The sequence below is a fragment of the Leuciscus leuciscus genome, assembly GCF_965113295.1.
Source record: "Leuciscus leuciscus genome assembly, chromosome: 21".
Taxonomy (NCBI): domain Eukaryota; kingdom Metazoa; phylum Chordata; class Actinopteri; order Cypriniformes; family Leuciscidae; genus Leuciscus; species Leuciscus leuciscus.
The window spans coordinates 7,002,954-7,129,744 of NC_138745.1; the positions used below are offsets into that span (position 1 = coordinate 7,002,954).

The window sequence follows — 126,791 nt, forward strand, 5'->3', positions numbered from 1 at the left end:
GCACATAAATTCCAGGAGGATGACATCGTTTGCTCAAGGATTATGGACAGATTCTCCAGTTTTCTCAGCTGGATGTGTGAGTATGGCACCTCTCCTTTCCCAACACACAGAGAATTGTTCTCCAAGTCACATGCAGGAATGAATTGTTTGTTTTGACGGTGACCCCCAGATTGCGCAGTAACGTCTTCCCATCTTACCCTGTGTTCTTCAGTAAAGTTTCCTGCATGTATATCACTGCATTGCCAAGTTCACACCAATATTGTTAAAGCTGAACCAATGCATTAGCAATGGAATGCAATGCCACAACTTCCATTTCAATGCTGAGAGACAGTTTTCTTTAGTCAGAGACCGTATAAAGTGGAGATGGACCTCTTGTAGAAATATGAATGGAAGTAATCACAGCAATCAATATGGCGGCTGCTGGAATGAAAGTCCCGGCTTTGAGTTAAAAGGGCCAATTGCAAGTACTGTAGATGCACAAGTGCATTAACTGGACCAACCTGGAAAAAAATTCCTAGAGCTGTCAAAGTTAGCTCAAGATATTAATTAATGAAATATGTGCAATATACAATTACAATAACAGAAGATCCTGAAATGTCCGTAAACCTCTGTGATCTTCTGCAAACCCTGTTATCCTGTCTCAAGTCACATCCAAGTCGTCTCATTTGTCTTGTCTGCTCCCTTGTGTGTGTGTGTGTGTGTGTGTGTGTGTGTGTGTGTGTGTGTGTGTGTGTGTGTGTGTGTGTGTGCGTGTGTGTGTGTAAGTGTGTGTGTGACTCCCTGTTAGACAAACCCAGTTATCATCTGCATATTCATTCAATTCAAAGATTCTATTGTTATCGATTCTCCTGTTCTTCATTATTCACCTTCATTGGATTGTGTCTTGCCTAACAATAAATGTACCTGTTAATTGTTCATCTGACTCTCCTATCATTATGTCCAAGCCCTGGTGTGACAGAAACTTCATTAGCACTTCACTAGTGATTATCAATGATTTTTAAAGAGTCCTCCTATAATATATATATTTTTTTCGTTTTGTCAGAATACTACACTGCTCATTTAGAATTGGGGTCTGTAGAAATGTAGAAACAATTCTCAATTGACCGTTCGCAAAGACCCGCCCCCTTTATTTTCTGTTATGTCCGACAAGCCACGCCACTCTCTGGCCACGCATCATGTTCTCATGTACGCAGCAAAACATACATCGATCGTGGAGCAGAGAGGACACTGACAACGCGCTGACAGACAGGACAGACCAGGTTACTTTTGATACGAGACAAAGTCTTATCTTTCAAATTTGGTCATTTTTTAAAGAAATTTAAACAATACCGTTTTGTGGCTCTTTAATGTGTCTGACAGATCGCTGTAGAGGCTCAGTTAAAGCTGCTCGTGAACCCATCATCTCTTCCTTCTAGTTAATTTATAGCATCAAATAAACATGAATGAGCATAAGAAGGAATGTTGTTTTAACCGCGGAAAGAGGTCAGTGCACACCGTTTTTCAAGTTCAAGTCCTCCAACGTTAATCTACTAACTCTCCTGACTGCTTTGTCGGACGAAAATGACGGATTCGGCGGATGGCGGATTATGATTTGGACAGATCGCCTGTCAATCAAACTCCCTGCGAAGGGCCAATTGCTAGTAATTGAATACAAAGAATCGGCACATTACTAATTAAAAGTGAAATTTTGAAATAGAAAGACTGAAAAAGTATTTTCTTGTAAAACATACTCCAATTATCATTGTTTTATTTACAACTTCTAAAACAATTTATTTTTTATTTTTATTTTTTTACAAGCCTTAAAGAGACTTGCCTTAATATGGACTTTGCTATAGTGGACCACAGGAACAGGTTTCAGTTTGTATAAATATTAAAATACTTGACATTCTCTAATCTAAGAAAAGGCTTTTCAGAGCTCTTTGCAAATGTAATCATGGGTATTTTTAGTGCAAGAAGATTTTTAACATGCACCCACCTGTTTCTCTTATCTATCACTTTAAGATTTACCTCCTTAGTGAGCAGAAAGCAATTTTCTCCTTCTCTCCAAAGAATCACTGATTGAACAGTGATTGAAGAGCCAGAGCTTGGCAGCTGTGCTTAGTCTGCCAGATCGTCTAGAACAGAAACAGGAGCAGTACAGTAATATTTCATTCTTCAAAAAATAATAAGCCATATATGTTTTCTTTACTGCAGGAATTATAAGTGAGGAAACCTTTGAAAAAAAAAAGAAAGTACACTTTAGCATCCTTTAAAAAAAGACTTATCATGGAAACAATATACTTTAAAATATACTTATGTTTGAATGTTTCAAACATGTTTCAAACACTGAATGTTTGCAGATACAATTATGCAATTAAATGAAAAATGTATTACAGTTTAAATTTACATTAAATAAATTTAACAGAGGCCACCCCTGAACTCTCTTTGCTCCCTTCTTAACTGGCACTCCAGCGGTTTCCGGCTCTGCCTTGGCGGTCATCGGATCCACATTGGTGTCCTGCTCCGCCATGTTTCCCCATCATCGCCAGCTCCACCGTTGTCTCCATCTTGCCAGCTTTATCTCTGCCAGCTCCACCGTGGTCTCCGGATCTGCCCTGGCTTCCTCCACCTTGGTTCCCTGCTCTGCTAGACCTGGCTTAGACTGCGTTTAAGTCCAATTTTTAATGCCTTTCCCTTGCTAACTTCACTCTGATGTATGTCATTGCTTACGTTGCATGAGTGCCCACTACTGGCGGAAACCTTGAAATGCGTTTAAATGGAACGCTTGATCACTTGGAATCTGCAATGGATTTATTATAGTTTTTTCCTTACAAATTTGTTTTACCAACCAGTCTGTAGGCCTGTATGCATGCTTGGGCTGTTGGAGAACTGAACATAGCCTTGGTCTCTGGCTCCGCCTTGGTTCCCCGCTCTGCTAGACCTGCCTTATAAGGGGTTTTCACACCTGGTAGTTCTAGGAACTTTGTTCTAGGAACTAGCCACTAGGGTGGTTGCCTGAGAACTAATGGTTCCCTTGGGAACATTTTCTTGGTTGCATTTGCACCGCCACTAGGAACTCTGAAGTGACGTAAGCCGTGCTTGTTGTTGTGACTTTTATTTCGGCGACGCGGTAGACCTTTATTTTGACAGCACTGAGAACGCCAGAGTCTGAGCACACAGTGCTCACATTCCCTGTGTTCATTAGTTTAAGATCTGTCTAACAGTCTAATGCGTTATTAGATAGAACTGTATTATACATAGAAAGTAGACAGTAATGAAAAGCTATTAGCATATGCCGTGTGGTTGATGTCCAGTGTTGCTAGCTGAGCAGAAATACATAATCATGTTTGACTTGGTCCCCTCAAAGTTGCGTTGGATTTTCTCCTTAGTGTAAAGATTAAGAGGCCCATATATCACTGTTTTCCATGTACGTAGAGTTATTTTCTGGAGTAAATATATAGGCATAATCTGTGTGTTTACACAGCTTCTTTTTTTTTTTCTTTTTTTTAATGGCGGGTGTTTGTGTTTCCTGCTGGCCAATCAGCGTACAACAGCGTACACTAACGTCACTAGCCGCGTTTCCATTACCCTTCAAATTGCGCAAATTGAAATTGCGAATTGAAAATATGCCTAATGAAAACACGTCAATTTCGCAAAAACTCTCATTTATCGCAAAAAAGTTTTTAAACTCACATGAGGTGGTTTTTCAGGCAATTTAATGGAAATGGCATCATTTCGCAATAGTTTTTTGTTGACATTTAGAAAAAAACAAGAAAGTTCTGAAATGGAAAACGCGCCTACTGGTAGTTTCTATAGTACTGTTTTAGACCCTACTCTGAAGTAGGAACTAAATTAGTTCCATCAAAAGGAGCCTCGTTCCTGCGGTGCGAACACGCCAAAAAAAAACGGGTACTTCCGTCAATAGTTCTAGGAACTATGAAAAGGTTCTTCCGGTGTTAAAGCCCCTATTCTCTGGCTCCACTTTGGCTTCCTGGTCTCCACTTGGGCTTCCAGCTGGGTCCACTTCCGTGTCACGGGCCGGGTCCTCCATCCCTCCTTCTTTCTCCGCCTCCGCTCCATCTCCCTCCTGGACTCTTTTTGTTTTGTGGAGCATCTGGAAGCCTCTCCTTAAATGAGAGGTTCTGTCATGTTTTTTTTTTTGTTTTTTTTTTGTTTGGACTTTTATGTTTAGTTTGATTTAGTTAGAAACAGTTCTATCTTGTTGATCTAGTTTTTTCCAGTGTATATAAGCCCTAGTGTTTGCTGTGTTAACTTTCACTCAAAGGCTATTCCTGTTCTTCGTGTTCCTTGGTTTCCAGTTCCACTTAAGTTTTGTTTATTTTGTAAAATATTCTGCACTTAGTTCCTTGTCTCCACCTTCCTTCCCTTTCCCATGAAAACCGTGACAGTTACATTTAAGAAGTGTTTTTTGACCCACGTAAGTACAACTTAAGTATGTCTTTTTATGTGATTTCATAATTGTGTTGTTTTTGAAATAACTGCTGGATGTTCTGATAAAAATGTATGTCAACTAAAATACACTTTAATGTAATTTCCATTCAACTTGTGTCATATTTTAAACAAATTTGTAATGATTAAGTTGCACTTTAATACATTTAACACATTTTTACTTTAAATGTAGTATTAAATAACAAACTTAAAATTCTAAACAGGTACTTTAGTATGTTAGTCAAGACATTAAAATATGTTTAAGCATGACAAAAGATTATTAAAACATACATTTAAAATATACTTTAAATGAAAACTTTTTGTAACACTTTAGTTTAAGGTTCAGTTTCTTATTGCATATTATAGGATATTGGCAGTTTATTAGTAGGCTATTTATGAAGCACATATTAATGCATTATTTTGCATGACCATATTCTACATCCCTTAATCCTACCCAATACCTAAACTTAACAACTATCTTACTAACTAATAGTAAGCAGTAATTAGGAGTTTATTGAGGCAAAAGTCATAGTTAAAAGTTAGTTTATTGTGAGAATTGGACCCTATATATACTACAAGTGCACATTCCATTAAGCACACTTCTTTTTTCTCCAGTGAACATGAAATTTTGTTGTCATCATTTACTCACCTTTGCGTTGTTGTTGTTTTTTTTGTGCAAATGCAATAAAAGTAAATGTCACTTTAATAAAAAATAGACATATGTGAATGAGACAATTGCTGACGATGGAAACCCCAAAAATGAATGATCATTTGTTATTGGATGAAATGTTCATTTAAAGAATTTTGAATGCAGACTTTGGGATCTTGGGAAACCTCAACATATACTGTTAAGAAGTCACTGTTAAGAAGTTTACTGAAAAGCATGCAAAATCACTAGGATCTGAAAATCTCATTGCTGTCTTGGAGAAGCAACTGAGATATTAAGAAACAAATTTTCCTTCAATCAGTGTCCAGTAGAAGTTGTAAGAGACAGGTAGAGTGAGAGGCTGGGAGAGAGGAGGAAGGGGAAAGGGGAAAGTAGGAGGGACAGAAAGAGAGAATAAGAGGAACTGTGCGTATCCTCCAAGAGAGAGGGTGGGTTGGGTTAAACTGGCACTTAAAAGAGCTGACTGGGATTGTTCTGTGCCTGATTAACAGGGGGAAGAGGGAGAGAAGGACAGAGATAGGAAACACACACTTGACGGGAGCATCCAGCAGTGAGTGTGAAGACGGCTCCTCAGGGAACTTTGATTCCTGCACTTTTCCCATTCCTCACGTCGCAGCTGTTGTCCATTATGCACCGGGCAGTGGTGCTGCTGACTCTCATCAGCACGAGCACAGCTCTGAAACCCGAGTGGACCCCGGGGGATTATTCTAAGACAGAAGAAGGGGCTGAGAGGTTCGTGAGCGACTACAACTCAACCGCCGAGGAGGTCTTTTACTTCAGCACAGAGGCCAGCTGGAACTACAACACTAACCTGACTGACCACAATTCCCAGCTGCAGGTAACAGTCAATGTGTTTGACAGACATCCAGAAACATTGCTTATATAGTCTGACAGGGTACAACTGCCAAACGTGATGTAATATAATTCAAGACTGACTTCCATGAATTTAGGTTGTATGGCTCTGCTGGAAGTCCTTTTTTTACACATGAGACCGTTGAATCAGCCATTTCAACATCTCTTTGGACAGCCTGTTATAAGATATTGTTTTTGTCTTCCAGTGGGTCTTATTATTCATATTATGATTTATAGTTTTATAGGACTCTTGTAAACTTTCACTAAAGGGTAGGACCAAGAATTGGGAGTTTACTTAGTAACATTCTGCAAAAGTGTAACAGTTGAGTTAAATGACATGACTAATCATTACAATACTCCCACGTGTCATCATTTTGCTGCTCTTTCAGGGCTTAGGAATGAGCAACTTTGACTCAGAAAATAGACTAAAATTAGATAATTGTTGAAATGAAGTAAGAGGATGGATTTGAATGAAAATGATGGGGGTTAGCAGAGCTCAAAACATGGGCTTTGAAGAATTTGAGGAGAAACATTTGAGTTGTTGAGATCTCTCTGGTTTGGAGTTTGAGCGCAAGACTGAGTTTCAGAAGAAACTCTATTAAGAGATGGGTAATAACTGGGGGGTTTTTTTCTCAAAGGAAGAATCTGAGAAGACTTACACAAAAGTCTCCATTTTCTCTCTGTTCAATATCAATGCTGTCAAGGAGAAGCAATTGAAAAGCTAAAAACCCGTTTGGGATTTTCTTTCCTGTGGGATGCATAGTGTAAAAGTCCAACTCATGTTATGCAATGCTATCAGATCATATTTCTGATTTATGATATTCAGAAAAGCCAATCATTATTTTATGGACAATGTTATAGCCGATAACCAAGAAATTGTTGATCTGAAAAACAAAAATCAACTGTAAATGCTGCAAGTGAATTCAACACGGTATGAAAAACGGATAGTAATTTTGAGTTTTGTCTAAGATTATATTTAACAGTGTTTTTAAATTGTCAGTGCTATTAAATTGAAATTTTAGCAAGTGTTAGATGATGGCCAAGGTTATCTACCATGTAAAAAAAAATAATGATATGATCAATAGGTAATGACAACATATGTTTTTACATTGCTTTAACAAGTTTTAAGTCAGTTTAATGTAATTTAAGTTGAAATGACAAACCTCCAAGCTGATTGTACTTAAAAAATAAGGCAGCAACTTTTTTTATAATGTAAAATTAATTAAACATCAAATATCAGTGACATCGCTAAAAATGGTAACACTTTACAGAGAGGCTCCATTTGTCAGCATTAGTTTATACATTCGTTAATATAAACTAACACTGAAAAATACTTCTAAAGCATTTAGTAAACTTGAATAATGTTAATTATTAAGTAATATCAGTTATGTATGGACTTACGGTTACACTTTATTTTAAGGTGTCATTGTTTCAGTGTAATCATATTTAAGTACTGTGTAATATTATTTAACAACTATGTATCAACATGCAGTATAGGGGTAGGGTTAGGATTTGGTTGAGGGTTAGTTGCATGTAATTATGCATAATTTACTGTTATTACTATGGTAAGTACATGTAACATATAACAAGGACACTGTAAAATAAAGTGTATTTTAAACTTACCATAGAGTTACTGGGTAACACTTTATGCAGTGTCCTTGTTACATATGTTACATGTACTTATCATAGTAATAACAGTAAATTATGCATAATTACATGCAACTAACCCTCAACCAAACCCTAATCCTAACCCTAACCCTATAGTAAGTACATGTAGTTGCTTAATATTACTCAGTACTTAAATATATAATTACACTGTAACAATGACACCTTAAAATAAAGTGTAACCGAGTTACTGTTAGGCTTAGGGTTAGTTATTTGTAGTAATTATGCATAATTTACTGGTATTACTATAGTAAGTACATGTAGTAATGTGTAATTACGTCACATTAAAATAGAGTGTGACCAAAGTTGTATCTCTTAAGATTATTTAATGGAACTGAGCTAACGTGAGCTAACAATGAATGCCAGTGTGATCAATGCAGAGGCGAGGTGGTCACCATTGCTCTTCCCACACACACACAAGCCTCCTTCAGACAGCTGTCTCAACACTATATCACAGCTGTCTCAACACTCGCTCACAGTTTTTCAAATGGATGCTGGCACCGCACTCGCTGCTCAACATCTGAGCGAAACCTCAACAAAAAAGGCCGCAAAAAAGTTGATAGAAAGCTGGGCAGAACCTGAGCAATGCCTGGTGTGATGTCTATTATTTCAGACACATCAAACGAGTTGATCAAAGAGCCTCCGTTTCGGGCATCTCTATTGAAGGCGGCAGGCCAGGTTGTTGCTGTGAGCGAGGCTCTCTCTGACTGCGTATGAAGATAAAGCAGCACTGTATGAAAGCAACACACCCGTTGCACTCATTCCACAGAGAGCGCGGTCACAGGACACCCGGTCATGGTTGCTGGAGTAGGGATTTTTGTTTTCGAGTTCATCGTGACCGTATAGGCATCTTGATGGTGTGCGTTCAACAGATGAACGGTGGAGGTTATGCTAATGTAGCATGTGCTGTTGTTGAGGACTGCAGGGATTTAGTAAAAAGCAAGGGAAAAAGGGGAGAAAGTTGGAATTTGAAACTTCCAAGCAGCTTGGAGAAGAGCAAAAGTATGCATTTATTTTCTAATTGGAAAAGCCAAATTCGTAATTGGTGGAAAGCCGCGACTCCTAATGAACTGTGATGCTGTGCATGACGTCAAGCAAACATGGCGGCACCCAAGATGATAGTGATAAATATTAGTTTTAAGCAAATAAAATGCATATATGAGTCGAAATTCCTGCATTACATTATTTTGATAGAACCTTTTTTGCAGATTTAGGTGCGTAAACGTTTCAAATGAGCTGTTCTGTTGATCATTTGAAAAATATTTAACACGGATGCATAAACATTGGCATGGAGAGGAATAGTATATGATGGTAATTGGTTTGTTTTTTTCTCCACTTTGTTTTCTTATTTTTATTTTTTACTTTTAACTCTTTCCATACCCAGCAGTTTTTTTTTTTAAGTTGCCAGCAATTGCCAGCATTTATTAAATTTTTTTTGCTAAACTTTAATGGCCGCCATAATGTTGTGTTGTATGAATAATTGAACATGCAATATATGAAAAGAAAGAACAGGGCCTCTGCTTTAAAAGAAAACAAGTTTTTATTCTAGCTTTTATTCTAAAATGCATGCATTCTCTTTTTTTTATCAACACTTAAATATTGTATATAGTGCCCGTTCTGACAATTTGTGCTACCCGCTCAGATTTTGTTAGCTCCCATTAAAACAGTAGGCAGCACAATTCGATAGCGAAAAATGCAACCTATAAGATTGTGCTTCCAGCATCATATTCATGTGGTTTGAGGCTTTATTAACATCTATAGTATACGCTAAACCTACCCTTAAAACAATGGAAATATAGTGTTGGTAGCAAAATCTGATTTTTCCGTCAGAAGTTCAGAACACCCTCAAACGTAGGCCTTTAACAGTGAAAACATGGATTGCCCGAAAATTCCGTCAATGGCAGGGAAGTGTTGCGCGTCACATGACGGCAAATTATGTCGATGGCAGGGAAAGAGTTAATATAAAGCAACATGCTAATATTTCTATAGTTTTTATTTCTCTTAGCCTGTCCTCAACCGAACCACTGGCACAATGGTATTCCAAAAATGGCAAAATAACATTAAACACTAACATATCTCCTCCAATAGTAATCTTGTGCAAAAACACAGAAAATTATTTTAATGTGAACAATTACGCTCCTTATGGTCTGTATAAAATCCTGCTGGGAAAAGCATTTCCCTCCCTTTGCATGTGATTGTTAATTGTGTTTATAAAGTGAGTAATAATTGTAGTTCTTGAAACTGATCAGTATAATTTCTCCATTCTCAAATATGTTGATTGAAGTTTAGCAAAAATCTTAAATATATCTTAAAAATATCATTGGTTAGGTAAATACTAATTTCTTTTTGTGAAATAAATTAACTGTTGTATTTTTTGAAATTTTTTTGGTAATCTATCCCCATTTAATCACTTAAGTGATATTCAGAGATTTTATTATGATAGTAAAGAACTTTATTTTTGTGATATCACTGTTTTTATTATTATTTAAATTGTGCAGCTGTAGAACCACATTTAATGCCAAATATCTGATTTGTTTCAATATCTGAAATTGTTTATGTAAATGCTTCCCTTGAGTCTGCATTATTTATGCGGCGAATTCCTCAAATCCACTTTCCTGCCATGCCACTCCCATTGTGGCATGGAAGCACTCGCTTCCACATCTATGGCAAAGTGGCCGTGTAGCCCATCATTTCATTTCTGTGTTGAGTGAGGCCAGTCGGTGCATCAGATCAAACAGGCTCTTTAAATTAGTCTCTAAAAAGCACACACACACACACACACACACACACACACACACACACACACAGTGGCGGATTTAGCAAATCAGGGGCCCAAGGCGAAGGTAGGCTATGGGCCCCTACCCATCCAATCTTTTAAAGAGAACGAAAAAATATGTACCGACTGAATGGTGGAAAGGCAGGTAAAGCTAATCTACGGGGAAGTAAAGGTTTGAGAGGAGAAAAAAACGTCCCCTTTAAACCCTGCATAGGCTACACTTCTTTACTCCTAAACAGAAACATGTTACAATGTTTACATGGTACAATTTCTGGTAAGCTATGTTTTTTTTGCTTGGCAAATTTCACCATTTCGATTCAATTCTTGTGATTTGATTCAATATTGACTCATTTGGATAAATATTAGGTAACGTTTCACTAGACAGGCGTTACTTTTTCTCAAAAAAAAAAAAAAGCCCTATCAGCTGGTATAATTTAAGGTTAAAATAAGTAATATAGTAGGCTACACATATTTAGCCATATACTGTCTATAGCTCTTTTTTTCTAGCCAATTAAATGGCTTTCCTGAGGTAAATGTTATGTGACGATTGTTCTCCAGCTGTTTTACCTCTTTCCGCGGTTGAAAAACACTTATTGATCGATATTATGAATGAGGAATATACATTTTGGTAAGCTATACGGTAGCTTTCAACATTGTTAATTAATTCGTGTTTATTTACTATTAGGTAGAGATGATCAGTTCACGTGCCGTTATAGGAATCTGTCACGTCACATTAAAACGGCAAAACGGTATTTATTGTTTGAATTTCGTAATAGAATTGACAGAATCCGAGAGAGCTCTGAGATTTTTTTAAATATCATGATTCATAAACTGCTCAGTTTTGTCTGTCGATCTCCGTGTCCTCTTTGCTTCACGATTTTTCTGTGCTTTGGACGTTGTTGTTCCTGATCTGTATCCCCAACAGTAGCCATAAAAAAGTTTGTCATCTTTGGCAGCGTTCCCAAATATCAGGGTCTTTTCACTTTTTTCCTTTTATTTGAGCCGCTTGGGTAACTTCGAAACTTTAAATTTTCGCGTTTATACTCGTCTTGCTCTGGGGATCAATTGCTCCAGTCCTACTGTTTGGCTACTGCGTGCTGTTTATCTTTCGCGCCGAGCACTTTTTCGGACTTTTTGCTTTCCTCCCGCTTCCTCCTTTTTTCAGCACCGCTTGGGTAGCTAGCTTCGCTTCATTTTTACTCTGTCTACTACTCTGTACACTCTGTCTGTCAATCACTTCTTTTTCTCCGTCAGTTTTTTTTGCACAGCCTTGTCACTTTCGCAGATGCGCACTAAAAGTGAGATAATGGAATAGTCCAATGTTGTGAGGCGGGGGGGCCCCCTCCTGTCTGCGACACTAATGATTGATGCCATTTTTCGCAAATGGTGTTTTAGAAATATATAATAAAAAAAAAAAAAATTGCCGACCTTTGCCTAATGGTAAAGTCCGCCCCTGCACACACACACACACACACACACACACACACACACACACACACACACACACACACACACAGGCATCTTTAACAACTGTTTGGTTCCTTCAAGGACAGAATGAGGTGGAAAACACGTACAATCTGCTCTGAAAACTCACATTCCATACCCGTCAAACATCTGCCGACAAGAGAGAGTATTTAGGGAGGTTTGCATGGATGATTCAGAGCCAAGTGCACATGACTGAGCTCTAAAGCTTGTCACCCTTTTGATGGTATCAGTCACAAGTTATTATTTTACTTTTTTATGTCAAGCCTTGAACCTTGCACCCTATTACGACTTATCATCACTTTCTTGCATAAACATGACAGAACAAATGGGACCTTGGAAGAAGAGGTGGAAAAACAAGAAGCTAGCAGTCTTTATCTCTGAGGAAAACGGAGTGTGAACAAGCAAGTGAAGGATAGCAGATAATAGAGATAAATACACATGTCACCAGCTTGCTAATCAGTGATGGAGGAAAATAAACTGTGGAAGGGAGCTCATCTCCACTCGGGTCAACAAAGGCATCACCCCATGAACTAATGAGTGCACTCGCTGTGACAGGGCCAATGCGCCCTGCGGTTATCATAACAGAGAAGGGATGCTGGGGTCAGACGGTCCACAGCGGGACACGGTAAAACTTCAAAAAAGCATGACGCACCCAAGACCAGGAAACAATAAACCTTTAGGAAGAATGTACACTAAAAATGTTAGGAATTTTGACATTAAAAAAAGGAAAAAATGCTAGATTAAATCATGTTAGTTTGTTAAGTTACCATAATATATATGTAACCCGCTCTGTGTGGGCCTCGAATCCGCGTCTCCAGTGTGAGAGGCTAAAGACCACAGTCTCTAGCGTCAGTCGCTGGAGCTCCTCTTGAGATCAGGGGAGTGAGGTTTACTTGCACAGCGAATACTTAGCTGGCCTCCGTTACATATATACAATTTAAAAAATCTGAATTTTTCACTGCTATAAAATCTTTTTTGGCATGCAATGAAAAATGGCTTATAATGTACAGCAAAATAATAAATTAGATACAATAACACAATGCATATATGTACAGAATTTTTTTTTTTTTTTTTTCAGGTAAAACGTTTCTGGTGAAACTTTGTGATCTGATTATATTTTATTTAAAAGTTGCTTATTACTGTTTTTATAAGCACTTATATGCATATTGCAGGGATGTTGCACTGATGTTATTTAGTTCATGTATATTGCATTATTTAGTGTCATGTGTGCCACACTAATGGTAAGAGAATTGTGTTTTACCTAGTCTATAAACATGTTACTTTAAGTTTCACTACTTAAGCACACAGACATCACTAAAAGAAATGATAACTCACAGTTCAGGAACTGAATCAGATTTTGATTCAGTAACTGAGTTCATTCAGTGGATTGATCAGACTTTCAAACCGGTAATTTGTGAGTCATTTGAATCATTTGTATATGAATCGACTAACCTACTCTGTTATGCTTGTTTTTGCACGCTAGCTCATGAGGACAATTCAGTTGTTTAATTTTGTAGTACACTATTTTCATTGATTTATCTCACCAGATTCAATTTGGATGCAAAATCACATTCACAACTCTTGAAACATTATTTTTGAATAGACTGTACACTCTGAATACATGTTTGTTTATTAGTCATGATTCATGGAAAGTCCATTTGTAATGAACTTCAGTAACTCCACAAATTTTTGGTCTGTACAATAGTTGTCAATAGTTGTCAATAAAACGGTTTGGATAACAACATTCTTCAAAATATCTTCTTTTGTGTTCTGCAGAAGAAACCAGTGCATAGTTTAGAAGGACATTTTGGGTGAACTATCTCTTTTAGTAAAATGTAAATCATGAAGCTTTGAATCCTGTTTGGACAAACATCCAACTTCACCTCTATATCCTCACCCCACAGTATCTTAAAATGCACAGAGTTGGAGAAGTCATCGTCCCTGACAAGATAACCACATTCTCAGCTCAGTGATGTCTAACATGACCACAACAGACACACAACTGTTTTATGACATATGAGCTAGCAGGTGCTTTATACCTCAGCCTGAATTGTTTCAGGTGCTTCCACAAGAAGAAATGAGTTCCTGTCAGGATTCAAAGGATAAATTGATGGATGGTGTTAACTCAGCCACCCCATTTCTGTCCCTTGTGGCTGCAAAAGCAATCCAAGCTCTTATTGAAAACATAACAAGACAGAAAGTAACTCAAGTATTGAGCAAGAGCCAGAAATGATTATTAAGAGAGATTGCACTGAGAGAACAGAAAATCATGGGGATGGAACGAGATATGGGAATATGACACATTTCTCCCACAAAAGCATAACGTTACTGTACTTTAGTGCACATTCTATTATTTTCTGAAATATACAAAATGAATCAACAAATTGCATTCGCTCTGTAATCCGTCTTTCTTGATTTTCTTACTTGATTTTATCTGTCAGGATTGATTATCTTGAAAAGTGGGGGTTACATACCAGAACAGACCCGATTGGTTCATTGGAGGAGAGGGGGTGAAAAAATGTAAATTCTATTTAACAAACAGTGCGGCTAGTGTATTCAGATTCCTGAACAATTTAATGGTTTGAAGCAGTCTGAAAAATCCTTCACTTCATGTTTTATGGGGCCATTCCATAGACATAATGACTTTTATACTGTACAAAGTGTGTATTCTATCCCCTAATCCTAAACCTACCCATCAGAGAAAACCTTCTGCATTTTTTAGATTTTCAAAATCATCACTTAGTATGATTTACAAGCTGTTTTCCTCATGGGGACCAAACAATGTCCCCACAAGGACAACGATTTCTACGGAGCCCCTAAGGGGACATGGTGGTGGGGGGAAAAATTAGATGGGAGGAAAAATATGTTTTTATGTATAAGTCAAAGTTTCTCGGGGGAATGCAAAACATTTGAGAGGGAATGTAAAAGCATTGCCAAATAATCTTTCCTCCCATCTTATTATTTTTTTTTTTTTTACCATGTCCCTTTAGGGGCTCCATAGATTTCAGAAATTGCCATCTTTGTGGGGACATTTTGTAGGCTAATATGTGTGAAAATAAAATTAACATGATCAGTTTTCATTTCATTAAATTTCATTAAGTCATGAAAACTTTAATTGACTATGAGAAATATTCATTATATTTCTGTGAAAAATAATAGATTTTTCAATAAGAGTCTGTCTAATGATTGGACCCATTTTGCATGAATATTCTGACTCTCTTCACTTGTTCCTCCAGGTGTCTGCATCTTTGGAGGAACAGGCATTCACAGAGGCATGGGGTCAAAAAGCAAAGGCTACATTCTCTGATTCTCTCATGGATACCTTCACTAATCCAGACCTGAAGAAAATCATCAAAAATATCAATGTTCTGGGACCGGCCAATCTCCCAACCGCAGAGAGAGAGAGGGTGAGCTGTCATACACCACTGAAGCTGTGGAGGAAAGAGCTCCTGATGATCCATCTAGATTGTGTTTTGATCGCTCTCTTTGTTTTCCCAGTACAATACCATTCTGAGCCAGATGGATAGCATCTACTCAACTGCAAAGGTGTGTCTCACTCCAGAGGAATGCTGGTCTTTGGAGCCTGGTGAGAAACACTCCCAACACTTTGTTGATGTGTGTCAGTAAGGGTCAAAGTGAAGGTGAAAATTCATGTATACTCAAAACGACATACAGTACAAGTGCTTGCAATGCAGCCAAAGAATTATGTTTTAGATAAGCGTGAGAATCAAGCTAAAGATGGTTAAAGAGATGAAACAAAGAACACTAATCACAACCCAGTATACAAAAGTGGCAATGACACCTTTGCAGACAGATTAGCTTTTAAATGGAGAACATTGTTAAAATGCTAGACAAAGGACAATTTTGCAGCTTTAAAAATTAATATTTATAATTAAAGTTGCTATTCAGCCTAAACAGCCTGATTGGAAGTGTGATGTTGCTTATACACAACAGTTAACAATAAAAAAAGATGTTAAGATTAAGTAACTTATTCATTTTTGTTCAGCCAACAAAATCTCTAAGCAACACACAGTAGTGAATGATTCAATGACTCACTCATAAAGATAGCTATTTGTTTTGTTTCTGAAAGATTTTTTGTTTTGGTCAGAGCCAAAGTCGCATGGGCAAGTGCTTCGACATATGGTGCGGTTGCACTTCGGGCGACCCGAGTTCGAGTCCTGGCTCGAGGTCCTTTCCCGATCCAATTCCCCTGTCTCGTCTCCCATTTTTTCCTGTCTGTCCTCCTACTGTATCTAAATAAAGGCAAATATAAGACCAAAAAATAAAAATAAAAATGTCATGGGGAAAAGAACAGTGGATGAATTTCACATGAGGGTAAAATATTTTCTCATGCATATTTCGCAATGGGCATTGACCAACAAGAAAGTTGCTTCATTGTAAGCAGGGCTGCGTTCAGCCCCGACAAAACGTTGCACAACGTTTTTTAAACAGAAATGGTGATGCGTTGAACACACTGTTCTGATGATGCAAGAGTTGCAACTATAGCAGCTGAGAAGGCCATTCTTTGTGTTCTTTGTGAAGAATTTTCAGACCCTGATGAAGTCGGTATAAATATGTGTTTAATACTACAAAATATGCCCGATGTTACAGTTACTGAACAAAAGAGAACATCCCAATCGAGTGAAGGGATTGCTGAAACTGAAATGGAAGCACACATCTTACCTAATTCAGGCTAAAACACATCTATTTAGCCTCACATACTGACTTTATTTGTAGTTCATACTGTTTTAATACCCTGTATTTTCCAACAAAAATCAGCCAACAAAATCTCTAAGCAACACACAGTAGTGAATGATTCAATGACTCACTCATAAAGATAGCTATTTGTTTTGTTTCTGAAAGATTTTTTGTTTTGGTCAGAGCCATAGTCGCATGGGCAAGTGCTTCAACATATGGTGCGGTTGCACTTCGGGCGACCCGAGTCCTGGCTCGAGGTCCTTTCCCGATCCAATTTCCCTGTCTCGTCTCCCATTTTTTACTGTCTGTCCTCCTATTGTATCTAAATAAAGGCAAAAAAAGACCAAAAATAAAAAATTTAAATAAAAATGTCATGGGGAAAAGAACAGTGGATGAATTTCGCATGAGGGTAAAATATTTTCTCATGCATATTTCGCTATGGGCATTGACCAACAAGAAAGTTGCTTCATTGTAAGCAGGGCTGCGTTCAGCCCCGACAAAACGTTGCACAACGTTTTTTAAACAGAAACGGTGATGCGTTGAAGTGAACACACTGTTCTGATGACGCAAGAGTTGCAACTATGGCAGCTGAGAAGGCCATACTTTGTGTTCTTTGTGAAGAATTTTCAGACCCTGATGAAGTCGGTATAAATATGTGTTTAATACTACAAAATATGCCCGATGTTACAGTTACTGAACAAAAGAGAACATCCCAATCGAGTGAAGGGATTGCTGAAACTGAAATGGAAGCACACATCTTACCTAATTCAGGCTAAAACACATCTATTTAGCCTCACATACTGACTTTATTTGTAGTTCATACTGTTTTAATACCCTGTATTTTCTTTCTCATTTTTAGGAAAAGCACTTAATTACCATTGTTTATTTCTATACCAAATGTCATACACTTGCAATGAAGCTAAAAATATAAACAACTACATCATTATGTTGATATCCTATATTTTTACAATAAAACTTACGACAAACATGTCTTCTAATATCCTCAGTTGTTGCGTATACCGAGCTGCATCGAACACATTTGTAAATTACTTTCCTTGAACCAATTGTGTGAGTTCACTTTAATACCGCGTGCTTTATATACATGTTGCTGCTGATTGGACTACAGTTCTGACACACCCACCAAACAAGAGAAAACGTATCTCAAACCCCGTTGCACGCCGTTTCCAGGAAACATGACGTTCAACCCGGAAACTGTAGCAAAGCGTTGCGCACCGTTTTGAACTTGAACATGCCCCTGTTCTTCATACATCTTCATACAAGATACAATTGAAACATGACTATTTATACAACAAGACTAATAACCAACAAGAAACACCTGTGAACAATAAAGATAATCAACCAATCATAACATGACACATAAGACAAGAGAAGCACAAGACATGATCACATGAGGGCAAGGAAGTCACATGACAAGAAATCAGGAAACATGACTGAGAATTTCAAAATAAAAGACATGAAACATAACCATGAACCAAAACCCAAAACCAAACGTGACACACACCTACCGGTATAAAGATGCAACCTGCAGAAAGAATCGCTGAAAAATCCCCACCACTTGCATTATTCTCAACATTTAACTTTTACAAAATGTTTAAAGTTAACATTAGCAGTGTTAGGTTTATGTTTTTTGCCTAATGAACAAAATGTTGCATTTGATTTGTTTAGCCTCACCTAAAAGGCATTTATCTGAAGAGTGCACCATTACATCCATATCACATGCAACACTATTATAAGGCAAGGCAAGTTTATTTATATAAATATTATAAACCAATGATAAATATTCAAAACCAAAAAAAGATCTGTTAATTGTTTCTTTGATAAAGTTTCAACTAACAGAGTTTCATTCATGTGACCATGCATGCATATAAGTGCAACGGATGTGTGCTGTTTCCCATCTCCAAATGCACTTACACCAAAAAAGCCACAAACAAGTAAATCTGACTCAGTATGAACACACAACACTATCTAGCCTAGCTGATGTCCATCAACTCTGCCACTTAATTGATTCTGCTATAAGATACTAAGCTTTAGTCAACATCTTTTGTATCATTGGCTCCTAAATGCTTCCGTTCAAGGCATTTTCCTGAGAAAAGGTACTGATTTAGCTTCTGTGAGCCGCAAATATCCGGGAACACTGTTGTAAACAAACGCCCTTTTTTTCTTCTGGGGCTCATTTGCAAGACTCAGAAACTGTTTTACTGTTCAGTTAGCATTAATTATTATGCATTTACGCGATTTATGTCTTTTAGAGCTCACAGAAATCATGGCTACGTCAAGAAGCTATAAGAGGCTTCTGTATGCCTGGGAAGGCTGGCACAACTCCTCAGGGGTTCCACTTAGATCCCTCTACCCTGAGTTTGTGGAGCTCAGCAACAAGGCATCTCGGATGGATGGTAAGCGAGTCATTCTTTTGGATGAACTGAGGGGGGAGAAAGATAAAGAAAGTAAGATCTAACACCCATGTTCTTTTTATCTGATCTTCTCAGGCTTTGAAGATACAGGAGACTACTGGCGATCCTGGTATGAATCTCCAGACTTCAAGCAAGACCTAGAGAATCTGTTTAAACAGCTGGAACCTCTCTACCAAAACCTGCACGCCTTTGTCCGCCGAAAGCTCTACGACTACTACGGTCCTAAATACATCAACCTCAAGGGTCCCATCCCTGCCCACCTCCTGGGTGAGTTCGATTAATTGAGAAAAATACACATTTTTGAAGACTATCCCTTGTGAAAAAGAAGTAAACTTTAGCATACTTTTTTTTAAAGGACTTATTACAGAAATATTACTTTAAAATAATATACTTAAGTGTGAATTGGATGTACACTGCAAAAAAAAAAAAAATCTTACTTAGAATCTTTGTCTTGTTTTCAGTCCAAATATCTTAAAATTCTTAAATCAAGATGCATTTACTGTAGTAAAATGTCATAAGATATAATATCTTATGGCATTTACTCATCTAGTGTAAGTGTAAGGTTTTTTTTCTAAGGCACATTTATAAAAGGTACTTAAATGTCCTAATTTAACTAAGGCTTAATCTAAACCCTGTCTGTGAAACCAGGCCTAATAATTATATGTAAAACATATTTTTCATAATTTACAACAGTAAGTGTTTAAGAGACTCAAGGTGATGTTCTCATTGTGTTTGGTTTCTGTTAGGCAACATGTGGTCACAAACGTGGAACAACGTCTACAACATGATGGTCCCTTTTCCTGACAAACCCAATGTAGATGTGACAAAAACCATGAATGATAAAGTAAGCTAACAGAGCTATATCTCAATGACTAGATAATAGATCATAGATAATACCTGAGGCCTCCAGAGAGTGTTAAAGGGGTCATCGGATGCAAAATTCACTTTTATATGGTGTTTGCATTTAAATGTGTCTTTGTAGTGTACCACCATACAATGAAACAAATCCATTCACTCCTTTTTTTTTTATCCTCAAAAAGCCATAAACACTCTCAATAATCAAGCCGTTTGGATTTTCTGAGCAATACGATGTCATATTGCTCTTGCTCCGCCCACGACCACTGACGGACTGTCCCGTATTAGCATATCTCCGACCTCAGCCATTTGTAAACTGTCCGCCAAGGCAGCTCTTTACGTGTCTTGTGTCGACACGCCCCACGGAAGAGAGGGGTGGGGTTAGCAGTTGCTCATTATCATTTAAAGAGACATGCACCGAAACGGGTCGCCGTGAACAGAGCTGTTTTTGAGGAGGTAAAAGGGGTGTTGTTTTACACAATCACAAATGATTGTCAAATGATTGTCACAAAATCATATGTTACAAACTTTACATGAAGACCCTAAAGAATCATACCAACTTATGGAAAATGGACATCCGATAACCCCTTTACATTTTTACCCATAGGGTTATAATGCCACTCACATGTTCCGGGTGGCTGAGGAGTTCTTCACCTCTCTGGGTTTGATCGAAATGCCTCCTGAGTTTTGGGACCGGGCCATGCTTGAGAAGCCAACTGATGGAAGGGAGGTGGTTTGCCATGCCTCTGCGTGGGACTTTTACAACCGCAAAGACTTCAGGTACATGAATCGTATCACAGGAAAGTGGTTCATATTGTAGCTCAATGGAAGACTGTGTTTTAGACAGGGTTTCTGATGCTTGTGTATTTACTGAGGCAACTATCCTCACATTTGGGTGTAGTTTCACATTTGGCACTTTCATGTCCCATGGGTTGATTACATTAAAACAGTCTTTCAAACTTTCCTATATCCTCATTAATTATTTTTGCAACTTTTTAAATGCCTTTAGAGAATATTTTTACTCCCAGACTTTCAGTCTCGAAAGATACAAATCCATCATAAAAATGTGAATTATTACATGTTTAAAACTATGATATCCTGAGCAAAGAGTGAAATAAACAATTCCAATATTTATTGTTAGAAAATAACTTGGTTGTAGTGTCATGTTTTGCATTTGCTAATGACATCATTCATCAGAGGCGCTGTTTACACCTGAAATAAAGATGCGTTTTGGTCAGTCGGATCACAAGTGGATGAGGCTAAATGGTGTAAATGAGATCTAAACTGTCCACTTTCGACCACTTCAAGAGTCGAAAACACATTTAACTGGATTGCTTTCATAGTGTAAACGCTTAAAGGGATAGTTCAACTAAAAATGAAAATCCTGTCATTAATTACTCACCCTCATGTCATCCTAAACCCGTAAGACCTTCGTTCATCTTCAGAACACAAATTAAGATATGCTGAATATGCAGATTTTGCTGAAATCCTAGAGCTTTCTGACATTTTAAAGACATTGTTAAAATAGTCCATCTGACTACAGTGGTTCAACCTTAATGTTATGAAGCGACAAGAACACTTTTCCTAGCCCTCCACCTTCCCCAGCACCACCTGCCTAGATCTGCTTGGGAGTTCTCCCTACTTTCCTTGCAGCGGCTCGTATCCTATTCCCTGTATTTATGTGTGCATGTTTCGGCAGTAGTCAAGTCAAGTCAAGTCAAGTATATTTGTATAGCGCTTTTCACAATACAGATTGTATCAAAGCAGCTTCACAGTATTAAATTAAAATAATACAACAAAGTTTGTTTCAAGAGGAATTTATTGATTGATAAAATTAAATTAAATATCCCCAAAATATCCCCAACTGAGCAAGCCAAAGGCAACAGTGGCAAGGAACCGAAAAACTCCATCAAGTGACCTAATGGTGTCCTAAAACTCCATCAGGTGACCTAATGGTGTCCTAAAACTCCATCAGGTGACCTAATGGTGTCCTAAAACTCCATCAGGTGACCTAATGGTGTCCTAAAACTCCATCAGGTGACCTAATGGTGTCCTAAAACTCCATCAGGTGACCTAACGGAGTAGTCTTAACTCATGCAGCAGCAGCAGCGTATCAGATCTAGTCCGCCAAGACAAAGCCTATGCACATTCCATTCTTATCAATAAAATGCTGTTTACTTCTCTTCCGAGAGTTGTCATGACTGAAATAACAATGAAAAATATTTCTAAAGCATTTTAGTAATCTTAGTTAATAATAATTTCAACATTTACTAATACATTATTAAAAACTAAGCAAAAATGAACTAACAATGAACCGTTGTGTTTTTAGCATTAACAAAGATGAATAAATACTGTGACAAATGTATTGCACATTAATATTTAATGTTAGTTAATACATTAACTTTTAACATTTATCAAGAATTGCTAATTGTATTCCTAATTGTATAAATTTCCACCATGGTTTAAAAAACACTACATCATTTCACTGTAAAAAAATTCTAACCCTCCCAAATCAAAAATTTCAAGTGACCGATAACATCTAAATTTTTCAATTGGCCCAAGTGAAATTCTTGTTGCAATAGTCTGTTAACATTGGCTCAATGAGAAATAATACGTCAGACTAATTGAAAAATGTTGATGTTATCGGTCACTTGAAATTTTTGACTAGGGGATTTTGACTTTTTTTACAGTGTTGAGATATGGTATATAATACAGTATATTATGAATATTGTTGGCTCTTTTGACAAATGACTTTTTTTTGTGGTCACTTTGGTTATAAGCGTAAATGCGTAAATGGAAGGTGGAAATAACAATTTGTTGGAAATTTCCATTACATTAAAAAGTTATTCTACACTGATACATGTATTTTTGTCAATTTGAACACTACTAGTGAGTGTGAGACTTTTGAAAGAATAATATTGTCTGTTTCCCAAACTCATGACAATAGTTGAATCAACACTGCTGTTTCTGATTGGAAACCATTGTCATGAGTTTGGGAAACAGATTTTGCAGTTTTGCAGCACAAAAACAGAATTACAGTATGTTTGTTTGATTTGCTACTGGGCTTGACATAACAACATTGCCTCAAACAATTGAGAGAGTGAGTTTGGGGTAAGAGTTCTTGCCGAACAATAGGCAAGATGGGAGGAGGGTTTGAATGATCAAATAAACAGAACATTTTGATAGCATCACATCGTTAAGCTTTTCAGGAAAAGCGACCTACAAATGGATTGTTTAGTTTCAAAATATCAGCCAGGATTAACATAAAAACAAAACATCACCATCAAAGATATTATTGAGTTATAAACAGCTAAATGTTTGTGTTGGATTCTGTTTAGAATCAAACAGTGCACTACTGTGACTATGGAGCAGCTTTTCACCGTGCATCATGAGATGGGCCACGTGGAATATTACCTCCAGTATAAAGACCAGCCGGTCAGCTTCAGGGGAGGAGCCAATCCTGGCTTCCATGAGGCCGTAGGGGATGTGCTGTCTCTTTCTGTGTCCACACCTAAACATCTGCACACCATTGGCCTTCTGGAACAACTGACCGATGATGCTGGTAAGCGAAAGATGTTCAAAATGATACTTGCTGCAGTATAGTGTAAATCTCTGATAAACTGATGAAGTATTTGAAATTCCATAGAGAGTGACATCAACTACCTGTTGAAAATGGCTTTGGAAAAGATTGCCTTCCTTCCTTTTGGATACCTTATTGATCAGTGGCGCTGGGGTGTGTTTAGTGGACAAACACCGGTTGAACGTTACAATGCAGACTGGTGGTACCTCAGGTAAAAACCAGTGTCTCATAATGGATCGTTGTGGTCATCAATCGATCATTTGTGCTGTTATCTCATGAATAGTTCATGATCATATTGATAGTACAGAGTCCATAAAGGGACATGGTGAGAGGGAAAAAATATGAGATGGGATGATGCTTTTGCATTCTCTTGCAATTTTTTTGCGTTCCCTTAAGATACTTGGTATTCACTCACAAAAATGTTTGTGTTCCCCCGAGAAACTTTTCGTTGAATCGCAAAAAATGTTCCCCTGAGAAACTTCTTTGTGAGTGAATGCAATGTTTTTTTCCTGCCATCTCATTTTTTTTTTTTTCACTCCCATGTCCCTTTAGGGGTCCATAGTAACCCTCCTGAACTGATGTCTGTATTATTATTATTTTGCTTATGAGACGAGACATCAAAACTTTAAATGTCAAAAACATACTTTTGCTTACTTCTCTACATACACTACCATTCAAAAGTTTGGGGTCAAAAGAAAAAAGAAATAAATTAATACTTTTATTCAGCAAGAAAGCATTGAATTTATCAAAAGTGTAAGTAAAGACAGTTGTAATGCTACAAAAGATTTAAATAAATCCTGTTCAACATTTCTTGAGCAGCAAATCAGCATATTAGAATGATTTGTGAAGGATCATGTGACACTGAAGACTGGAGTAATGATGCTGAATATTCAGCTTTGACATCACAGGAATAAATTAAATTTTAACATGTATTCAAAATGAAAACAGTTATTTTAAATTGTAATAATATTTCACAATATTACTGTTTTATTGTAATTTTTTTTATCAAATAAATGCATTAGCATAAGAGACTACTTTCAAAAACATAAAAAATATTACCAACCCTAAACCTTTGAATAGTGTTAAAAAAATTCTAATTTAAAAAAGGAAATCAACAGTACTCTCTTGAATTAATTGATATTTTATTTATTTTATTAGGACAAAATACCAAGGCATCTGTCCACCAACCAGACGTACAGAGGAGCATTTTGATGCTGGAGCAAAATATCACATTCCTGGAAACACACCGTACATCAGGTTTGGTTCTTATCATGAGCTTCCCGTGATAAATAATCAATAATCAAAACCCTGATTTACACAGAGAAGATAGGCTAACTATTTATTTTCTCATTTAATCTTGTAGATACTTTGTGAGCTTCATTCTTCAGTTCCAGTTCCATGAGAAACTATGTCAAGAGGCTGGACATACTGGAGCTCTGCACAAATGTGATATTTACAGATCGAAAGCGGCTGGAGATGTTTTACAGTAAGTATTGACTATACAGATCGACTGATGGTGGTTTGAATAAAAACACTGTATCATCGCAATGAATGGAAAGTCTGTACATCAGGACTGAGTGTTATTGTATTGTTTTTGGAAGGAAAGTCTTAAAGGCTGGCTCTTCAAAGCCTTGGCCAGAGGTGCTTCAAGAGGCCCTGGGCACTAACAAAATGAACGCCAGCTCCCTGATGAGCTATTTTGAGCCAGTTACTACCTGGCTACAGGAACAGAACAACAAAACCAAAGAGACGCTGGGCTGGCCTGATTTTAATTGGGTGCCACCAGTACCAGAAGGCTACCCTGAAGACATTGGTAAGACCATGTGCAGACTATCTTTATTAAAGTTGGCATGAAATGGCATTGAGGCTTTTCCTCCCTATTGTGACGTAAATCTGAGTGAAACGGCTTCTCGAACAAGATAAAAAATGTAGGGTGGCACTTGATTTTATCAATCTGGAATTGATTGGATGGTTGTTGTTTGCTATTGGTTGATCTCATTTGAGTGACAGGTTGCCCCGCCCTCGCGCCAATAAACACAATCAGAGAAGAGAAGAGATGTTGCTGCAAGAGGGAGGGGAAATTATTAGGATTAAATATTATAAAGCACATGAATTTGTATAGATAAATAATTTGTTATAAATGCTGCAATATTCTATAAAAAAGGAATTTTGATTACACAGCTTCACCACATAAATAATGACGGGAATGTGAAATATTAATATTTAGAAGAAACTGTTTTAAAATCTAACCTGTTTATTGGCTACAGTGTACAAAACAATAGTTCTAGAAAACAAGACAAACAGTTTAACAATATTCTTGTATCCTTACTGAAGTCCTCCGATTTAATTTAACAGTAAATACAGTCAATAACTTGAGGCACTAGAGGTCATCTGCTGCGTTTTAATGAAACGAGAGAGAGTGTGTCTGCGTTGTGGTACGAGAGACATAAAAAGAAGCGGCGCCTCAAATACCCAGATGAGCGCTCATTAAACAGCATTGCTATTGGGAAATAACTGATCTCAAGCATTTCAGAGAGCCATGTGAGAAATAAAAAGTAATATAACGCATTACAAATAACACGTTTAGTCATGCATGCCCCCTGACCTGCAGAAAGGGGAAACGTTGTGTCTCTTAGCTGCAGAGTTGCCAATTCCATGGTTTCCCCACAGAATTAGGCTACTTTTTAAACCATTGCTGCGACTTGAGTTTAAAACGTGACATTTTATTGATATTTTAGGCCTACAAAGCCTCCTCAGAAAATGAGCAAAACTCATCCTCATGTTTTTCCTTAAAAGCCACAGGTAAAATAACAGATGAGATGCAGGCCAAAAAGTTCTTGGAGGAATACAACAGCACAGCCGAGGAGGTGTGGAACGCTTATACTGAGGCCTCCTGGACCTACAACACTGACATCACTGAAGCCAACAAGCAGATCATGGTGAGGCCCAGACTGCTCTGGTACTACAACAACATTCATTCTCAGAGTCTCATGCTGCTGTTTTTTGGCTTTAGCTGCAAAAAAACTTGGAGATGGCCAATCACACAAAGATCTATGGAGAAGAGGCCCATAAGTTTGACACCAGTGACTTCCAGGATGAGTCGGTGAAGAGAACCCTGATGAAACTGAGTGACCTTGAGAGAGCTATCCTTCCTGAAGAACAGCTCAAGGAGGTACAGAGAGACAGACAGAGACATTTCTTTATTGCTTTGCAACCATACATTTTTACCATTGAACCCATGCCGAATGTCTTACCCCACTGTAAGTGCAATACTGTAAATGTGTTTTTTAATGGATTTTACAAACTGAAGTCTAAAATGTATCTGTGGTAATTGATAGCAGGTCAAAGTTGCTGTTGATAGAGCTGAACTTACGTTTTTTGGAAGACTAAAATATGACCTCATATTTTTCATGTTCATAGTACAATAATTTGCTAGCGTCCATGGAGACCCTGTACAGTGTAGCGACAGTCTGCAAGAGTGAATCAGATTGTCTGTCTTTGGATCCAGGTGAGTTAACTTTGACTAGTTTTGCCATACCGTTTTAATGTTTGGGGTCAGACCTTCTTTTTTTTAAAGACATTAATATTTTTATTTAGCAAGGATGCATTACACTGATCAAAAGTGACAGTAAAGACATTTATAGTCTTACAAAAGATTAAAAATTCATATAAAGGCTGTTTTTGAACATTCTATTCATCAAATAATTCAGAATTTTTTTTTTATAACAGTTTCCACAAAAATATTAAGCACTTTTTTTTTTTGCAAATCAGCATATTAGAATGATTTCTGAAGGATCGTGTGACACTGAAGACTGGAGTAATGATGCTGAAAATTCAGCTTTGCATCAAAGGAATAAATTAAATTTTTATATTACATTAAAATAGAAAAAAATAGTTATTTTAAATTGTAAAAATATTTCACAATATTCCTGTTTTTACTTGTGTTTGACCAAATAAATGCAACCTTGGTGAGAAGAAAAACATCGAGAAATACAACTGATCATGTATTTCAAAGCAATGAGTGGAATTCAGCTCATAATGCCAAGTTACTAAAATATTTGATTTGATGTCTTAGAAGTTATATACATGCTGTCTAAAAACCCACTGTGTTTTTGTTAGTTATACTAACTGCAAACTGTTCATAGTGAAACAGTGAACAATGAAAGTGCTTATAGAGTCTGTTTTTCATATCACAGCATGCCAAATTGATTACTCCAACCCCCCTTATGCTCCGTTTTTGATGTGTTTGTGTTTTGTTTTTCAGATCTGAATAAGATCATGGCCGAGTCCAGGGATTATGATGAGCTGCTGTTCGCCTGGCAGGGTTGGCGTAATGCCTCGGGCAGAGAGCTCCGCAAAAGCTACAAGAGATATGTGGAGCTTGCCAACTTAGCTGCAACGAGCAATGGTAAATGCCTGAAAATAAAGCACATCTTGTATGAAGATCTCTTGCAACACAGGACAGCTGGAGAAAGATATTCAATTTGAAGAAGATTGATGAAGGGAAGATTTGGTTTTCCAGGCTGCCAGCTGCCACTTGACACACTGACTGACTCCCAATAAGAATAGTTCAAGAGATCTTTCAGTGATGTTCTAATGTTGATTGTTTGTCCATTATCAGGTCACACTGATAATGGGGCATTCTGGCGTTCCCTGTATGAGACCCCCACCTTTGAACAGGATCTGGAGGCCTTGTGGAAGGATCTAGAACCGCTCTACCTCAACGTTCATGCTTATGTGCGCAGGGCACTGTACAAGAAATATGGACCAGAACGCATCAACCTTAAAGGACCAATTCCAGCTCATTTGCTCGGTGAGAGATGAACTATTCACATTAATGTGATTTGTACATTATTTATTTGTACTTTATTCCAATATGCTTTGGTTGGAAAGTGTTATAACAATATGTAAAATGTTACATGTTATCTAAACTCTCTGGCCCAGTAATATCAGGGTTTTCCATACAATGATGAAACTCGCTGCTTAACTACCATAGAACGATGCATTGTTGAAGAAATCTACTAGCTAGTCACGACAGTTTACTCAAATGCTTCGTTGAACCACGTTGGTTACTGTTGTCACGTTGGGGTAGTAACTTCTTTTAATTAATCAGTCGAATCAATGCCAGTTTTTTTACTATGGCATCTGAGGACTAACTATAATTTTTCAGTTTTTTTGCTTTATTTCCAGATTCAATAATAGGCTCCTTCTTGCGTACTAGAGCACGCACGCACATGGCACTTTAAATCTCTTGACAAACTAAAAGACGTAAATAAAATTTGTATATATTCAAAATGAAAGATATAGATCGTACTGAATGTCAACTACCTCAAGATAAGGATTTGAAAAATTAAGCATGAAAAAAGTAAGCATAACTAAACATAACTGTCACTGGTGCATAGCAGATCATACGAAAACATACGAATTAGCCACCAATTCACCAAAAGGGTAGTCACAAACTGCCACGACTGTGTTGAACAAAACACAAATTATTACATTATTGATTCAGACTAATTATGTCTATTTATTCCCCATTGATGTACAGTAACTAACTATTAATGTGTCGAACTAATTTTTTTTTGGCTTCATTTAGATTAGAAGACTAAAGCATTCTTGGTGTATTGTTGTTGCACCATCATCCATATAAAAGTAGAACAGAATAGAACAGCTTGCTTGACAGTTGTAGTCGGCATTCACTTTCATTATGAAAAACAGCAGCTTTCTGGTAACTTTTTTTCCTTTGTGTTACAGATTAACAAAATTGTGTAGTTTTTGAATGACATGAGAGTTTGTGAATGATGACAGAGAGGGTTTTTTGAGAGGTTACTTACTTTACTTTAAACCAAATCTGAATTCTTGCAACCTCAATTCAAATTCAGCACTTCAGAAGTCATTTTCGAATCAATTCTAGTCCTCCAGCCCTAATTCTTTAAACCAAAGCTTTCTTTCACAGAAGTGGCTAAACACAGAAAAGTATTCAGTAAGACCAAAACAAAGGCTAAAGTTGCTGAAATCTACACTGTTTCTGCTAAAAAGTATTTTGCGGATTGCCATCTTTTTTTTTAGTTGTTGAGTGTTTACATTGATATTCTGTAGTTGTTTGCGGCAATTCCAAAAGAATCGACAGGATTTAATGTGCATTCAAATTCATCAAGCGTGACTGTGTGAGTGTGTCTGTACATATTAGGTATGCACGTGTGGGAAATTGTGTGTACTTGTGTTTGTGTGTATGTAATGGTTCCACTTCCACATGACTGGAGATTAAATGGCTTGGAATTCCAATCCCAGTGGTTTCCTCCAGTGCCAGTGATCAGAGATATTACACCATCTCTCACGTCCTGCCGTTCAGTTGGCTGAGATTTTTCTCTGCTTGTTTTTTCTCAGGAAACATGTGGGCCCAAACATGGTCTGGGATCATGGACCTTGCCATTCCGTTCCCTGATGCCACACAAGTGGATGCTACTCCAGCCATGATTGCCCAAGTAAGATAAAAACTGAAAACACATTCTTTAATCTATTCCCAGATAACAGTCTGAACTCTTGGAAAAAGTTCCATGTGTGTCATTCTCTGAATGCAGCGGCTATTTATTAAGAGTTAAAGAAGGTAGATGTTGTTTACACTGAGGGCAAATAGTGGTAGAAACTGTTTGCACCAAGTTTAAATAGCAACAAATAGCATCTTGTTTACATGGAGTGCAAATAGGCATGATAGACATATTTCATGCCTCCTTGTGCATACAAAATTTCAGTTAAATTAAATATTTGAGAATTTAAAATTATATTTCCTCAGGAAATCATCATCATCATCATCAATCGGCTGCAAACAAGGTAGGATGACAGTTGGTCACTAATTTTCATAAGGAATGGAGAAAATTAGTGACCGACTGTCAACCTACCCTGTTCGCAGTCGATTGATGTTGATGATGATAATTTCCTCAACTTAATGCAAAAGACATAAATAACCCTGAAGCTTTTTTTGGTTAAGAATCTTTTAGTAAAGATGTACTGTGCAATGGCATATAAATCTATATTAAACTTTGGTTTCCATCTAGTAAACTGCTCTTTGTTTCTTCAGGGTTGGAACGCCAAGCGGATGTTTGAGGAATCGGAAAAGTTCTTCACTTCTCTGGGTCTTCTATCCATGCCTCCTGAGTTTTGGGACAAGTCCATGCTGGAAAAGCCAACTGATGGCCGTGAAGTGGTGTGCCATGCCTCTGCTTGGGACTTCTACAACCGCAAAGACTTCAGGTACATGCCTCATATCGCAGCAAGATGGTCATACTCAGGCATGGTGGCACACTCTCAGAAAAAAAATGGCACAAAAGCTGTCACTGGGACGGTAGTCCTATGGTACCATTTAGGTACTAATATGTACACTTTTGGTACCAATACATATGTACCTTTAAGGTACTAATATGCACATTTGGTACAAAGGTGTAGGCCTACCTTTTGAAAGGGTACCGCCCCAGTAATAGCTTTTGTACCTTTTTTGTACCTTTACAAGAGTGCAGGAGAGGTGAGATATATTCAATAACAAAAGCTGTGGTACCACATATAAACCAATAAGATTTTTTGATGAAGTTAGTTTCAATAACATCACAAATATCACCGAAGATGGTGAAAATTGTTCAATATATTTCAAATGGATTACATATACAATGCTTACTAGATCCCCTTGAAGAAAAAGAGGTGCTTAATTGTAGTGAATGTGTACTTTAAATCAAGTATGTTAAAGTGCACTTCTTTTTCTCAAGCGTCGTGTTATTAGCTTAGGAACAAACTCAACTGGAATCAATTGCGAGTTAAAATGGAATTCTCTCATGCGCTTCGGATGTGGAGCGTTATTTGTCTAATGTATAAAGTTTCTATGTACAGTACAGTGTGTGGTTTTGTCTTGATTCAGTCACTATGCTGCCTATAGGCAGTGAACAACAACAAATCTGGCTAGTTTTTAGAAAAAGCCTATATTTCACAGTGTCCTAAGTTGTCTGCCAGGCCAAATAAACCACAATTTCACCTACTCCTGTTATTCATTTCATAAGGGGAGGATGTTGGAGCTGAAATGACATCTGAAACAACAGCTTTTTAGCCTTTTCCTTCCCATTGTGTTATTTTGTGGACCTCACTGTCAACCTTTTCCTCATCCTCTTACCATCTCTAGGATCAAGCAGTGCACGGTGGTGACCATGGATGACCTCATCACTGTGCACCATGAGATGGGCCATGTTCAGTACTTCCTGCAGTATAAAGATCAACCCATCTCTTTCCGTGACGGCGCCAACCCTGGATTCCACGAGGCCATTGGTGACGTATTGGCCCTGTCAGTCTCCACACCTAAACATCTTAAGAGCATTGGCCTGCTGGACAAGGTGGAGGAAAATAAAGGTACATCCGCAATGAAGCTTGCAACAAAACACACGTTAAATGCAAATCCAAACTCTAAGTGTTTTTTACTGGTCTGTAGAGAGCACCATCAACTTCCTGATGAGCATTGCCTTGGATAAGATTGCCTTCCTGCCTTTCGGCTACCTGATGGACCAGTGGAGGTGGAAAGTATTTGATGGAAGGACCTCAAGCTCAGAGTACAACAAAGAGTGGTGGAACCTGAGGTGACCATTCTTCTAATCCACTACGTTAAAGGGGTAGTAGGGCCCTATGATTTCCGTGATGCAGACTCCAGTCTTAATGTAGAATGTGGAAAGTCTCGGAATTTGTCAAATTTGGATGAATCAATCAAATGTATGGCTGTACACTCAAATCACAATATAGACTAGTGTCTGTGAATGTTAAACCGCAAAAAGACTATTTAAACAGGAAGTCTACATGTTCTGTGTGTCTCTGTGTGAATGAGCAGCACCGTTTGATCTTCTGCGCATACTCAAACACACGTGACGCTTGTGGTGTTTTTTGTTTCTGCCGTCTCACTATTTGAGGACATGAACAAATGAACTTCATCTCCAGAGTTGCTCTGAGACTCAATTCACCAGCATTTCATATGCTGTGTCTCATTTCGAAAGGGTGCGCCCTATGTCATTGAGTTTGCCTCATTTCAGAACAGTAACCATTACGTTTTAAAGTAAGACAGAAATTACAATAATTTTCGCCTCATGAGGAATAACAGTCAGTTTTATAATAGTTGTTTTTATGAAATGAGGCAACCTTGATGATGTATGTGGCCGACAAATGCTGCTGTCACTAGACTGTGCAGTAGTAATCCAAAGAATGAGATGACGCTTAGTTTAACTGTATTGATTGTTCTTTAATGGTGACTTGGACACACAAGCATCTAAATCAACCACACACATTTAGCATAGCTAATAAAACATTGCCGTTGGAAATAAATGAATGTGCCCTTAAAGTTAAACCCACCCAGTGCTCGAATTGGGCTGGTACATGCCCTCGCTTCATCTTGCGTACTGGCACTTCTGACATGTTGCCGGTACCAGGGGCTTCACTAGACCCTTTCTCTACTTGTACACGAATTTGTGATCGCCTCAGTCCCCTTCTAAACCTCATATGCAAACGGCAGCAGGCTTCGGCTCCTCTACATCTTTCACAGTGCGTTTTTGAGCTTCACGCTGACGCTCGTTAGCGCTATTGTTCGGTTCCCAGCGGCGCAGTGTCAGCGTCAGAACCTTAGCTGAATTGACAAAAGATTTGTGAAAATTTTTGCTACAGAATTAAAATATATTTTTTTGCAGTGCAGTGTATTGGCAGTAGATGTTGATGTGTTCTGAAAGCGAGCTGCAGACTTCTAGCAACACTACTGTTTTTTGTTTGAATGTTGAGCTGAAGCTCATTGGCCGCTGATGCAACTACATCCAATCAGCTGTGCTATATAGATAATGACATGATCGCTACAAAATGAGTTTTAGACCTATCAGCGTGCGCCATCTAGAGTTTCATGCCAGAACTAGGTAATCATTTGATCGATGCATTGATTTATATCTAAACATTGTTGTTTTCTTTCAGTTATATTAACGTGTAAATTGTGCAATATGTAAAGTTTTTACCAGAGCTGATTTTTGTATTTTATTGTAACAGAATGAAGTACCAGGGACTGTGTCCACCTGTACCTCGCACTGAGGACGACTTCGACCCTGGTGCAAAGTTCCACATCCCAGCTAATGTGCCCTATGTCAGGTATAGATAACAATACAATAAATCATCAATGTGAAATTATCTATAATGTTACACAACAGCCTTTGGATTGACTATAATTTGGTTTGGCTCCAATAGGTACTTTGTGAGTTTTGTAATCCAGTTCCAGTTCCACAAGGCCCTGTGTGATGCCGCCGGTCAGCCAGCACCGCTCCACAACTGTGACATCTACCAGTCCAAAGAAGCAGGGAAACTCCTGGGGTCAGTGAATCACTGATGACAAACTGAGACTGTTTACAGTTTTTACAAGCACTACGAGTAATGAAAGTTTTTTTTGTCATTTTTGTCTCAGTGATGTGATGAAGATGGGCTTCAGTAAACCCTGGCCTGAAGCCATGACTTTGATTACTGGCCAGCCCAAAATGTCAGTCCAGCCTCTGATGGAGTATTTCCAACCGCTCATCGACTGGCTGGAGGAGGAGAACAAAAAGAACGGGGACGTCCTGGGATGGCCAGAGTACGACTGGGCACCATACAAAAGTAAGCATGGAGTTCATGAATCAACATCCAAAGTTGGTTTACCACTGAAATGTTTTATTGAAAAATAAATGTGCTTCCGCTGGGAAACTGGAATGAATTTGAGCCAAATGTTTTGGAACAGAATAAAATTGTATTTATTTCTTGATCATCAGATGTGAGTTAACCAATCCCAACAACAACTTCCCAAGCTCCAACACAATTTCAAATCACTGGATTTAGGTGATTCTTCCAATGGAGAAAATTTCTTTTCTGATTATAACAATAAAAAAATCATAATTTATTTTTTATTTTTCAGTAGTTATCATTTTTTGAAATGTGTGTTTATTGAGCTTTTTAAATATATTTAAATATTTCTGAGTTCTAAAAAGTGAAATTTTGCCAAAATTCCTCTAGTTTGGACTAGTTCCCTACCCATGCGTCTTAACTTCCTTTCTATAAAATACATTTCTAAAAAGCTGCCTTTCATAAGCTCTTCATGAGGATCTGATTTTTTAGTTAACTGGTGTATATGTACAATTTAAGAATCACTGAATTCTGTAAAGTATTCACCTTTTTCCGCCCCGCCCACTTTGAATACTTCGCGCTTCTGCATTTTGTCATCCGACTTCCGCTAAACTGGCACGGCACATCCGGTAGCTAGTTCAGTAGTTAGAAGATTGTTTATAGTTAGCCAAAACTTGAGCAAAATGACAAATAACGTTAATACCGTAAATGTTTTAAATTGGGAGCACGGAGAAAAGTTGGTCTCACATTGTCTCATCCATCGTCATTGTTAACGTGGCCAGAGGTAAGCTATGGGGACATATTTAACTACTTCGTCCTGTCAGAAGGAGTTGATGGAGCAGCAGTGAAAAATTATTTGTAAATAAGAAGGAATGAGAATATTTAGGGTTAAGGATAGATTAGGTAATTGGTTAAATATAAATGATTAAATAAGTTGTATAAAATCAGTTGTAAGAAGTGTTTGATGTTTTCAGGAAGCTAGAGACACCTTCTACTGACCTTCATGTAGATACATTTCACCATTTAAATTTCATAAGTAATAAACCAAGATGGTATTCATTTGTAAACTTGACGTGACTTATTCCTTCTAACTAGAAGACTTAATTAATTTAAGTTTTAAGGGGAATCTACAGAGCTCACATTATATGGTTTAATAATAAATGACTGACAGGTAACATCTGCTCACACTGTAAAGGTTTATAAAAAATAACTTCATAACAGGTATTGTCTGGGCACATTGTAAAGGTTTATAGGAAGGACAAGTTTCACCTTCCTTTCATAGAGGAGATCGGTAATGGTGAAGCCTCTGTCTGCCATTACTTCATCTTCATCGCTTGGACGAAGTTATTAAGTGCACGATATTGAAGAAAAATGCGATATGCGATAACTCATTAAACAATGCGATATTCGATAAGCGATACGATAATGCTTAAAGTGTATAAAATTAACTTAAATTAGATTTAAAATTATATAACCTACATACATGTTTGACATTCTTTTTGTGACAAGAAAACATCCCTTCAACTTGTGAAAGTGAAAAGCAGTGTTTTACTGTAGTATAAGAAGTGTTATTTTAACATCAGTGTAAACCACAGGGTTTAGGGGTTCAGGTTATCCTACATTAGGTTCATTTAACAACAGAAACTGAATAATCAAATGTAAAAATAAAACACTGCTTAGTTTTCACTGTATGAATTAAATATATATACTGAATCTTATTACAACTAAAAAAGTTATGGATATTGCGATATATACATTTGCGATATTTTGATATATTGTGCAGCCCTACATGTTGTGTTTGGAAATGGCTCTCTGAAACACTTCTCCTCCATGATGTCAAGCCAACGCGAAATCACCTTGCTTACAATGGACTGAGAAACACCAAACCTTTCAGCAAGATCACCCTGCAATAAATTAAGATGAAGATTCATCAGAGTAATCAGGAGCTGATCCCAAGTGGGTAGCTGAAAGCTGCTGGTGTATGAACTGGTAAGGTGCTCGGCAACTGAATGGAATGCATCCAATGTCGACCCTGTGTAGAGCTGACAAAGGTGGTCGTTTCTCAGCAGAGTTATGTACTAACTATGGCACTGGCTCAACGCATTGTGTTCCCATTTCAGATGTAGGTGGCTTCAGGTTGAGTTGAGATTTTGAAGAGTAGTTGTGGTCAGAGACAGATGGATCCTCCCATTGTCTGGGGCATGTGGCTGTGATCATCCTCACAGTTGTCCACTGCAACACTGACGCTCATCAATGATCTAAGGAAATAATATAACCATAAACATTTTTACATAGTAGGCTACTTAAAATAGATCATGAGAATTAATTTATGATGGCACTCATACTTAGAACAGTGTGAAAAAGAGAGATGCATTAAAAACGAGACAGTATAGAGGCTACACACAATCTCCTAACTCTACGTAGGTCAATATCAATATCTGAATGAGAGATGTAGCTAGCTGGCCTCCTTACAGGGATAATGTGAGCTATTGTAAGACTGTAATGTACCATAATATATTGTACTATCGTTAATATTCATTCTTTATTTCAGACCCTTAGGTCCATATCACAAAGTAAACGAAATATAAGAAATATGACATGTATAGGTGGTCAATGGTAATCATGCAAGATTCGTTGTATTTTGTTAACGGCTCGTTACTAATCTTAAATGTATTCATAGAACGGACTTCACGAATCTAACGTTAGGCTAACAAGTTAGGTAAGTTAGCTTACCTGAATCTGACAACCTGTTCAGCACACGGCGGGACTTTTTTTTTATTATTTTTATTTTTTTTACCAGAACATCGTAGCCGAGCCTTTACTAAGGGTGTTCGTCAGTCGGCTTCCCGTCCATAAAATGGTACGAACACACATAAGAGCGCTTGGGTGGCCACTTTAGGTGGTGGTGGGAAAGATCGCGACAACATTCGTAACACAATGTTCGTAACACCGTTGGTTAAATTTTTCTATCCTCTTAATCCAATTGTTATGGCAGCCCCTAACTGAGCATATAATACTTGACATATTTTACCGTTTACGTCTAGAAAATAGCGTAGGTCCTTTCAGCCGGAAGTAAGATGACAAAACGAACGTAATGGCGTCACCCTTGTTGTGCAGTTTTTTATTTTTTATAGCTATGATGGAAATGAGAAGATTTCTCAGTGACAGAAACTCAGAATTATCATACATTTTTAAGATTTTAAAATCATTTGATGTTAGTAATAATATTTAAGAATTTTAATTAAGAAATAATACCTTTATTTTCAAAAAAAATCTTAATTGTTACCTGACTACTAGCTAACGTCATCAACATTTCTAATTTTCATTTAGTTTAACTTGACATTCTAATTTTCATTTAGTTTAACTTGACGAACTAAAATAACATATATAGACATAATTATATATCTTTTTTTTAATTATTATTAAAAAGAACATGGACACTATAAAAAAAAAAAAACGGATTCAAAAATGAATAAAAACTATAGCAGTATCTCAATAATACTAAAGTAATATGGGTTTTTACAACTTTTTCTCCAAGGTAAACAATGTCATTACTGCATACCAAAATTGCAGACCATGGCACTTTTTAACTAACAGAATGCTCCCACACTTCTCACCTGTTAGTTTCCGTGTTGGAAGAGAAGCCGAAAGCAGTCAGCTTCCTGGGATTGAGTGTGGATGAGGCAGGCGCTGCAGCGGGTCAATGGATCCTGCTGGTTCTCAGCATCGTCTTCCTGCTCGGCATCGTCGTCTTCGTCTACAGATACAGGAAGACTAAACGCTTACAGGACAAATCAATGTCTCAGATGGAGCTCAAGTAAAATGATTCAAAAAAGGAATCTATTCTATTCTTACCATTTGCAGTCATTAATTTTTTTTGACAAGATTCACCTCTTTTTGAATGTAATGTATATTTATTATTTTTGGTCAAATTTGTTTGACTATGCAATGAAAAGTGACTTGTAATTTATTTGTAAAAAAACAAAAAAACAATTCAATGTTTCACTGCTGTTTTCAATTATTTGTATTGTCTTAACTGTGTACATTTCTGATTGATTCTACTGGTAAACCTTTATAGAAAATAAAGAATAATACAGACGTTCTGGCTTTGCTTATTGTCTGAGCGCAAGAACATTTCATTAAAACAGCAGCCTTCAGTTTTTAAAAACATTTTAATATCAGTACAATATATTAAAAACGCCTTTAAATATGTCTTTTTTTCTGTGTGGACATACAGTATATTTTCTCAGGTCTGAGGTATACAAGCACTGTGTCATTTTGTTTGCTCAGAATGTAATGAAGTAAGTATAGTGGTTTACTAAATCTGCTCTAGTTTCCAACTCTTTCCAATAACAACTAAACAATATGCGCTTCTCTCTGACAATGCACTCAAATCCACCCTCTGATTATGAAACTTACTCCACTTCACCATAAATAATCTTTTATCATCTTATACAATATGTACTCATCATTGAGAGTGGACTGATCTGAGATGTTTTTAAAATGAAACCTGCAATCCATGTGGCTTGGCAGTAGCAGTACATATTTGATAGAAATATAGCATTTGTTCAAGCATAAATCTACATTCTTCACTTGTAATCGCAGTAGTTCTCTTGTAGTTGTTCCTCTGCAAAAAAGGGTCAACACAATACAATTTGACACAGTAGAGACAAAGATATTCTTAATTATTAACAAAAACATATTTAACTGGACGTCTTAACTAAATGAATAAACAAGAACTAAATGACTGACCACAATTTCTAGCTATATTACACCACAGAATCAACAAAAACTAAACATTGGCTCAAACAATAAGTGGAGTTTAGGGCAGGACTATTGAACAATTACATGTCAGTTTGGATTTTTGCTCATATGATAGGAATATGTTTTTTTTCTTCTGCATTGCAGTAATCAGAATTGAATTGTGCTTAACTGTCATAAACTGATGCAAAAACTAAATATCCTAAATTATATATATATATATATATATACATAAACACATTTCAGTCGTGAAACTCTAAATGAGCGCTGATTGGTTCCTCTAACGCTGACCAGACATCCATCCTCATTCACATAAACAGTATTTCGTACCTTAGCCTGTGATCGCCCTGCTGCATGATAATGAAAACTTCTGTTTACCCTTCCTCCTCCCCAGCACCACTTATAGAGATCTGTACAATTCTTGTTCTTGCTCAGCATCAGCGTAGCAGATCTCGTCTTCCAAAATCAAGCATATGTACTTTCCATGCCCCATGCCAATAAATGCTGGGGTTTCACTTTGTAGAGTATAAGTAACGTCATACCTACATGTCTACTAAGTGTGTTAGAAGAGTATAACTGGTAGGGTTAATTAGAATAAGTTGATGTACTTGCAAAGTTACTTTTTGTGGACCATCACAATAAATTGTTAGCAGATATTAAACAGACAGTCTAATGAGAGTTAGTTGACATGTAGTTGTAAAGTTACTTATAGTCAACAGAATGTTCAAAAGGGAACATCAACCAATGTTGGTTAAATAATACACTCCAAGAGTTGTCATGACTGAAATATATTTGAGGTTTTTTTTCTTCGTTTGAGATTCACCCAACTAATTCTGACAGGAACATAATGATTTGAGCAAACATTTTACACACTTAGACATTGTAGTCTTAAAAATAAAGGTTCCAAAAGGAGGTTTTTTTTTTTACAGCGATGCCATAGAAGAACCATTTTTGGTTCCCCAAAGAAGCTTTCAGTGAACGGTTCTTAAAAGATAAGTTTTGTTCTTTTTAAAAAATTTCATTTAAATTTCATTTTAATAATCTGAAGAACCTTTTCCCCACTTTAAAAAACCTTTTGTGCGCTGGAAAGCTTCAGTGGATGTTAAAGGTTCTTCGTGGAACCACTGATGCCAATAAAGAACCTTTGTTTTTAAGAGTCTTTCTCCATGGGAGGAAGTAGCTGGAAAAATAGACAAGCATAAAAAAAAATGCAATTGAATTCAGCAGAACTGGATATCGTGTCTATTTCCTCAGTGCTATTTTATGAGAACAGCTCTCAGATCAGTTATGGACATGTCAAGTAAAAATGACCCACTGCTTTGGCTGGTAAACTATAGCAGACATCTTCTGACCTCAACATAAGGGGGAACGTTAGTATATCACCTTGATTACATAAAAAAAAAATTAAAAAAAACTATTATAGTGGAATGAAATTAAAAAAGCAATAAAGCACATGCTTGAAACCAACACATATTTACATGTTCATGAAGATTGAAAAATAGTCAAATAAATCAATTCATCATTACTAGGTTAGAGATGTCCCAGACAATGCCGAAAACCTGGCTTTGCTGAAAGTGGTTTAATGGTCTACAAAACATGATATTGCACACAGACCAACAAACATTTCAAAACATCTCCTCAATAGCTCACTGCGTGTGAATGATGGCTCCAAACGCCCGTGTCCAGTGTCTGTTGAGTTGTCCGGGGTTAATAAAATACATCCTCCAATCGTCACGCTCCCCTGGCTCTGGACGGAGAGAGGTGAAGAGGTCAGTAGTAATATTCATGCATTTCTGTCCAGTTGGTGACCCAGAGTTTCTTGCTCAGTTCTTGCTCGGGCTGAAAGGCCAAGTTATAGCGTTCCTCTTTGCGTATTTTCACACCGTGGTACTTTGGCATTATCCTGTAGTAAACAGCCCTCTTGAAGAAACCACACTGCGCAAGACAGACAGAGAATCAAAGAAATATTTCAGGTAAGAGTAACAGATATGCTTCTTAATATAATGACCCCCAAATTAAAATGTTCTCATTTACTCATCCTCATTCTAACCTATTTTTTTTAGGTGTTTTTCATGAAAGTAGACAGTGATTTATGCTGCAAAGCTCTGAAAAACGTCACAAAAGCAATACAAATAAAAGTAATCCATATGACAAGTGCACTATCTTTCAGATCTTGTGAAGCCATTTGATAAATTTGTGAGAAACAGATCAAAATTTAAACTGTTATTCACTGAAAAACTTGATTTCACTGCTTCGTTTCTCATTTGCTTTGTTCAAATTTGCCGCGCCATGATTGTTCACGTGACACAAGAAAAGTTGTCTGGCATCAAATTTTAATTGAATGCAAGCACAAATGACATTAGTCATATTTATCATACTTTTTTAAATGTTTTTTTGTTGTTGTTGTTGTCATTTTTGGAGCTTTGCAGTAAAAATCCACTTTCCTTGATTAAAAAAAATAGCAGTTTGGAAATTGTGCATCTCATTTTGTGCTTCACAGAAGAAAATAAATAATATGTGGTTAGTAAATGATGACAAAATATTAGCTTTGGGGTGAATATGTAACACTGTATAAATGCATAAACATGATTAAAGATCATAGGGGGAAAAAAACAGAATCTTTTTGCTTCAATAGAATGAAACAGTAAGGTCCCGGAAGTAAAAACTCCATTCATTTTCTACATAGGGAAATTTATCTTTAAGGATAAAACTTTAAAGACAGACATACTGTGAGCTACGAGGTTGTTAATCAATGGTATTTGCTTCTGCTGAAGTGTCAGCCTGCATTATTTCAACTTATTTTTAAAATAATTGTTTAACAGCAAAATATGTGGTGAAAAACTACATTACCCATGATGCTGTATAGAAAATTCTACCAATCAAGAGTCGGAAAAAAGCAAAACTCGCCTAAATAGCTTTTTAGCTCCGCCCACTCCCATGAAGCACTACGGATGCCACAATCGAGTCAGTTTCCCTATGCTCTCAAATACTTTTTAATTTGATTATGCTGTTCGCAAAGCTTCATGGGATTGTAGTTCTTTTCATCATTAAAGCCATTAAGTACACAGTCTTGTAATTTTGCATTTGTCAGATTTTCAAATACTTTTTTGCTTCAAATCAAAGTTTGTAGTGTTATGATTCATCTTGTAGCGGGCTGGTTTGGTTCATTGCTTATAACGAAGACTACAATTCCTATGGAAAAAATGAATGGAAAAAATACTTTTGGAACCCAAGCTGCTGAAAAAGTGGGCAGATTACAGTGGAAAAAAGAATGTACTGAAACGTAAAATTTCATTAATGGAAAAAAAAAATTGCATTGAGATTCCCATTTGAGGTCCATTTTACGTGGGAATATTTAGGGTTAGTTTACTGAGCAGGACAGAATAAGAAAAGAGGAGATTGTTATCTGACTCTGGCAGTGAAGGGATTACGGAGTTAGAATGTGAGTGACAGGCTTCAAAAGTGAAGAGTCAGAAAAAGCGTATGTTAACCAGGGAGAGATCCTGGCTCTGCTTTACCGAAGGGCCCTAACGGTGCTGCCATAGCGGCCCACGGGCCCCGCAGGCTCAGTTTTCCTCCGTCAGCCTCTCTGTCTCAGAGGGCTGGATCTTTATTTCTGCTTTCTGGGATTTGGCCTCATACATCTCCCTCCTGCTGGCCCGTCGGAAGAAACCACACTGTGGAGGAGGGGCGGAGCCCAAGGCGGGACATGTATTACTAATTTAAATAACAAGATGCGGTGACATTTCACATCAAGGGTGTGCAGTAAAATTTAATTTCATGGACTGCAAGCCAAGGTTTAAATCTGTCCTGTCATATGGGTCTATTAACCATCCTTGGTTAAGTTATGGTTTATAGATAAATGTTTTAGAAAAATGCTTAAAAGTGGATAGTATGATCAACATTTTATTTCATGCTTAGGTAATTTTATGTAATGGTATACACTATAGTTCAAAAGTTTGTTGTTGGTATGTTTTTTTTTTTGTTTTAAAGAAATTAATACTTTTTTTCCTTTTTTAAATTGATAGAATTGACAGCAAAAACTTTAACAATGTTACAAAAGTTGTTCTTTTGAACTTTCTATTAAATAATCCTGGAAAAAATGCATCAGGGTTTCCACAAACATATGAAGAAGCACAACTGTTTTCAACATTGATAATAATAAGAAATGTTTCTTGATCAGCAAATCATCATATTAGAATGATTTCTGAAGGATCATGTGACACTGAAGACTGGAGTAATGATATTACTCATAGTTTACTTTTTTAAATTAAATAAATAAATCCGACCCCAAACATTTGAATAGTAGTGTATATATATATATATATTGCATTATTCCTTAAAAAAGTAACTTAGTTATGTGTTATGTTATATTTTTGGCAAATGTAAAGGCACTTTCACACCAAAAGTGAAATGAATCATAAAAATGCAACTTCACGCCTGTAGAGAAGAGGGCGCAGCTCAAACAAACCTTTCAGCTGTGCTGCTGTTCTGGATTGCAGAAGAATAGGACGCAGGAGAAGAAAGTTCAATGTTTAGATAAAGTCAATGCGATGTTTAACTAAAGTTTGCTTATTGGTATGGCTGAATTTGATCATCAAAGGTCAGCAGCAAAGACATTAGTTAATAAAGTGATATTAAATACATAAAGTATAATTGTATAATTTACCATATTTAATTATTGCAGGTTTGTGTAATTTTCTGAGATTGCATTTCACTGTTTTTACTGAATCTGTTTTTGTGCAAGAGAGATGCGTAAATGCCTGCTCACATTTAGTCAAGAACTACAATTACCGTCATGTTAACACGGCGCACACAACGCCTCTGCACTTCTCTCAATATGGAGACAGGAGAGCTGTCAGTCAGAAAAACGATGTAGCTTGTGTTACTTATTTAAAAAAGTAATTCAGAAAGTTTGCTGTAAATTTAAAAGTAATCCATTACTTGAAAAAAAAAAAAGTATTCTGAATACGAAACTCACGTTACTTGTAACGTACCCCCAACACTGACATCAACTCCGATGGACCAGATGAGATCTGTCTAGTCTGTATCACATTTCTCATCTCAAGTATATAACATAATACTTCCCAGCCCAGTTTTGACCTGGATTTCTGATCATTCTAAATGATGGGCAATTTATTTTTTTTACATTCCTTATTTGATTTTGAGGGAATGTTGACCAAATATAAGTGCACAAATACCTTCCACAGAATGAGACTGATGATGCCTAATAACAGTATCCCTGCAACCGCTGCAACAATGATGATCCAGAGAGGAACTTCATATGGCATCTCCTCTCCCAGCACCGGGTCAATGTTTACTGAAAACTACAGAGACAAAAGGACATTCAAAATAGATGAGCCTTTAGCCATGTCATTAGGAGTTACACTGTGAATATTTTAAAGGATCAGTAAATCCAAACATTAACATTCAGTCATCATTTATTCACTCTCATGTCATTCCATGAAAAAAAAAGAAAGAAAAGAGGATTCAGAGTTTATATTGACCACAAAAAAGCACAATTTCCAGTGATAACCCTACTCTTAGAATAACTGTTTGGTTAATAACCCTCTGTTAATCAAACTGTCCGTGGGCTGAACAATGCGATCTGTAGTATTCACGCGTTTTGCGTCATCTGGTGGGATTTTGCTGACAAATGAACGTGAATTTTTCGTTCCAGGTAACATGGAGAATGAGTAAACATTGTTCATTTACATATCCTACGCTTTGAAAATCAGCAAAGTTACACTTTAATTGTCTTTTAAACAAGTCAATTTGAATTGTACAGTATATTACAAAATGTTTAAATGGGTGGTATATTGCCCTTTTCACAAGATGTAAAATAAGTCTTTGATGTCCCCATCTTTTGATGTGTGTATGTGAAGTTTTAGCTCAAAATACCCCACAGATGTTTTATATAGCAAGTTAAAATTGTCACTTTTTGAGGGTGAGCAAAAACGCCTCGTTTTGTGTCTGTCCCTTTAAATGCAAATGAGCTGCTGCTCCCGGCACAGAGGGCGGAGCTTCAACAGATTGTTTCCTTTTACCTCACACAGACATGCACTGAAAATGTCAATGTGTATGTTCAAACCGGAGTCAGACAATAATGGAGAGACTCAAGAAGAAGTGACAACATGTAGAATGCAACAGGACGTTTCTGAATGGTTAGTTGATGAATTTATGTTGCTGATGTGTAGTTATCTTCTAGTCATTGATTAGCATATTCTGTCATGATAATCTATAAATCGCTTTCCCGGGGGCGGGGTTTATGTAAATTTTAGGGTCTAAATCTAAAATGAGTTTCTATTAAGTTACATTATTATATATTTCTCTACTAATTATAGTAATGTACTGTTAAATGTATTATTTGTTTGTTTATTTATTTTATATTTGAATAACATTTTTATTTTATTTACGTTTAATTATTTGAATCGATTTAATATATTAATAAATTGCTATTTTTTATTTATTTATTTATTTATTTTAATCATATTATTTATTCATATTATATATATATATATATATATATATATATATATGTGTGTGTGTGTATGTATATATATATATTTATATATACTACTATAATGCTTTCACAGTTCTTTTTTTGGAGCTTGACAGTCCATGGAGGTTATGAACTATGAAACGTCACGAGGGTAAGTAAATCATTCATTATTGTGTGAACTCTAAAGTTAACAGCTCTGACCTCTCTGGTCTGGTTGTCCATTTTGATGGCCGGTTTGTCTGCTAGCAGTCTCAACGTGGCCTGCCCCTTTACCTCCACTCGCAAGGCATTGGCGTAATCCTGCAAGAAAACCACAAAGATTCCAGGAGCCATTTAGTGAGCACCACGACAAAGAGTACTTGATAAACAGCTACTGTACAAACCTCCAGCAAGGTGCCGTTCCACACGCGTGACCTGACTCTGATCTCCGCCTGAGTCGACATGTTGTGCAGCGGGCAGGAGAAGGTCAGACAGTGGGCCGTCTGCTTTGAACACTCCTGAACAGAGATAAAAGACATTAGGATGATGAAATAACTGGTGGGACACTATGAAAATCACTCCTCAGAGGGCAAACGTCTGCCTCACCAGCAAATGGGGCACTTTACGAAGTGCCAGGACTTTAACAGAAGCTTCTGCATGGGGATACGCAGAGCCCGCCTCTCTCTTAGATCGTTTAGTACCTCGATCTGACAACTGGAAGAGATGACAACCAAATGGAGTGAATGAAATTGAAGACGAGTAACTGTGGGCTGCTGTATCCATTTCCTCAGACTCACTGTGAGGTTGAGATGGTTGACAATCTTCCCTGGTGGGACACAGCGGGACTCCGTCTCTCCTTTGATCACTATCTCTGTGAGATACAGCAGCCATTTCCCATTGATTACCTCAAATGGCCATTTAAAGTCAATCATCAGAGTTCCCAAATTTCCCAGAGGTTCTCCCAGCACTTTCACCTGGAATGTGAACACAAATAACTTTTTTAGTGTTTTTACATTTGAGCTAATTAAAGGGAGCGTAAGAGGATAGTTCACTCACAACTTACATTATCATTCACTCACCCTCATGTCACACAAAAGTACATATTCTGAAGAATGTTGGTAATCAAACAGTTCTGGTGAGCATTGACTGCTATTGTATGGACAAAAACAGATTCCTTAAATTATCTTATTTTGTGTTTCGTAGAAGAAAGAAACTCATAAAGGTTTGGAACGACATTAGGGTGAGTAAATTATGACAGAATGTTAATTTTTAAAGGGATGGTTTGGAGTAAAATCAACCTAGGGTCCTTTGCACCATGACCCCGAGCCAAACACTCGGGGAAAATGCCAAAAAGAATGCATCACTTTCTGTCAGGACTTTTACGTGTTTTTACCAAATCACGGAAGTGACCTCGACGTCTGGGTTAGCAGTAGCACGAGCCGTCAGGCAAGTGCAGTGGCGTCATGCCCATTCAAAGTGAAAGGGGGCACGTGCCCCCTCAGATTTTTCCTCCTTGAAAATGTTTTCAATTTTCAATTTTTTTTTCATTTTTAGAGCGTAGCGCTCTAGAATCTTTGCTGTGTATGTTCAAGCAACTCACTCGTCTCGCACGTTGAGCTGGCAATGTTTTACAGATGGTCTTGAAGTGGTAAGTGGGCAAAGCAACAAATCGGCATTGAATTAGTTATCGGATGATATTAAAAGGTAGTGGGATTATTTGTGGTTGACCTGGAAATTTTAACTTGATCAAAAAGTTATGGATTTGATATTAGCTGCGAATTCAGAGCATTAACTTAAGTTGTGTCAGTGTAACGTTATCGATAGCTAGCCTAGTCTAACCGTAAACTAGTTGGCTAACGTTACTGCCATACAAAGCCATAGTAACGTTATCTGATCGGTTTTGATTACTTTTTTACATTTCTGTCAAATATTAACCATTTTCAAATAAACGGGGTAGTGTTAACCTTATTCAGCACTGAAATCTGTCAAACTTCTTTCAAAGTCCTTCATCACATATTAATATTAAAATAACTTAATTTCAGAACACCACAAAGTCAGACCTCAGCACCTTTATGTACCTTTAATGTAAGATCGTTCTTAGGTCACATACCAATGATCATAACATAAAAACTGCAATGGTACTGTTTTTAAAATCATGTGTAGTAGGCCTAAGTGTACAGTAAGTGTGTGTGTAAACATGCTTTAATGAAGTAGACTTCAAAAGCTTTTGAATTTGAGCTTGCAGTTCTTTCATCAACCTGTCTTTTACATAAACTTACAAAATAGATACTTTAACTTAGTCCTCAGATAGAGGAGGGTTGCTGCTAGCTCCGTTAAGGTATTTCTGTCCCTCCCAAACTGCATTGAAATGGTATGTTTAGCAGCCAGAATTAAAAAAAATTCAGGGGGAGAAACCCCCTGACCCCTCCTAACATGATCCATATCACCCGTCAGAAAACAATTGCAACATCTCAGATTGTGCCCCCCCCAGAATTTGGGCTTGCATGACGCCCCTGGGCAAGTGTTATTTAAATAAACTCCTGATGTACTTACAAACTTTCCAATGCCTCGTTTTATGAGTACAGAACCTATTTGTACTACTGTAGAAGTTTGGTACCATTCTGGGCATTATTAGTGGGGTAATTTACGAGATACATCCTAAGTTCCGTTAGCGCCTGCACTAAGCCATCCGGCTGATATCTCTAAATAAGCTCTAACTTTAATAATGTTCAACCAAGGGAAAAAAGGCTTCTGGGGGTTGTTTGGCTCGGGGTCATAGTGCAAAGGACCCTAGGTTGATTTTACTCTGAACCATCCCTTTAAGTAAACTATTACGCTTTAAAAGAGGGCTCAGATCTCATTTTGGTCTATTTAGAAGTTGTCTACTTTAGATTTTTTGAGAATTTGCACCAGCTAAATATTGTATACAATTAAAATGATTTGAGCCCGATACATTAAAATAAAAATCCTTTTTGGTGTGTGTCCAAAAAAACCTATAAAGCCACACTCACACGAAACACAAACTCCAGCGGACTCCCCACATCACTGGTGCTGTTCATGGCAGACTCCCCGATCACACTTCCACTGAAGGACGTGTCAATCACTGGCTTTTCTCTGCACACGACAGGAAGAGAATGAGAATCACAGCATTAAAGGTGCAGTAAGTGATTTCTGAGAAGCGCTGTTGAAAGGAGATGGGTCTGTCTGCGGACTGCAAGAGAGGGGAGTAACAGGAAGTGGGCGTAACTTGAAGTGGGCGTAACTTGAAGTTGTCCAAATCACACAGAACCACACGATATGTCAAACTCAAAATGAGGAGATGTCAGCAAGATGCCAGCTCGTATAGAGACATTTAGTAATGTCGTAAGTTTAACATTTAAACCACATTATTAGATTACCCTTTGACTTTATGAATACACATAAATGACAGCTTGGCAATATATTAAAGGTTTTTATTCAATATTATTTCAAAAAAAAAAATTCAGCACATGTAGTCAGAGGTACAGAAAAATAATAATAATTCAGCAAATAAGGAAATTGTTTTATTTATTTAAATCATGTTTGTTAAAAGTATGTTGAATGATGTTAGTTCATTTGTGCAACCATGTATTTGCTATAATGATGAAAATATTTGAAAACCAGTTAAAATCAAGAAGCCTAATGATGCAATCCTTAGTTTAAATCTTAACTTTTGAGTGTATGCAGAATTAAATGGATGAAAAATTGTCATGTCACATGTGATATTTTATTTAATGTGACAGAAAAAAAAGACAGTAACACCAGTGACACACAATGAATTACCAATGACATACATAAGACCAAAGATCATTATTCTTCAATAATAATAATAATAATATAATCCTTAAGGTTTTTTTTATAGCACAATTCACACCCAGCGGTAATTCAGGAAAAAAAATATCCGAATGCTCCACGTGAAACTTCGGTCTTCCGATCTTTTACCATCGTGTCAATTCTCAATTGATTTTGATTAATATGCGCGAGGGAGCGAGAGAGAGCCAGACAGTTTGAAGACGCGCGCGCGCGCGACCGGGGCTCTCTCTCTCTCTCTGCTCGTTCCTATCGCAAGCGCAGCAGTCATCTACATCATTTACCGATCAAATAAGGCTTTGGCGAGACAAAAAATCGCTTGTGAGAGAGACGCGTGAGTGACAGAGAGACGGAGGGAGAGCAGGGAAAGGAAATGCAGCTGAATGAATATGCTACGTGTTTTAAATAGCGAGCGTACTTTTTATTTATTTTTTTTATAACGAAACGCAATATGTTGCGGCCGGTGTTGATTCTGTGGCGCACCGGCACGAATTAGTCTATGTGTGGGAAACACTGTTTGTTCTGTTTATGTTAAACTCGTGCGAGAGCGATTCAAAAGCATTCAGAACTGTCTGTTTGCTCTTATCGCTCTCGCGGTACTTTGATATCATACACCGACCGGTCTGTGCAGCGCAGCTTTAAGTCGAAAAAAACTGAGCAACTTGAAGTGGACGTAACTTGAAATGACGTAACTTGAAGGGGCGTAACTTGAAGTGGGCGTAACTTGAAATGACGTAATTTGAAGGGGCGTAACTTGAAGTCTTGCAGGATGCAGACAGATTCTATTGGTTGAAAGTGGATCGGACCGAGCAGCACAACACACTAGTAGCCAATCAGCAGGAGGGGGCGTGTCCACTCATGATGGGGAGGAGAGAGAGTGAGCAAGAGGGAGATTTGAAGAAAGACTGTAGAAAGAGAGATGGGCAAGAGACATTACAAAAGAGAAAAGCTCAGAGGAATATCACTGAAAAAAGAAGGGTCAGGCAAGAGCTTTAGGATCTGTGTTAATATTAGAAAAGCTTTCCAGCGCTGGAGAGAGCTGAGCGAGAAGGCCTGAAAACTGATGCTGAGGTTGCGTTGTTTCTGCTCCATATGCGAGTTACATTAGTTTTGCTATGATTCACAGAACCAAGATATGCTGTTGTGTAATGTTAGCTAAAGGAACAGGACAGTTTTGAGTGTCATATTTGTCTGGACCTGGTGTGTATACTCTTGTTTACTGTATGTTTATTTTTTTGTTCTTTCTTGTCATTCATTCGTCATCTTCGCTAACAAAGCTTTATTTTGCTTCACTTCAGATATGATAAAGAGACATCTACTCTTGCATTGCGTGTTCGTGCATTCTGGGGGCGGAGCAATGACAACAGCAACAATAGCGTGAGCGTGCCACTAGACGTAACACAGTTGTCCACGTCTGTCGCCATGGTTACTAAGGCAGTACGAGCGGAAACCAGAGAAAACGCAGATATTATGTCATTGACAGGTGACAAGTGAAAAGGGACGTGCACTTTTAAAAATTGTGAATTTCTCTGAATTTACAAATTCTTGGAAACATTTAGGATAATGGAAGTACACAATTGAAAGAAATATATAACACTGTGAAAGTGGTTTTTGGATATTTTGATACAAAATTCTTACATATTGTACCTTTAAAGTGGGTGTGTTTTGGTCTTATTTTCAATGTAAAGCATTTTGATTTATTTCAGTTTATTATGGGCTTGTTCTTGTTCGCTGTTTTTTTCTTGCAAGATCGGGCAAAACAAGTAAGTAAACGCTTGTATATTTTTCCCTGTGCACGTTTAAATACGTCCTTAAAGGGGTGGTTCACCCAAAAATGAAAATTCTGTCAGTAATTACTCGCCCTCATGTTGTTCCAACCCCGTAAGACCTTCGTTCATCTTCGGAACACAAATTAAGATATTTTTGATTAAATCTGAGAGCTGGCTCACTCCTCCATAGGCTTCTAAGACACTATAACTTGCTGGCCCAGAAAATGCATTAAAGACATCATTAATATAGTCCAAGTGACTACAGTGGCTCAATCTTAAGTTTATAAAGCGACGAGAATACTTTTTGTGCGCAAAAACCCCCAAAAATAATGACTTTATTCCACTATTCATTTCCTTCTCTCTGGGCCTCGAGTTTTTTCACGTAGTGTAATAGCGTAGCGCTTCTGTGTTGTGCATCACACGCATGACACACATGACCAGCGTCGACCAATAGTGAGCCTACGTGAGACGTAGGAACAGGACGTAACACAGACGCGCTAGGCAGTTATTCTACGTGAAAAAGCTCGAGGCCAAGAGAGAAGGACATGAATAGTGGAATAAAGTCGTTATTTTAGTTTTTTTGCGCACAAAAAGTATTCTCGTCGCTTTATAAATTTAAGATTGAGCCTCTGTAGTCACTTGGACTATATTAACGATCTCTTTAATGCATTTTCTGGGCCAGCAAGTTATAGTGTCTTAGAAGCCTATGGAGGAGTGAGCCAGCTCTCAGATTTAATCAAAAATATCTTAATTTGTGTTCCGAAGATGAACAAAGGTCTTACAGGGTTGGAACAACATGAGGGTGAGTAATTACTGACAGAATTTTCATTTTTGGGTGAACTAACCCTTTAACAACTAGTTGTTCAGTTCACTTCCTTACGCACTGTGTAGAATTATTGTAAATTTGATTGTCACTACCTGCATTTTAATTTGGTTGTAGAATGCGGTTGTCACTCCTGTATATTACTGAATTATGTGTGTACAGAACTGCAGTGTTGCCTTTGTTTAACATGCACAGATAAATCATCAAAATGTTTTTTCTTATTTTTAACAATATATCAAGGTACGTACAAGGAAAAGGTAGTGAGGACTGTGTTCTTCACGCTGAGGGTGACAGGAACAGGATTCAGGTCCTTCTGGTCACTTATACTGAAGACAAACACAAACACCGTTCAGTCAGTCAGTCACCGTTCAGTCTTTTATGCACAATTTGTTGAGGGGAATTGAGGGGAACTGTATACTGTATAAACCAGAAACCATCTCAGTTACTACATACGTACGTGGAGAGCTGAAGTTGAGATTCAATCTGGTCTGTGTAAAGTGTTATACCAGAGGTCTCAAAGATGATTTTTAATGAGGTCTGTGAAGACGGAAATCAAGAGAGAGAATAAATTAGCAAAACATTTCAGCTGTACAATTGATTAGCTGAGTTCATTCAAATGGCCCGTGGAAAATGAGTAATCAGAGAGGCTTTTTTAATGTACATGCAAATCTTCAGAAAGGTCACACATTGGACAGGTTTCAGTAAGACTGCTACCTTCTGTTTGCTTTTAAATGGGTTTCCCAGATCGCATATGATGGTGTCTTCTGCGCTGCACCCAATATCAAAACCAGGCTGTAATGAAGACAAACCAAGAGAACAGCATTGAAATGATTCAATTAATAATATTAACTAGAAAAAGTCTCAAGCAGGAACTTAAATTCAAATGTAGCAACCAAGCAACATATTGTACGAAGCAAATCCCAAATCAAAGTGAAAATTGTACAGGAAATACATGAAACCTGTATTGCTCAGATGTTGCTCTTTCATAGCTCAAGAAAGCACAAACGTTTGAGACATGAAAGAGATCATCTTTGTGAAACAGCGTCCCCATGTGGACTCACCTGAGTGCGCACTCCTGAGTATTTGAGTGTGGGGGGGATGGTGATGTTGAGAATGGCCTGGTGGGCGTCCTCGGCCTGCCTGCCTCCATCGGGTGTGTTAGTGACGTCCACCATCATCACCAGCTTCTTAATGTTACTGTTGAACTCCATAGTTTGACTGTGAACAAACCAGCACATCCAGCATATTTTCAATGTGTATTCAAACAATAGTTTTTGAGGAGGACTAGCTAATTTGTAAATCAAAATTTACATCTTGAAATCTTTGATTTCAGACTTAATTAATTAATTAAAAAATGTTTTATAGTTCATTTTATTTTTAGTCCATGTGCTGTCTGTCATATCTCTCCTGTCCTCTCACATAATAACGTAATACATTTTTTTTTTTTTTTAAAACCTTGGTAAGTTTATTTTCCAATAGTGGCTGGCTTACTGTACATTACAACACAAATAATATAATGATTTAGGTAAGTTGCCAATAGTTTATTTTGCAATAATTACTAACTAATTGTACAGTTTACCCCCCCAAAAAAATAATAAAATAAAATAAAATAAAATAAAATAAAATAAAATAAAATAAAATAAAATAAAATAAAATAAAATAAAATAAAATACTGTGTTGGTAAGTTGCCAATATATAATATAATATAATATAATATAATATAATATAATATATATTTTTTTTAAAATCTGATTTCAGACTTCATTTATTAAAAATATGTTTTTAATAAATAGTGGGCACTATGTAGTAAACACTACACGATAGGCAGTACTATTCCACTCCGAACATTGTTTCACATGGCACACAATTGGAACTTACAGTAATCATTAGATTTATGAAAATTAGAAGATAATTGAAATAATAATAGTATATAATAATAATAATAATAATAATTGAATTACTGCTTTCACTCAAAAGACAACTGAACGTAGCTGTGGAACCTCCATCTTTGAATAAATGCTCATGTCAGTGTGTGTATATTCATATCAAGCAGTTTCCATCAAGAATCCTCACCTTGGGAAGGGAATGTAATTCTCATCAGCAAATATGGCCTTCAGCTGCAGGTTACTGCTACAGGTGTTGTCGTCACCACACTCCTTGTGAAAGTTGATCTGAGGAAAAACACAGCAAAGCACACTCGAGACCTTGGAGCAGAGGTTTGTGTTCGGCTGATGGAAATGCAGACTGGTTTGTACCTCGGTTTTGTCAGTCTGCTTCTGCTGGCCGCTCAGCACAGGGAAAGCGTCCAGGTTCTGTAATGTTTGTTGTGCTGCTGCTTTCTGCTCATGCAGGGACACGTTCAGTGTGAACACTATGGGATGAAGTTTGTCCATCACTGGAATCTGGAGAGGGGAGAAAAAAACTCTTTTCATTCACTAAACACAGATCACTGGTTCAGAATCGCATACTACCATACTACTCAGATCGATTTGAAAGTTTGTATATATATATATATATATATATACACATACACACACATGTATATTATATATGTAAAAACATTTATGTTAGATGCGATTAATCGCGACTAATCAATTTGACAGCAAATTTTCTGTATGCATTAAATATAATTATAATATACGTTTTATATATGTTGGCTTCTTTTCCTAGATAGATAATTATTGTTATAATCATAATAATAATTTTAATTTATTTATAAATATACATTATACTAAAATATATTATAAAATTAATTTAAATAAATACATGCATTATTGTTAATTATGTTTTAATTTAATGTTAATTAAATTTAATAACATTAATTTACTTTATAACATAATATAGAATTAATATAAATATAAATAAATAATTAATAATAAATATATTAATGTATTTATTAATGTATTTATAAATTATACTAAATATATTATAAAAATAATAAAAATAAATAAATGCATGCACTATTGTTAAATATACTACTACTACTACTAATAATAATAATACATTTATTCATTCATTTACTTCTTTATAAATGAATATACATTGTATAACATACTATAAAATTAATTTAAAATAAATATAAATAAACATAAATAATTATTATTAATAGTAATAATAATAATACATCAATTAATGTTTTTTTTTTTTTTTTGAAATAAATGCATAATTATATAAAATATAATATATCATTAAAAAATAAATACATACATTTATCATTAATATTAATTATTATAATTATTACCATCAGACAAATAATACCCTACTATGGCTATCTAAATGCAGGATTTGCATCAGTGTGAATACGTGTGTGTGTGTGTGTGTGTGTGTGTTCTTGTATATATGGTTTATAAGCACACCAATGTGTATAATCACATGGGTATCACAATGTAAACATGGTTTAATAGGACACCTCCCGTGCCCACGTACACCAAAAACATATTAAACGTTTTTTATTAAAATTCAAAAATACCACAAGTTTTCTGTGATGGGTAGGGGGATAGAATATACAGTTTGTACAGTATAAAAATCATTACGCCTATGGAGAGTGCCCTTAAACCACATATTCAAGCATGCGTGTGTGTGTGTAGTGTATGTGCATGGTGGTCTGAGCAGGTGGTCTCTCACATTAACACTAAGTTCCAGCTCTTGACATGCGGGAGCAGAGAAAGAGAGAAGGCCTGTAAATGTGCTTTGCTTGTTGTCAAGGAAACGGACTCGGGCACCCCGGCGATTCTGGTCCGCGTCTACAATGTACTTCACCGCTGAGGCAGGACGAAACAAACAGTGTGCGGTAAATCCAATAAAACACAGATGAAACACTCCTGAATCAGGGTTTCACTTACTGATGTCCTTCTTGAAGGCTCTGTTTCCATTGCTGAGAGTGTAACTGAAACACATCTTCACCTTTATGCTATAAAAATAACATTATAATTATTTTAAATGCTACTACAGGACCAGTATAACATAATAACAGCTAATGCATACTGAAAAATCAAATGCATGTGCATCTTACCAGGAATTCACACACTGGCTTGGAATCACAATCTTCGGCTCCACTGTAAAGTTTTTGGAGAGGTGGATGACCGGACGCGACCTGGAAAACACCCATCAAGCATCACATATTTTGAGGTTATCTTACAGAACGGATTGATTTTTAGTAGAACGCTTGTGACCAGCAGGGGGCGCTCCAAGCACGCAGGGACCACATCCATATTTGGCCTCTGGTGTTCATCTGGATGCTGCTTATTGACTGCTTGCTGTCTGTTATTATTGTATGTATGCATGTATGTATGTATGTATGTACGTATGTAGAATACGTACAATATATATATATATGTATGTATGTGTATACAGTACCTGTCAAAAATTTGGAAACAATAAAAAAAATTTAATGCTCACCAAAGCTGCATCAAAAGTACAGTAAAAACTGAAATATTATGAAATATTATTACAATTTAAAATAACTGTTTTCTATTGTAATATGTTTTAAAATGTAATTTATTTCTGTAATGAAAAGCCGTATTTTCAGCATCATCACTCCAGTCTTCAGTGTCACATGATCCTCCAGAAATCATTCTAATATGATGATTAGCTGCACAAGAAACATTTATTATTTTTTATTATTATCAATGTTGAAAACAGTTTTTCTGTTTAACAATTTTGCGGAAATGGTGATTCTTTCTCAGGATTTTTTGATGAATTAAAGTTCAATAAAGAGCTATTATTTACATTTATTAAATGTATTTATTAAATTTATTAAATCATTTATTTAATTATAAATGTCTTCACGGTCACTTCTGTCAATTTAATGCATCATTGATGAATAAAAGTATTAATTTCTTCTTCTTCTTTAACTTACCACAAATGTTTGAATGGTATCATTGTTTCCACAAAAGTGTTATCGTTAATAATAAAAATAACTGTTTCTTGAGCATCAATGATTTCTGAAGGATCATGTGACACTGAAGACTGGAGCAGTTATGGTGAAAATTCAGCTTTGACATCACAGAAATAAATGACATTTTAAAATATATTCACATATAAAACAGGTATTTTGGTGAGCAGAAGATTGAAATGATTCCAAACTTTTGACAGTTACTTTATATAAGTAAATAAATAAATATTGTGGTTTTTAATAATAACAATACATTTATTTATTTATAGATTTAAATAAATATAAATGATATAAAATATAATATATAATATACACATACATTTACTAAATACAATAAATAAAAATAATTATAAATTACCTAAAATATAATAAACTAAATCAATCAATCAATGACTCAATCAATCCTTTGGTAAGCACAATTTATATTTGTCTACAGAGCTAATTTCAAGGACTAAAAAGTTATTTTAAGGTCATGAGAAACATACATTTAAGTGTGCCCAAACTTTTGATTGAAAGTATTTGTATGTATATATACGTTTGGAAAAATAATATTTCAAAATCCCTTTGAATAATATCAATGTGGCGAGCAGGACGAGGCTGGTCGCGACGCACGGGAGGAGCGACAGTAGAGATCGAGAGAGGCCAGGCCTTATTTTATGTTTTATTATATGTGACACAGTCTTCCATGAGGGCCTGCTGTCTTTTACATTTTATTATTAAATTGTGTTTTGAATGTTCGCCGGTTCCCGCCTCCTTCTTCCCATAACATCGAACATTGCTACATTCAACATCTATATATACCAAACACTGTTGAAAGACTGAACCTCAAGAGAGCGATGCGGTCGTCCATGGAGCCCACCAAAATGTCAGGATAATCATTTCCATCCATATCCATTCCTCCATTGAGAGAGTAGCCAAACGTCTGAAAGCCACTGGGACCTACTGACTTCCCATCTATCACCTAAGAGAAAGAGCATACAGTAAATCATCCGTTCTTATTCTCACGCTCTCTAATACAAGGTCCAGATATGTCAGATATGATCATCTGTTGATCTATGGTCTATGATATGAAACAGTAGGTAGCTGTAGAAAAGTCACTCCAAAATCTAAAGTAAAGCTGTTCCATAAAAATCCTATGAAATCCAGGCTTTACCTGGCTGTATTCCTTGCTTATTCCATTTTTACTTCCCATCCATATAAAGACTTTCCCAGAGTCTTGGAACGGAGCACCAACAGCGAAATCTGAATGAACAAAACAAGACACAAACCCCACAACACGTGATTAACTCTCCATGACCTCCAGATGGCAGCATTATGAAATGAATCACATGAAATTACACACTTTGCATATACACTACCATTCAAAAGTTTGTGTTTGTAAGATTTTTTAAATGTTTTTGAAATAAATCTCATTTGTTCACCAAGACTGCGTGAACAATTTGACTTACCAAAGACTGCGTGACTATTTGAACAAAAATATAGTAAAATTGTGAAATATTATTATGATTTAAAATAGTTTTCTATTTGAATATATTTTAAAATGTAATTTGTGATGCAAAGCTGAATTTTCAGCAGGATTACTCCAGTCTTCAGTCACATGATCCTTCAGAAATCATTCTAATAAGCAAATTTTCTGAAACATTTCTTATTATTATCAATGTTGAAAACAGTTGTGCTGCTTCAAAATATAAATGTAAATGTAAATTATAAATGTCACTTTTGATCAATTTGATGCATCCTTGCTGAATACAAGTATTAAATTATTTTGAAAAACTCCACAGTGTACTTTTGAGGATGCTCATGTGACATATATTATATATGATCATATTTTATGACAGCATACATTTTTAAAATGGCGTTTTCAAACAATTGCATATTCATAATAGATGTGCTACCTTGAAATCCGTCCTGATTGACGTCCCCCACTGCGGCAACAGCAAATCCAAAACCTGAACCTTTTTTCCCCCCCTTCAGAACCAAGCTGGGTTTCTTCTGGAAGGAACCGTTCTCGTTCATGAAGATGTAAACAGCTCCTCCCTCCTCCTTGTAGCGGTCAAAGTAGAACGGCGCTCCAACGATCAGGTCGTTCCAGCTACAACAGCATGAATCCACACAAATGACATGTTATGTCTGAATGACTCATGTTTATTTTCACAGAAGCTTTAGTAAAGAATGAGAAAGCTGCCAAATAAATGCATTCAGCCGTGTGTCTGCTGACATGCTCAAGTAATAAAGCTCAATGGGATCTTTGCAAGGGCGCATGGGGAATGTTAGACATGCTTTGGTTTACTGTACTTCCTTTCAATTCACTGTGATGATAACAGATAACTTGATATGCAAACAGTGACATTGGCAAATTTCACCAATAGTGCAAAACTGTGTGACTAGCGCTTTTTCATACAGTGATGAATTGGATCCCATTGAATTTCTATGTATGGACAAAAAAAACAACTAAGATGTGTTCTTTTGAATATGTATACTTGATTTGATGTGATATAAAATCAAATAAACATCAAATACTATTATATTACAATAAAAAAGACTTTTACAGTAACAATACGGTGATTGAGTTACACAGTGACCCACCCGTCATTGTTGAGGTCTGTTACCGCCAAGCAACTGCCAAAGTACGACCCTATTTGTTCTCCTGGGATCGTCATCAGTGGGTTAAGAACCAAATCTTGTTTTTCAGCCAGGATCACTGAACCCTTGAAATTGTCTCTGGGAGCTCCCGTCACCACAGTGTACTCAGAGCGATGAAGTAACTTTGTGTCCTCCAGCACAGAGTAACCTGAGGAAAGAGATGAGTGTCAAGCTACTATAAAGTTAATTTACAGTCAAGAGACTCTTTTGAGAAAGAAGGAAAAAGTTATGCTACAATTATTCTTTTATTTTATTTTATTCAATGAAAACAGTGCTGTATCTATCTGAAACAAAATTATGAGAGACAACATTAAACAGCATTTATTTAAAGGCGCACTATGCAGTTTCCGTTTTTCTGAAACAGCGCCCCCTAGAGTCGCTGTAGAGTACTTGTATTTAACGTTACTGTCGTAAATACCCCTCACTCAGAGCCGTCTCTGCACTCTTCTGACCGCGCTTTCTTCATTTTCTACGTCGACTCTGTCATGATTCACGTCTGAAATGCGTGCTAGTGTCTTCCATAGAGACTGCTTCATCCTCGTGATTCTCGCGAGATTTGTCGGGGTGCCGCCTCTAAAACCTAAATTGCTAGCAGATTTCTTTTGGCCGTAAAGCAATTGTTTACATCGCGAGACCTGATATCACGCGAGACTTCCTGACGCAGCGGCCGGCGGCCCGCCGGCTCAAAGTTGCAAGTGCGTATTTTCCGCTCACGGGCTCCAGGGGGGTGCGAAACGACCACCATTCAACCCGAAATTAGTAATATAACCATTCCAATGACTCCGAAGCTGTTCAGTTAAGGTAAAAAAAGTTACTTTTTTTAACACTAAATACTAACAAAAACACTATTACATTTTATAAATATTACTGATATTGCTGACCAATTAACACTTTATACTATTATAATTCAATACGTTATCAATAATCATACAATAATTTAACACTGAACACTAACAGTACAAACAAAAAACACTGTAATTAATGCATAAACATTACTGATAAAATTATTGTAAGATTATTCTTTAATATCCTTTGCTATATAGAAAAAAGACATGCAGTGTCACGCATTAAAATGCCATGCAGAACATTCATATGAATCAGTGAGCCATTTTTTAATGGTTTCATTTAAAGGTATTTTATGCTATTTTAAAGGTTCACAATTTTGTTTTGGGGGTCTCTTACAATACGTTTACATACATCCAAGATAAAAAAAAAAACCTTTAATTTTCTCATAATAAACATTGCAGCATCACCTCATTTCTCAAAGAGTGTGAAAATTGTTCGTTTGAAGATTCAGTCTCTCTAAACCCCTCCTTTCCTTGAGACTCTGATTGCTCTGATTGGTCAGACGACCAGTCTGTTGTGATTGGTCTACCACTTACTAACGGCATGTCGGAAACAAACCAACCATTCCCATACCTGAATTTCAGCGCCGGAGGCTTCCTCAGCACTTGAAAACATGATCTTCTCGACATGTCGACAACACAAACCAAACTCTTTCTGTCTCAGACTACAGTGTTTGCGGATGGGTCAAAGTAGACATTGTTTGCAGGCAGCCAATGAAGACCATATTATGCAAATGTGTTACATTGTTGCGTAGGTTTGTAACAGGAAGTGAGACTGGAATTGTTGACGACTCATTTCGACAGTTCAGAATCGATTCTTTCTTTTAGGAGACAATCACTTTATTTGTTGTGCACTTAGATCATTTACATTCACTTAAGACCTTTTACATTCACCAACAGCTCCTGTTACTGTTACAACAGCTACTAGTTATTTCCCAACACTGTCAAGATGTGATTCACAGTAAAAAAATCACAGTACATACCTATGTAGATGTTGAGCCTGTCCTTGCCTAGCATACTGAAGCTTCTTTCATTGGCATCTCCGTCAAAATCTGTGTTGTTCTCTCTGCTTTTCATATGGACAGTGCCTATAAACAGAAGAATTCCTTTTATTTTCAATATGACCCTCTTTTTATGCGATAATGTTGAGCTGACACACGCTAAAGAAGCCAGTGCATTTTCCACATGAACCATTTGTGGATTTCCCCATACTTCTTCTTTTACTCACCTTGCCACACAAAGCTGCCAGGGGTCCCAAAGTACACATCATTCTCCGTCATGCCCCCTGAGATGCCCATGTTACACATGCCCTCCAAGTTCTGGTCATAGTTGAAGTCGCACAGTTCGTAAGTATCAGACTGCCAGTAATCAGCAGGGTCGTAGGTCAAGTCGTTTCCCCGCACGTAACATTTGCCCACCATACGCTGCTGTTCTTCAGCGCCCAGCAGTTTTTTCACATAGCGATGGCCACATGCCTGCCAACATGAAAGAAGAGATGAACATGAGGAATTCTGATTAGTATTAGTATTTTGACCACAACTGCTACTATTCAAAATATTTTTTAAAGGTCTCTTATGCTCACCAAGGCTGCATTTATTTGAACAAAAATACAGGAAAAACAGTAATATTATAAAATACTATTTCAGTTAAAAAGAACGGTTTTCTATTTGAATATATTTTAAAATGTAATTTATTCATGTGATGCAAAGGTGATTTTTCAACATCATTAATTCAGTCTTCAGTGTCACATGATCCTTCAGAAATTGTTTGAAGATTCTTTGAAAAAGTAGAAAGTTCAAAAGAAGAGTATTTATTTGAATAAGAAAACTTTGTTAACCGTATGAATGTCTTTACTATCACTTTTGATAAGTTTAAAGGGAAGTTCACCCAAAAATGAAAATTCTGTCATAATTTACTCACCCTCAAGTTGACACAAAAGAAGACATTTTGAAAACTGCTGGTAACCAAACATTTAATGGGCCCCATTGACTTAAAGCTGCTTTAAGCGTTTTTTAGGTCAAAACATTTTTTGTCACATACAGCAAACATCTCCTCACTATCCGCTAGCTGCCTGTCCCCTGAACACACTGTAAAAAAACACGGTCTCTGTAGACAGCCCAGGCTCCACAAATGGCAAGAAAAACAAACTGGCCCAGCCTGGACCACAAAACATAACAAACAGTGTTCCAGCCAATAACCGACAAGAATGATTTGGGGGTGGGGGGTTAGTGTACGTGCACATGAAGGGGGGTGTGGGGAGTGGAGGAGAGAGAAGCATGAAGAGGGAAGTTAGCTAGAGGAGAGATGTCCTAGACAACGGCAACGACTAACGTTAGAATTACAGTGGGTACGGAAAGTATTCAGACCCCCTTACATTTTTCACTCTTTGTTATATTGCAGCCATTTGCTAAAATCACTTAAGTTCATTTTTTTCCCCTCATTATTGTACACACAGCACCCCATATTGACAGAAAAACACAGAATTGTTGACATTTTTGCACATTTATTAAAAAAGAAAAACTGAAATATCACATGGTCCTAAGTATTCAGACCCTTTGCTCAGTATTTAGTAGAAGCACCCTTTTGATCTAATACAGCCATGAGTCTTTTTGGGAAAGATGCAACAAGTTTTTCACAACTGGATTTGGGTATCCTCTGCCATTCCTCCTTGCAGATCCTCTCCAGTTCTGTCAGGTTGGATGGTAAACGTTGGTGGACAGCCATTTTCAGGTCTCTCCAGAGATGCTCAATTGGGTTTAAGTCAGGGCTCTGGCTGGGCCATTCAAGAACAGTCACGGAGTTGTTGTGAAGCCACTCCTTCGTTATTTTAGCTGTGTGCTTAGGGTCATTGTCTTGTTGGAAGGTGAACCTTCGGCCCAGTCTGAGGTCCAGAGCACTCTGGAGAAGGTTTTCGTCCAGGATATCCCTGTACTTGGCCGCATTCATCTTTCCCTCGATTGCAACCAGTCGTCCTGTCCCTGCAGCTGAAAAACTCCCCCACAGCATGATGCTGCCATCACCATGCTTCACTGTTGAGACTGTATTGGACAGGTGATGAGCAGTGCCTGGTTTTCTCCACACATACCGCTTAGAATAAAGGCCAAAAAGTTCTATCTTGGTCTCATCAGACCAGAGAATCTTATTTATCACCATCTTAAACTCCATGCGGGCTTTCATGTGTCTTGCACTGAGGAGAGGCTTCCGTCGGGCCACTCTGCCATAAAGCCCCGACTGGTGAATGGCTGCAGCGATGGTTGACTACAAGTTACTACAACTTTCTCCCATCTCCCGACTGCATCTCTGGAGCTCAGCCACAGTGATCTTTGGGTTCTTCTTTACCTCTCTCACCAAGGCTCTTCTCCCCCGATAGCTCAGTTTGGCCGGACGGCCAGCTCTAGGAAGGGTTCTGGTCGTCCCAAACGTCTTCCATTTAAGGATTATGGAGGCCACTGTGCTCTTAGGAACCTTAAGTGCAGCAGAAATTTTTTTGTAACCTTGGCCAGATCTGTGCTTTGCCACAATTCTGTCTCTGAGCTCTTCAGGCAGTTCCTTTGACCTCATGATTCTCATTTGCTCTGACATGCACTGTGAGCTGTAAGGTCTTATATAGACAGGTGTGTGGCTTTCCTAATCAAGTCCAATCAGTATAATCAAACACAGCTGGACTCAAATGAAGGTGTAGAACCATCTCAAGGATGATCAGAAGAAATGGACAGCACCTGAGTTAAATATAGTGTCACAGCAAACGGTCTGAATACTTAGGACCATGTGATATTTCAGTTTTTCTTTTTTAATAAATGTGCAAAAATGTCAACTATTCTGTGTTTTTCTGTCAACATGGGGTGCTGTGTGTACAATAATGAGGGAAAAAAAAGAACTTAAATGATTTAAGTGAGTGAAAAATGTAAGGGGGTCTGAATACTTTCCGTACCCACTGTATATTCTTTTGAATTTTGATATGGCCAACACACGACCAAAGAGACGATGATGCGATGAACAAATAGCAAAGAAGAGGGAAAAGGAGAAGGAATGCGCAAAGTCCCGAATTTACATCGGAAAAGCCTGTTTCAGAAAGCAAAGCACAGAAGTGAGGAGAATGGGACAGAATGAGGAGGAGGGAGGGTCGAGCTATAGCCTCCGTTTTGTTTGACAATACTTCGAACGTCAACAAGAAGTGACGTCACCCAACATCGCTTAGAGCACCTTTAGATAGAAGATGGAAATTCATACAGGTTTGGAACACCCTGAGGGTGAGTAAATGATGACAGAATTTTCATTTTGGGGTGAACTATCCCTTAAATGCATCCTCACTGAATAAAAGTATTGATTTCTTTTTCTTTTTCCACTAAGGTGATGCGCCAGCTTCAAGAATATTTTCAACTGTAACCAAAGACATGTGAACCAGCTAATCAAGGTCTTCAAGCTTACTTGATAATGACAGGCCGGTGTGTAAAAGCAGGGTTTGAACTAAAGTGCATCTGACCTACTCATTGAGTCCGGAGAAGGGGTTCGACACTTACAATTCTGTCTGTGAATTTCAAGCGATGGTCTTGAAAATGTTCATACTAAAATAAAAGGGAACCAAAGATGGATCTCATCTCACCAGCACACGTCCTCCGTTCCTTTGACTGGCCACGGTCACTCCCAGCCACATGCCCTCCACCATCTCCGTTGACTGCGCTAGAGGAGAAACAAACTCCATCAGAGAGCAGATATTTTATTCCCTCAGTCTGCCTGTAAAGAGTATTTCATTACATCAAAATCTGAATGAGTTCGTTGAAGAGTGCTCAGTTTCTAGCTTGAGAGAGATTCTCAAACAGAAATAATAATAACATTCGCATGTAGCCACATGTGAAAAGTAATGTCATTTCTAAAAAGAGAGAAATAATTTACTTTAAAAGAATATACGGAATGTACGTTTTTCCTGAGACTTATTTGCATGTTATTTACAATTATATTAAAATGTATTATAGATAAATAAAATTTAATGGAAAATAAATGGAATTTGAACGCTGTGACATATTTGTGATAAAAAAATATACATGCTAGTCTTGTAAATAGCCATAATATTACCCATGAATTCAAAAGATATCAGGGGCTGCGTGCTTTAATAAATTTTCTGAAGCAAAATGATCTAGTGTGGTTGCTAGGGCATTGCGGTGTGGTTGGTAAGATATGTTTTTTTTTGTTTTGTTTTTTAGCATACTTTATCCAACACAGAAAGTACTAAAGCTAAAAAGCTAACCAGAACTAATTACATTTTTAAAATTTAACTAAAATGCTAACACTACTTTAAAGTCTACTTTAACTTTAAAGTTGCAGACCAAGTTACTTCCTGTGCTTTATGTGCTGAACGTATCAAGTTATTTCTTAACTAAATACCTGCCTGCAACATGAGCCAATCATCCTGACCTGATAGAGGAGAGAGAAAGGCAGGCTAGAGTAAAAAAGGTATTTTGAATAACATGGAATGAGACACCACTCAGACAGGTACATTTTATTGTTGCTGTGTTGAAGCTTGTTTTAACATCCACTTATGTCTAAAACGGGAGCAGGGAATTTTGGGAAACAGTCAGGGCTGTCTGAGCCCTCCAGATTATTATTTTTAGAGTGATATGCAGATGTGAGACACATTATCTAATCTGTGAACAGAATGCCTTAAATGTCCATAGTCCTTTGAGCTACAGTAACACTGTGGATGATAATGGCTTCTAAAGCTAAAATGCCATCATAAATAAACCATCTACACTATCATTCAAACATTTGGGGTCAGTAAGATAAAAAAATAAATAAAAAAATAAAATAAAATTATTCAGCAAGGACACATTAAATTGATCAAGTAACAGGGACACTAAAGACATATATAATATTACAAGAGATTTATATTCCAAATAAATGCTGTAATTTCTATTACTGTTACCTGAAAAAAATTATAATCATGGTTTCCACAAACATATTAAGCATCACAACTGTTTTCAACATTGATAATGATAAGAAATGTTTCTTGAACATCAAATCATCATATTAGAATGATTTCTGAAGAATCATCTGACACTGAAGACTGGAGTAATGATGTTGAAAATTCAGCTTCGATCACAGGAATAAGTTACATTTTACAATATATTCAAATAGAAAACACTTCTTTAAATTGTAATCATATTTCACAATATTGTTTTTACTGTATTTTTGCTCAAGCAGAAGAGACTTCAAAAACATTTAAAAATCTTACTGACTCCAAACTTTGTATTTTTATATATTTTCACAAATCAAATAATTTTGTCTTTTTTATGATAAGTAATATATGAATACCTACGTGCACTGATGAGGTCCATCCTCCTGCAGTCATCCTGTTCAGTAGTGACGGGACAATAATACACGGCTCCAGTTTCATTAATGTTGTATTTGCTGAGATTGGGCTGGGCTTTCTCTTGGGGCGCCCCGACTAAGAGCCTACAGAAAAACAGCAAACACCGAATGAAAGACTGATTGATACAACTTGTGAAGCATGTAATGTCTTTTTTCTTAATACTGGCTTAAAGTCAGCATAAAATGAAAATTCATCCTATCTGTTTTCTAAATGCATATTATAGATCTTATTGTGAATAATTCATCTGTGCTTTTTTTTTTTTTTTTGACCTTGCAATGTTTAATCAAAATGTCATAACTGGACCTTCTAGTGTAAACGACAGACTTCTCTCTCATGATGTATACAGGACTTCTCCAATCATTTAGTGCGGTTAAACCCTGCCTCTGCAAGCTCCACTTTTGAGTGCCACGCCCACATCTCAACATCCAATCAACAACCGATGCACCGATTCAAGTCCCCGCCCTACATTTGATCTTTTTCATGAATCCTTTACACTCAGAAGTACATCACAATAAGAAAAGATCTAACACTACTTTCGTTTCAGAACAAATCTACCAGAATTTAGTCTAGTTCCTGATTTAGATCAAACCCAGCACAAACTAATATACCTAAATACATGACCATAGGGGGTAAATTCTAAAGTGTATGGTCTAGAAAAGCAACGGAGAAAAGGAGGATTAGAGAAGGCAAACAAGCCCAGACCTGAAATGAAAGGCACAGTGCAGACCTTTTATTTTCATTCCTCCCCTCTTGCAAGCTTTATGAGAATGAGTTGAGGATAAAGCGATTCAATAAAGTGGCAGAGATGTCCTGTAACCAAACACCTGCCACCATGGCATTTGATCAAATAACACAATAGAACAAAACTGCACCGGTTTTGGACTATAGGTATCAAAAAAATGCAAATGACACAAATATGTTAGCAAGCTGAATGTACGATTTATTAATAGTGTTTGCTAAAGTCTCTTACACATGACTCAGGGTTTTAGAGTCAGCATTTCACAGAAAGGCACTAGAAAGTGGAACAGTAAAAGTAAACAGTGAAAATATTTTTCAAAATTCAGTATTAAAAACTAGCAATATCATAGTAACACCCTGGCAACCACCAACAACACCAAGTGGAAATTAGTTTTGCATGTTCTTTAGAATTTTTTTGTGTGTGGCAAAACTGTAAGATTTAAAATTAGTAAGGCTGAGTTGACAACCTATTGTTGACTATAATTTGTTATAGTTTCCTTCTGTAAATCCCAAGATCAGTCTTTAGTCTGTGCTAAGTTGATGCGTGAACAAAGCTTACTTTAAGAAGCAAATGCTGCGTCCCAATTCGCCTACTCATACTGAGCCCTAAAAGTATGTACTGTTTTTGTGAAGAAAAAGTTCATACTTTTGAGTGTGTAGCAGAATAGTAGACAAGCTTTGGAAGTGACATACCACTTCGTCATGATTGCGTCTTTAACAGACAGTTCTGTCAATCATGCATCCTCTCACCGTTTAAAATGCCTTGTCAATCATATTGTCACAGTTAAAATCCTCCATGTTCAATTCAGTCGCGGGTATTTCATTTAATTTAATTTTCAATTCAACTGCCAGTCGTGGGTATTTCATGCGAAGACACTCCTCATGTGTTTGCATAATGATGCATATAAAGGTTAATGACCAAATATATCTTGTTTTTCTATCGAATGAGTAAACACAACAAAAGGTTACATGTACACTAAATAAAAATAAGAAAAAGAAAGATAAAAGGGGAAACATACAAAGTATCTTTATAAAAGTTCACAATGCTGTTGTAGATGACATATAATGTGGATAACAATAAATAAATATCCTTTCGTTAGTTTAGATACTGATTATTTATCACTCAAACCTTTAACCATCGGTCTCGCACATCTGCCATGTTTGTAGTTTTTTAACACGTTTTAACCATGTTTGTAGTTCTAATCAAATACTTATCCAACACGCAATGGGTTTTGGCCAATATTAGCCGTTAGAGTGTGCCGTTAATAGGCCTATGTCACGAAAAAATTGAAGACCGGAAGTAAGTCTTTTAGTAGGGATGCGGCTCTTCCGGTTAGCTTTTTACAATGGCGGAGTCCGAAAGATACCGCTGGACCAAATCTCTCCGCAACCTGCCTGAAGTCACATATGACGATGTGGTTCGGATGGTCAATGAAAACTCTCAAGTGGAAAAGCGTGAAAGCTGAGGTATGGCTCTCTACGTCCTGACGCAGAGAAACCCGGTGCACTACAACAGCAGCGGCAGGCCGTTCGCCAGTAAGGTAAACGTTTCTATGGTAACAGCGAGTTGGACCAATCAGCAGACGTTGCTGCTACGCTTAGGATTGTGGGTAGTGTAGTTTTTTTTCATAAGATCGCGGATAAAACATGTTTTTCTTAAAACAAGGTTGAGTTCATACGAACTTATAGCTTCTACAGGAGCAAAAACCTTCGTTTTACAACCTCATAGCTCGTGGTCAGTCTACCTCGGATGGTTTAGACATTATGGCTGATAATCTAAATCCTTATCGAGAAATACTGTTGACCGGAAGTTCTGAATCCCTACTCCGCGTTCCGGAAGCAGGAAGTGTGACATAGGCCTACAGTATCTGCACTTCGGATGCTAACCTGAAAAAATAGACCATCCGGGTATCTTTGGAATACTCATTTCAACACACTACGATTTGGAACACACTAATTTTAATACTATTTAGGACGGATGGTACGCGAATTGGGATGCAGCTAAAGTCTCAGCTTTCAATTTCTGTAAATTTTATTATGACATTCAAACTATACGTGCTATTTTGTCACGCTGAACTCAAGCGATTATCTGTTCTCACGTGGGATATTCACAGGTCATGTGATCTCAACATGTCTGCCTCCATGAGGCATCCCACTCACTATTAGGCTACTGATATGAATGGAGTCTATATTTTGCTGGACATGATTTTAAATGTATTTTTCATTTCATTATGTATAAAGCTTTTTGTTAAGGACAAATTTGTGTTTTTAAACAGTTTCCTTCCTTGTTTCAATGTTAACTTTCACCTACAACCGCAACATATTTGCCCTTGGAGCGAAGAATTCAGCTTCTGCTCTGAGAGCGTGTGAATGATGTCATGAGAGACAGGGGAACTGTTTCTGAGCCCTGAGGACACTCACTATCACCAGGTGTCACTTCAGTGATCTTAGCTAGAACAGTTTGGACTTGTTGAGTTGTAAAATTCGAGCCCATGCCTCACTGATAATAGAGGATAAACTGGTGTGTGTCCGCTTTTCTTAGACAAACTGAGGTGCAGTATCTACTATCTGAGATCCTTCCTTATTTTAGAAAAGCAAGAGTGTAGGGTGACTTTCTAGTGGACGTCTGAGTGAGACTATTGGCACCATAAATGGCAGCTAAAGCTGCGGAGTGCAGTTTGCTCATGTTCAGACAAGAACCCCACAGTAAAATGGCATTACAGGAATTTTTCACAGGTGAGAGTTCTGAACCAAACCTACAATCAGTCATGACTAATATTTGCCAGTGGTTTTTGCAGGAATGACTCTCCTCCCCAAAATTGGAGTACCTGTCTCATACTAGCACTGATACCCTGCTTCTTACATTAGTGTTTACACTGAGCAAACCGCAGAGGAGAGGGAGGAACACTTACAGAAAATAACTGAAACAAAAGCTCCAAAACTCCAAAAACACACCGAAACATACAATTCACTGCAGATTCCAGCTTAAATGAACACTAGTGGCAGCGAAACACCAACAATTTGTATTAATTTTCACACAAATTATGATTACAGGGACAGATTATCGATTAATAAAGACTTTTTTTGCACGGTTCCTTGCACAATAACACTTTTACCATAGTGCACGATTTGTAATACATTTTGATCTTTGCATCCTATAACCAGCTCCATATGCATTGCTTTTCTGATGTAGTAAACTTCCTCGGTAGCTCACATGATACACACCATTGCACTTGTAAAACACAAGACACAGTAAAGAGCTCAAGCACTTGTAGAAGCAAGCTAAAATGGCATTGTTGCGTTTGTCACGTTTACTTTTGTTAACACTATCAGTTAGGTTAAGGGTAGGGTTTTGTGTGGGTGGTACATTATTTTCAAATGTGATGGAGCATTAGCCTTTTAGCTCCTCTAACTGGACATTACATTTCTGAACTGCCGCAATACGTACAACCAACTTAATAAAACATGGCCAGATTAACGTTCATCTGTTTCAGTACTTTTGAATGTGATTTTAGCACAACTCACTAGACACTACGCTTTGAAAGTGTCGTGAAATGTAGGAATGCCACCCCAGTCACATTTGCAATGAACCTGTGTTGCATTTTTCACATAAAGCTATTGGTATGCAGTAACACTGTAAATTGAACAAAAAAATTGTCAGATAAAGAACAGTTGAACAGCTGGGATTAAATATCCAGAAACATTTCTGCATGAAAAAACAAAAACAAATCAAGGAGCCATAGGGTTATATAAGTCACAGGGTCACAAAGTCACATGGTGTTCGACTTGAAGCAGTGCTGTGCAGACCGATTGGTGTATAACATCAAAGTAAAGCGATTTGAGCGTACTGTTCAACTAAATTGAGAGCTGTGTTAAGTGTGTCAATAGTGACACCAAACAAAACTGTGTTAGTAATGACTGTTTTCTCACAGGTTTCCTGAACACTCCCTTCATATCTGGTTCATCAAACACAACCCAAATGCCTGATGCATTAACAAAAAAGAGCTCCAGAGAGTATAAACAAAGTATAAATCCACTTCAAATATGATGTTGTTTTGTATTTTATTTGTTCACAGATAACAGCACATCAAAATGCTGCCTTTGGAATTGCCATAAATTCAAGTTTACTAGTAGGAAACTGGACATGAATCCCCTCTAAAGATGCATTTATAACTGGGACACTCAGGGATCATTTTGATACCCAAGTTTCCAAGTTGAGCTGGCCATACACTTTAAACATGGCAGAAGAAAGAACAATTGCTGATGTGAATGATACATTTTATACGTTTTCCCCACATCTACATTGCTTTCTCTTGCTGTTCCAGTCATGTAAATGTGTATATATAAATAACCATATGAATCATATTGTCACAGTGTCTGGTTTATGTTCCTTGGGTCACCACTAGATGTCCTCCTTCCCCACGGTGTCCATCACACTCTTGAACTACATCCCCCATGATCCTTGTCTTTTCATTGCACTCAGCTGTCCCTTATCACTAATCATTGCACTCATCCTGTTCCCCATTAGCATTGTCATTTCCCTGTGTATATAACCCTGTTTTAGTATGTGTCACAGAGTCCTTGTATTTATCACGCCACTTCTGTGTCTTCTGTGTTCCTGTTTATGTTCTTGTTTTGGATGGATTATGATATCGACTATTGCCTGGACTGGATTTTGAGTAACAGATTTCCCTAATTAAACATACTTTCTGCAATTGGATCTTCTCCTGTGTTTCCTGGTGTGGATCGTGACAGAAGGACTCCGTCACCACAAAGATCCAGCGGTATGTTTTCAAACTTCTCTTCCCCAGCCACTGAGCGGGAGAGGAGAGATTTGTTTAAGGGAACCCGTCTAGTCATTTTTCGTGGGACCCGTGGAGGCCGCAGGGGAGGAGGTGGTGGATATGGACCCCAACACCACTCGCCGCTTCGGTCTTTTTTCAGCCCCGAGCCCGAACTGTCCAGCGGTTCCAGGTCTGAGCCAGGGTTTAGCCCAGTGGTCCCTGTTCTGGTGGTCCCGAAATGGAGGAGGAGAAGGAAGACTTCCTCCATGCCAGTTCCGGTGGTCCTGAGTCCGGTGGTCCCAGTTCCGGTGGTCTCGAGTTCGGTGGTCCGGAGGCGGCGGAGGAGGAGGAAGACCTCCAACCTCCCCAAAGAACCGGAGGCCGTACCCGTGCAGCCCGCAGTCGTCCCCGAGCAGACCACTGTCATGCCCGTGCAGCCAGCTGTCATCCCAGAGGCCGTCCTCGTGCAGCACGCTGTCGTCCCGGAGGCCGTGCCCGAGCAGCCCGCTATTGCCATAGCGGCGGAAAGCTTGTTGGATTATTTTGATACGCTATTTAAGATCCTGGAAAGTACCAAGACTGTCCACGGCACGTCTGCCGAGCCTGTGTCTTCGGACAGAATGGCTGCCACCGAGCCTGTTCACGTCACGTCTGCCGAGCCTGTGTCTTCGGACAAGATGGCCGCCCCCGAGTCGGTGTTTTCGGACAAGATGGTCGTCGCCGAGCCTGTGTTTCAGGACAAGATGGTAGCCGCCGAGCCTGTGTCTCCGGACAAGATGGCCACCGCCGAGCCTGTGTCTTTGGACAAGATGGCCGTCATCGAGCCTGTGTCTTTGGACAAGATGGCCGCTGCCGAACCTGTGTCTCCGGACAAGATGGCCGCCACCGAGCCTGTGTCTCCGGATAGGATGGCCGCCGCCGAGCCTGTGTCTTCGGACAAGATGGCCGCCGCCGAGCCTGTGTCTTCGAACAAGATGGCTGTCGCCGAGACTGTTCACGTCACGTCTGCCGAGCCTGTGTCTGCGGACAAGATGGCCGCCACAGAGACTGTTCGCGTCACGTCTGCTGAGCCGGTGGTGTCTGTTCCTGAGCCGGTGGTGTCTGTTCCAGTTCCTGAGCCGGTGGTGTCTGTTCCAGTTCCTGAGCCGGTGGTGTCTGTTCCAGTTCCTGAGCCGGTGGTGTCTGTTCCAGTTCCTGAGCCGGTGGTGTCTGTTCCAGTTCCTGAGCCGGTGGTGTCTGTTCCTGTGCCGTGGCCGCCCGAGGGGTCGTCTCCGCCGTGGCCGCCCGAGGGAAAGTCACCGCTGCCCTGGCCGCCCGAGGGAAAGTCTCCGCTGCCCTGGCCGCCCGAGGGAAAGTCTCCGCTGCCCTGGCCGCCCGAGGGACTGTCTGCTCTGCCCTGGCCGCCCGAGGGACTGTCTGCTCTGCCCTGGCCGCCCGAGGGACTGTCTGCTCTGCCCTGGCCGCCCGAGGGACTGTCTGCTCTGCCCTGGCCGCCCGAGGGACTGTCTGCTCTGCCCTGGCCGCCCGAGGGACTGTCTGCTCTGCCCTGGCCGCCCGAGGGACTGTCTGCTCTGCCCTGGCCGCCCGAGGGACTGTCTGCTCTGCCCTGGCCGCCCGAGGTACTGTCTGCTCTGCCCTGGCCGCCCGAGGGACTGTCGTCTCCGCCCTGGCCGCCAGATGAACTGTCTCTCCCTGTCCCCGTTTCCCTCCATGGACCTGGCCCCCCATCCCTCCCCCTGATCCTCCACCAGTCCACCTCCCGCCTGGACTCTTGTTTGTCTGTCACGTCTTGGAGCGTCTGGTAGCCGCTCCGTAGAGGGGGGGTTATGTCACAGTGTCTGGTTTATGTTCCTTGGGTCACCACTAGATGTCCTCCTTCCCCACGGTGTCCATCACACTCTTGAACTACATCCCCCATGATCCTTGTCTTTTCATTGCACTCAGCTGTCCCTTATCACTGATCATTGCACTCATCCTGTTCCCCATTAGCATTGTCATTTCCCTGTGTATATAACCCTGTCTGTTTTAGTATGTGTCACGGAGTCCTTGTATTTATCACGCCACTTCTGTTTCTTCTGTGTTCCTGTTTGTTCTTGTTTTGGATGGATTATGATATCGACTATTGCCTGGACTTGATTTTGAATAACAGATTTCCCTAATTAAACATACTTTCTGCAATTGGATCTTCTCCTGTGTTTCCTGGTGTGGATCGTGACACATATTGCATGTATTTTACACAGTAAAAACAGCATTTATTTCACTGAAATTCAGGAATTGTCAGCAAGCTTAAGCATGAATGTATAGGCCTACTACTGCACAGTAATGTTTATGTTGCCAACGAACGGATGCAACATTTTATTCACAATTAGATATTGACTAAATATCATCTTTAATCTATACATATTGGCTTTAATAAGATTTCCCATAAAATAGGCAAAAATGAACCTGATGTATCCATAGTTCTCTCTGACAACAAAGCCCTTGAACTGGTAATTACGACTTTAGAAGTGGGAAGTAGGTCATTTCCGACAGCATGTTATAGCAGCATTAAAGGGTTGGTTCCCCTGTTCATTTACTCATAGCATATCATTTGAGAAATTATGAAGTCCAAACAATACAGGACCTCATTGACTTTCACTGTATCGACAAATTCATCTTTAACTTTAACTTTTGCCAACAACCACAGCAATCTGTGAAGAAAAAAAAAAAACCCCATAAAGCATGACCTCAGTTTGTCCCAGTAATGCGGAGAGGAATTAGGGCAATTCCATGCTAAGCTAATCTGAGAGCAGGGGTGTTTAGTGAACTGTGAGACTGACATTAAGAACAGGCACCTCTGGTTCAATGCAACACGCTTAACTTCACACTACTTTGTGACTTACAGGCCCAATGTAAAGCTGTTCACTTTTTTTTGCATGATTTAAGGTGGTTTATGTTTAGTAGTTACTAGTTCAAAGTATCAGTAGGTTGAAGGATTGTCAACAATAAAAGTTCTGTCTTGAAACTCTAAAGGGCGTAGGCTGATAGGTTCGTAACTCAATCTTCTTGCAATCACATAGTTCTCTATAGGGCACAGCTGATTGGTTCCTGCTGTATCAGTAGCAAATGAACTTGCTGCTCAACCTTAAAATACTGGTCATTTGCAGTAGCAATTGCAGTGCACTTTCAGAAACCCTTCATCTTCCCCAGCTCCACCTCTATAGATCTGCTACGGGGAATTCATGTGCTATATTGTACAGCAGCAGCATGTCTTAATTGCTCACAGCAGCGTATTGGGAGTAGCAAGTCCCGTACTTGCTTTGCAGCAGCAAAAGCAGCAAGAACCAACAGCAGCAGGTCAGCAGCAGCAGTGTAGCAGATCTATTTCCAACATATCACATTATAACATTAACACCCGCCAACCCGCCAAATGCTGGTGTATTTCAGCAGTGGCGTGTAACTTAGTCACTCCTACTAACCAGTAACCACTTTGGCGGGTTGAATTTTATAAAATATAGGCCTACATTATATACATTTTTCAATTGTAGTCTTTTAAAAAGGCATTTTAAATAATAAACTAAGTGCAATGTAGACAGTGGCGGATGGGGGGCAGGATGGAAATGAATTGAATTGTTATGCAAAGCAGGCATCTCATTCATTCAGTCCACACACATTTAACCAGCAGCGTTGTGATAAGGCAAAACCCAAACAACCTGCATGGCTCAAGATCACTGTAAGCAATGTATGTTCAACTAAACCGGTCTGGAATGGAGCGTAGACATCTGATTGAGATGAATCAGTGAACTTCATGCCCGTATGGAAATATGATCAGATTAGATCAGGTGATTCACACACTTGTCAGAACATGTCAAAATAGAAAACATTTTACATTTTACATTATTTTCAAGTTATCCCAAATTAGTTTTCCAAAAACTTTTTATTTTTACTTACTTGCATTGTTTTTTGTATATTTGATTTTTCACAAATTGAAAAAAAAAGTATCATCATAGAACTATTTGTTCTAAGTAATAGTACTAAGTACTAATAGTACTCAGTAAATTGTACTGCCTATATTAACCTACACTTTGAATTTGCGGTTATTTTATGAATTCGCCTGAAGGGCAGAAACAGCTCTGACAAAACTACTGGCACAAGAGTCAGACAAGCCTAAAATAGCTGAAAACACAGTCACGCCAGGGCTCCTTCTCCACTCCGATGTTGATTCTCTCTATAAATAGATTGTTCAATGAATTTAATTATTGGTGATTGGATTATTCAGTGAAGTTCCCCGCTGACCAGATTTTCATTTCTGTACAAATACCGTAAACAGGGTAATACAACCACTCAGATGGCATATTGAATTTGACAATACAAGCCGGGAACAAAGTCCTTAATCTATTTAGCCTTTTGTAAATGGCATAATTACAACTCTGAGCAGGAGAGTCACAACCTGACTATGGAGCATCAATCAACATTACTGCCATATAACTGTTCATAAATAAAAACGTTAAATAGTACCACTGAGCAAGTGTGGAGGTTTCCCCAAGGAAGAGATGTATAATTGGTGAAAAAATGTCATATGTTTCCATATTTTATATTACTCTTTCTCTTGTCTGTCACTGTGCATGGGTAACTGGTTTGGTTCGAAATAGATCAACATTTATTAAAGTCCCCCTGTGGAGAAAATCAAGCTTTTAATGTTGTTTTATATGTCTATATTGTGTTTTTAATATACTTTAAGACAAACCATGTGCAAATTCATAAGTCAACACCATTGCTGAGTAATTTCTCTTTAAAACTGCAGTGAACCAAAGACAGTCTCAAAAACGCGGTTTGAAATCGCTGGTGTTTCTGACGTCACTAACTAACCAATCACGTCAACGTGTGATCGTCAACGAGCGGATCTCTGAGCTGCTGTGAGTGAGTGGAGGCGGGGCTAATAAGCATATTGTATGTTTTATACTCAGCGAAAAAATAGCCTGTATTTGACCAAAATTCCAGAGTCGTCAGCAAGCTGACTAAGGGCTCATTTACATGACAACGATATGCTTTTTCCTTTTAGTTTTCCGCGTACAGATGACACTGTTGTCAAAATGATTCCCATTTACACGGATCCGCGAAAACGACTAAAAACCTTTTTTCTGCTGCCAGGCCATTAGTTCAGTCAGGACCACTTTGAGAATGAAATTTATTGACAATCTTTGGATTTGGCGAGAGGCCCTAAGGTGCTCAAGCTGCCATACTAGACAGCTTGAGATACATCCTTGAGACACAAATCCCCCCAAGCCGTTTAATAAATGTTTCTTAGCATATGTTTACAGAAGGAGATACAATGATTACGTACATAGAGTTTCTATACACTGCTCTATTATGAAGATGCTAGGAGGTGAAGGGGTGGAGGTGGGTGTAAATGTCTGTGCGACAGACTGCGGAGCATTCGTTGAATGAGCTTAAATACTATAGTTGATTAGAGTAGGTGGAGTAACAAATCAGCTGATATTGTTTAGCTTGAACTACGCTTGGATTCCATTCGATCACTCAAGCTCTATATGTAACACATAATACACGTAATACGCATGTGCATGATGTCATCGTCTTCAGAGATTCACGTTTTTGTTGTTTATACGGAGACCATTTTCAAAAACTTGCACTTTGAAACACGCACCCAAAATGCTGTTGTCGTGTAAACGAACAGCCAAAACGCATAAAAAGTGTTACGTTTTTAAATGAAAACGGTGTCGTGTAAACACAGCCCCACTTGAATACAGTGAGGAGCTCATAATCACTTCAGAAGTGGGTAGTAGGAAATTTTTGACAGCACATAAAGGCAGCATAAACACCTTAGCAACTACCTAGCAATCTCTCACAATCCCTTTAGCAACCATGAAGAAAGGTTAAAGTTTTTACCCGCTTTAACTAAAAATTGAACCCCCATTCTTAAAAATTTTCTTGAACAATTGAACAAATTATATATATTTTTTGACATAATGAGATCTTCGTTTTAGCAATTTAACTGAATATTTGCAGAAAAAAGACAGTAGATAATTATTGGCTAGATAGGCAGTAAGATCGAAATGGTCACATCTGCTCGCTGGAGTGCCCATGATCGCCCCCAGAGAGCACTCCTTCCATCTCCTTTGCTACCTCATCATGAACTCCACTTCCCAGTACCCATTGCCTGACTCATTTTGTGTGATTATGTTCAGCTGTGTGTGATTACCTTTAGATCTGCCTTTATAAGCCCTGTGTTTCCACTCATTTGTTGCAAAGGCTTGTTTGTGCTACAACTGCAATTCTGAGCGTTCTTTCATGGTTTCGATCTTTTGACTGTTCTTTGGTTTACCGGTGTTTCTTGGACTTTATTTTATGTTTGGATTGTTCGCCTGTATTTTGACCCTGTCCCTGTTTCTGGATTCCGACTGTGAATTATCCTAAATAAAAACTGCGCTTTGATCTTCAGCCGTGTCAGAACAGTTCTTAACAGAAATGATGCTCCAGTTCCAATGTTGACACTAGCAACATCCAGAGCTGTTGTTGTGTCTCTCAGGTGTGTCTACATACAGGCACATCTGTCAGTGGCTTTTCCAGCAGGCAAACATCCTGTCAGAGCAGCACCAGCCACCATTAGTTGAAGAGACACAGAGGAAAAGAAATCTGTTATCAAACACACCATCAGCAACCATAAAGAGAAGAGATGGAAACACCTCCAATAGACAATTTAACATCCTGAAGAGAATTCCCCACCACAAACGCATTTGAATCCTATTAATTAAGAGCATGTCAACAAATAAATAAATGGCTAAAAATAACTATAAACACTATAAACTTTTCAAATATTATAACATTATATTAAGTGATCCCTCAATGATTATCAATGGTCCTCTATGTAAGGGTTAATGCACGACGAGGTGTCCATTGTCAGGTATTAATGGACGACGGCGAGGCGTGAACCGTCCGACGCGCAGCGGAGGGTTTCCATTAATACCTGACAATGGACACCTCGAAGGGAATTAACCCGCTTATACCATGGTCACTTGCCAAATAACACATTTTTAAAACATTAGTTTATATTTTAATTAGTTTTACAATCGAAATCTAAAGTTTTTACAAACAATAACTTGGTTTCCCTGGTTACATCTGACGGTTTATTTAGCAATCAGAGATATTTATAGTCCGCTCAGCTCGTAGAACCCTTCAGTTTACTGCCTGTTGCTATGGTTACTCACAGCTGATGTAGCCAGCGCATTTATTTATTAATTTCGAACGGTAAACAGTCAGTTTCACCAGAACTCCTTTACTAGGTGTCCTCTATCACTTTTTAATGGACACCCTGCAGCCAATCAGAATCGAGTATTCACCCAGACCATGGTATAAATCCTGTTAGAATTCTGTAATAATTGACATATTTTCTCAATGAATCTTTCTCACATTAATCAAGAAGACCTGGGCCTGTATTTCTCAAGCTTCTCAAAGTGCCATTTTAGTCTTAAGAGCTGAGAAATCATGTAATTTACTCCTACTTTCAAACGTATAAAAGCAAGTAATTAAATTTCTTAAAGCTAAGAATCACTCTTACTCTCCCAGTCCTTTAAGACAGCTCGAGAGGTCTCTCAAGTGGTTAGGAGTTGCCAGTAGGGGCTTGTGAAGGCACTGAGGTGACAAGAGACGTGAGCGAATCTTTCAGGAGAGGAAGAATGTTTTTGTAGTGTTTGACGACGAGCAGTTAATCAAACGGTATCGTTTGGACAGAGCAGGCATCATCTTTGTCAGTGCTGGTTAATGTTGGGCTGAACTTGCCTTTTATGACATGTTTCTGCTGTTCGACTAATTCAGCACGCAGTTGCGCTTCTTCCTCCCGCCAGTTCGGTTTTCTTTTGGAATCCATGGTGATTGATTATATCATAAAATCTAGGCTATATATAGGCAGGTCAGTTAACAGCACACTGGTTTAAAATTTGTAAATAAGACATGGTGGAAAACGTCTTTATCTTTCATTTCCAATGTGTATCATAATGTAATCTTGTCAAATGTGTGTTGAATGTAAACTCCTCTTAGAAATTTCACCATTCAATGTGAATTTATCGGAGAATATTCTTAAATAAGGAAATCTATTCAGTGATTGGTCCATGTGAATGTCGTCATCCAAAATCCCATTTGTGGGATTCAACATTCAAGTGTCGTGAATCATCTCTAAGTCTGACACTTAAGATTTTATACCTACACTTCACTTAAATTACGACTTAGATGCTTGATTGTAACTTTTAAGCGTAGCTTTGAGACAATAATTGTTTCACTCTTAAGTAAATTCAAACAGTTTCAAACAAAAAAAGTCATTCTTAGAGGCTTGATAAATACGGGCCCAAATAGCACAAGCGGTTCCTTGTGAGAACACAGAAGGGCTTTTCACACTAGTTAAATAGTTAACCTTGGGTTAAATACAATTAGTTGTGCAGTGTAAATAGTTAGGGTAAAGAGGGTATTTATTGGCCAGAATAAGCTTCAGTGTGGACCAGACTTTATGTCAATAGTCAGATGTCTGACTTGACCACAATGACCTGAGCAAAATACATTTCATGGTGACCAGAACATCTTCAGCTGCAGTTATCTAATCCATACTGATCAGAAGCTCATGCTGAGTGGCCCCAGAAAAGCACATCCAGCAACTCTCACTTCCCCAGTAGGAGACTTAAATCTGGCTCTCTGAAAGCTGCTGACTCTTGTTTAGCTAATTTGTGTTGGATGCACCATTGCCCGTTAGAGGTGAGAGTGCTCGGATGAATATGCTGAATAAGCCAACCAGTCTGCCATGTTGGTGAGCAACAACACAACTAATTGCAGATTACGCTGTTGTCTTTGCACTGATTTGCAAACAGTAGGAAAAAGAAAAATATTGATGAGAGACATAGGCTATGGACTTGCACTGCGACCTCAGACACGCTAAGAGGATCAACATACAACTAGATTTGCACGTCCTGAAGGAAACAGCAGTGGTTACAACACAGCAAAAGAATTAACAAAGTTTACCAATCATAATTCTGTATGCAAATGATTGTAGGAAAAAATGACCAATTGTGATTCAGTATGCAAATGATACTATGACATGCCTGTTGGTTACAATTTGTATTCTGAACATTCGATAAATGTAACTCAATATTTGCAAACCTTTAATCTTTTTACAAAATTTTACAAAAACTAAAGATACTGCAGATTTCATGCATACTGTACAAATCAAAGTTTGCACTGAGTAGGTTAAGTATGAATATTCAACACTTAATATTGTGTTTATAATGTTTGGCAGTCCTTAAAACATTTCATTCTAATCAAATGTGGAACAAAATAGCCTGATGTTTCATGATGCACTTGTGTTGTGAAGAGTGTCTGGACTCTGGGGTCATGAATTAGTATTCTCCTGTGCGTGTTGAAAGGCACTGAGTAATGATGAGCGAACAACCAGACGTATCCAGCTCCCTAGGTGACCATTTTCACTTATCCGTGAGACACCTTCACTCTTTCTCATCTGATATAATCTGCTCAGGATGAGAATTAAAGCCAGTTCCCTGATGAGAATGGTGAGGACTTCATGATCTTCCCAGTAGGGGTCTTTTGATGGCCAGATATTTACAGCTCAGTTTGAGATAATCTATAAAACAGACTTCAGTCCCAACTGTCCGACAACAGTTTGACAAATTACAACTACAAAACCCTAACAACCACTTACCAATCCTCCAAAAACACCCAAGCAACAGCATTGAACTTCTAAATGGACAAGCACAAATCACATTTTCTTCAGATTATTTATAATGCACTCTCTTAGAACAATAGATGGTTGTCTGGCAAAAACAGAAATAAAAAAAATAAAAAATGCCATACTGCGGTGCATTTCCCGTACAGGGTTAGGGTTAGGGTCAAGATAAGGATTTATTATTAATAAATCATTTATTGATTTATTGACAGTTCGAGATCTGTCGTTCTAAGCACACAACTTTGCGATGCTGTTTGCGAATGTTCATTAGAACTATGTTTTCGGGAAACACCGACTCGTCGAACTATGCTGATAACGACCGAACTTGCGACCATAGTTGGCTAACAATGCTTTTGGGAAACGCATCTCTGGTTCGGAATGACATGAGGGTCAACAAGTGATCCTATGCTTTAAAATTTGTTCCTGAAGTCTATTATCACTTGTAAAAATAGAATGGGCAAAAAACGAATTGGATTAAATGTCATTGTCGCTGCAGGGTATCATCATGGTACACAGCTGGAGCTTTGAAAGACCCACACCTGAATCAAACAGTGTAACGGCTGGGGTGAAAAATGAGAATGCTGGAGGGTTGCCAAATCTCACGTATTCATGCCATGCACCGAGAACAGCTCATTCTCTGTTTATTCACTCATAAACAAAGTCCCTTTCTCGTTTAAATATAGTGATACGAAAGTAATCTTGGGAATGTGAAAGTCCATGCAAACATTTGCTCTAGAGCTCATTAATTATTTCTATCTTATTGTACATAAACAATCAGAATGAGGGAGGTATGCCAGTGAGGATTGTGGGAGCTGAGAATGAAATACCGGGAAAAGAGTATTTGAATTATTTATGGAGCAAGAGTGCTGTTTTTTAAGAGGGAGTTGATATGTTCATGGAATGTTTAGTTACCAAAGAGTTTAAACTCTCAATAGCTATTCCATCCAAAGTTGCGATTGAATATCGCATAAAAACATTTGAAGAGAACAAAATCGTCACTTCCTGATAAACTAGCACTAAATATCACTAAGAAAAATGGAAGTTGCTGTAAGAGAAGCCACAATATCAAATAATTTCGTATATAATGCATTACTTTGTAATAAACTGTAATAAATTATAATAAATTGACGAAACACAATAAAGTTATCTTGCTTTTGGAGGCGGATGCTGCTGTCTGGGAAGGCAGTCGTGTAAGACAGGTCTGGGTGGTAATTATACTGAACCACTTTTACAACAGACTTTGCTCAGGCATTTCAGAACAACCAAAACAGCATTTCAGATGCTGAGCAACAAATGTTTCCATCGTAGCTTATGTGCATGTTTTCTTATTGGTTAAAACGTTTTTTTATGCGCATTTATAGAATTTATGCGCATTTTGGCGTTTCAATCCAGCGATATCCCAAAATGCGCATAAAAAGAGGTGAATGGAAACATAGCTAATAAGAAGATCATGCCTATTGAATGAAAGAACATTGCCTTAAGCCATAGTTTGCAGACAGTTGAAGCTTGGCAACACGTTTTCCTTCATTTAATTAAATGTGTGACTCAGAGTAATCAGACTCATTGATCTGTTCTTACTCTCCATCAAAAAACAAAAGCACATCCAGCATTTAATAAACTCTCACTCTGAGGCCCAAATGACTGTGCATGTCTGTCTGGGTTTCAGGCCTCTAATAGCGCTATAATCCTCCTCTGTTTTTGAGAGGTTCCCATCCTGTCCCAACCTGCAACCTGGCAGGTCCACTTGAGCAGGGCATGATGAGGAATTCTCAGCATTCCACAGGGTCAGAAGACTGGAATAACCAATCATAGAGCTGAACACAACACCACTAGATTCTACACAGGAAGAGGACATAAAGAACCACCGGGCACTCCATGCTGAATGAGCTGTTTAAAGAGGTCGTAAGAGGGGTATATATTTGTTTTGTGCTCTGAAAGGGTGCCATCTCTGAAAAGGGATCAAGCAATGATATGAAGAGTTTACTCTAGCAGACCTGAAATTAAAAATGACCCCTTTTACTTTCTTAAAAAATACTACTGTGTGTGCATGATTCATTGGTGCACTTTATTCCAAAGACAAAAATGTTGGTATGTGGTATCTTTAATCAAAATATAATTAATTGCTTCTCATGATCCAACCCATACCTAATGGACAAAACCAAGTAAAATACATGATACGTACATGACTTATAAGAAGCAAGTTTTCATTTTATGTTCTCGTTTGGAACAATTTCCACAATTATGATATGAAGATGGTTTTCTATATCAGTGTTATTGTACATTAATAAAACAATGATGTACTAAAAACGGAAAAGCTTTTCCTTTGCTTTTTTTGCGTACAGTCGACAACGGATCTGCGAAAATGACTCAAAACGCTGTATTATGCTGCCAGACCAGTAGTTGGCGATGTCACTTTGTAAAGAAAGGCTACGCGACTAATACGTAATACGCACAGCGTTGTTGTAGTTTACACGAAATCGGTATCGTTTTCAAAATTCTTGCACTTTGAAACCCGTTCAAAGTTTGTGTTTTCAGGCCCCCAAAACGCTGTTGTCGTGTAAATGAATGTTTTACGCTTTTAGTTGAAAATGGTGTCGTGTAAACAGTCTCAGTATCATTGATATACTATTTATATTTATATTCATATTTTGAATTAGATTAAATTTTTTTAAAAATTATATTTTCATTTTAATTTTAGTTAAAGTAAAGTCATTTTAAAGTAAAGTAAAGTACTGCAAAAATGTAGTAATTTTGTTGCAGGTTTTTGTTTTTTTAAATATATGTATCTATAAAGATTGTATAGTATTAGTTTTTTTTATTTAGTTTTTTTTACTTTAAGTTAAAATAAAGTAAATGAGAAATGTTGCCTTGGCAAATAGCTGAAATAAAATAAGTTAAAAATAAGTTATGTTAAGTTAAGTTAACGTTTATTTTATTTCAAGCTACAATTTTTTTATGGTTTTTGTTTTAGTTAAAGATGATAACCCTGAGTGGGGCACACCATGTCATTCCCTGAAAAGCAAATCCTTCACCTCCCTTGTCTCTTATGTCTTCATTTCACACTAAAAGCTCTAAAAGCAGTGTTAATGCATGTTGTAAGAGGGTGATCGCACCTCACTCCTGCATTATTTATTAGATTTATTCATCTAATTCCTGTCTCTGTGGTGAGAGAGTGCAGACATTTGGTTTTTGATTGCAAAATTTAGAAAAGCAGAGAAATATATTTGTCTCTTTTCATTAATAAAGCCTCAGTTTGAGCCAACACATTCCATCTCCCAGGATATGCCGAGAGAAGAGAGGGGTCTGGGAAGTGTCCTGCTAAGACAAAAATGGCCTACAGTAAAGAGAGATTTGATTAGATCTCTTTCATAAGATGCATCAATGCCCTCATGCATTTTTTTTTTTTTAATTACAACAGTATTTTGTTTATAATATTGTAAAGCATATTTTATCCCAAATCGTCAGTACCAAAATCCAAAAACAAATTTTGTGCTCTTCTTTTCTATAGCAAAATAATTAAAAGCATCCAATCATTCATCCAATATTTTTTATTTATTTTTTTATTAAAATAAACCAAAAAATATCAAGGATATCATCAGGATCATTTTTCTTTAAAATTGTATATAAATTTAAATCTAGTTGAAGTAATTTAAAACTAATTCTACCATTGTATTTTACAAATGAGGTTTATTCAGTTTGTTAAAATGAATTAAATATATTAGTTAACATCAACTAACAATGAAAAATAAAGCATTTATTAATCTTAGTTGATGTTAGTTTTTAACATTCGCTGATACATTACTAAAATCAAAAGTTGAATGAGTTCATTTTATTTAATGGACCCGAGCTAACATGAACTAACAATTAACTAATGTTAACAAAGATGAATAAATACTTTAACAAATGTATTGCTCATTATTAGTTAATGCATTAACCAATGTAATGGAACCTTCTTTTTTATATATGAAGAGTTCAGATGCAAAAGCCTCTAAGTGCCATCTGAAATTTTCTTCTAGAATGATCATTTTTATCAAGCTCGTATATTTAAGTTCAATAATTTCACTTAAATGGCAATGCACATGACCTATTTATTGTCATTTAAGTGAAATTACTTAACTTAAATATACAAGCTCTATAAAAATGATCATTCTAGAAGAAAATTTCAGATGGCACTTAGAGGCTTTTGCATCTGAACTCTTCATATATATAATGACATATACATAAAGTCAGAATTTAGAACTTTCATTTTTACTTCAACAATATTAAATAATCTTTATCATTATAATGTATAAAAAATTACATTTGTTGTAATTTGTGAAATTACAATCTCATTTTCATAATGAGATGGACTGCACTGCATTGACTTTATTAGCTAGCCTTTCACAAGCCAGTGTGCTGTCAGTTTTATAGCATGTAAAGCATCTTTTCTAAAGGGTAAAGGGTCTATTTAGATGGCTGTTAAAGTGAACACAGCTGGGTCTTCTTTAACTGCCCATTATCTGCCCATCTAGCCTTCCTAAAGATCCAAAATGCCATTTCTGTACCAGTGCACCCACACGCCTATGAGTGATGGACGTCACTGTGACCATGTGGCCCCCTCTCATGTTTCAGAGCCTGGACAATATCAAGCTCCCCAGATTGCAGGGCTCATCGATCCAGTCCTTCAACAATAACACTGCATTAAGTGGCAAATTTATAGCAGCTTGATGAACCCGAGAGGTCAAAAAAGAAGTGATTTAGGTGATTACATTCAAAGCAGAGTCATCGTCTGTGCCGAGGAGATTCCACAGTTCTTTGAAATGCCTCCTTCAGGGCTTGTATAGATGAAACTAGATGATAGGCTCTTAATTAGCAGGAAATCACAAATAAGGAAAGAGCTGTTTGGGGGAACTCCCTACCATCCCACAACAGAGGCATAACTGACAGCTTCAAAAAATGCATCAGCGACAATTACATACAGCACATTCAATACATTTTTCTCACTAAAGAGAGGTGCTGACCCGAATTTGTGTCACTAATTCTGGTACTACATATGCATGCTTTGATATATAGCAGCAAGGCATTGCTGAGAGTTTTCCTTTTGAAAGCAACCACAGAGAGGGCAATAGGTTTATCAGGAGCATAAACAGTCTCTCCAGGCAACAGGTTTTACCGGCACAGGATATGAGGGAATGACAGAGATCTGCCGAACAAAACCTTACTTTGAAGCAAGAAAACTGAACACTTCTGACACCAGATATCATATTAAAGCAACTGTAAAAGCCTCAAGAAAGTAGATTATGTTTATCCGATAGACTGTTTCCTGTCTTTACGAAAGCACAGCCAGCTTTAAATCCATGTCTTGAGGTGTAGGCCTATTTTTCTTTGGCATAGCCAGCCCAGTGGCGAAGGTAACATTAGTCTAAAACAGGTTCATCTGACCCATCTGAATTAGGCTACTTTGAAGCTGCAGGCATTTCTCATTAGAAGGAAAATGATAATGAAAAGTTGCAGTAGGTTACTCTGTCCTGCCTTCTCCAGCTACAGTCCTATTGTTTTTACTGTTCTTGGCGTCTGTTGGTACGTTAACACCCGGGCTATTTCACTGGATTTATATTCAAATGACCTTAGCAGGGTAACTACAACACTGTAGAAATTGTAAACCGATATACACCACTAAAGGAGCTTGTTTTATATCAATTGTATTATTAAAAAAGTTGTCAATTATAGCCGTGTTATAGAACAATTTTTAAATGAGCCTAGTAAGTTTAACAGGTCAGAAACGTTCAGTGGTGGTACCATGGTATCAAATCTTAATATTAGTATTGTGACATACACTGTTGCATAGTGCTGAATGATTATTTATGATAGTTGTATGCCACATGTCATTACCCCAAAAAGATATGCTTTTCCCGTGGTATCATTTCCAGAAGATAAAACAACAACAACAACATATAGTAGTATCAAGGTGTCATGGTGGTATTTTTTGTTAGTGCATTTAGTTTAAGAGAACTTCAGGCTTGCACATTTCTGTCACATATATAAAGCAGGACAACTCAGAAGGTAATAGGCCTATAACTGAAATTAAATACTGTAGATGAGTAAATAGCTAGTTATTGAAGGTTGCGTTTCGCAGTAGCGTTAAGAGGTCCGATTCATTTTAGCCAGTTGGTTCGTTAAGACGATTGTTTCAATGATGCGAGTCACTGAAGAATCAATACTGATGCTTTGAGAGGTTGCTGCGCTTCTGTGAACAGCTGGTTGTTAGTTGCTGGTCCAAGATGGTCTACCAGCGGCACCAGCTGTTTGGAACAGCTAGAAATCAGCAATCATGCAGCTACAATATTGTTTACAATAACCAATTATTAATGTATTTAGAAATATAATACTCGAGATTTTTATTGTTACCTTGTTAGTTTTACTCTTGAATCGCCCCTTATTGTACAGTCAATAATAGGAAAAATACAAAAATAGAGAATAGGCAACGAAAGCTTTGTGAATTAGTTCGACCGAATCATTCAACAGAATCGTCTCAAATAAACAACTCGCGAATCGGACACCACTAGTGCTCACTGCAGGTGCGAAAGAGGTAGTTTTTTTCTTTCTCTCTCTCTTTATATGCGCACAGCTAGATATTAATTCATACATGAATCCATGTAAGGAGCATACACATCTAAAGGTTTGTAATGTTGAATATGTTTAGTCATTTATAGCGTAGGCTATTCCTTATTCTAGTCTGTATCAGATCAGCTCAGAAAGACAGAAAAGAAGCAAATGTGACATAATGTATCATTCCGCAAAGCAACTGAGGGTACTTACAAGTTCTTCTTTGTCTTTTCGGTCTGTTTATGCAATGCAACAGAAAATCCAAATAAACTGCCCTTGGTTTTTCCTTCTTTGATGACCGGGAACTGCACGTCAATGTTAAATCCAGTGTTCGTTTGAATCGCGTAGATTACGAATACGCACAAGTGCAGAGACCTTCCAGCCATGTTTAATATTCCTTTCTCTCTCTCTCTGTCTCTTCCACTTGCACAACCAAAGCCAATAAGAGTGGACTGGTCAATCACTGGTCATAGGTAAGCGTCTCCCTCTCTTCACACTCTGGCACTGAGCTGTAAGGTGTTTCTTGCTGTTCTCTGTTCCCCGCCTCCACACACCCTCACAGCACCACACTTTACTAGTCCCGCTTCCACAAATAGAGGACTAGAAGTGTCCCACAAGTCTGATAAGGGGAGAGAGTCCTTAAAGTTGTTCTTCTCTCCCCTCTCCCTCTCCCCCCCCCCCTCTCTCTCCCCCCCCCCCCCCCTCTCTCTCCCCCCCCCCCCCTCTCTCTCTCCCCCCCCCCTCTCTCTCTCCCCTCTCTCTCTCTCTCTCTCTCTCTCTCTCTCTCTCTCTCACACACACAACACTGTTACATACAAGCATTCACTTGTTGCTATGCTGTACATAAGATTAAAGTTTTCAAGGTTTTGTTGTTCATATTTTACAACATATCTAGAGAGAACATGTCCAAGTGACATTTCACAACAAAATCTAAGGGGAAAAAAGAAATCTGATTATTTTAGCACTGTAAAATTACTCTTTTTACTTATGGAATTATTTCCATGACAATTAAGCACATTCCTTAATAATATAATGTGACAGTGAGTGTTTTTTTTTTTTTTTTGGGCTACAAAATCGGTACAAATACTATCATGATGCATATAAATACTTTAGAATTCAATATAAATTAAATAATTTTTGACATTACGGTAATGAAAAAGAGATATTTTTCGGCATTGATCTAAAATGTGCATAATTGTCAATAACATTACAATGGATTCACTCTAAAATGGTAAATTTCCAAGTAAAATTGTATTATATAAAAATAGCATTTAGAGTTTTTAGAGGTTTTTGTGAGATTCACCCATTTACATGAATGGCACAAACTTAGCAAAAATATATCCCTCATAAAAACATTTAAAACTAAAAAAAAAAAAAAATATATATATATATTTTTTCCAGAAAGCAGATTCACATAAGATTAACTAGTTGAATATCAGCCTGCTCATAATAATCGTAAGAATAAGCTCCTCATGAGAATCGAGACTCTGATTGGAGCAGAGGTGCCGTCACACTAAAGAGTCCTGATAAGAGCAATACTCAAAACAGACCAACGACTGACCCCAGGTCATCCCCAGGTCTAACTGACTGAACATAGACCAGGGAGGAAGCAACATTCAAAATAACATTACCAGAGATTTTCATCTTAGTTTTATGATTACGTTTGCCTGCTTGTGGGTTTGGGACAAGGCTTGATCCCACGTGTGTCAGGCACCTTAAAACGCCACCACCCTCTCTTTCTGATCTGCCTTGTCATGCCTTGGAGTTTCTCCTCCCTTTTTCCAGGGAGGTGGGGGATGGAGGTGCGGATGGTTTTGGGGGGGAAGAATTCACCATCTGAACTGAAATAATTGCTTTGTAGATAGCAGATCACAGACTGATCCAGCTTCTGTAACAGGGAGGAAGACTCCAGCTCGTGGGAAAACACAGCAGCAGATATGAGTCTCCAAGCAGATCTGAATCTATTAAAAAGGGCATGGAAAGGTTTTTTTATTTTATTTTTTATTTGCTGCTAGTTTATATTCCCTGTAGACGTGCTTTTTGGACCTTCTCGGATTATCCTTAAGCCTTGAACTGTGTGCCCATGAAAGTCGTTGGACTGTTTTAGAATAATCCATTTAGGGGAATACACTGAAAACACTCAAATGTTTTTGTCAAAAATGGAAATGGCAAAGCACAGAAGGTGCCTTGTAAATGGCAAAGGCCAAGTTGATCACACGACAGAGATACTCCTAAGCTCCAGAAAAAATGTTTGGGGTAAAGATTTTCATATCAAACAGGTTTTATAACCAGACTGAAAATTTTCTGTCTTTTGCTAAGGCAAACATCACTATTATTGCACATACATTTGTTCTACACACATAAATGACGCCTGAATTTGCACAACGTGTTAACGATAGTTGCTCTACTTTTCAGAGCAATTAGGCTTTTTATTTTTGACTGACAGATGATAAAATATGCACAAAAAAAAATCTCACAGGCAAATGTTACTAGTTTACAAGGTGGTGATTTTGTATGAATTCGTACAGTGTGAATCATACAAAAATGTACGATTTTTAGAAATAAGTAAGCATAAAGGTCCACCCCTAAAAACTACTGGGGCATAAGCAGATCACACAAAAAAATAACACTGAGGCATATCTAGAGACGGGAATATCCTGGAGACTTGGGACTTGGTGGGAGTCAACACCTAGCAACACCTTAGAAACCAACCACCCAACACCACCTTATCATTGCAACAGCAGCTTTTGCATGGTAAGCACCAATCACATACAATCTTGTCTTAGTGACTGTTTGCCTCCATTTTCCCGTCATACTGGATCCTCTCTGCATTTCCAGTGTCTTTGTCAGTGAAGCATACAGGCTTGTAAAATGGTCTCAATACACTCCCTCCAGCTCTTCACCACACCTGAAGCAACCGCACATATATATATCTCCGTCTATTCAGCCGGACAGATGATGTTACCTGCTCCACAGTGAGCTCTGTAAATCTAGTCGGGCTCTGTTCTCTCTATGGACACAGATATTGCTCTTGCCCATGACAACAACATTTTTACATATGCATGAAGGGAATGCTGAGCTGGATCCGTGAGTGTGAATATTACACAGCAAATGAGACTTAGCGACACAAATGACTTGTGAATTCATTGTTGGTAGAGATAAAAAATGGTATATTAGTAGCAATATGTTAATGGATTAATTCAGTGTACAGTTCTGTAACGATAGACATGTCAGTTGTATTGTTTCCCAGGCCCAGACTCTTGAGTAAACCAACACCAGTCTGACTGCTCCCGCGAAACAAAGCCCCCTAGTACCTTAGGCCCTCTACCACAGAGTCTAACCACAGTACATACTTGGATGTATTGAGTAATATAGCCTAAAGCACCCTTATTTCTCATTTAATGTATCTTTTTAACTCATAAAAGTGTTCTACCCAAAGCAATTGGCTATTGCCAACAAATTAAAGAATCAATTTTACCCTTTCCCCAAAACATCCTGTCATTATATACACGTAAAAGGCACACAAAAGTAGAAATATTGAAGAATTTTCACGCATTTTCATACAACAAAGTTTTAAAGTGACAAAACTGCACCATAAAGGCCTGTTCACACCAAAGCGAATGTTTAGTGCAATTAACATTTTAGTTTGAATGAACAGCTGTTTAGACAGACGAAAACATACATGCCCTGATTTTTTTTCATGATGTTGTTATCTATTTTTCATTGTACTGTGAAAAACACTGTAAGCAACCAATGAGAATTGCACTTTTAGTCACATGTCCAGAGCTGCTGCTTTTACATAAAAGTTCAACTTGGTGGTGCTGATGAACAGAAATGAATGGAAATTTTTAGAAAAGAAAATACGCACAAAGGTCCATCCCTAAACATAACTGTCAGTGGAACAAAAGCAGATCGTATAAAAAATTAACAATTAGCCACCAATTTGCCAAATAGTTTCGAATTGCCATGAGAGTGTTGAAGATTTAACTCTAATCTAAATTCATTTAGTAAAAACCACAAATCAAAATGTAAACTAACATTGTATTTCCTTTTTTCCCCCTCAATAAATTGTTTTTACTGAAGAACATATGGTTCTTGAAACTTCTGGTTTCACAATCGTCATTTAATATATCAATTGTCCGTTCTCTGCTAATAAAAACGAGCAGCACAATTACAGTAGAAATATTGGAAATATCATGTCATTACACGTCATGAAACTGAATACATAATATAAAAGCATATACGAGTTTGGAACACCTTGAGGGTGATTAAAGGGATTGTTCACCCAAAAATGAAAATTCTGTCATCATTTACTCAACCTCAAGTTGTTCCAAACCTGAATGAATTTCTTTCTTCTTGACAACTTGAGGGTGAGTAAATGATGACAGAATTTTCATTTTTTGGGTGAACTATCCCTTTAAATACTACAAATAATAGAGATGCATGACAAGAGGAATTCTCTTGCCCAAACATCTTCTAGGCTGAATGACAATGCATAGGCGTTACCTTAGGGCCATTTCTCAGTGAGATCAGTTTAGCCACTTAAGATAAATGAAGCTGAGAGGGAGAAATCTGATCTCTGATCACTTTAAGGCTTGTTACATTGTTCTTAAATGGCATATAGTCCTGATGACCCTTGAACCCCATGGCTATGGGTATGTGTATTTCTTCAGGCCTCTAAGGGTTATCAGTTGTTAATCCGTTTTAGGCTTTGTCAGTTGGCGTAAACAGGGTTTTGTTTGCACTGTCCAAACAAAAGAGTTTGAATACAGACAAAAGCAGTCGAGTCGGAACAAGTATTCATTGCCACAGTAAATATGCGAGCTAACAATAGAGTGCATTAGTGCCTGCCCCCTTTTTCAGCGGCACTGGTTCCAGAAGTTTTTTTTTTTTCATAAATTTTTCCGGGATTTTAAAATGATCTTTGTTAAAGAGTTATAAGCCATGAACCAAGCCAATCTGCTACGAGGAGAATCATAACACTACAAACTTTGATTTGAAGCAAAAAAGTTTTTAAAAACTTAATCGCATTCGTTAAGGCATTCCTTTTTAAAGCCCTAATTTGTACAGTATGTATATTAGGGCCATAATACAAATTAGGGCTTGAAAAATTTACATATATATATATATATATATATATATACAAACATTTCAGTATTTTGAAAGCATAGGGCGATCAACTCGATTACGCCATTCCATAGTTTTTAAAAACTTTATCGCATTCGTTAAGGCATTCCTTTTTAAAGCCCTAATTTGTACAGTATGTATATTAGGGCCATAATACAAATTAGGGCTTGAAAAATTAACATATATATATATATATATATATATATATATATACATACAAACATTTCAGTATTTTGAAAGCATAGGGCGATCAACTCGATTACGCCATTCGCAGTGCTTCATGGGAATGGGCGGAGTTAAAGAGCTATTTTTTTAGAGGCTCTCTGATTGGTGTAATTTTCTGTACAGCATTATGGGTAATGTAGTTTTCCCCCAGGAATTCCACTGTTAAACACGATTATTTGTTTAAATAAGTTGAAATAATGCAGGCTGATGGCTTCAGCAGAAGCAAATACCATGGATTACCAACCTCATAGCTCACAGTAGGTCTGCCTTAAAAGGTTTATACTTTTTCGTTCAAAATCATTTTCCTTATGGAGAAAATGAATGGAGTTTTTCATTCCAGACTGGAACCCGACTGTCGGACTCATACAGTAATGTCTAAAAGAAAGACAGATTGCGGCTTCCTCAAACAATAATAAAGCAAACATTGTCTGGATTGGTGGAAGAGCAAAGAATCCTGCTGATAAAACATATCTTGATCTACTTAACCACAGCTCAGATCTTTCAGAAGCAAACCAATGTTAAAGTGAATTTAATCCAATATTGTACAGATTCACTGAGCAAGTCTGCAGTGCGTACCGCTTTCAGAATTTCGGTCAGTGGCTTCACTCCTGTCCGCACCTAGATAACAAGGCCTGTCGTTGTCATGGAGACCCTGGTTGCTATGTGCGCAGTGCTCTCCAAATGTGAGATCACTGAGTTCTTTTAAAGCCCTGCCAAGTTTTCCAGCTCTAGTGTGACCTTTACTGCTTCACTGTGCTGTATCAGAGAAACTTTACATTGTGGCAACTTCTGAATTCAAAAAGGGCCAGACATGACAATATAATCTTGTAATGTGAGTTTTTGTGGCCTAAATGAGTTGTATTAAGAATGGTCACTGTTAAAGGCTAAGTGAAGGACAATAAGTTAAATCTTCTGAAAGGCTTTTGCATTTGTGTGTAGACAAACTGTAAATGCCATAAAGGCGGTGTACCAGATTAGATTTTTTTCAGGCACTTGACTCATTCAAATATTGAATGTCTTTTACATTACTTTCTTGACTATTTGAAAATATGACTCAAATTCAAAGGACAGGTTTGTCACCATATTTTGAGAATGACACATGAAGGCTTGTGAAAGACAGTATGTTTCTCACTGACAATGTAACAGTCAGTCTGTGACAAACAAAGAGCTCAGTCCTTTAAGGTCAAGCACGTCTAATATCTGCACCACCAAGGTCACCAAGACTGCAAACAAAATCACTGATTTCCGGAATATTCACCAATCTGCCATTGGTCACCCAGTCAGTCGGTCAGTCTCGCACCAAACTTATGCCATTGATTGAGTCAGTGATCAAATCCATGATCGTGGCCATAGAGCAACTTTACAGGAACTGAGAATTTGATACCTTACAATTGATAAGTGTGTCACCATATTTTGTTATGAGCACTCATGGTTATTTTGCTTATATAGCTCCTGTTCTGACATGTCTAATCCACGTCTTCCGGCTTAGTTCATGTATTTATTTGACAACAAAAAGGCAGTAAAGCAATTGCAAAGTGTAGACCACAAAGAATGTCTGCAGTGTTTTCAGAGCTTTGAAGCTTTCATGGTGTTCTGCTCTGGGAAGATAATACTCTGTTTGGAAAATAGTTTTTGCTTTGGTTCAAACTTTCTTTATCAGATAGTTTTTAAGACAATCAAAGAGAAATGCTCTTGTGGTCCTCTTTGACCAACTGTCAGTATTACAAAATGAAAAATTCGGTAACACTTTAGTTTAGGGTCCAACTCTCACTATTAACCAGTTTCTTATTAGCATGCATATTACTAGGATATTGGTTGTTTATTAATGCATTATTCTGCATAACCATTCTACATCTCTTAATCCTACCCATTACCTAATTTTAACAACTACCTATTAATAAGCAATAATTAGGAGTTTATTGAGGCAAAAGTCATAGTTAATACATTTTTTTGCTCAGAAAAAAAAAAAACTATTAAATTAAACAGGACACAATCTATATATATATATATATACTGTATATATATATAAAAAATACAAAGTCAGAGGGTCAAAGACAAAAATAGTCCCCTTTCATTGTTCTCTCAACAATGCAAATATCGCTATGGGAACACCTTTGGTGTGGACGAAAGTTGAAGCCCTTAAACCAACACGCCAATAGCGCTTAGCACCACACTAAGAATACGTATGCTTCATATTAGTGTGCTGCGCGCTATTTCTGTTGCCTGTAGGAAAGCATGTTTGTTGTGTTCTTTACTATAATTCAGAGCAGTTTTACCACTCCTCTCAATCGGACACGATGAGTTTCTAGAAATGCATCGACCTGTGTGACAGGTTCATTGCAGGAGGAGACACTCATGACAGGTGTGTGCAATGTCTGGATCTGTAACATGCCCAGGTGGCGCTTAACGGCCTATCTGACTGTAGTCACTGTGATAGCCTGCATTTGAAAGTTTTGCGCTCTAGACTCACCTGCTTTCTGAGGAAAGAAGGCCTCGCGTCTAACCCCCGCCTCTCCATTTCTGCGGTTGCCGAGGCACCGCATGAGATGGATTCTTGGGGTGACGATTATGAGATCGAGCGCATGGAGAGCGAGCAGACGGAATATTCGCCCTTTTCTCTCTCTCGTCATTTTTGTTCGTGACGATTTGCAGCCTTCTCCAGAAGCTTGCAATGCGTTTTCTTTCGGTTGTGGCCGGTTTGATGATGACATTTTGTCTACGGCGGCCTCTGATTCTGAGGAACTTATAGGCGATTTGTTTGTCTCTCTCCCTCTGAGCGGACAGGAAAAGTGCACTTCTCCGTCCTCTAATGAGCTGTTAGACGTGGTTACTCGTGCTGTAAACAAGCTGGGGCTAGATTGGGACAGCGAGCCTGCTCAAACTTAGGCCCAGTCGAAGCTGGACGATCGCTATTTGACTAGCTGCGCCCCAGCCCAGCCCTGTAGGCCTCTCCCTTTCTTCCAATACCTCCACCACAAGGTTTCGAAGTCTTGGAAGCAGCCTTCTTCTTCTTCTCCCTAGATGTAGGCCTAGGGAGTGCGAGCAACAACCACCTACAGTCCGTTCACGCTCGTCTTCCCTGCAGCGCCCCCATGAGGCACAGTGAAGTGAACCATCACCTATGGAGGCCCCCTTGCTGAGACTGGGGCCCTAGGACGCGTCCACCTTAACCATACACCGCATGTTGCGCCTCAGGTGGTTTCGGGCCAGGCTTCCTTGATGAGCAGCACTCCAGTCACTCCGCTCCAAGCCTGATCGGGCGATGAGACAGTTCCCTGTTGTAGAGGTTTCTGCCACTCATGTCCAAACCGGAGATTGGTTTGTGACTGTCGATCTGAAGGATGCGTACTTTCACATCCAGGTCGTCAAAAGCCACAGGAAGTTCCTCAAGTTCGCTTTCGAGGGCAAAGCGTATCAATACCGCGTTCTTCCGTTCGGATTGGCTCTGGCTCGTCGAACGTTCACAAATGATATGGACGCAGCTCTGGCCCCGCTGCGGCTCCAGGGCGTCTGAATTTTAAACTACCTGGACGAGTGACTGATATTAGCTCAATCTCAGGTCTTGGCAATAGTACATCGAAATTACATTGTACTCAGCCATTTGAGGAGCTTGGGTTTACGCATAAACCTTCAGAAGAGTGTGTTGCTGCCACTCTGGTTCTCCCTGTCTCCTCCGTTGCCTCTGGGACTGGATGCTCTGGCTCAGGAGTAGCCCAGGGCCAGGCTTTATGCCTTTCCATCGATTCGATTGCTCTCAGCGGTCCTCCTCAGAAAAAAAAGAAGTCCAAGTGAAACATTTGTTGCTGGTGGCCCTGTTTCGGCCCACTCAGATATGCTTTTCAGACCTGGTCAGTCTGTTAGTCGGCCCTCTGTACGCTTATAAATGGAGGCTGTTCGCTTCTTGGTGCAGCCAGCGCGTTCATTGCCCTGTGAGTTCAATACTGGAGTTCCTGCAAAGTTGTTTTTCGGATGGTGCGGCCCCCGCAACTCTTAAAGGGGTCATATAATGGTACATGCACTTTTACAAGTTGATTGTACTGAAATGTGTGTTGGCAGTGCTTGTACACAACCATCATAAAATGATAAAAATCCATCCAGTGGTTTTTAAAAAATCTTCTTATATGTTTTCCACTCTCTCAAATCAAGCCGCCCCTCCCACGATTGTTGATTGACAGCAGCGTTTCAACACAGACCCGCCCTCGCTCGTGAGCGAGCTGTCTGTCATCATAGTCCGCCATTGTTGATATGCTGGAGCACTGTCTATGAGCAGAATGGCGTCTAAGCGATTGTGGTGTTCTGTTCTTGGGTGTAATAAGGAACACAGCAGTCATTTTGATGTTCCTAAATCCGAACCACTGAAGACGCAGTGGCTGAGTTTTGTTTTCGAAGGGAATATTCCCCACGATCAACGTCAATGCTTTCATGTTTGCGCGAATCATTTCACCAGACTGCTTTACAAACGAGAACATTGAAAAAGGTATTAGCTCCTGTCTGAGTATGTGTTGTTTATGTGCCTAATGGCTGTCATAGTCTCACAGACTGGTTATTTTTTAAACAGATCTGTAAAATGTTAGTGCTTCAGCCCTGACAGTTGTACCTAACACTGCATAGATAACGTTACGCATCACGGACAAGCCTACATTTACCGAAAGTTTTTCATGACAATTAGCTGTAACATCAATCTGTCAATGAACTAACGTATACATCAGTAAACACATAGCGTTCGTATCTCACTACTCTACCCTGCCAGTACATACAAAGATATATCAAAGTGATATTACGTTAACCAACCATTCAGAAACATCCTGTTTTCCAACTCCGGTTCAAATTGATACGGTTGCACAGTGTCCTCAGAGACTCCCGCTGCCATTCTTCAAAATATAACATTACCCTCAACTGTTGTCAAGGCAACACTCCACGTGTGTTGTTGTGGCAAAACGCCCACAGAACAGAGGGGCGGGGGTGAGCAAAGCTCATTATCATTTAAAGACACATGCACTTAAATGGCGTGCTGAAAACAGAGCTGTTTTTGACCAGGTAAAATGAGTGTTTTCTTACAATACTACTGAGAATTTTTAATTAAAGTATATTACAAACTTTTTATTTAGACCCTAAAGAATCATATTAGCCTGTACAAAAATGGCATTATATGACTCCTTTAAAGTGTACGTGGCGGCTATTTCGGCAGAGCATGTACCAATAGGAGGGGTTTCCGTTGGACGTCACCTCCTGGTTTCTCGCCTTTCCGCCCTGTATGAATTCCCTCTTGGGATTTAACCCTGTTATGGAAGGTCTGGCAGGTCAGCCGTTCGAACCATTAGAATCTATGTCAGAGAAGTTTTTGACTCTTAAGACAGTTCTTCTGGTGGCCCTTTCCTCTCTTAAGAGAATGGGGGACCTGCAGGCTCTTTCTGTTAGCTCCTCCTGTATGGACTTTGCCCCAGGGCTGGTTAAAGTCTTGATGCATCCCAGGCCTGGATACGTTCCTAAGGTCGTGTCAATCCCTTTTCGTTCCCAGCAGGTGGTTTTGGAGGTTTTTTCTCCTCCTGATTCGGAGACTGGGAGTGATGCACGCTCTCTCTGCCTTTGCCCGGTCAGGGCACTGAAGGTCTATGTCGACCGCTCAGCCCAGTGGCGTAGATCAGAGCAATTGTTTGTGTGTTTTGGTGGTAAAAACAGAGGGGCTGCTGTCCCCAAACAAAGAATGTCTCATTGGGTGATTGAGGCTATCTCGGCGGCTTATGAGGTGTGTGCTACATGTGTTTAACATATCAGATATTGGACAATAGGGTCCTGTTATGTGATACATGTTGTGAGAACTGTGTGAGGAAATCACATCACACAGTTTCAGCCCACTTTCTGTACATTTTCGACTCTCTCTCTCCAATCCCCTCTCTGTGTGATCATCAATCCTGTGTGGGTTTTCGGTTAGAGAAGGATGGAAGGCACCGTGAAAGACATGATCTCATGCAAAATTTGATATAATCTAATTATGAAATGTGCTAAAGCCTCAAAGACCCATATATATATATATATATATATATATATATATATATATAATTTTTTTCTTAAAAAAACTAGTATACTTAAGCTACATATAAAATGTTAGGTACAATGTACTTGTTCATGTTGTATTGCAAAGCTCTTTTGCTGCTATTGAGATGGGATACGGGTAAGGTTAGGGTGGTATGGTTAGATTTAAGGTTGGGTTAAGGAGTAAAGTAGGGGTCAGTAGCATAATTATAGACATAAAAACAGATGTAATAACATGCAGGCATTTTTATACAATGTAAAAACATGTATGGTCACAATAAGTATTGTATCATATGATAAATTAAAATGTTAGTACATAGTAAGACACTTAATATAAAGTGAGACTGAACTTTTTAATAAATCCATAATACATTATAGTCATTATCATTACAAAAGATTTGGAATTAATTAGCTATAATTGTTTATCAAATATAATGAGTTATATTATTTGATTTGATACGTTTATTTGAAGGGAAATGTTAGCGGTCATTGTGTTGTGCACATTCTGTTGTTTATGATAACAAAGGCAACTGAGGAGGATTTTGTCTGACCTTCATTTGGGGAAAAAAAAAACAGTGATGAAGTGCAAAGTGTTGGTTTCTTTGCAGTCTTACGTTTATAAGAACACTTTCTTGAAGCACTTCTATTTTTTTTTTTTTTTTTTTTTTTTACAAACTAAGAAGAAAAAGAAACGTAAATAAATGGAAAAGATACTGGTAGTTGTATGTCAGAATATTATCCTTTAAGTTTTCCTGACATTACCTTTAACCCTAAAACACAACTTAATGCAATGAGTAATTCATAAAACAGGTAAAACACCTGTGAAAAATCAAAACAGAAAATTCCTTCATATTAACACAGTAGCAGCAGTGTGTTATTTGTGTAAATCTCATCTTTATACTTCTACTGTTTTTTGTTGAGGAATGTCATGGGTGGGAGTTTAAAGAAAGTACAACATCCATGGAACATAAAAGAAGATATTTGGCCTTGTTTTGAAGTGAGACTATTCCATATTCATAATTGAGGTAAAGTTTCAGGGAAAGTAGATTTAAAGTCCCCGTGAACCGGAAGTTGAAAACGACTTTTCTCCCGCGTTGTGATGTATTTCCCAGTGAAACGGAATATTGAACAGAGGGCAGGGTTTTACTTCAGCGCTCCTCCTCTCCATCTCTCGCTCATAGCAGACTAACGGTTTGAGGGGAGTGGTTAAGCATTTTCAACTCAAGCCGTCAAACTGACGTCATCAGAGAAGGGACGCCATTCCAGACCGGAAGTAACTTTTCAGATTTTGATTAAAGATTACCACGGCAAACAATTTTATTCTGTGTATATTAACTTGCACGGATTAATTGTTCACCACAAGACTAGTAATATGCGCTAACAAAGTAAATAGGGTCAATTTTGATTTCATGTCGACTTTAAGGTCTGAGAAATCCCTAGGATTTTGAAGTGCGTTAAACAAAGAAAGACGGGAAGAGTTGAGTGTTAGAGCAGGTCTTTGTTCTCTTTGAACAGAAGAGCGCTCCACAAACCTACATGTTTCACACTCAATTGAATCCGTCTTTCAGATCATTACATGCCCATTCATTAGCCCAGCAGAACACAGGCCAAAGCCTGGCACAACAGCAAACACAAACAGGCCAGTCTGGGAGGCCAGACCGCAAATAACACATTTTATTATCTTTAGTAGGAAACAGACTTTTAAGGCTTCTTCTTTAGTCTGTAATACTTCCTATTGCAGTATTGCAGGGCTTTTTGTGAAATGAAATGATTTAAAGGAATGCTAAAATATTGTGAAGTAAACAGATGGACTGTGATATACAGTAGACTGACAAAAATTGCTGCACAACATGGTGAAATAACAACAACAACAATAATGTATATTATATAATAATGATAGCAATAATATAATTAATAAAATTAAACATAATAATATATATTTTTTAAGACTTTATTTTTTAAGACTTTTATTTATTTTTCAATATTCTTTATTTCCTTCATGTTTTAAAACTAAACCTAACTGCCTTTTTTTGCATTGTGACCCCTGTATAGATACCAAACCAAATACGGTTCTTCTATGGCATGACTGCAAAAACCTGTTTTTGGAACATTTATTTTTAAATGTAGGCTTGATTGATTCACACACACTGATTTTGCTAATTGATTTATAAAAGGTTTGAGCTCTGAGATCTTCAACATACAGTTGCTGCACAAAAGGCCACCATGGTAGCTGCTGAAGGCTTGAGAGGTGCTAAAGAATGAGAAGAGATTGAATGCATTGACAGAGTTCATTAAGAAAAGAGGGACCCCCTTCTCCCCTTTGAGGCTGTCCCACCACAGCTGTTCTGTCCAGCAGTTCAGAACGAGTCAGTCCTGCGAAATGAACACATTCCTGTGAAGCACGCTCGCGTTACCCAGAGGAACCAGCTGCTTCTGTGCCGTCTATTCCTTCTGATACCAGTTGGAAAACCGAGAATGGAACAGACGAAGACATTTAGAAAATGCCGCCCTACAAGAGCTTCAGAGAAAACACAGCAGATCCTATTCTTGCTGAAGAGAAGCAATGTGATATTTTTTTAGTAAATAGACTCTCGGATTAGTCTCATATCAAATATCTTTAAATAAAATTGTGAAGGCAGTGGAATTCCCTTGTGTGAGCATTATTAAAGCCAGCTCTTTTCCAAAAGGGAAATCTCCTAATATCTCTTAAACATCTCATTTGTTTTCCTAGAGCAATGGTTTCTTAGATGTTTCTTCTTCTTAAAAGTGCCCGTGTAATCTCAGATGTGTATCTTATAGTGGTCTGAACAACATCTCAAACTCTGCTCAGATTTTTTTTTGCAATCTCAGAGATCTCAATATAAACTCATACATTTCTCATTAAACTTTTTTTTCTAAAAACAACTGATCTGACATTCATTTTATGGATCCTTAACTATACTGTATATCAGCAATTGTCCTATTTCTGTCTAAATTGAATTTCTCTTGAGTTGATAATTGAAGTATTAGTCCATGAAGAGCTCAATTAAAGGTATAGCGGAGAATCTTTCCAAATTTTAGATAAGACCCGCCCTCTCCACTTTTTGAAAAGTTTGATTGATTCACCAGAATGATTGACAATTAGGAGGACCAATAGTACAGGTTACCCACCAGGAAGTAAAACATCCTCCGCTATACCTTTAAGTCTCCTGAAAGAGCAACCAAAAAAGCACATAAGCTACATAATTAACATTTATATATTGTGTAATATAGCTGTTTGTGTATGTAAAAGCTCTGCAAAGTTTCAAAGATCAAAGTGTGTGACAAATGGAGCTATTGCCTCCAAAAAAAGAGAGAACTAATTCTGAACTGCCTGCAGTGAATAATCAGAAATTCCAGTCTTCTATGGTCCTCAATTTGCTCTCTGCGAACAACGACACATCATACTGTTCATATCACTGTGTACAGAAGTGCTGAGGAAGCCTCTGGAGCAGGAATTCAGATATGGTAATGGGCGTTTTGTTTCTATTAATGCATTGTAAGTGCTGGACCAATCACAACAGACTGGGCCATCTGACCAATCAGAGCAGAGTAGGCTCGGGGAAAGGAGTGGTTTAGAGAGGACGAATGCTTCATCAAATCATTTCAGACACTGTGAGAAGAGATGTGATGTGCAATGTTTATTAGGAGAAAATTAACATGTTTTTGTTTTGTTTTTTGAACTTGGATGCATGTAAACCTATCGTAGGAGACCTCCAAAATAAAATGTGCATAATAGGGGTACTTTATGATGTCTCAAAGTCCCAAAGATGAGAAAATCGGTTTATGATCTTAAAAAAATCTGCTCTAGCAGACTGTATTTGTGCAGAAGAACATGCAGCAGTATTTGTGTGGACGTGAGTTGCACCTGCTGTGAACTGGGATCGCTTTGGAGGAGATGATGTAAAGCTAAAGGTCAGAGGTCAGCTGTACTTGTGAAGGGGATAAAGATGAAGGCTCGAGAAGCGGAAACATCATGAGAAATCATTAGATCACTCTTAACAGATGGTAAATGCTTGTGCGCATTCATATATGTGTGTGTCGGTAGGAAAGTTAGTAAAGGATAGTAAAGTATCAAGCAAAAGCTTCATTCACCACATCCAGCCACAGCTGGCAGTCGTTTACTAACTGACTCCTTCGACAGCTGTGGTCCTCCGGGAGTATTGCTTGGGCTTTTCCTTTAACACCCTATACACTGAGAGCTCATAACCCCTAAACTGCCTCCCACAGCAATCTTTACGACCCCCTGTGAGCACTCGAACTACCTTATAGAATGAATGAAACAAAGATTAAACGAAAACAGAAAAAAACACTTTAAAAGACAGCATTCGTATTTGGAAGCACAGCTGAGATGCTGAAAGAATCTGTTTTCATATTTAATGTGCCCTCCTAATGAAGATATAGTCCTGTTCAAGTTCTCTTCCTTTCTTTTATACTTTTTGTGAAGAAAAATCCCTTTAAAAACGTGCAGAGCTCCCGTTGTTTAAGCCTGCTGTTCAGTCTGTACTTGAAAGCATGTAGAGAACCTTGAACTTCATTATCTCTGAGAGCTCTCAGATTTTTTTCTCAAAGAAACTGAGTTGGTTTTCAGCACACAAAAAGAGAGAAAAAAATCACAAGTGGGAGGACTGTTGTTTCCTGCCTCTCCAACCTTAATTAAATTCCTCTTCCTCTCATCCTCCCTTCATTAGTTAGTGTGTGATGTCAGAACATGTATGCACTTGTTCACACACATTTTTCATGCATATTTCAAAAAAGAAAATGTTGAAAAAGCCAACCACACATATGTATGTAGACATGTATAATACATTTACATTATACATTTAGAAATACAGTAACTAAATTAAATCTATTGAATGCATGCACTATGCACTTTGGAGGAAGTTGTATATTACTAAAACACTCTCAGACACTGGCTGCATCCGAAATCACATACTTATAGTATGACAAAGTACCAGTACTCATAAAAGAGTAGGCAAAAATACCCGGATGACCTACTTCTTCTGACGAGACCAGGAAGTGTGCATATCATGGACACTTTACTATCCCATGAGGCCACGGGAGAGGATTTGTGAATGGCAGTGAAGCAACGCAACTGACGCTGGTAGGTCACATGATACTGACAACATGGTGAATAGTCTGACCGGATCACATTGATAGGCTACTACACACACCCGTACTACATAGAACATACTCTTTTAGAGCTTGCAAAGTAAGTACTTTTTCAAAATAAGTTTCTACTCAAGAGAGTATGAGATTTCGGACGTAGAAACTGTAACAATGTTTTCATCTGAACATCGGCGCTTAATTCATCAACAGTTTAACAACCATTACCTGCCAAAGGCAGTGTGTTAAGCCGCAGCTGTGCACATTTTCCGGTGGATTTGGGAGTGCTTAATGGAAATTACGCACTTTGAGGAAAGACGGAACCATTTGTAATCGTCACAACAAAAGACTGCGCTCAACCTGGATGACCAGTGGAACTGTACACTCATCCTGTAATTGCAGGCTTCCCCGAAAGACTTCAATGCTTTGGCCAAGCCACAAATGAGAGGTTTAAACACTTCAAACATCAAATAAAGAAGGTCTACAAGAGCTTCCATCAAGACTTTTAAAAGACTCTGTGTATTCTGAACATCTCTCTTTAAGTGCTGAGCCCTCCAACTCTCATAGATCATGATATAGGCCTATCAGAGAAATGCCCAATGATTTCCTGAGGAAGGGAAAGCGGAGCCCAATCTCCTGCATATCTATAGTACGAGTTCATGCTTTCATTTTGCATGCTCTTTATTTGCAGAAATTACCTTACAGTGTGATACACACTTTTTGGTTGCATGATAGGCTACGAAATATACCAATGCACGTAAAAGATTACTTTTTGTGTATAAAAAGCACGCCAAATAAAAGCATGAATCCTGCTATAGATATGCAGTGCCAGGAGATCGGGTCGGAAATTGTGAACAATGTAGCCTATCTTTAATCCTCTGCTAGTCTATTTCCAGGCGTATGTCAGATAACAGTCTTTCCACTGACCAGCAAGAATGAACCAATGTTGAGAGGCGAAAGGAAACTTTATTCATGTTGTTACATGTATAGTGAAAAAAAAAATATATATATATATATATATATATATATATATAATAAATATTCTTATAATAATACAAAATAAAATAGCATTAGGCCTACTTTGCAGAAAGGTTTGGTTTTAAAATGCAAACATGCACACATAATTGCAAAGCAAAATTCATGATTTATTATTTATTATTAATGTAATGGTTATTAAGCATTATTTGTTAATTAAAGCATAATTTCCTGCATTAAAATTGAGGTACAGTAACTTAAACAGTGCAGGTGAGATTACAGAGAAACCCTGTGTTACTGGCGCCCCCTGCTGATTATACAAGAGTATTGGGTGCAGGAGAAATGGACAAGATTAAAGATCTGAGCCACTTTGACAAGGACCGAGGGTTGAATTGTTATGGCAAGCTGACCGAGACAAAGTATCTGTGAAACGGCAAGGCTTGTGGGTTGCATTGGTCAGAATTTACCAACAGTTGTCCGAGAGGAACAAACCGGCGACAGGGTGTTGGGCACCCAAGGCTGAGTGCCTATGATGATCTCCGTCAAAAGCACCTACAATGAGTATCATAACTGGACCATGGAGCAGTGGAAGAAGGTCGCCTGGACTGATGAGTCCCGTTTTCTTTTACATTACGTGGACGGTCGTGCACGTGTGCTCCATTTACCTGGGGAAGTGATGGCTCCATGATGCACTGTGGGACGATGACCAGCCGGTGGAGGGAGTGTGATGCTCTGAGCATGTTCTGCTGGAAACCCTGGATCCGGTCATTCGTGTGGACGTAAATTTGACATGTGGCACCTAAACATTGTTGCAGACCAGCACTCTTCATGACAACGGTGTTCCCTGTTAATCCCTGTTAATCCCCCAGATCTCAATCCAGTTGAACATCTGTGGGAACAAGTTCGATCCACGGCGGCTCCACCTCACAATGCATGACTTGAAGGACCAGCTACGTCTTGGTGCCAGAAACCACATGACACCTTCAGACTGTGCCTTTTGATTTTTATAAAAAATTATCCCGCAATAAACTCTCCTGTACACAGGCCTTCAGTGGAAACTTCATCTTTCACTCTCCTGTACTTAAAGGGATAGTTCACCCAAAAATGTAAAATGTTGTCAACATTTACAAATCCTCAAGCCCTGTATGAGTTTCTTTCTTCTACTGAACACTAAATATATTTTATAGAATGTTGATAATAAAACAGTTGACGGCAGCCATTGACTTCCATTGTAGTAATAAAAAAAAACATCTAAATATCTTCTTTTGTGATTAATAGAAGAGAGAAACTCATACAGGTTTGGAAAAAAATGAGGTTGAGTAAATGATAACATAATTTTCATTTTGGGGTGAACTATCCCTTTAAGGAGAAATGTAGTTCTAACCACCAGTATGAATTATTGCACTACAACCACAAGGAGGCAGTATCAGACCAAAGATCTCAGCGCTCAGAACATGCCTGGACAGCTGCTGCACAACAACTAGCCTACCATACAATATTCATTTCACAATAGGCATCAATTTAATGTAGGTATACATACTAGTTTAAAATAATAAAAACTAGTAAAATTTGATAATTTGAAACTTTTAGCTATAAAGACGATTTGACTTAATTTGTTTATTTTAATTTTTAAATAAATTTATATATTTTTTTAACATTTTATTTTATTGCCTAACTGACTAACTGAATACCTGACACTGACATAGGCTATAGCACAAAATGTCCCAGCTCTCAAGAATGGTTTGCATATCTTTCAAAAGACTCTATGGAATTTGACTACATGCCACGACGGTGCACATCAGGTATGTGACAACCCGATGTCTTGCGGCTGAAGTTCGCAGGAGGAGCCCGTTTACCGTGAAGCAGCGCGTTCACGTGCATATCATTTGCATATTGACAATAAATAACGCGGAGCAGTAAACAGTTCTTCTCGTCCATTCCACGTTTGCATTTACAGGTCAGCGGCCGATAAAGCTTATGGGTGTAAGAAGGTAAGACGTACTGGGACCACGCCTTGCCATAATAAAGAGGGTACACAAGTGAGAGCCACAGGGGTGATCAGAGAGGCAGATAAACTCCTCCAACCTCTTTCACCGCAGACACTCTCAACCAGAAAACAAGTGAACTGATCACATCAAAATGTCTCCAACAGATTGTCAGCCCTAGCCAACCATGCCCTACATTTGAGCTAAATTAAAAATGATTTATAAGGTTTACCTTGTAAAACGTAAAACAGGCACGTCTGGCCTTCCACACGCTATTATAAATAAAGATTCCTGAATGGTTTTTTGGAATGGAAAGATCCCTTTTCACTCTTTTAGGTTCTCAAGTTGGCTAGATGGTGGAAAAAGGTCTTGATGTTATATGTTACAGTTTCTTAAGTCTTGGTTCTTTAAACACCACCAGTAAGCTATTGTTTCGTATAGCTAGAACTTTTTGTGGATTTCTTTTTCTTTTTTTCCCCCAAAACTGTTTTTGGTTTTAATTTGAACATTTATTTTTTTAAGTGACTCTTTAAAAAAAAAATTAAACCTTTGTTGACGCAACCTAATTCAGTCACATTAAATAATATAATGTACTTATAACTGACATTTATCAGAATTAAAACGATAAAGGCTATTTATATTTATAGGTGTTTAAGCTATATCGTATTGTAAAGGCCTATTGAAGCATGTTTTTTTAATGCACCAAGAAAACATGCATACAGCCTACTTTACTATAACTACAAACATTTAATTTAATTTATTTTAAAAAACGAAAATTGCTTAACTTATTTTGATGAGTTAAAGCAATAAAATTAAATAAAAACACATGTTGTCATAACTTACTGATCTTTTTTTTTTTTTTTTTTTTTACAGTGTAGGCAGCTCTATAGCCTACTTCATTATCACAGCTAAAATCCCAAAAGCTGAAGTTTGGAGACGTTAGGGCGAGAGGCGGAGAGGAGTCTTTGCTTCGCCCTCAGGGCTGGAGGGAGAGAGAGAGAAAGAAAAAGCAGAAGCGAGGAGCCAATAGGAGCCAAGCGTCCACCCATGTGCCCTATAATTCAGAGTTTCTCATACCAGATCCCTGCCATTACCTTCAGTTCTTCAACCGAGGGAGTTAGAGAAAGCTGCTCATCGAGGATTGTGTTACAGGCATCGTCCTGATCGAAACGTCTGCATGACTCGTTCAAGTCTGCCCTGGAAATAAAGTGGACGACCCTTGTTTTATTTCCCCTAAAGGATGAGTGGACCGACATATGACAGGAAGATACCCGGTATTTCAACCGATCTTTCGAACTCTATGAGTTGCCATCCGACTTCTAAGGACTCTCCGACTCTTCCAGAGTCCTCGGCTACAGATATGGGTTATTACAGCAGCCATCACGAATACTACCAGAGTCCTCCATACTCTCAACAGATGAATTCATATCACCAGTTTAATCTGTCTGGGATGGGGGCATCAGCCGGACCTTACCCCACCAAGACAGAGTATCCTTACAGCAATACTTACAGACAATACGGACATTACAGCAGAGACATGCAGACGCCACCACAAAGCGCGGGTGAGATATTACATTCAGAAAATATGCCAGAGGTAGGCTATATGCCTATACATCTACAAATTGTCTGGATTTGCCTTCTTTATATTGGGTTAAATAATACTTTTCTAGAGATTATAAAATTGTGTTTGTGAGCGGCTCGAGAAACGCAAGTTCGCGTTCTCTTGAGAAAAAGAAATCGGCTATTATAATTCACTTGTTTGGTTGTTTTTACTCTGTATTATTATCCCATTGAAGAATTGACATAGTTCAAATACAATATTCTTCAGAAGGGTAGAAAGTTGCCTCTTTATCACAACAGACTTGCGGTCGCTGTAAAACAATTAGCCAATGACATTTTTATTGCGACTGTAACACGATTAATCATTATTACTCGCTGCTCCGGCTATAGATGTCATCATATATTTTATTGTCGGTGTTGGCCTAAATTACATTATACAGCGATTCCTTGAAGATGTTTTAACTAGCCTGTAGTCTGTTTGTGCTCAAATGCTGCGTTTGATACCAGAGCTAGAATACATGTATCATTTTACTCATGTCGCTTATTTAATTTTAAAGAAGCATAGGCTTACTTGTTTAACGATTTAACGAGAATGTTTTGGTTTTAGTCCCAAAAATGAAACCAATCAGTTTTCGGATTTCTTTTAGGTCCTGAAATAATCCTACTTTGAGATAACGTGGTCTGTCATTTTATTCTTTCCAGTCAAAGAGGAACCCGAGACTGAAGTTCGGATGGTAAACGGAAAACCCAAGAAAATCCGCAAGCCGCGCACCATTTACTCGAGTTACCAGCTCGCCGCGCTGCAGCGCCGCTTCCAGAAGGCGCAATATCTGGCGCTGCCGGAGCGCGCGGAACTCGCCGCACAGCTGGGGCTCACGCAGACACAGGTAACACTGCAGCTCACATTCACTTAGAATACTGTTAACATAATTACTCGTCTGACACTTGACATTGTGTTAACAGCTTAAAGCGATTTCTTGCACTTCAATCGCTGACACTGAGCACACTGAGATAAGGATAAGCAGCAGTCTTATCAGGTCATAAAAGATGTGTGGAAATGTTATTGCTCGTTCTTTTCTTTTTTTACCATCATAATTAATTAAGTAATAATTGTTTAAAAATGTTCTGTAATGTTTTAACAACAACAACAACAACAAAATACTTTTATTTCGTAATTTTACCACAATATGTCGCTATGGAAAGTTTTATAGGCTTTTAAAAATTGACGGCTTACCCATAAAAGCAAATCATATGGCCAATTTTTAGACTGTAAAAAAATTATTTCATTATATTAATAACATCTTTGTTTCTATCCGTTATTGTTTGTAATTTTAAACGTTGGTAATCTAACTCAAAGTCAGTGTGCAAATTATGTAATAATGTAAATAATTTTAGCCTTAAGGATTTTAAAGATTTAAATAAATGCAGACTAAAGATAGGCCAACTTTTCGAGGCGCAGTCTGTCAAAACGTCACACAATACAGTGTTTGTCATATTTTGATTTGTAAATCTATAGTTACCTAATACATGAAAATATATAAAATGATCAAAAGCACATGAGCAACTGTTTTTATGGTTCCTTCGACTTCCGTTTGGTGTGCCTATAATCGAAATGCCAAAATACGTGCTTTGACTTGTAACTCTATTTTATCACACTGAAATGAAACCAGTTTGTTTTGTATGGAAATAAAGTAGCCTATTGGTCTTACTTTAACGAAATCCCTTTGTGGGGGTTTGAACTTCAAACTTTTATTAGGGGGATCTGACCCCCTATAAATTTAGCCTAGCCTATCGCTTTTCGCTTAAAATTATTCGTTTTAACGGGTTATTATTGTTTACAATGTCTAAAAGAAAACTGACGCGAACGTCGTTTTTCTTTTCTTTTTGAACAGGTCAAAATCTGGTTCCAGAACCGGAGATCCAAGTTCAAGAAACTTTACAAGAACGGCGAGGTTCCGCTGGATCACAGCCCGAACGCCAGCGACTCGATGGCCTGCAACTCCCCTCCATCCCCGGCTGTTTGGGACAGTAACGCGCACACTAGCCAGGTCAACCGGGGCCAGATCCCCCAGCCACCCCTCAGTTCCACACCCCCCTACATGGAAGATTACAGCAATCACTGGTACCAGCAGGGATCACATTTACAGCATCCAGTGCACCACCCAGGACCAGCACCGAGCGCGGGGGCCGTGTATTAACAGACATTGATGGAAGAGTTTCATATAAGAGTTGGAAAGACTTTTGAAAAACTCTACAGAAATAAGCTGAAAGATGCTCCGCGAGTATCTGGGGGGACGGCACACTTGTGGTGGCATTTTGTGGACTGTTTAAACGCATATCTGTTGATATGAATGCTTTGTGTTGAAATATCAGTAGCCTATAATAATAACGATGTTTCAATGTGTCCCGGCTACTCAGACCTATTTCATATGCACATAGGTGTAGGTTAAACCATGTAAAGGAAGTTTAGAGTGGTTTTAAGTTATTATGTTTTATGACTTCCTTTGTTTTCATGTTTTGTTCACTGATGGATGAATATTAAAAAGTACGTTTTAAAGAATGATTAAACCCCAATTGTGTAGCCTATAGTTATCAGTCACGCCACCCACAATGTGGGCTGGTGCGGCGCGCGCGTCAGAGACTCAGGACATAAGTTATAAAGACTTGTACAAAATGTTGAAAGCTGTACATATGTGTTTAAATAAAACAGAACCACTAAATTCGTGTCACTTCGAAAGATTGCACGGTGGTGCTTGAACCATTTTTATATTCCTGTAAGTAGTTTTATTGTTATTCTGTCAAGCTGAATAAATGAGAATTGAAAATATTTCCTATTTTACTACTACTTTCATTTAATGCCACAGCTTACCCTGATTATATGTTACAGAAAAAAATCTGCCATCGTGCACACATTTGATCTATTCTGTTTGAAATGATTTACAAATATGCAGTGATATCGCTTTGTTCCGGCTCTTAGGAAAGGGTTAAGTCAGACAGATGTTATTTTGTGATGTGTTTGCATGCATCAGCCTGGTAGGTCTGCGTGCAAAGAAGCTGTAGGAGGCGACAGGCGAGCAGACATGTTGGAGTCACTGGATTTTATTAGTATTCTGTTGGCAGATAACAAGATAGACTACAGCGAAGAAGGGGGTGACTACTGAAATAAAGCCTTGCGCTTTAGGGATAGTCGGTCACAACAAGAATAGACAGGGCAAACAAAGGCATCAAACGTAGGCCTAGAAAAACCCCATGAGGTTTACAGGTAGATATGCAAATGAGTACAGCTCGATGGTATTTCAAAGCGGCATTTAACCTGTTCCCTCCCAGATTCCGCCTTCCCGCGGTTTTTAATATAGACCTTATTCAGAGCAGCGTCACGACAGGTAGGCGAGGTATTAGCGAGGCTGCGCAGCTTTTTCCACAGCTCATATTGTCTGGTTTTTGTTGTTGTTGTTGTTGTTGTTTTTTGTCTACTGAAATTCTCGGAAAGATATGTTCGTGTTTCATCAGCATAATTATCCAAAAACACATTGAATAACAGTACGTCCCACTGAAGACCGGTATGTCTACCTCAGAGTCTCACTTTCAGTCCCGTTAAAAAAAGATGGCGCTGCTGTGAATAAGGTCTATAGGCCTATGCCTTTCTGTAGCCTAATGATGCAGACCTATTAACGTGGAAAAAACACATATTAGATAGGGTAACATGGGGGAAGAGGAACAATGATAAGAACAATGTGCATTTAGGACTACTTTTAAATGGTAACATATTTAGATATAGGCTAGGCCTAAGTTTAGCATGTGCAGGATGATGATGCATCAGCCAATTATAGGCAATAAATAGAAACATTTGCTAATTTAGTTTTTAGGCTATAGAACAAAATGTGAAATTATAATAATTAAAAATGGCGCAGCCATTCATCAAAAGTACTAAGATGAGATTTAGTGTCATCCATAGTCATGAGAAAAAGTTAAGGTGTGTGTGTGTTTGTGCTGTATTTATAGACTTAGACTAGGCTATATATAAATATAAGGTTTCATGTATATTCAAACCTAATTGATTTTTTTTATATGGAAATATAAAAATTTAATAGCCTATATGAATTTGATCTACTCAAAGATCCACGTGCTAAGCAAAGCAATAGCATGCGTCCGTGTTTTATATTTAGTTTATTTTACGCATTTGCCTCATGGGGAGAAAATGTATAGGCTATAGGCTATTGTCGTTTTAACAACTTTATAATGTTGGATGATCTATAACAGGCACTTCTCTCAAAAGACATGAAAGTAAGGTTTCAGGTGAACTGGGAAAATAACTGATTAAACTTTATAATTAAATAATCTATGTGTAGCCTATGTGATTTCAATAAACACATCGTCAAATTATGCCTATAAGGATTATTAGGCTACTGCCGCTTCCATAGACATCAGCGTGTATTTTTTTGCTAGTAGGCTACTATGTGTATTTAAATATCAGACACATAAAATAAACATTAAACATTAGGCTATATGGTTGAAAACACTGAACAGTTGTGATATGGATACACGACAAGCGCGAATTTAGCTGTTGATGACGTGCCGCTCTGAGGTAAATTCATTAACACACCTGTGATCGTATCAATGTCATTTTTTAGTCTTTGGAAGCAGCATTTAAAATCCATTTGGCTCAAAAAAACGGAGGGGGCACGTGTCCCATCGGTTTCTACGGGCATATGATGCCTCTGTCAACAACTTGTAAATTCAACTGTGAAAGGTTCGCGAGGTCTCAGTCCGTCTGCCATAGGTTGGTGTGTTTCTGGTGGTCTGGAGTTTACCAGCATCAGATGTTTTCTGGAAGAATTTAATTCCTGTAAGTCCTACTGAAAACATGTGTTGTTGATGTTTATTCAAGGAAATTGGACAGATATCGTCCAGTTGCCAAAACACCACGGAGAAATTAGGTGTGAAAAAAATAGTATCGTCATAAGGCTTTGATAGAAACTTTTCGCGTGTCAAAAATCAGATGTAGCCTAATAATATAATTAAAACGTAAAAATAGACAATGGTCATTTTGTGCGCTTTAAAATGAACTACTAACTGACCATAAACGTTTTGTGTAACACTTTCAAATTCAAAACAAACATGATCAAATCATATCAGTTCATGCATGCAGGCCTAAATTCATTTATGAATAGCCTAAAAATGAAAATGCAGGAAGCAAGGTTTTAAGACAATTCTATAGGCTATTGTAATGTAGCCTACATTAATGAACTGTTAACCATAATTCAATAATGTTTGCTAATGTTTTAAAGATATTATAAAGTGTTACAATTTGACTAAAAGTTCGAAGATCGAAACTACAAAGAGGCCTTTCCTGTATTTCTTATGCGCATAATTCATTTCACGGGAAGCATGATTCATTCGTCATTCACTGTGCTTTAATGTTCATTATAATTACAAACAGATAAAAAAAAAAAAAAACTTAAAATAAATTGTAATTGTTAGGTGTTGTCTGAACACCCTGTGCTTTCGGTCTCCTAGATATGTGATGGAAGAATTATTAAAAAATTTCGGCGCATTGTTTCATGTGCAAAACAGAACATACTGAACTCAAGTTTGTAAGTCGTGAAATACGCCCTCTGGTTTTGGGCGACAATGGAAAGGACGCAAAACCATAATTTGAACCAAAGAAACCATTAAATAATCCGGTTTCGTTTCATGCACAAATTCATGCACTATTCTCTGATATTAATTTATTCATCAGTGGGAATGTCTTTTCTTCTTTAATCTGCTTTATGGTAGGCCTATCGTTTTTTTTTTTTTTTTAAAGTAGTATTTTTTCTTTTTAATCGTGTTTAGTTTATGGTTGGTTATTAAACATTCTCCATTCTCCAAACCATTCTCCAGGGAATTTGAATATGTAAATAGGTAATGTGCATGTGACCACTCACATCATGGCAAATGGTATTGCTTTAGATCAAAATATTGGGACAAGCCAAATAGTTACTAAAATAACTCCAGTACGAAATGTTTCACATAGAAATTTCCACTCAGTTTAACAGCAACAGTTATAGCTTTAGTATAAGAAGCAGAAACAGTCCATCTGTGCTGGAAATCTTGCGTCCAAAAATACTGCTATGAAATTCAAAGCATAGGTGGATGTGGATGCTGACAGAACAAGAACAAAAGCAAAACAAAAAAACGTGAGTGGCCACAGTAGTTAGATGAATGTCATGATAGTTCATTCAGTTAATTCAGATGGTTGGCTGGTTGGTTGGTCAACTGTGAGTCATTTCTGGGCATTTCATAGCTGTGGAATTAGTCATGTAGATCTTATAATACCCGCCTCACTGTAGCATGTGATTGGGTTACTATTCTACCTCCAATAGAGAAGAGTCATATTCACACCTAAAACCTGTCAGACCACTTAGTTCCCTTTAAAACATGATAATCCCGTCATCTGTGTACAATGGCCATAGCTCAAACCCTAAGACATTTTATCCCCTCTAATGTGTTTACCACTTTCATCTGAGGTAGTCATGCCATAGGGTCCATAAAGAAACGGCTGCTATCTGTTTGATACAATATTTGCAGTTGAAGTTGGGCCGTATGTAACATATCTGTTTTCCGTTGGGCTTGTTCGTGGTGTGTGGCCCTTCAATTACAGGCTATGATCTTGATGGCGTCGTCTTGGGACACATCGCTCACTCAGAGAAACCCAAAAGCTGGGTGTGTGGGCTGACATGGTCACCTCGACGGCCCTGTGCGCTCCGTCCGTGCCTGAACTGTTGAACTTGAACATGATACTAGCACCGCAACACCTAAATAAAGATAGGCAGGGCCAATCTTTACGTGTTTGACGAGAAACCGTATCCAAAAAATGGCACCGGAGGCCTCTGGGGTGGTTGAACAGGAGGTCAGCTGCGGTTGGGACATGCATATGTTGCCATGTAAAGACAGAGGGCAGCTGCCTGACACCCGCTCAAAGCTCGAGTCCGCAGGCATCACTCAGCAGCATCATTCTGCTCCAAATGTAAATACCATCAAATGAGAGAGGTTTTCTTGACAGCTGTGAACCACTGAACTCTCTCTCACCCCAGAAACCGGGGACGATTTCGGGAACCGCTTTCATCCTTGTCCTTCAAATCTCCTCCAGGCCTCTGAATCCATTCGGATTTAGATGCGCCACACTATTAAAACTCATCAGGCACCTCCGAGTGCTGGAAATCTCTTAAACTTCTATCAGTCCATCTCATCCCCTTTTACTCCCATCACCCTTTAGTGCTCTCCCAAATCAGCTTCCCACGTAATTGCCCTGTTTGAAAGCCCCTTTTCTCTGCTCGTCCGACTTGAGCACCCATTATTCTAATCTCGAGATGTAAAATTGCCCATAATTTCCCTTGTGAGAGAGCAAGCTACTTCATTCAAAAACACTTGTCTTCTCTTCCCATGACTGTCATCTGAACAGAGCAACATAAACTCCACAAATCAAACTCAGGGATGGGAGTATATAAAGAGGGGCACGTTAAAATCATTCCATACTTTTAGGAACATTAAGTGCAGAGAGATGGTTTCCGGGTACAGAAGTTTCTCAGTGTGGTTTGCTACCTGTCGAGAGAGAGGAGGTAAGTGACTGCTCTAGGTTTCTTGTTTCGCTGAGATGAGCACGGTTTACTGTGGGACTCGCTGCATGGAAATCTCACACATATGTTGCAGAAGCTCATAAATGTGTAGGCCTGTTATTGTACTTGATATTAAGGGTTTCATGCAGGAAAAGGTTTATTTATTGTTTATTTCAAACTTCTGTTATTTGCATGTGGCAGGCATTATCTTATATTATAATGCATAATACTGCATGTGGCAGGCATTATTTTATATTATAATGCATAATACTGCATGTGGCAGGCATTATCTTATATTATAATGCATAATACTGCATGTGGCAGGCATTCTTTTATATTATAATACTTCACATATCCACTCAGCAATTTAATTTACATGATTGCAGTTAAAAACAGATTTATTTCATGCTGAAAGAGCCCCACAGCATGCTGAACTGCGTCTAAAGATCTTGAAATGACAGAGATGCTTTGTAATATGCCTGTTTAAACAAGGCTGTTTAGACAAGACCCTGTTGAGTGAGCTGGGTCAAAGTCAGGTCAAGTGGACCCGCATTCCTCCAGGTGGGCATCTTATTACAGTGGATCAGAGAAAAACACAACCCGGTTTAATAATCGCTACGCTAACAAACGATTTAAATAGCTTTTAATTGTGCTTTAGAGGGCCTGAAAACCTGTATTTACACTTACAAGAACAACGTGTTCCATAATAATACACTGATACAAAAGGTGTCATCGTAGATTGCTTTTAATATTGATGGACTGTACTTTATTGAAGCCCTAACAACCTGTAGTTAGACTTTGCATTTTTATGTAGCCTATCCTGAAACAAAAAGTCGCGTTGCGTTTTTCTATCAAAATACATCGATACGAAATGAGCACGCAATAAATAATTGTGAATCACATTAAATGAACATCAACGTAATGTGGGCTGTTGAACTCAAACATCGTGTTCACTGTGTTTAGTTTAAGTACTGAAATGTCCATATAAGTACATCTAATTTCCATCCAGCACGTGATTGAATGTTGTAGTGATTTATCATGCTGACATCACGACATCCACTCAAATCAGTACATTGCATTATTTTAACATTACATTATAAAGAAAGGAGGAACATATAAGATGTGGAAAGCAGAGGTGTGCTGATTTGATGCGAAACATCTTGCACTTAAAATTCGATAACTATAGCCAAAAGATCGCGTATTTATCATCACATGGACCACATTTTATTTCCACGATTCTGACTTAATAATATAGTCTATTTGAAAGGAAACACGGATATCTGATTGTAACTGGTAGGCCTATTATTCACTATTCATCTTTCTGTTGTTAGCTCATTTAGCACGCATGCGTGCGCAATTTATTTATGCAAAAATGTATACATTTTATTTAAAATAAAATAAAACTCGGACCTATTTACCTGAAATATTTATCTTATGCTGCAACTTTTAACGTACAGACATTGTATCAGAAATTTCCAACAAACAGGCCTAAACGAGACACAATTCCATTCATATTTCAAGTATAATAATAAGCGTACAGAACAGAGCCAAGAAAATAACATGCGCATCAGGTGACATAAAAAAACTGGTCAGAGCCGAATAAAACAGCTCATCTTACAGTCATTGCCTTGATCATAAATAATTCATAAATCTCAACCTCCAGTCAGCCCACAGCTGGACAACGAGAAAAATGCTAAATCTATAGAACATGAACACATAAATCTGTGAATTTACAAATGATGTCGTGATGTAACTGTTTCATTCGATCTCAAGCATCTCTCGTTCATTTCGATCATAACTTTGTGCTTAGTTTGGGGCAATTTATTCCAAAACGCTACTATTTAAAATACATAATGTAACCTAATACATTTATTTTTATTATTACTGTTATTAATAATAATAATATAACTTTTTTTTTCAATAAGCTATGGCATACCATACAATATTGTACCAGGCCCGTTTTGAATACAAGAACAAACGTTATTACCTCCATGGTGACATCGAAATTTCAACATCAATATTCTGAACATTTCTGTAAATCATTCATAACATAGCAGCACATCCATCCTTTCATAAATCTTTTATTTCAAGCACATTGTAAAAGCTACTGAATATGTGTTTCAGGGGCATCTGCTTGCATAGAGTTAAAACACAGTCCTTTCAAACACACCAAGCAATAAAACACATGATGGAGTTGCGAAGGAAAGCACCTTCACAGGTTAAGCAGTGTCCACACGGAACCAAGGAGTCTCTCGGCTCAATCACATCATCTGAGGTCTGGGCACAGGATCCTGGTGGTGTGAGGGATACCAGTGCCCGTAATTGTTCATATAGCTGCTTGGGTGCATGGATGGCACTTTGTTGGCCATAGACACCTCCCACAGCTGAGACAGACCCGGAGAGCAGGGAGAGGACGAGGACGTGGTGTGGAGCATCTCCCCTTCAGGTCCACTGGGCCCATGCTTCATTATCTTCTTATATTTGGAGCGCTTGTTTTGAAACCATATTTTTACCTTCAGAAAACAGAATAGAACAAAAATGAACATTAAAATACATCTCAGATGATGCAACAATTGAGGCCACATTTTGAGGCCACGCCACACAGGCATCAGCGGTCTATTTTATAACGTCTTTGATTATATGATATTGACACTCTTGACACACTTGAACAGTCTTTGCAGACATGGACTCAGTGACATTGCTGTGTTTCATTACACGCACGCTCTGCAATTGTTCCGCCCTGCCATTTTTATGAAGGCAGTGAAGCATGTGTCTGACAACAACAATCACAGCGTAAAAATGCATTTAAATTGAGGTGAAATTAAATGACTTCCAGAGAGCTTGTTTGGGAGATTTTGATAAAAGAACAATTGGACTTCATTTAGCACGAAGATGAGTTAGGCACACAAATATTTCACATTACAGGCAAAACCATCATGCACTGCTCAGATTGAAGATCTGTCTTCTTTTTTAAAGACTAGAAAAAAACATCCAAAATAAAAATTTTAGTGTTCAATTTATAAATGTATCTATTTGCGTCTGAAGATTTCAATTCCAATGCATAGGCAGTTTCCATTCACTGAGTCAGAAATCTCACTTAGCACTTTCATACACCAAACTTTAGTTTTATTTGTAGCTATATTCTGTAGTTTTTTTTTTTCTTGCTTTAGACAGTAAAACAAAAAGTCAACAAAATGAAACATGAAAACAAATTTTGAACCTGGCTTTATCAATGTTTCTGTTCTGGAAATGTACATGTAATTAGATAAGGCCTCATTTGCATATTAAAAACTTGTAATACAACTTAACTGTGATTAATCAACAGGGGGAATATGGTGATATCTATTAGTTACGCTATAAGCCGCGCTCATTCAGGGAAGTGCATTTACACTTCATTTGAATGATAACATTTGATAACCTTCTTTAATGCTGTTAATCTGAGTGTACGAAGCAAACTGCTTGCTGAAAACATCCTCAACTTAACAACAACACTGAAATAGGAGCACACGGTTTATCTGTTAGTCAATTGTGTGTGAAAGTTGTGTTAATTACGATAGGTGTATTTATATATATTTATACTGCCGTTCAAAAGTTTGGGATCGGTGAGATTTTTTATGTTTTTGAAATAAGTCTCTTATGCTCACCAAGGCTGCATTTATTTGATAAAAAAAAAAAAAAAAACATTATTACATTAATATTATATACATTAAAACAGTAATATTGTTGAATATTATGACAATTTAAAATAAATGTTTTCCAATTGAATATATTTTAAAATAGCCTATAATTTATTCCTGTGATCAAAGCTGAATTTTCAACATCATTACTCCAGTCTTCAGTGTCACATGATCCTTCAGAAATCATTCTAATATGCTAATATGATGCTGGAATAATTAGCCTATTATTATGAATGCTGAAACCAGTTGTGGAATTTTTTTTTTTTTTTTTTTTTTTTTTGGGGGGATTCTTTGATGAAGTTGTATTTCATTTATTTGAAATATAATCTTTTCTAACATTATAAATGTCTTTACTGTAACTTTTGATCAATTGAATGCATCGCTGCTGAATATAACTATTTATTTCTTTAACCCCCCAGAAAAAATTTCTTACTGAACCCAAACTTTTACAAAAGCTTTCTATCTCAGATAAATGCAGTTCTTTTTCACTTTGAATTCATCAAAGAATCATGAAAAAAATGGTCCACAACTGTTGTCAACATTGATAATGAAAATAAATGTTTCTTGAGCAGCAAATCATCATATTAGAATGATTTCTGAAGGATCATGTGACACTGAAGACTGGAGTAATGAAGCTGAAAATTCAGCTTTACAACAGGAATTATTTTTTTAAATATATTAAAATAGAAAACATTTTAAATTGTAATAATTTTTCACAATATTATTGTTTTCTATTGTATTTTTAATCAAATAAATACAGCCTTAAGCATAAGAGACTTCTTTTAAAAACAATAAAAATCGTACGGATCCCAAACTTTTGAATGGCAGTGTATGTGCACCCCCCCATAATATAACTTATAGCTTTAACTTCATTTCACTGCAAATACATTAGTGCACAAATATTTGAGACGTGTCCTTAACGATGTAGGAGTTTATGGTTCCCTTGCCAGAATGTGCACTCAATTTAAAAACACCTCGCAGACCGAGACCCAAAATTGTCCTTTGGGAAGAATTCAGCCGAACGCCCGCACGAAAAACACCAGCCACGCTTTAAGGCTGACTCAGAGAGCCCACCTAACGCAGTTTCCATAACCTCAGACAATCAAAATCTATGCAATGGGTTTTTACACAATGTTATTAGTTTGGCTGTCAACAGATTTAATAAACACATGCAAAAAGGATTTTCTTTTTTATTTCCAAAGACCGGTTTGCCAAACAACTTTTATAGTGAAGTGATGGATTCCAGACCTATGTTATATGTGTAAGGAGGGACTTGGAAAAGCCAAAAGCATATGCTTGTGTGGCACTTGTTTATGTGCTTTCAATCACATTTATGGATCAAATGGAAACTGGCAGCTATGCTCTGGATTTCAGAATGTTGCCACCAATATCGCAGGTACATTTTGCATCAGCATTTGATTTGCAAGCAATGCATATTCAAGAACTGTCTGAGGTGGATGTGAGAGGCGTTCTTCAGCTGATGACAGGAACACTTTGATGGAAACCGAGGCGTAATCACACAGGAAACCCGTTTAGCTGTGGGACAGACTGAACTCATTCTCCATGGCCAAAAATGAGGAGCAACCTGTCACACTCAGGGCGGCAAGTGTGGAACGTAGATGAAGAGGGAAAGAAACGAAGGAGGAAAGCAGTGAATGAAAAACAGAGCAAGCATAATGGGAAGGCTTACACTGTGTATGCCATGGGCAATATGGCTGCACCCAGGCTTATGTTAGGTTTCCATTTTTCTCCACACACACACACACACACACACACACACTGATGCATGCGTTAATACGTGCGTGTCAGCAGGAGGGATTTATAAAAATAAATCATTGTCCATAACACCACCCTACAGGAACTCATTAATGGGTGTGACATCAACATAACAAGTGTAGACATATAGACGACTTATTAATCAATCCCAAAGGGAATGTATATAAAAGATCCTGCATAGGTAAATAAAAAGAAATATCTAAAATGGGTTTTTGCTTAGTGAAAATTCCATTCCTAAAAATCATCAGCACAAATTTCAGGCTCATTTATCTCATGCACTGGCCCCGAAATGACTGTATTATGTTAAATCCATCACTCGTTCGTGAACAGTTGGATATGTATTATTAAGCATAAGGCTTAAGCAATCAAGAATAAATATGCTTGGGATAACAGCTTAAGCACTGGGAAAAATATTATCTCATACTGTAAAGACTGAGAACACAAAAGCTAGTGCGCTAACTAAAAAATGAAAGTAAAGGTTGGATTAAACGAAATCCTCACTTAGCTTTAACAAAAGAGAAACAAATCAGCCTTCTTACGTATACATGACGCAAAGTAAATAAATGCTCAGAAACCAGTACTGACTGACTCATTTGAATGTTCATCCAGTATGATACTGAGTTAGAGCCTCACCTCAGCATAAATTCTTTCAGATAGATTTAAAGTGGCCCCGAAAAGCACTTGAGTTCTTGAGCTTCACTTAAAAAACATTGAATATCATTGCATTAAAAGATATCAAACTAACAGGCATTTGCAGTTAAATTACACTAGACCTTTATCACAAAAGTAACTTCACTTTAAAATGACTTAATAACTGGTGTTTTTAGTGGATGTATGAAGTGAGTTCCCCTGAAGTTCACATAAACAAGCCTAGTCCATCACATTAATAAACATGGACTACTGTACATCCTCCTGAAACACAGATTTATTTTCTTTTTTCGAATTTAGTATTTTTTCATGTCATTATATATTCATTAGATATTTTATTCATATATTATGCTATATAGTGGACACCATGGACTCAGGTGTTTAAATTTTTTTTAAATACATGGAATGAAACAATGGGATTTTTTGCATTCACCAATCGATTTTTTTAACCAAACTTTGTAAAGATGATTCTCAGCTATGTTATGAAAGATATAACGTTTATTGATATACTATTTTACTTTATGCAATATGTGTAAAATGGCCATACATGGATGGTCAATACAATGTATCTATACACTGTCTATAATTTGCACATTAATGTGTTCCTGGGGAAACGTAATGAAAAAAAATTGTTAAAATGGGAGTAATAATTGGCATCATCTTTATAATAATATCTAATATTTCATAGGAATATTGAGAAAATTAATTATTTCCCTATTAAGTTGTTGAGTCTCTCAAAATGCCTGATAGAGTAGTAGGAGGACCTCTAAAGTAGTAGGAGGTTCAATTTTATTTTTTAAGGGTTAGTGCTATATTTCTTTCAAATAAATGCCACTTGCCTTGACATTTTGTTTCGAATGCAATGGTATTCCTATATTTTCAGTGAGGCTTAACCGTCCAAATAGTCTATTTTTGGAGCAACTCTATGTAAAACAACCAACATCTATAGGCCTAAAATCTGTGGTGCACGAGCGGCGCCCATGTGACAAATTCCATAAAACCGACGCGATCATAATGAGGTGCGTCAACAGATCATATTATATGGACTAATCCACATCTCATAATGCCCATAACATCGTTCCCCATCTGCTCTCCTCAACAGAAAATCTGCTATTAATTAAGTAGCCTATCAGGACTATAGGCCTAATCCCGAATCAAGAAGAACACGTTGCAGTTCTATAGTCTCAAACAGAAGTGAGAATGTCAGACATTTACCTGTGTTTGTGTGAGTCCCAGTTTGGCGGCTAAATCTGCGCGTTCGGGCAGCGCGAGGTACTGGGTCTGCTGGAAGCGCTGGTGTAGCGCCTGCAGCTGAACACTGGAGTAAATGGTTCGCGGTTTGCGGATCTTCTTCCCCTTGCCATTGAGGCGAATCTCACCATTCTCAATGACCGCTGGCTTTTCGTGGTCTTCAGGCATGCAGACGAAATAAAACGACAGCATTATGACACAGTAGGCTAAATGCTCATAAATCATCAAACAAGCAGGTTAACCCTGCTTAACCTTGAGAAAAATGGTAAATTATGTCACAGTAAATAGCTGTAACTGTCTTTTGATTTACAATAGCCATTCAGGAGATGTATCAGGTGTTTAGAGGGAACATTAATGGGTCATCATTTTTAAGATCGGCAAACCATAATTAAACTCGTTTTAAAGTCAAGTTTACAGGCCTACCTAGCCTGAACTTGAACCTAAGAGCAAAACAAACAAGCCATAGCATCGTTATCTTTGGAAGAATTACAGCTGCATCAATCATATTAATATTGAAAAAAAGAGAGGCTTCTTCGCTATAGGTTATAACAAAATTGGCATCGATTTCGACAGCGCTCGAGCGTCGGTGCATGTACAAAATATTATTTAGGCCTATATATTTATATAAATGCATGTATAACTTATATTTTAACAATGGATTTACTTTAGATTTAGTCTACAAATGTTGTATGTATTGCTCTAATGTTATAAGATACTGAAATGTGACAAATGTGCAATTTTTACACTATCGTCGAAATTAATGGGAGATAGCCTATTGGATCATGAACACATGATGAGTGCATTAATTTGCAAGACTAGTCTAAATAATTTTTAAAGAATTTACACAATGCAGACTGATACCTAAACTACGAAATGGTGTGTTATTCGTTTTTTTATGTTTTTTAATCAAGTTCTAGGCCTTCCAGAAAAAAAATAAATGATGTTTACCAAGATTAAAAACACAAATCCTCCAATAAATAAGCCCAAGAAAGAAAAAGTTTTTGAATTAAAGTCGTTAAAATAAAAGGTCAGAACCTTGTGTGCAATAGGATACTCAGACGTTTCTGTTTACCATTTGTAACTGATTTACCCTTGGTCTTTAAAATTAATTAGACCTGTGTGCCTTTTTTTTTTTTGTGGTAAATCTGGTATTTATTTAAAAAAATACACGGTGCATTAAATTAGCTACTGGTACAAATGCAGAAAAAGAAATATTAGTTATCATATCAGATATTAGGCTAATCTAATAATGATGCATGCATAAAGTTGAAGTAGCCTGTGCATTGCATTTTGTATGCTTATACATACATACATACATATATACACACACACACTAATATATATATATATATATATATATATATATATATATATATACACACACACACACATATATATATGTGTGTGTGTGTGTGTGTGCATTAGCAAAAGCTGTTGTGAACTTGACAATAAATGCCACGACAGACGCATGTATCTTTCAAGAAACACGTGGCGTCAAACCTCACATTTGGACGGTTTTAAGAGGATACTCACTCGTGTCCTCAGCCCTCGTGTGAGCTAAAGAACTGCTGTGGTTGTTTGGCTGGTAAGGCACGTAAGCCCCCGGAGCAGGGGCGCTCACCGGCCCGGGGTAGGCGTATCCCAGCGGCCGGCTGTAATGGGAAGCGGTGGAGTAGGGACCATCGTGCTGGAGGTGTCCGCCTGAGTGCAATCCATGTACTGGGTAAATATTGTGAGAAAATCCAGATAAATGCTGCTGGTTGGTTGTAAGTCCGTGGCCGAACTCTAAAAATGCCGATTTTGAAGGATCTGAACTATTCAGCGTATCAGACATGAAACTCATAGACATCATTAACAGTCAAGTCCATACAGCCCGATGATGGTCCGAGTGCAGCATTGAACGCTCACTGTGCGCGAAAAAGACCTTGAACCGGATCCATCACAAAAAGATCGGGAGCAAGAAAAAATAACCTCGAACTTTTAAACGAAAGCGTATTTCCCAAAGTCACTGGAATAAATCTCATAGGTGAAATACGACTTTATCTTTCTTAAATCATCACAAAAACGCGCAATATCTCAAGTCACATCGGGCTCGCGGTCCTGCGTGTTTCTGACTGACTCGCGCTCCGCGAGAGCGCGCGATGATTGGTGCGTCACGCGACACCAGGGAGAGCTATAATGAAGTGGATGAGCATTTGCTATCGAATTGTGATGAGCCCCGATATCGATCATGTCACAACATAATGATCTTCAAATTTAGCACGACATTTATCTTGCAAAAACCACGAAGACAAGTGAACTTGAAGAATTATTAGGAAGAAAAAAAACAAAAAACTTTTTAATGCAATGTAACTTCGCAGTCAACGAGACCCGGGCTAGTCACTCTTTATAATATTAAGAATCAAAATATTATTTTTTAGAATAATATTATCATTCTTAATGTTATTAATAAATAATATTTATATTTAAAAAGATATGGGAAAATTCCACT

The 126,791-nt window shown here is 37.9% G+C and overlaps 4 protein-coding genes and 2 long non-coding RNA genes across 6 annotated transcripts in view; 3 read left to right on the top strand and 3 right to left on the bottom strand.

Annotated features, from left to right (window-relative positions):
- Positions 1-5,564: 5,564 nt before the first annotated feature.
- ace (angiotensin I converting enzyme (peptidyl-dipeptidase A) 1) lies at positions 5,565-38,181 on the top strand. The gene is made up of 25 exons (XM_082151482.1): positions 5,565-5,933; positions 15,110-15,280; positions 15,372-15,459; positions 18,842-18,985; positions 19,079-19,270; positions 19,750-19,847; positions 20,466-20,638; positions 23,197-23,420; positions 23,505-23,649; positions 24,597-24,695; positions 24,802-24,924; positions 25,040-25,251; positions 26,235-26,377; positions 26,452-26,610; positions 26,859-26,946; positions 27,703-27,846; positions 28,060-28,251; positions 29,823-29,920; positions 30,514-30,686; positions 31,600-31,823; positions 31,903-32,047; positions 33,483-33,581; positions 33,678-33,800; positions 33,892-34,079; positions 37,707-38,181. Exons 1-25 carry the CDS (start codon positions 5,724-5,726, stop codon positions 37,901-37,903), a joined length of 3,852 nt encoding a protein of 1,283 aa, XP_082007608.1. The 5' UTR covers positions 5,565-5,723; the 3' UTR covers positions 37,904-38,181.
- LOC309485006 lies at positions 34,113-37,699 on the bottom strand. Its single transcript, XR_014201018.1, has 2 exons — positions 36,816-37,699; positions 34,113-36,340 (listed from the first exon to the last, which is right to left on the bottom strand). It is a non-coding gene; the product is annotated as an uncharacterized lncRNA (long non-coding RNA).
- A 2,456-nt stretch (positions 38,182-40,637) lies between the features above and the next one.
- Positions 40,638-88,922, bottom strand: itga3b (integrin, alpha 3b). Its single transcript, XM_082151489.1, has 26 exons — positions 88,535-88,922; positions 66,440-66,576; positions 64,730-64,806; positions 61,355-61,601; positions 61,110-61,214; positions 59,225-59,429; positions 58,534-58,730; positions 57,792-57,880; positions 57,463-57,599; positions 55,757-55,837; positions 55,587-55,654; positions 55,369-55,505; positions 54,000-54,146; positions 53,818-53,915; positions 52,806-52,962; positions 52,459-52,536; positions 52,202-52,281; positions 51,993-52,070; positions 48,336-48,438; positions 46,122-46,298; positions 45,931-46,038; positions 45,729-45,842; positions 45,547-45,645; positions 44,045-44,170; positions 42,362-42,520; positions 40,638-40,778 (listed from the first exon to the last, which is right to left on the bottom strand). The coding sequence occupies exons 1-25, from the start codon at positions 88,705-88,707 to the stop codon at positions 42,410-42,412; spliced, it is 3,129 nt and encodes a 1,042-aa protein (XP_082007615.1). The 5' UTR covers positions 88,708-88,922; the 3' UTR covers positions 40,638-40,778; positions 42,362-42,409.
- A 19,945-nt stretch (positions 88,923-108,867) lies between these two features.
- On the top strand, positions 108,868-112,177 carry dlx3b (distal-less homeobox 3b). Its single transcript, XM_082152921.1, has 3 exons — positions 108,868-109,352; positions 110,053-110,237; positions 111,243-112,177. Exons 1-3 carry the CDS (start codon positions 109,031-109,033, stop codon positions 111,546-111,548), a joined length of 813 nt encoding a protein of 270 aa, XP_082009047.1. The 5' UTR covers positions 108,868-109,030; the 3' UTR covers positions 111,549-112,177.
- Positions 112,178-116,297: 4,120 nt separating this feature from the next.
- The window catches only part of LOC309485147, a 20,353-nt gene continuing 9,859 nt past the window's right edge, over positions 116,298-126,791 (top strand). Inside the window, exon 1 of the long non-coding RNA XR_014201076.1 lies at positions 116,298-116,951. This is a non-coding gene — a long non-coding RNA (uncharacterized lncRNA). The remainder of the gene's footprint in view (positions 116,952-126,791) is intronic.
- dlx4b (distal-less homeobox 4b) lies at positions 119,014-126,666 on the bottom strand. Its single transcript, XM_082151802.1, has 3 exons — positions 125,834-126,666; positions 124,265-124,458; positions 119,014-119,461 (listed from the first exon to the last, which is right to left on the bottom strand). Exons 1-3 carry the CDS (start codon positions 126,150-126,152, stop codon positions 119,210-119,212), a joined length of 765 nt encoding a protein of 254 aa, XP_082007928.1. The 5' UTR covers positions 126,153-126,666; the 3' UTR covers positions 119,014-119,209.

Coding starts and splice junctions, on each gene's coding strand:
- ace (XM_082151482.1), top strand. CDS start 5,724: ATGCACCGGGCAGTGGTGCTGCTGACTCTCATCAGCACGAGCACAGCT. Junction 26,611..26,858: donor CTGAAGAACAGCTCAAGGAG/GTACAGAGAGAC, acceptor TCATGTTCATAG/TACAATAATTTGCTAGCGTC. Junction 27,847..28,059: donor CTTAGCTGCAACGAGCAATG/GTAAATGCCTGA, acceptor GTCCATTATCAG/GTCACACTGATAATGGGGCA.
- itga3b (XM_082151489.1), bottom strand. CDS start 88,707: ATGGCTGGAAGGTCTCTGCACTTGTGCGTATTCGTAATCTACGCGATT. Junction 52,963..53,817: donor AATTACATTCCCTTCCCAAG/GTGAGGATTCTT, acceptor GTTTGTTCACAG/TCAAACTATGGAGTTCAACA. Junction 48,439..51,992: donor GTCCTCACTACCTTTTCCTT/GTACGTACCTTG, acceptor TGTCGTGTGCAG/AGAAAAGCCAGTGATTGACA.
- dlx3b (XM_082152921.1), top strand. CDS start 109,031: ATGAGTGGACCGACATATGACAGGAAGATACCCGGTATTTCAACCGAT. Junction 109,353..110,052: donor GACGCCACCACAAAGCGCGG/GTGAGATATTAC, acceptor TATTCTTTCCAG/TCAAAGAGGAACCCGAGACT. Junction 110,238..111,242: donor TGGGGCTCACGCAGACACAG/GTAACACTGCAG, acceptor CTTTTTGAACAG/GTCAAAATCTGGTTCCAGAA.
- dlx4b (XM_082151802.1), bottom strand. CDS start 126,152: ATGATGTCTATGAGTTTCATGTCTGATACGCTGAATAGTTCAGATCCT. Junction 124,459..125,833: donor CACGAGGGCTGAGGACACGA/GTGAGTATCCTC, acceptor GCATGCCTGAAG/ACCACGAAAAGCCAGCGGTC. Junction 119,462..124,264: donor TGGGACTCACACAAACACAG/GTAAATGTCTGA, acceptor TGTTTTCTGAAG/GTAAAAATATGGTTTCAAAA.